The following is a 144,179-nucleotide window of genomic DNA, read 5'->3' as shown; positions in this document are numbered from 1 at the left end:
TAAACTTAAACTTAAACTAAAGAGCAGCAGGTGATCGGTGTTATTATTTCTGGTAACCTTTAATGGACTTTTGCTTACCAGGACTGAATGATGAAGTTTTAAGGATCTTTTTGTAGATAAAAAGGAAATACAGGAAGGAAAGATTGTTTGTTATACTTTAAGATAGGGGGTCTTCAAGCGTGGCCCTTTTATGACTTGTGGACTTCAACTCCTAGAATTCCTCAGCCAGGCACACTGGCTGAGGAATTCTGGGAGTCGAAGTCCACAAGTCATAAAAGGGCCAAGTTTGAAGACCCCTGCTTTAAGAGAAGGTGATAAGTTGCTAAAACTTTATACTTGTGACAAAGGGGAAAGTAATGTCTCTATATACTTCTTCTTTATCACATTATTATTTTTTCCTTCTTTCCTATATGTTCTTTCTATTTTTCTGTCATTTCTATTTCTTCCTTTTATTCTTTTTTTTGAAGTTTTATTAGTTTTATCTGTTTAACTGTAATAATATAAGAATTAATAAAGTTATTATAAAAAACATAGCAGGGGATCAGAGCAACAACCTAGCACCTGTACATCTACTGAAACCCAATCTGGCTGTTATAACTGGTTCCTTAGAGTGATAATAATAATAATAATAATAATAATAATAATAATAATAATAATAATAATAATAATAATAATAATAATAATAATAATAATAATAATAATAATAATAATAATAATAATAATAATAATAATAATTTTATTTGTATACCGCCCTTCTCCCGAAGGACTCAGGGCGGTGAACAGGGCAAACATATAAAAGTACAAAAATACAAAAGTTAAAAAAGAATTAAACGAAATGCCCAAGCTACAACAATAAGTAAATATATTTAAAACAACAATAAAATCCCAACCCATCCCCCATCAGGCCAGGCCGGCTTGTTCGAACAAATAAGTCTTCAGATCGCGTCGGAAGGAGCGAAGGTCGGGCGCCATCCGGAGCTCAACCGGCAACCGATTCCATAAATCCGGGGTGCCCACAGAGAAGGACCTCCCCCTGGGGGCCACCAGACGACATTCCCTGACCGGTGGCACCCTGAGGAGGCCCTCTCTGTGGGAACGCACAGGGCGGAGGGAAGTTAAGGTACTCCGGACCCATGCCATGTAGGGCCTTGAAAACCATTACCAGAACCTTGAATCTCACTCGGAAGACAACTGGGAGCCAATGCAGCTCACGGAGCAGAGGTGTAACATGGGAGTATCGGGAGACTCCCAACACAACTCTTGCGGCTGCATTCTGCTACTGCTAAGTTTGTAAGCCGCCCTGAGTCTTTGGAGAAGGGCGGGATATAAATGGAATAAAAATAAAAAAAATAAAAATAAATTCTGTACCAGTTGGAGCCTCCGAGTGGTCCTCAAGGGCAGCCCCATGTAGAGAGAGATTCAGTACAGGTAATCCTCAACTTATGACTGCGGTTGGGATCAGAATTTCCATTGCTAAGCAAAGTGGTTGTTAAGTGACTTTTGCCCGGTTTTACGACCTTTCCCCCCCCTATAATCGTTGAGTCAATCACTGTAGTTGTTAAGCAAATAAGCCAGCCGTTAAACCAATCCAGCTTTCCCCAATTGACTTTGCTTGTCAGAAGCTAGCTGGGAAGGCTGCAAATAGTGATCACATGATCCTGCGATGCTTTATTGAAATTACATGCCAGTTGCCAAATGCCTGGATAATCATGTGACCATGGGGAGCTGTGACAGTTGTAAGGACAAAGACTGCTTGTAAGTTATAAGTAACTTTGAGCAGTCACTAAGCTAATGGTTATAAGTCAAGGACTACCTGTAAACCATTATTGTATGTAAACGGCCAGCCTCTAGCTTCTCTGTCATCAATGGAGAAAGCTCCCTCCCTACTGGTTCATAAAAAGACTCTTGGAAAGAAAATTAAAAGGCTTTTGATGTACAGGGGGTTTATGTGTTCTAAATAGAAAATAGTTCAGCTGCTGGAACTCATGTAACCCCATCTTGTGTAGCTCAATAAATCTTGCTAAGGAGAAGTATGACGACGATCATGCTTGAAAAATAATCGCTTTTAGGATTCATATCCTAATAAAGAAAATTCTTAAAAGTAAAGATAAAGATGACACCAGAAACTTTTCTTCTGGGTTTAATGGAAAAAACTTGAGAAAAAAAAATCGGAACTTTGATCTTATATATGTCAATGGCAGCAAGACTATTGTATGCCCAAAAATGGAAGGACATTTTGATTCCCACTGTGGACGAAATGGCTACAGAAGCTGATGGGGTTGGCAGAGATGGCTAAATTGACTGTTTTGATTAAAGAAAAGAGTGTAAGTACTTTTGTTTCCACATGGAGACTGCTGCTAGATTTTGTGCTTGAGGTGAAAAAAACCCACAAAAGTTTGATTTTGGGTTTTACTAATTAGTTTGATAGAAAAGGCTAGTTTATACCATTATGGAAAAGTAAAAAGTTGAAGTTCGACATTAATGCTTCATTCTACTGCAACGGAGGAAGTCGGAAGTCAGTGCCTTTCCTTTTCTTTTTCCCTTCTCCTCCTCACTTTTCTTTCCCTTTTCCCTCCCCACTCTGTCCTACTATTTGCTTTTGTATTTTTGTATTTTATCCTAGAAGGGACATGGTGGCTCAGTGGGTTAGGATGCTGAGCTTGTTGATAAGGTCGGCAGTTTGGCGGGTCGAATCCCGAGTGCCACGTAGCAGAGTGAGCGCCTGTTACTCGTCCCAGCTTCTGCCAACCTAGCAGTTCGAAAGCACGTAAAAACGCAAGTAGAAAAATAGGGACCACTACGGTGGGAAGGTAACAGTGTTCCGTGCTCCTTTGGCGTCTAGTCATGCCGGCCGCAAGACTGCGGAGACGTCCTTAGACAAGCGCTGGCTCTTCGGCTTTGAAACGGAGATGAGCACCGGCCCCTAGAGTCGGAAATGACTAGCACGCATGTGCAGGGGAACCTTTACCTTTACCTTTATTTTATCCTATAATCTAAGAAAATGTTACAAAAAATAAACACTTTCAGACAGTTAAAATACGCTGTTCAAAGTTACAGTGGCACTGAAGAAAGCTACATATGACCTGTCCTCGCATTTATGACTATCTCAGGATCCCCATGGTCACAAATATCAAAATTTGGACACTTGGCAAACCAGCATGTATTTACAACAATACACAGCATCCTGGGGTCATGCGATAATCATTGCTGACTTTCTAGCTGGCTTTCCAGCAAGCAAAGTCAATGGGGGAAATGGGATTAACTTAAGGATGGTGTGATTCACTTAACCACCACGACAAAATGATTATAAAATTGGGGATGACTCGCGTAAGAACTGACTTGCTTAGCAATGGAAATTCTGATCCCAGTTGTGGTCGTAAGTCAGAGACTATCTGTATTACTTCGCTTGTGGCTCCTTGATGAGAAAGAAAACTATGAGGAGATGCGGCGGTCGTAGTAGTGGTAGTGATGGTGGTGGTGGTGATGATGGCATCTTCCTCCTAAGAAATACGGTGCTTCCACACAGAGGCTTCCTGGCATTACTAATGCTAAGATTTATTACTGAAATATGAGATGGGAAACGTCTCTGTCTCATTTGTGTGAATGAAGGAAAATTGCATGAAACAGGGAGTCCTTGACTTACAGCGTTTAGTGACCATTCAAAGTTACAACAGCACTGGGGAAAAATAGACTTATGACCACTTTTCACACTTACAACGGTTGCAGCATCCTCTGCGATCAAAATTCAAACACTTGGCCACTGACTCATATTTACGACGGTTGCACTGTCCCGGGGTGTGTGTGTGTCATGGGATCCCCTCTTGCGACAAGCCAAGTCAATGGAGAAGCCAGATTCACCGAGCCTCAACAATTGCATTGACAATTGTGCTTAACAACTGTGGCCAGAAAGGTCCGGCAAAATTCACTTCATGAACATTTCACTTAGCAACAGAAATCTGGGGCCCAGTTGCGGCTCGTAAGTTGAGAACCGCCCATGAAAGCTTCATCGGGAAGTCTCCCATGGCTGCCCGGCAGTGGGGGTGATTATAAAAGGCCACCAGGCCATTTGGTGGATAAGGGGCTCCTGGTTTATGAGCCCCGGTGTAAACCATCTCTCTTTTTTCCCATGTAACCTGCAGCACTTCTTCCCTCCCACTCTCCTCTCTCCAAAGCAGATGCCCACCAGACGTTGCCTGATAAAGGAGCCTTGGCTGGGAAGCGAGATGCAGCCGAGGACTTGTATTCTGTGGGTCAGGAGTCTTTGGGTGAGCGCCCTCTAGCTGGCTTCTCTGAGCTCTCCCGGTATTTTCCGTTATTTAGTTAGCCCTTCATGCCGTTTCTTCCCTCTTTCAGCACCTGTTCTGCAACCTTCGGACTACGGCATCCTCCAGACGCTGATGGATTTTCTCTCCTACCTGAATCTCCGAGGTGAGAGCACACCACGGGGGTCTTCAGAAGGGAGGAGGTGGGGGGGTGCAAACTCATCTGACAATGGCCTTGCCTAGCAATGGGCATTCCGGCCCCAGCTGTGGTTGTAAGTGCAGGACCCCCTGTGGCCTTTGCCTCCAATTCTCCGTGGTTGTTTTGACTTGCAGAAGAGAGTGGAAATGTTGCTTCCACAGAGCATCTGGCTGTATAATATTTGACTGATGTTTTCTAAAAGACTTCCTACACACACAGAGACACACACACAGACACACACACCAGGGGCAGTGGCGTAGCGTGGGTTGTCAGCACCCGGGGCAAGGCAAGTAATTTGCGCCCCCTAACCCATGGATTTTAGCACTTGGCCGCTGCACTGTCCCTCCCCCAGATAGTCCCTCGCTCTCTCTCCGCACCGCACCGCACGCCTGGCACCCCCCCTCCACAGTGGGCGGCGACCTGGCGGCTTGGATCGGATTCGCACAGCCAGCACTGCAGTGAGAGAGAGTGAGTGAGCCAGGCAGGGGCAGAGAGCTGCGAGTGCGAGCGCGCCCCCCCAGATGTTGCGCCCGGTGCGGCCGCCCCCCCCTGCACCCCCCACGCTACGCCACCTACCAGGGGTCTTCAAACTTGGCCCTTTTATGACTTGTGGACTTCAACTCCCAGAATTCCTCAGCCAGCTGGGAGTTGAAGTCTACAAGTCATAAAAGGGCCAAGTTTGAAGACCCCTGAAATATACAATACTCTTATGAAAAAATGCTACATCTGTTTTTTTTAATATAGATAAGGGATTTTATATGGGCCCATTCTTTACTGTTTTTATCACTTGGAGGTGTTGATGATATTTGGTGTACAGGTAGTCTTCAACTTACAACGGTTCATTTAGTGACCGTTCGAAGTTACAACAGCAGTGGAAAAAAGTGACTTATGACCATTTTTCACACTTAACAACCTTTTCAGCATCCCCATGGTCACGGGATCAAAATCAAGAGGCTTGGCAACTGACTCATACTTATGACGATTGCAGTGTCCCAGGGTCATGTGATCAGCTTTTGCGACCCTCTGGCAAGCCCAGTTAACGGGGAAGACAGATTCACCTCATAACCATATTACTAATTTAACAACGGCAGTGATTCACTTAACAACTGTTGCAACAAAGGTCGTAAAATTGGACAAAATTCACTGAACAGTTGTCTCGCATAACAACAGGAATTTGGGGCTCAGGGGTAGTCGAGGATTGGATGCTGCTGATCAGAGTGTCTCAGGGCTAGCACTGACATTTCCTTGCAGGACTGTTGTTGTTGTTAGTTGCGAAGTCGTGTCCGACCCATCGCGACCCTATGGACAATGTTCCTCCAGGCCCTCCTGTCCTCCGCCATCCTCTGGAGTCCATTTAAGCTCACGCCTACTGCTTCAGTGACTCCATACAGCCACCTCACTCTCTGTCGTCCCCTTCTTCTATTACTCTCAATCTTTCCCAGCATTAGGCTCTTCTCCAGTGAGTCCTTCCTTCTCATTAGGTGGCCAAAGTCTTTGAGTTTCAGCTTCAGGATCTGGCCTTCTAAAGAGCAGTCAGGGTTGATCTCCTCTAGGACTGACCAGTTTGATCGCCTTGCAGTCCAAGGGACTCGCAGGAGCCTTCTCCAGCACCATAGTTCAAAGACCTCAATTCTTTGGCGCTCAGCCTTTCTTATGGTCCAACTTTCACTGCCATACATTGCAACTGGGAAGACCATAGCCTTGACTATACGCACTTTTGTTGACAGGGTGATGTCTCTGCTTTTTAGTGTGCTGTCTAGATTTGCCATGGCTTTCCTCCCGAGGAGCAAGCGTCTTTTAATTTCTTGACTACAGTCCCCATCTGCAGTGATCTTGGAGCCCAGGAAAATAAAATCTGTCACTACCTCCATTTCTTCCCCATCTATTTGCCAGGAATTGAGAGGGCCAGATGCCATGATCTTGGTTTTCTTAATGTTTAGTTTCAACCCAAGTTTTGCACTCTCCTTCTTCACCCGCAACAAGAGGCTCTTTAGTTCTTCTTCACTTTCTGCCATTAGAGTGGTATCATCTGCATATCTTAGGTTGTTGATGTTTCTTCCGGCAATCTTAATTCCAACTTTTGATTCATCTAGCCCTGCCTTTCTCATGATGTGCTCTGCATATAAGTTAAATAGGCAAGGCGACAGTATACAGCCTTGCCGGACTCCTTTCCCAATTTTGAACCAATCAGTGGTTCCGTGTCCAGTTCTCACTGTTGCTTCTTGGCCCGCATATAGGTTTCTCAAGAGACAAATAAGATGGTCTGGTATGCCCATCTCTTTAAGGACTTGCCACAGTTTGTTATGATCCACACAATCAAAGGCTTTAGCATAGTCAATGAAGCAGAAGTAGATGTTTTTCTGGAACTCTCTAGCTTTCTCCATGCAGGAATAGCTGAAAGCAAATCTTGCTTATTGTTCATTTCTGGCTTCATGCGAAGCCCTGCTCCCTCCTGTTAGCCTGGCTGAGAGGACACAACCATGGAGGAAGAATATGGCATGAGCAGGAAGGAACATGCTGGTTGCTTTTATAACGTGTATCCTCCACACGTACGATCTGACTAGACCAGCAATCAAGTGAACAATCCCCCAGTCAAGGAACCACCAAGGCAGACAAACAAAGTAATACCGGTAGTAAACAACAACCTAAGCAGGGAATTACCAAGAACACTCCCACCAGCACCGACAGGGCAAGGGACGAATATATAAAAATATCGGCAAAGCCCTTCTAGCACTGATGATGTTACCTTGGGTGGTAGTGAAATGTCTTCAAGAAAACTACCAAGCTCAGAGAGCACCAAGCACCCCGCAGTTCAACCCTGAGCTACAAATGTTCTCTTCTAGCGGACCTGAAGACAAATTTAGTTCTCTTTCGAAAGAGCATTAAACCCATGTCTATAAACCTGTGTCCCCAAAATAGTACAGCTGATATAACGCTATTTATCAGCTATTTTGCAGACAAGTCACAAGGACAGAGCAGGCTAAAGTGCTCGAAAACTCTGAAGAATAAAAGTCAAGAACAATTCTGTTTTATTTCAGTATTAGGCTGCTTTCCACTTTCTAGCCCATGAAAAATAACAAGTAGCAGGGCTTTTTTTGTCATAGAATGCCCAGAACGGAGTTCCGGCACCTTTTTTTGGATGGAATCGTGTAGGGTAGGCAAGGCGGGTTGTATGACGTTTGTGAGTTCCGGCACCTTTTTTTAAAGAAAAAAAGCAGTGACAAGTAGAGAAGAAGAAAACTGCAGTGGGGATGAATTAATATCTTTATAATGCTTAGGAACTCTCATAAGCATGGGCCTCTGAGTTAAATCTTTAACATGAGGTTCACATGAGGTTTGGTCGGGAACTGGGGGGGTTCCACCAACCATTTCTCAGACCAGGCCCGGGATTGATCGCGCCGTGACAAGGCTTGGGTTGGGTGCCTCCGGGACCCCGGAGCGGGGTGTGGGTTTGTTTATTCCCACGGCGGTTGGGAATGGCAGCAGGCGTGCAAACAGAGGGTCGTATCAATATTCGGGAGTGCGTCCCCGCTGTCTCCAAGCGGTGATGCGCTCCGACCCTCTGGTTTTGGCCCATGGTTCCGGGAGCGAGGATGAGCAGCCACCTGAGCTCAGGCTCGTGTATTTCAATGCCAGGTCCGTAGCTAACAAGGCTCCTCTTATACGTGATTTGATCGAGGAGGAGCATGCGGACCTGGCTTGCATTACGGAGACCTGGTTGGGCCCAGAGGGCGGTGTACCTCTGGTTGATCTTTGTCCATCAGGTTTCCAGGTGCTGCACCAGCCTCGGGCTCAGGGTAGGGGCGGAGGAGTGGCGGTAGTTGTGAGGGAGACCTTATGTCCGCGGGAGGCCACTGTTGTCCAGATAGTCGGGTGTGAGTCCCTCCTCTTGAGATGCAGCCCTAGAGCTCAGTTGGGCTTGCTGCTGGTGTACCTTTCGCCTAGTCGTGCAGCAGCAGCCCTGCCTGAGCTTCTCTACATCCTCTCAGGGTTGGTGATTGAGTTCCCCAAACTTATGGTTTTGGGTGACTTTAATCTACCATCCCTGGGGGGAATCATCTGAGTTAGCTCGGGAGTTCATGGCTTCCATGATGGCCATGGACCTGTCGCAAGTTATTCAGGGTCCAACTCATGGGGGGGTCACACGCTCGATTTGGTTTTTCTATCTGGACGGTGGTTAGATGATCTGGGTGGGGGTTCCCCAATTGTCATGCCCCTGTCATGGACCGATCATCACCTCCTGCGGTTGGTCTGTTTTGCCACTCCTCGTCGTGGGGTTGTTGAACCAACGAGATGGTCCCGCCCTAGGTGCTTAATGGACCCTGAGTGGTCAGCTCTACATTGTTCGCATCAAGGGTGCCTTTGGGGGCCTGGGCAGGAGTGGGACAGATCTGAGGGTCTCTGGCTGGAGGAGACTCTCTGGGCCAGGGCCAAGGCAGTGGGGGCCGTTCCCTCACTGTTTCCAGGATGGCTTCGCGGGCCACATGAAACCACTTCGCGGGCCGGATCTGGCCCCCGGGCCTTGTGTTTGACATGTCTGATTTAGAGTATGGTTTTTAAAACTTGCATCAATGGGCACTGCTGTCAGTTGGAGTAAAAAAGCCAGGAATTTTGAAAATAAAAAAGGCAAAAGATTTACAGTATATGATGTGAAAAGCAACCAGAAAAATGAAACATTTATCTATATTATTTCTAGGATCTTTTCTTTTCTTTTCTTTCTTTTCTTTTCTTTTCTTTTCTTTTCTTTTCTTTTCTTTTCTTTTCTTTTCTTTTCTTTTCTTTTCTTTTCTTTTCTTTTTTCTTTTTTTCTTTTCTTTTCTTTTCTTTTTTTCTTTTCTTTTTTCCTTTCCTTTTCTTTTCTTTTTAAGCCACATAAACAATAATATAGATATTTTGGAACTAAACTCAAAAAAGTGTATTTCTTTTTGATATGATAAAAATACTATATTCTGGAACCTTTACTAAAGTCATACTGGGTAATAGTTGTCCAACCTCGGTAATTATCTGTTTGTTTATAGATAATACATCTTTCTAGATATATCTTTGTTTTAAATAAAATAAAAGGATTATCATAAGATTACATAATAACACGGAGAAAGGAGAGCCAGTTTGATCTAGTGGTGAAGGCACCAGGCTAGAAAGCAGGAGATGGTGAGTTCTAGTCTCATTTTAGGCATGAAAGCTGGCTGGGTGACTTTGCTCCAGTCACGCTCTCTCAGCCTAACCCACCTCACAGGAATGTTGTTGTGAGGAAAATAGGTGTAGGAAGGAGTATTAAGTATGTTGACTGCCTTGAATTATTTATAAAAAAAATAAAGGCAGGATAATAAAAGAAAATGGAATAAACTATTAACGTACTTCTTAAAAATGGGTGTGTGTATACAATATATATATTGTATCATTGTATGTATATATAATAGAGCTTTATAATACGTTCACAATATGTTTTGATTATTTTACCTGTAGACATTGATTCCAGACAGAGGGAATCTATGTTAGATTTGTTATAGCATGGGATATTAAGAATCAAAGACAGTTGGGTGTTACGTGGGCAGGATTGAGATAAAACCTCAAAATGTGCTTTTTCTTTTTTAGATCAAAGAGTGATTGGACGCCTGCCTTTCCAGATGTCAGAAGAATCGATGCAACAGTAGTGTTCTTCAGCCTGCCCCTTCTAGAGCTGCTTGTAGCATTGCAGTTCCTTCCTTGTTTCACACATGCAGGTGTTGATCAGATCCTTTGTTGTGTTTTGCCCGCTGCTCATCTATTCAGCAATTTGCTCAAAAGAATCCACTTCTAATCTAGCTAATCCTCCTGGTCACCCTTTACCTAAAGCTGCCATTTACTCTGTAGTTCATTCTCTTGCACGGCCCCCATCCTCCTCCTTCTTGGGGACATTCTTATTCTTTTCCCCAATGAAAACAATTACAGGATACACAACAATACTGTACTTTCATCTCTTCTTATCCTTATAGCTTCGTGTTTTTAACAGACATTGGCACACTTCTTTGGGATCTGTGTTGTTGTACCTTTATGAGAAGGTCACAAATTGGGGTCTAGAGCATGATGAAGGTGCCTGTAGAAGAATGTTTCCCAACCTTAGCGACTTTAAGATGTGTGGACTTCAACTCCCAGAATTCCCCAGCCAGCATGGGCAACATTTGTGTATCATGATTCACATAAGGAAAAGGCTGTGTAAACTGCTAACTGAATAAATTCTCTCTTCTAACTTAACTTGCTTCCAGTATGGGTCTGTTTGGCCAGTGCTGTTGCAGTGTGAGTGGACTCAGATTAAATCTGAGTTTGGTTCAGCAGAAATAATTTGCAGATGCTGTCTCTCCCCTTCATGAGAAAATTGGCAAGTGCATTGCATTAACGCGGTAGGCCAGTGTTTCTCAACCTTGGGAACTTTAAGATATGTGGACTTCAATTCCCAGAATCCCCCAGCCAGAATTCCTGAAGTTGAGAACCGCTGCTGTAAATGATAGATTGTCAAGGAGAGAGATAACTGATTGACTCTGAAAAGACAGTCTACACCAGGGGAGTCAAATTGCTGGCCCGCAGGACGGATGCGTCACGCGGAAGTTGCACCCACCCCAGCTCTGGCAAGGGGAAAAAAGTCGCGATACGTCACGACACATGATGTGACACGGCGAGTTTGAAACCCCTGGTCTACACTGTAGTGTTTTGGTAAAAAATCCCTTGTCATTCATATAAATTATAGTTCAGGAATTATGTGTGTGGTAGGCTGATCATAAAACTAATAGAAATGGCAAAAATACAAGGAATTAACAGTAAATAGTATTTGAAAGATAGCAGGGCAGTGTTCAGATATTACATTATGATACTAATTGTGAATAGACAGTATTAGGGTGAATAGAATAAGCTAATGAAACCAGATAGTTCAGCCTACAGCTTATTCAGTATTAGGGGGTCTATTGGAAATTCTGGCTTGTTTCTAATTAAACCAGTGTCATAAGCCACAAGCAAACCTTGGGGAAAAGCTAGACTCCAGGATTCCTGTTTGTATATAATGCTAAACAAACTGTACGATGAGCATGTTCAGGTTGGTTTCACAGTTTTTGCTGCCAGGAGAAGCCAGACAGGAGCAATGAAGTAGCTCAGATGAGCTCTTTTACTGCACTTAAAATTAAAAATGGTGTGTTTCTAAGGAGAAAGATATTACTACAGGTAGTCCTTGATTTATGACCACAGTTGGACCCAAAATTCCTGTTGTTAAGCGAGACAGCTGTTATGTGAATTTTGCCACATTTTATGTTCTTTCTTGCCACAGTTATTAAAGTGAATGACTGCGGTTGTTAAGTTAGTCACAAGGTTGTTAAGTAAATCTGGCTTCCCCATTGACTTTCCTTGTCAGAAGGTCGCAAAAGGGGATCACATGATCCCAGGACACTGCAACTGTCATAAATATGAACCAGTTGGCGAAGCGTCTGAATTTTGATCACATGACCATGGGAATGCTGCAACGGTCATAAGTGTGAAAAACAGTCACAAGTCACTTTTTAGAGTGCCGTTGTAACTTCCAACGATCACTAAACAAAGTGTTGAAAGTCAAGGACTACCTATATTTAAATATTGACAGTATGGTGATAACCACAGTCTTCTTCAGACTTTCTCTGTAAAGCGCTGCTGTTCTGTTCATATTTTCCACAAATGTTCCCACCCCAAAAAATATAAAGCAAACAAATCTCATATTTTATTAGGACAGGTATTGAAAGTCTCAAGCCAATAAAGCAATTTACAGGCCCACCATTCACACATATGACATGCTCTGCAATCCATGAAGTCTATAATTTGAATTAAGCCTCTGCCAAAATCCTTCTTGCTATTCGTAGACCAAGTCCTGGTTCATCTAACCATGTTTTACTGAATGAACCACTATTGGCTAAATTCACACATTGTGCTCATGCATTAGTAGCAGTTGATAAATCTCAGTGGCTGGATTTACAAACCAGGTTAAACCAAAACAAAGTAACCCATATTATGGCTTAGCGGAATGTGCAAAAACATCTGCTCTATGGAGTAGGACACCTTATGTGGCTCTGATTTTGGGAGAAAGCAGTGAAGAGAGCATGCTTTTAACTACTAAGATCCCAAGGGACCAGGATTTGCCTTTCAGATCCCATGGAAAGCCTTTAGAACAGGAGCAAATTCAGCTTATAAGCCTCTATAGGCCTTTCCATTCTGTCATGCTGGAATTGGTCCCTGATGGGGGTCCATGAGTGTGGCAATGCATAGCTTGACCTTAATTATGCGTAATGTTATTCCCCTTCCCCTATGTGTTGCTACTTCATTCTTAAGCCGAGTTTACCACCAAAAACTTTTGCATGTAAGAGTTGAGCCACTTCTGCCTCTCCATCGCGGTTAACATCTTACTTTTCTCTCGGAAAGCTGCATCATCTGCTACTACAACACTCCGCTTCCCGCGCCACCCTGGTAGCCAGCCAGTTGTATCTACTGCCCCCTTTGGGCTCCAAGCAGGTATAGCTTCTTTTCTCGCTAAACCCCACGGGTATGTTTTTTTGTTCTGTTTTTCATCACGATTGTCATCATCTTGTGAGGCTGTGGCATCTGAAGACATCCATTTGAGACTCCAGTCCTGCAGAGTGATGGATGGTGTATGGATGCCCCACGGAATAAGGTCAGTCTTGAGGTCAACATTGCTCTCTAAGCCAGGATACTGGGAGACTTCACGCTTCCCAAACTTTCTGGAAGACAAAAGACATTTGAGGTGGGTTTGTTTTTTTTAAAGGGAAAAAGATTAAAGATTGCTAAAGTTCTTTTGTGAGAAATTGTAGCTTGTGTTTTTTTCAGACTTTGTTTAAATATCTGTTTCTAAAAACTACACACTCTAGAACGGAATTAAACAGCGACCTAGTTTACATACTACAATGTACAGGTAGTCCTTGACTTATGACCACAACTGAGCCCATTACCAGGCTGTGGCTTATTGGCCACTGGGCCGTGTATCTGGCTGGTGTGCATGTGTGCGCATGTGCACAGACCCACTGGTGTGAGTGTTGCCATGAGGATCAGGGGTGTTTGTAGCCTCACTCATGCAAGCATTGCTGGTGCTCATGGCCACGTGTGCAAGTACACACATCACTGCCAGTGTAGCTTGCAGCGCCACGCTTGAGCACATACATCAACATGAGCACTGTAGGCGCTTGTGGCCCCCTGTGTGTGAGTGCTCACGACCCCATGTATGTGAGCAAATGCATGTGTTTACCACTCCTATGAAACCATTTCCCCCCTCCCCCCACTCTGGGCTGCCAACCCCAAAAGTTTGGGGAACTCTGCTTTAGCTGATGGCTTAATGCAGGGGTCTTCAAACTTGGCCCTTTTATGACTCATGAACTTCAACTCCCAGAATTCCTCAGCCGGGCACGCTGGCTGAGGAATTTTGGAAGCTAAAGTCCATGAGTCATAAAAGGGCCAAGTTTGAAGACCCCTGGCTTAACGAGTGCTGTGAAACCAGTCAACTGTGGCTTTTTGTGCAGATAGCCAAACTATGATTTGGTAAATGCGCGAATTCAGTCAATACTGATTTGCCTTTTTTCTCTTTCTCTCTCAAATAAAGCAAAATGGCTTCTTTTTACTAGAGAGTGAAATCACATTTGACCACCAAGAAAAGAATTGATCAAAACCCTTTTGGAAGTCACCTTCACTTCTTTTTTTAAATTCTCAGGTGTCTTGAACGTAACATTCAGTTCTGACTCTTCTGAGGTAGTTTGAAGTACATCTGAAAGGCTTTTGAAACACTTGTTTAGATGTCAAGCTTTTGATTGAAAGCCCAGTTTTTGTCTGGTTTCTCCATTGACTTTAAAACAAATGAAATAAAATGTATTTTGGAAAATGTGTCTGGCGGAAGGTAAGATAAAAAAAAAGGAGTGAGGGAGTTATGATAGATGAATCCTGATTACTGGATGAATCCTGACCATGATGGAGATATGCAAACTGTGCTGCCAAAGTGACAAAGTGACAAAGGATAAAACATTTTCTAAGTCCACAACATCCAGATAAAATTTGGAAACAGCTCAGACAGACACCTCCCTAACTCACTGGAATATAAGAAGTGGGAGGAGGCACACACATCAGATTTGCAAGATTTTGTTATTATAAAGGTAAAGGTTCCCCCGCACATGCGTGCCAGTCGTTTCCGACTCTAGGGGCCGGTGCTCATCTCCGTTTCAAAGCTGAAGAACCAGCGCTTGTCCGAGGATGTCTCTGTGGTCATGTGGCCCACATGACTAGACGCCAAAGGCGCACGGAACGCTGTTACCTTCCCACCACAGCGGTCCCTATTTTTCTACTTGCATTTTTTACGTGCTTTCGAACTGCTAGGTTGGCAGAAGCTGGGACGAGTAACAGGCACTCACTCTGTTACGCGGCACTCGGGATTCAACCCGCCAAACTGCCAACCTTCTGATCAACAAGCTCAGCATCCTAATCTCAATAAAATTAGTTTTAGCTTTCCTGTGGACTTGATTTCTTGATGTGGTTAATTAGCGAGGCTCATATTTGAGAAAACCTTGGACAAAATCCAAATCACTCCAGTGACATCCTTACTGTGGAGGCTAAGGAAGATGATATTGCCAGAGATATGAAAGATCTCTTACCCTAGGCCTCCACCAAGGTCCTCTTCTTTACTCTCTACATTTAATTTGCACACATCTAGTCTTTTCCCACCATTTATAGGAACCCAGTTTAGATTTTGCTGTGGCTCAGCCTTTGCCTCCAGCATCCTGCTTGTACAGTATCCACCATAAGCAAGAGAACAAGGCTGTTCCTTATCATTAATTCCAGTGATGATAAGCATCTTTCCGTCCTCATGTAAAAATTTCACTTCCAACTGGCATGGCTTCCAACTGACGTAACCACCGATGGACCTGTCTCTCAAGAATTTGTTATATCTACATGGCCTTCAGCATCTCTGATGATAAGGAACTTAGTGAGCTAATAATGGCATTGTTACGGAATCCCATCAATTAATAATACAAGGATAGATGTTTCATATGTGCAAACAAACTGCATGTATATTAACATTCACCACTAGGTGGGAACAAGATCTCAACAACCCCCTGGAAACGCCTAAGTGTTAACAGCTTTGCAGAAGGCCAGGGGTAGGCAACCTCGGCTCTTTTATGACTCATGGACTTCAACTCCCAGAATTAGCTGACTCAGGAATTCTGGGAGTTGAAGTCCATGAGTCATAAAAGAGCTGAGGTTGCCTACCCCTGCAGAAGGCCAAGAGAGTCAGTGTCTGTGGTGAGGGTGATGCTCCTCCAGGAAAGAGTGGAAGCAGGCATAGATGATGCTCCTTAAGGAATAGGATCTGGATGAAGCCCTCTCTCCCAAAACGTAATGAAAGGACAGAAGCTCGTGGGAGTAGGTGACCTTGTAGATGCTCAGATCTGAACAATGGGCTTTAAAGGTACAAGTACCATTGTATATGGAGATTCTCAGTCATCCATGGTTGTCCCAAAGGTGCTTCTTCAGGAGGCAACTGGACTTCTTGTTTTTTCTTTAAAGACGTTTTGCTTCTCATCCAAGAAGCTTCTTCAGCTCTAACCGGATGGTAGGGAATGGAAGGATTTATATTCCTTGCAGACAGCTGGTCATTTGCATTCATTGAGGCCATTTGGAGGTTTTCTGTGTCCACAAGGTCACCTGAGTACCAGTAGTGTAAATGGGTGTTTTTTGCCCTGTGTGTGGAGCCTTCTGGCTACAGGGTGTTTTCTGCCCTGCAACGTTTTCTGGAAATCCGTTCATACTCCCACACCATTCGAAGGGGGTTCATCCCAAAGTGCATAGCTAAATTGGGATGAACCCCCTTCGAATGGTGCAGGAGTATGAATGGATTTCCAGAAAAGATTGCAGAGTACAGGGACACAAGGCAGAAAACATCCTGCAGCCAGAAGGCTCCACACACATTTGCACTACTCAGGTGACCCTGACACAGAAAACCTCCAAATGGTTCCAAAGACTCTCTTAAAACAGGGGTGTTGAATTGCCCACCCACGGGATGGTTGCATCGTATGGAGGCTGCACCCACTCCAGCTCCGGCAATGCAAAAAAAAGTCACGATACGCCGTGACACATCATGTGATGCGGCGAGTTTGACACCCGTGCTCTAAAAGAATGTAATTGCTAGCTGTCTTCAAGAAATATAAATCCTATTTCTCACCATCTGGTCAGAGCTGAAGAAGCTTCTTGGATGAGAAGCAAAAGGTCTTCAAAGAGAAAACAAGAAAGTCCAGTTGCCTCCTGAAAAAGCACCTTTGGGACAACTGTCATTGTACTCAATAACCTGTATGGGTCTCAGTGGATAACTAGTGCCCATAACTATTTGGGTGCCATATTTCAGACTATGTAAAACTTCCAAGTGGCCTTTGAGGGTAGCTTCATGTGAGTGGATTGCAATAATCCAAATGGGAGATGACCAAAGTGTGAATGATTATGAACAAAGCTTCCCAATCTGGAAATGGTAGAACTGCACTTGATAGAGCCACAGCTACCACCTGCTCTTCCAGGTGTGATGAATTCAGAAAGACCCCCAGATTAGGGGACAAAACAAAATTTCAACCACGTCTCCTATTTACCCTGGTGTTGATACATACGTATATATGGGTATCATCATACTGCTGATAGCTGATTATGTGCCAGCAGATGATCTCCAGTAGCTTCATGTAGGTGTAAAATAGGAGGGCTGAGAATTTCAACCTTGTGGCATTTGAATCTGTCTCTTTGTCTGTCTGTCTGTCTGATTGTCTGTCTATCTGATTGCCTCTCTCTCTCACACACACACACACTCACACACACACAAATTGACTGTTGAAAAGTATTCCTGCACAGAATGTTGCCTACTCACAGCACTTGTGTGTACAATAGTCCAGAAGGATATTGATCAAATGTATGTAAGCTGATGAGAATTCAAAGAAGAAAAGGAGGTTGGTATGTTCCTTATTCTGGTCTTATTACAGGTTGTCTACAAGAGCAATCAAGTCTAGTTAGAAAGAATCTAGATCATCCATTCCTCCAGAGATCTCCACAAATGGAGCCCTACCAACTTCTCAACAAGCTCCCTATAAAAGAGAAAATTGGAGAGCAGCTTTTGAGAAGTCCATTAGCCAGAGATGAATATAATAACATTATTCATTCTTTTTAAAGACTTTCTGTGTCTGGAAGCAATATTTGGCCATCAGATCTTTCTGTACATGGAAGTAGTGGTTATCCCCACATATTGTGGCACCCAGTTCCATATGAATGGAATTTTGTCGCTCTGGTTCAACCTTTGAATGACTAGATACTGGGAGCTTACTTTAGGACTACTGAAATCATAATCTCCCTGTTCTAAGGGTGAGGTTCTCTTTATGGTCTTCTTTTGAAAACATACAGTAAGTAACATCCAGAAGATGGGAAAATGGAAGAGTGCCTAAAGAATACAGGCAGTCGAGAACATATATTTGTATACAAAGTTGTGTTAACTTGGTTATCTCAGAGGCTTATATGCAGAAGAGCTTCGTTCCTACCTTTGCTTGATATCCTTCTCTGTCACCTATTTCTGTGTAAGAGCCCGTCTGTGTTCCTTAATTTGCACATTTCGCTCTCGCTCTCTCCTTACTAATCATTACATACAGAGCTGAACCTGTGATCTAGAATAACTTGGTGAAAAACAAAATGGCAATGAATCAAAAGTTACAGCTTACCTGACCGGAGAATGCAATCTCGGCAAGAAGATTCCCGATGCAAGTAGCCCACTTGAGCTAAGAATGACTATGATGGACAAGATCCCTTTCTGTGCACCAGTTACAGGATCCATTGCTTGCTACTAGAAAAAAAAATAGAGAAGAGATCACCACCAGCATGGACCAATGTCACGCCCTATTGACGTAATTCCCTACAACCTCTCCTTTGGAGACGGTCACCGGATCTTTACCCAAATGTGTTATGTGGCACTCCTCTGACTTCTCCTAGTCCAATTCTCTGTCCTCCCACATACCAGCAGCCTCTTTTAGGGACATTTATACCCGTCCAGCTCTGCTTGTGACGTACGTGCTCGACAAGGCCAGCGCAAGAGGCTGATGGAGGCATGAAGGTTCAGATCAATAGAAAACCAAGTCAACATTTTGCAGGAGGAAAAGATGGAACAGATTCAGCTGGAATGGATTGCCCCATGTCATTCCAATCAAGAAAATAATGAGGTAGCATAAGCATGGAGTCATGACATGGCTTGTTTAAGTGGCAGAAGATGTAACGGTGATTGTTAAGGGAAGTTTCCTTAAGTAGGAGAAATACAATAGTGAGAAATGGTAATCAACAGAATAATGGGTTGCCGGGGAGGGGGGGGGGTTTGGACAGTTAGTTATATATATTTAACACATGTATAAAATGGAATGAAACATAAAGGCAAGTGGAAGAAAGAGATATTTCTGTACAATTAAAATTTTACTTTCTTTTTCCCCTCATACATTCAGGTGATTTTTTTTTTCTAAAAAAAAGAATTCAAAGCAAAATAAGACCAGTATTGTATATAAAAAGTCACAAAGGAATTTGCATCACAGCCAGTCTTGTGTAATGGTTACAATGGGAGACAGTGAGTTCTAGTCCTGTCTTTGGCACAAAGCCGTCTGGGTGACCTTGGGCCAGTCACTCTCTCTCAGCTCTAGGAAGGAGGCAATGGTAAACCACATCTGAAAAACCTTGCCAAAAACCTGTAGGGATTTGTTTGAGAACTGGACACAGTTGAACAGAAGAAAAAAAATAGGCATAAATTAATGGTAGGCCACAGATGATTATCCCCCAATAGTGTTTTTAACTTCAAAAGACCCATTAAATAATTTTGCTGAAGCAGATTGACATAGAAATCATTCTAAAATAGGTTGTTATAGACTCCATGTAGTGAAAATGTAGTTCAGAATCGAGAACAATTTGCATATCTGTTATCATTGTGCCAAGACAGCGTTTCTCAACCTTGGCAACCTTTAAGATGTGTGGACTTCGACTCCCAGAATCCTCCAACAAGCATGGCTGGCTGGGGAATTCTGGGAGTTCAACTCTGCACATCTTAAAGGTTGCCAAGGCTGAGAAACACTGTGCTAAGGAATATCAGATTAGACATAAATAGTGGAGTCAGAACCATGTTAAAAAAATGGTGGGGCTTTGATTGCATGATATTCCCAAGACATAAGAAAGTACAGCTTCTGCTCATAAGCTTAAGAATGATTCCTTGAAGTAGAGAATTCAAAGCAGAGATATCCAGGTTTGTGTGTGTGTGTGTGTGTGCGCGCACGTGCGCGCGTTTATGTGTAAAAAAACAAACACAAGAAGACTTTTTTGACTTCCTCTCAAAGATCCAAACACTATGTAAACACCCCCACAAACACACTTGCCAAATACAGGAGGATAAAATATCAGATTGCTGTTTCCTAATATGGAATTTAAAAGGGCCATAAATTTGCAGCTTAATGCAAGTATTTTGCCTAGTACTATGATTTGGCAAATGGCCTGCAAGAAGAAAAGATGTTGTTGTTGTTATTGATGATGATGATGATGATGATGATGATGATGATGATGATGATGATGATGATGATGGTGGTGGTGGTGGTGGTGGTGGTGGTGGAGGAGGAGGAAGAGGTTGGTCGCACAGCCAGATTTTTAGACTGGACTTGGAGAAAATTACAACCTGTAAATAGGAGTAGAAAAACTGGCCCAAAAAGAGCAAAGATAGTACCAATAGTAATAAGAACCTTGGGTGAAATCCCAAAATAACTCGAGAACCACTTAAACACCTCTGGCCTTGACAAAATCACCATCAGTCAGCTGCAAAAGGCAGCTTTAGCTTGGAGCAGCTTACATCCTGCAGCGGTACTTCTAACACCATCAAACAACACCTGCCTATTCCCGTTATTGGGAAAGACTCAATAAATCGATAAAAAATGCCAAATCGAGTCTATACAGTTAGCTGGCTGGGAGACAAACCATAATAAATAATAAAAATATGCATCTTCCTGTGTTTTTAGACGCTGACTTAATAATTCTTAGGTCCTTGGTTAGGACTTGAATTATTAAGTTTCCATCAGTCTTACAGTGTGAAGCTAATTGTAGATTACCCACACATAATATTAAATATCTGGGGCACCATTTGAACACTGTCAGCATTGACAAAAATCACTACTCGTCAATTGCAAAAGGCAGCTTTACTTGGATCATCAAATGACATCAGCCTATCCCAGGTCCTTGGTGGATAAAAATGCCAAATGTTGTTTAAACATCTGGATGACCATAACAAGAATAATTTATTAAACTTTAAAAGACAGTTCATAATACAAAGGCAAATGAAACAAAATTCAGAAGACACAGTACAAAGAAAACAAGACAAATGGAAGGGCAGATAGGTGGGGATCATGCATTAAATGACACCATAAAATAATTACACTTTAATGTTTTATGTCCAGCCCACTATTTTGAAGGGACGCAGTGGCTCAGTGGGTTAGGATGCTGAGCCTGTCAATCAGAAGGTCGGCAGTTTGGCGGGTCGAATCCCGAGTGCCGCGTAGCAGAGGGAGTGCCTGTTACTCGTCCCAGCTTCTGCCAACCTAGCAGTTCGAAAGCAGGTAAAAATGCAAGTAGAAAAATAGGGACCACTGCGGTGCCGGCCACATGACCACAGGGACGTCCTGGGACAAGTGCTGGCTCTTCGGCTTTGAAACAGAGATGAGCACTGGCCCCTAGAGTCGGAAATGACTAGCACGCATGTGCGGGGGAACCTTTACCTTTAACTATTTTGGCTTATTAGTAAATTGCCATTTATGGCTTAATAATAGTTCCTTGCCTGGTTAAACCAGCCATGGCCTAGTAGCATACTTTTTGAACTTGGTCACAAGCAGACAGGAATTTAAGTGTGAAAATCAGACATAATAAGTAGCAGGTTGTACTGTACTGAATGTACTGTATGAGAGGAGGAATAAAATGAACGTTAACAAGGCAGGGATTTAGATAGCTCCATTACTTCATTCTCATTATTGAATTATTTGTATTGAATTCCCCTTGACCCTGCTTGAAAGGTCTTGTCAACATCGCACTAATGACAACCTCTTTCATACTAATAGGTGACTCACTTGCTGGGCTGTCAATGGAAAGTGGGTGGCAATGCGGTCCTACTTCTTTTGCGGCCTTGTTAATATTGACTTCATTAGTGCAGACACACTAATAAGTTGCAGCGGATATTTCTGTGGGCTGTGTAAGATGGCAAAGCTCGTGAAAAAAGGACATGTTATATCGCACAAAGTCCTCAGAGGGTAGACTCATCTGTATAGCTCGAACTGGAGGAGAGTGCAACAGTGCCAAAATATTTTGTATTCTTGTTTCCAGGACACGCAGCGTTATGTTTTTAAGTCAGACAAAACACCCCAGGAGCCTGGTGCAAGCCATGATGATGTCACACGCATTGTAGTCTCATTACACAAATGTTGCATATGGGCAATGGTGTCATAACACAGGGTATCACTTGTCCCCCCCCCCCCAAAGGACTCCAGAGGGAGTCCTCTTTTTTAAAAAAAAATAATTTAATTGAAATTGTTAATCCACATAGTAAAAACTAATGCAAACTAGACTAGAAGAAAAAAGAAAAGAAAAAGAAAAAATAGACTAAAAAAAGCAAAAGAGAAAGGCAATAAAGAAGAGGCTTCCAAACTTCATCACACCAAGCATAGGCTAATTTCATCCTTTTTTAAAATTACAATTAAAAAAAAAAACCTCTTCTCCCCATAACCTAATTTTTGTCTAGATGCGATCCAGAAATCACCAACCAGTTCAGCAAAAAAATCCATTAGGAGTTACCAGAAGTATGAAACTAATTATTAATCCCTGATCAAATAGTCCAATGTTATATTCCTTCTTTTTTTTTTTTTAGCTCCGCACAATCTTAACCTATAATTTAAATAATTCCTGTGGCATTTCAGGATTTGATCATTCATAACTCTTGGGCATTTAAAAGGATTCTTCAAAGCTTTCATCAACGTACTTTATAAATTCTACGAAGAGACATTGTCAGGATTCCTTGTCATAATTGTTCCCTGTCCAGATTGTTTTCTTGAATTATCTTTTGTATTTCCATTTTGGTAATCTCAATTTTGTTGCCTTTCATGCCTTCAAACTTTATAATGCCTTATGTCAGGTAAAAGTATTTTGAAGTTTTTCTCATCATGTTCTAAAAGTCTGTCCATTGAAATCTGTATCCTTCCCAAGAATTAATTAATATTATTAATTAAAATCCCCATCCATGATTCAAAAGTTCTTTTTTTTTGAAGAATTATTTTTGAAATTAAAAAAAGTTATAGCCACTTGACCATTTTAACTCTTTTCTGCCTCGTCCTTCAGTTCCCTCTAGCGCCCAACTGCAAATTATTTCAAGCTTCAGTTCCTAAGAGGGGTTTAAAGTAGTTCTGCTTCAGCCATTTTCCCACTAGTACAGGTAGTCCTCGACTTATGACCACAATTGAGCCCAACATTTATGTTGTTAAATGAGACATCTGTTAAATGAATTTCGCCACATTTTACAACCTTTCTTGCCACAATGATTAAGTGAATCACCGCAGTTGATAAGTTAGTAACACGGTTGTTAAGTGAATCTGGCTTCCCTATTGATTTTGCTGGTCAAAAGGTCACAAAAGGTGATCACATGACCCTGGGACACTGCAACTGTGATAAATATGAATCAGTTGCCAAGCATCTGAATTTCAATCACCTGACTATGGGAATGCTACTAAGGTTGTAAGTGTGAAAAACGGTCATAGGTCACTTTTTTCAGTGCAGTAGTAACTTTGAACGGTCAGTAAGTGAACTGTTGTAACTCGAGGACTACCTGTATAGCATAGACATCTTTTAAGGAAATTTGGAAGGTCATCTGGCTTCCAAGACTTTGAAAAAAAAATGCATAGGGACTAATCAAAGATGGATTTCCTTCCTTCCCTCCTGATTAAAAAATTAGAAAATGGGGAAACATGACAAGGAAAGCACTCCAGGCATCCGGTTCTTTGAGAAGGAACCTTCTAACTTGGACAAGAAGTTGATTTTTTCCAAGCAAAAAGGGCCTCCATTTTTTTTAATAAATCTTTTATTCAGGCATGGAGATGGTGTTCTTTCTGAAAAAAGCCAAGCAAAGTGTCATCTCCTCTAAAGTTCTCAATAGTAAGACAGCGGACAATGTTGATCTCAGTAGGGCTAATTCAGCTTCAGATCAGAGATGCGTAGCCAGATACGAAAGTCTGCTGATAAATTAATGACCCTGGGTACTGCCTTCAGATGTACGCTTCTGTCTGGCGCAGTGGCGTAGCGTGGGTTGTCAGCACCCGGGGCAAAGCAAGTAATTTGCGCTCCCTGGCACCCCCCCCCTCCACAGTGGGCGGCGACCCGGTAGCTCGGATCGGATTTGCACAGCCAGCACTGCAGTGAGAGAGAGTGAGTGAGCCAGGCAGGGGCAGAGAGCTGCGAGTGCGAGCGCCTCCCCCAGATGTTGCGCCCGGTGCGGCCGGCCCCCCCTGCACCCCCCACGCTACGCCACTGGTCTGGCGTAACCTTTTCTCAGAGAGTGGGTGTTTGACTTTTAGCCAGTCCCTCTCTCTCTTTCCCACATACGTACGTACATATTCAGACACACTCACATTTCTTTCGCATTAGATTAAGGAACTTTAACCTATACAGGAACCAAACCAAACATAAGAGGAAATTAATTTATGGCTAGAAATAATGAGATATAAGCAGGGCTTTTTTCCTCATAGAACGCCCAGAACGGAGTTCCGGCACCTTTTTTGGATGGAACCTTGTAGGGTAGGCAAGGCGGGTTGTATGACATGTGTGAGTTCCAGCACCTTTTTCTTTTACAAAAAAAGCACTGGATATAAGCATACTTTTCTACTTGGTAGTTGTTTTTGCTTTCCTTTTCTTTTAGTAACATTAATATTCAGCTGATAGTCTTCTCCAGGTCTTCCTTGCCTGAAATATTGCCATCTAGCAAGACCTCAAAAGTGTTCCTCTTCCATGATGGCCCCTACCTTATAGAACATCCTCTCTCCAGCCATCTGGCAAGTCCCCACCCTTTTAGTCTTTCAGAAGGCCATCAAGGCCTGGCTTTTTACTCAGGATAGAATGAGGATATCTGGGTTGTGTAGCAACTCTAGGGAATGACTGAGGCACCAAGGTCTGTTTTGGTTGTACGTTTTCTGGTCTTATAGTTTTGGATTTTATGGTTACTGTGAGATGCCCAGAATTGTGTTTTAACATAAGCAGCCGTACAAATCTTAAATCAATAAGTAAGTCATGTGATGGTTGTGAAACATTGTGGTGGATGTAGTCTGGATTCCCAAGAGGCAGGAGCAGTCTTCATGAGCAGCAAGAGATGGAGAAGTTTAGATAATTTGGATGGGAGGAAGAGGTTCAAGAGAGCTCCTCCTTAGTAGTTCTTAGAGTATAGCTTTAATTATGCAAATAGTAGCTTTAATGTCAGATGTAAAGAATCAAGATCACATATTAAGTTCCAGTTAAGTTGATTTATTGCTCAAGCCTACATATAAGAATCTAGCCAACTAATGGTCATCACTAAATTGGCGATAGATAAGAATTAACGGAATTCAAGGGTGGATGGATTTGGATCTCTTGTGAGAATGTAAGGATTCCAGACTGATTCCTCTCTTGACTCCACCCCCAGGATCTGTCTTTTCTTCTCTTTCATCTATTTTGGCAAGATTTCTGTCTATAGGTGAACAACATTAAAGGAAACTGCTTAGAACAGGGGTGTCAAACTGCTGGCCCCCGGGCCGGATGCGTCATGCCGAAACCGCACCCACCCCACCTTGCCAGCAATGGGGGAAAAATCACGACACGTCATGTGATGTTGCGAGTTTGACACCACTGGCTTAGAAGAACCTCAGTGTGTCTTTCTTGATATTTGGAGACTGAGAACCATATGCATAATGTGGTTGCGACTGCAAGTGTCCAACAGAACTTAATTTTTTCTTTGTAATTCATTAAAACATTTTTTTAGCCGGATGCTGCTTCCTTCCTTGGGTGTGAATGGTGCTGTTTCAGATATATGTGCTTTGTTGAGAAAAACTTAATTTAACAGGTATTCAGAAGCTAGATTATAGATCATGCTAAATCAGGATTTGGTTCACTCTCTTTTCGGCATAGTGTGTTGTGTGGCTCAGAAGTGCATAAGCCACGTCAGGTGTCATTTAGGAGGAAGCAAGGCAAGTAAGATCTTTTTATTCCCTATGTCCAACTCACAAATGTTTATCATTCTATTTTCTTTCATTATTTTACAGAGGGAGTTGTGCTTAGACATAAAACTGAAGCATTCAATACTAACCAGCAAGAAAGCCCTCATTAGCACTTGTTCATATTCTGTGTTTAGCTAATGGCCAGGAAGGCTGTTAATGGCTACTGCTGGTTCTCTGCGATCACTGTAAACTCAAAAAAATATAAACATGCCATGTTTAGATTATTCTGCTACTAAATTTACCTTGCATCTTCTCTATGTTTTGAATATTTCACATTTCTGTTTGTTTATTATATGGTATACTCATTTGTTTCTTTCTATTGATGTATTAATTTATACACTGACGATAAGAATCGTCTTACAAATTATTTCAAATCCTAGTTTAAAATCAGTTAAAAGGACCTGGTTTCCTTTCCATCAAAAAGTTGATCGGACTGATGGTCAATTCCAATTTTCTTCAGTGGCGATGGATGGGCCCGCAACCACAGCATCTAATGATAGCAGGGCAATTACAAATTGTGTAGTTGTGAAAACAGACTCTCCCCCCCCAACATTAGTACCAATCACCTATGTTCATGTATTTGCTTAGCCATAAAGCATGGTGTATAAATACCACAGTAGCTGGTTTAACAGACCCCTTGGCCAAACTCACACTCTACTGTGGTTTAGGATAGTATATGAATTTATCGTGCCTGCCTGCCTTTGATGAGTAGTCATATGTTTCATTCAAAATTTACCTTTCTGAAAGCATCCATCTGCCATTCGATCAGTAGGCACGTGTCTTCCAAAAGGAGTTTGTAGACTGAGAAAAGAGTATATTTGTAGCTCAGGATTGAACTGTGGAGTCCTTGGTGCTCTCTAAGCTTGATTATTTGGGGGCAGAAGATCAAGAACATTCCCTCCAACATTGACAGGGCAAGCCACTAGTATATAAACAGAGAGCAAACCCAACTCCCTCTAGCACTGATGATGTTACCCAGTTGGGTAATGAAACATCTGCAAGCCAAGTTCAGAGATCACTAAGGGCCCCATGGAGATTGTCAAATTCCACCCCCCCCCCCCCAATCTTGGTGCTCTATATATGTATGCTGATGAGAAGATAAGTCCAGCTATCAGAAAGTGTGCTAACTAGGTTAACTTTTATGCATTTTTTTCTGATCCCAATTAGCAGTCTCCTGTCTAATCTCCTTGTCCTCTCCCCCGCCCCCAAAAGAATCATAACATGGTTTTTACGATACATATATCATGTAGAATTTGAGTGGTTATTCCTGGCTTGGTACTTTCCTGAATGAATAGGGCAATAAACCCATTATTTCTCCCTCCTAATATATCGGGTTAGAGGCGGGGAGAAGCTAGAACATTAAAATCGGAGGTGCCTTTCTGGGAAACGGGGATAATCTCCTCAAACAAGTGTGTTGCTAAGCTGTTCTCTCCCGGGAGTCACAATCTGTCAGCTTCTTCTCTTTCCCTTGAGAAAAGGGGAGCTTGGTAAAATGGGGTGGAGCTTTTTTTTTCCCCTTACACATTCATGCTTTTTTACCCGGCTGCAAACCTTTCATGCTTTTCTACCTGGCTGCAAATTGTTTCTTTTAGGTTACCTGGATCAATTTCTTTTCCTTAGGCAAGTGGCCATATCAGAAACCCAACTTCTATTGGATGGTAAGTACACTGTCAGCTCTTTTTGTGTGTTTCTGCCTTTCAACATACCCTTTTAGCAACTATGCAGATATGCTGAACTCTTCCTGTAGAGTCAAGTTAGTTTTTGAGTTTTGGTTAGACTATTTTAACAAAAAGGTATGTATGTATGTATGTATGTATAAGAAAGCTTAGGCTTTGTATTTGTTCAACATTGAAAGGATGAAGAATTACCAGCGGAAGAAGAGAAAATTAAGAAAAATTTAGATTGTGCAGAAATGGACAGATTGACACTGGAAATGAAAGAAAAAGAAGATTCAGATTACTTTAGAACATGGAATACATTTTATCCATGACTAGAAAAATGAGGTAGAGAGAAAGGAGTTCAACATGTATTAGTGAACTAAACACTGGAATCCAGACAATATGTTGGTGATAAAATATTAAGGATTTGTGACTATAAAAAAATAATAAAATACTGAAAAAATAACCTCATAGTAAATAATCCTTTGATCAAATGAAAGCTTTTTTAAGATTGAAGATCTGAAACTAATGTTATAAACAGAACTCCCCAAACTTTATCATGGCTCATTTTTTAATATGAAAAAGGCTAATTAAAATATTTACAAATAATAATTAAAAAAAGCTCAGGACTGTATTGGTTGGAAACATGCAAGAGAGGCCTTCATCCTGCAATGGTTAGACAAAGGCTAAAATGATGGTGATGATATATATGTATGCATAAAATATACAGTCTCACTTTGACACAAATAATTTTATTTATAAAATTATAAATTTTAGAATAGTGGTAGAGTTTTGAATATTTAGAAATTCTTTATACCTCGTTCGTCACATCTAGACTATGTGGCTTTTAGAAGGGCAAAAAAAAATTCCTATGAGCTGCAGTTTTATAGTTTGAAAAAATGAAATCCATCAAAAGGGAGGCACTGATTCACATAATCTGATGCTGAACTACTGAGAAGTAATTTCAATTCAGTGGGATTTATTCTGAGGTGAGTGGATACGGGATTTTGCTTCTGTAGCACTGCAGAAGGGAATTGAAGGTTAATAGATGAGAAATCTAGCAGTTCTCACAGAGAAACTGTGGACTACAAAGAGAGAGAAAATTAAAATGTATGCCATTCCAATACACAAAGTCATAAAGAGCACTTTGCTTTTTGTACTCACGCTCACCTTCTCCATAGCATCCCCTAAAAATCTAGATTTTGAAAGTCATTTAGAAATAGAAAAGTTTGTTCGTGATGATGGCCAGGAGGAAATGGGTGATGAAAGCTGTGTAAACAATAAACCACTCTGAGGCCACTGTTGTTACTCAGGGGAGTTGGGGCACTGTTTTTGTATCTAGGACTGGGTTACCACCTCTTGTCAGAAGTTCTTGTGAAAGCCAAGGTTTCATAACCAGAGGGATTTTCCAGGTGTTGCTGGTAGCGGCGTTTGAGTTAAAAAGATGTTGAGACTCTAGAAAGGGTGCAGAGATGAGCAACAAAGATGATTACAGTGCTGGAGGCTAAAGTATATGATGAACAGTTGCAGAAACTGGTTACGTCTAGTCTAATGAAGAAAAGACTAGGGGTGTCATGATAGTGGTCTTCTAAGATTTGAGGGGCTGCCACAGAGAAGAGGGAGTCAAGCTATTCTCCAAAGCATCTGTGGTCAGGATAAGAAGCAACTGATGGAAACTAATCAAGGAGAGAGCCAACCTAGAATTAAGGAGAAACTTCCTGACAGTTAGAACAATTAACCAGTGGAACAACCTGCCTCCAGAAGCGGTGAATGCTCCAACACTGGAAGTTTTTAAGAAGAGACTGGACAGCCATTTGCCTGAAATGGTATATAGCAGTGATGCCGAACCTTTTAGAGACAGAGTGCCCAAACCGCAACCCAAACCCCACTTATTTATCGCAAAGTGCCAGGGCTGCATCAGCATTGTGGTGCCCTCAGGGGGTGGGCAGGGAGGCACCTCTAAGTGCCGCCTCTGGCACGCAAAAACCGAGGGTGCAAAAATGGGCCACCATGCTGCAAGGTGCAAAAATGGCCGCCGCCACGCCACTGGGTGCAGATACAAAGCGCTGCACCACGCAAGAAACGGGGCAGGGCTAGTGAGTATCACGCAGGCACTAGCCCCGCCCCATTTGCAGTGTGTGTGTGCTCGCGGCCCCATGCGCACATGCATGCATGTAAAATGCTTCCCCCTCCCTTTTCTCCCAGTCCACCAATTGACAATGGTTGGTGACCTCTGCTCTACCACCTCTACTCGAGCTTTGCCTCCTTTGTGCTGGGCAGGGATCCTGCTCCGGGTGGCGGTGGCAGCCTGATGAATCTGCTGCTGGTGGCGGTGGCGCATGTGCCAACAGAGAGGGCTCCGAGTGCCGCCTCTGGCACCCGTGCCATAGGTTCGCCACCACTGGTATATAGGGTCTTCTACTTGAACAGGGATTTGGACCAGAAAACTAAAATCCCTTCCAACTCTGATATTCTGTAATGCAGCATTCAGCTAGCCAGCTTGTTTTGAATGCAAATTCTTTGAGAGAATTTAAGGTTTTGTTACTGAGATCTGGTCATCTTTGAAAATACATGGCAACTCACAATGATATATGTACATACAAGTATACAGGTAAAAGATTGATTAAGACTCCAATATTCACACTTCTCATATCAGATTTTTTGGGTGGCAGCACAAAATGTGAGACCTTCAGAAACCCAATTCAGACCCCTTGTATTTTTTTTATTGAATCCCATCCCCCAAAATATTGTGTTTTTTCCTTACATTTATATCTTCATTGCCACATCTGTTTGGTGGAAGTGATGGAGAATTATTCATTTCATGTAATTTTTGGCCATTGATCAGGACAGCCACTTGTAAATTCAAATGATGGTCAATTCCATCCTAGCTCTTTATAGTATCAACATAGCATCACCCAACCATTGTTAGTGATATGAAGCTTACCTTAAGTAGAATTATTTAGGCTTGACCGATGATTCTTGGAGAATCTTTCAATTCCTAGTGCAAAAATTATTTGTAAATCTCTTCTCACAATCCCAGAAAAAGATAATTACAATCCCCTTAGAGAACAACTGGCTCAATCCTACATCCAATCAAAATTCTAATCACAAGAAACATGTGGATTCTTATGCAGCCATACAAATATCATTAGGGTTCGGAGAAATGTATTTCTGCAGCAACATAAAGTAATTTAAGCTCAGTGAAGACTGAACATGCTCAGTGACCAAGAAATACCACTTCACTTTGAAGAAAAATCAATGGAACATGGATGGGGAGGGAAAGTCTTCAATGGCATACAGTGATGGTGAACCTTTTAGAGACCGAGTGCCCAAACTGCAACCCAAAACCCACTTATGTATTGTCGGGTGCCGGGTGGGTGTGGCCCATTGGCTGTGGTGGTAACAGCGGACAGGGTAGGACTAAAAAGTTCAATCAATCAATTCCAGCTTTGCGACATCTTTTTTTTTCCTGCGAGAAGTTGAAATTGATTGATTGGTTGAACCTTTTTTTTGCACACGTGGCAGAGGCCTAAAGCGAAAAGATTTTATAAAACCCAGCTGAAGGCCTTGGATTGGGGCGACGGCATGCGTGCCCACAGAGAGGGCTCTGCATGCCACCTGTGGCACGCATGCCATAGGTTCGCCACCACAGCCCTAGAAGAATCCAAAGTCAATTGTTGCTTTAAAAAAGTTATGCATTCTTTGGTCTAGAAGTCTGGGAATCAAAATGCAACATTTCTAGAAGGCAAGAGGTTGAGAAAGATAATGTAGGTTGTCTAAAATTCACACTGCTTAATGTAAAAGGTGAACAAACTTTTCTCTGTACTTGACATTCTATAAAGAGTTTTCTGTTCACTATTCCAGTTTCTCTATTTCTTCACTTCCCTCCTGTTTTTCTTCCTGTGCACTCCTCCCGCAATCAGCAACCTTTGGCTATCATTGTGAGGTGATGGGAGTTCTTCCTTCAAAGTGTTCCCCCCCACGCCTTTACAAAGTGTATGATTCCCAGTATTGCTAATATTGTATAGGTTTTCACAGCCAGTATCTGTTGGGCAGTATTGAGCTTCAATGATAGCCATTACCAGCTGTCTGCAAGGAATATAAATCCTTCCATTTCCTACCATCCAGTCAGAGCTGAAGAAGCTTCTTGGATGAGAAGCAAAACATATTCCAAGAAAAACAAGAAAGTCCAGGTACCTTCTGAAAAAACCACCTTTGGGACAATCATGACCAGGATGGCTGAGAATCTGCATAGACCATGGTAGCCCTCGTCTAGTAGGCAACCTTGGCTCTTTTATGACTTGTGGACTTCAACTCCCAGAATTCCTGAGTCAGCATGGCTGGTTCAAGAATTCTGGATATTGAAGTCCACAAGTCATAAAAAAGCCAAGGTTGCCTACCCCTGCTGTCTAGACCAGGGGTCAGCAACCTGAAACAGTGAAAGAGCCACTCGGAACCGGTTCCCTCACAAAAGGAAAAACTGGGAGCCGCAAAAAATATGTGCGCATGTGCATACATGCGCGCATGCACAGAACAGGGTTTGACTGAAGAGTGGAGCCAAGGCGAGATATGCACCTGCCCTGCATATTTGAATTGATTGGTTGAACTTTTTTATTTATTTTATTTTATTTTTATTTTAAATTCCATTTATATCCCGCCCTTCTCCGAAGACTCAGGGCGGCTTACAAGCTTAGCAGTAGCCTTCATTCTATGTATATGCCTGCTTATTAGGGCTTTCACACACACCCCAAGCGGCATTATTACACAGTCAGCTTATTGCCCCCAACAATCTGGGTCCTCATTTTACCTACCTCGGAAGGATGGAAGGCTGAGTCAACCTTGAGCCTGGTGGGATGCGAACCTGCACTAATTGCAGGCAGCTGGTGTTACTTAAGGAGGCATTAGCCCACTGCTCCACCAAGGTTTTTTAGTCCCACTTTTTTTTTTTGGACTGCACATGGCAGAGGACTGGGAGCCGCAGGAGACGCGGGTTGCAGACCTGTGGTCTAGACAACAGATTTCCTGCCGTTTTGCTGGCAATCGTGGCTGGCATCTTCAGAAGTATATAGACCATCGTCAATAAACCCTGAAGCTCAACACTGTCCAGTTGCCGATATCAGTTGTTTCTGTATGGATGTTGCTTGTCTACTCTACGGATAACATTTGCAGACTTAGAATCAGAAATCCAAGAAACACAGCTTGCAGGCTGAATGTGTGGACTAGCCATTTAAAAGAATTCATCTGAGATACTGCAGAGAAGTGTATTTATGCCTCACGTTGCTGCTGGATGACATTCAAGTGACATTGGTGACTGAAATTGTGTGTGAAACAAGCTATAGCTTTCCATTGTGTGGCAAACCACATCAGCGTGAAAAAGTGTGAAAAAGAGTAAGCAAAGGATTTGTGGGCTCAGTCAAGAACTTTTAGAAGATGTAATGTGTGGCTGATATTGTATTTGTAAGTATTTTTATTTTTCTTCATAGAAATTTCCTGAGGTGTATGTCTGAAAATGAATCTACCTTGCATTGCTTTTGGCCCACTGTTACTTATAAGTCTGAGTTATGCAGGGGCTGATGTGCAATCAAGCACATCCCTTTATTCCTCTTCTTCATCTCTCCCCACCACATTGTCATCTATGCCACCAATGCCTTCTGAATCCACACAAGACCCCAAATCTCTCCTGCACCCCAGTCTGGTTACCAAATCTCCACTCAATTCGTCCCTGCCTCAGCAGAACCAGACTCAACCTTCGGTCTCCACCACCCAGGCTGAGAATACTGAATTGATCCAGGAAGAAGAGGATAGTCCTTTTGGGTTTTCTGACCAAAACGTGGATGATCCTATAAGAAATTATGAGTGGGAGGCTGCAGCTAGGCGTGCAGATATGGTGCTAAACATGACTGAGATGTTTCAAGAAGAGGAGAGTGCTCGCTTCAATCTTTCCCGCCTAAACATGGAAGATTCTGGAAAAAATCAGCCTGCACCTCGGGGCGTGGCAATGGCGCTGCTGAAACCACAAGGTGAAGGGCAATTGGGAAACAGGTTCCTTGGGAGAAATCTCATTTTTGTTCAATTGAATCTGGGATTCTCGAATGGTCCAGAGTTAGCTTATCCATAATACAGAGAGAGCTTGAACGTTTAGAACTCAACTCCCAGAATTCTTGAGTCAGCATGGCTGGCTCAGGAATTCTGGGAGTTGAAGTCCGTAAGATAAAATGGCCATGGTTGCGGATCTCTGGTTTAGAAGATGGTCCGGCCTAAAAATAAGAATTCAGTATCACTTTTCCTTCTCATAATCATCAGCATACTCCCTGGCTATAAACCCAGGTTAATAAAATAGGATGGCTCTAGAGACCACTATGCCCAAAGCAATCACATCGTACCTTCAGCCAATGTAGGGAAGCAAGAGCTGGGTTCCTTAACATGTTGAAGCATTACAGCATTATTTAGTGACCGTTCAAAGTTACAACGGCACTGACAAAAGGGACTCATGACTGTTTTCCACACTTACAACCATTTCAGCATCCCTTGGTCACGTGATTAAAATTCAACTGGTTCATACCTCGTTTCCCCGAAAATAAGAACCGGTCTTGTACTTTTTTGCCTCCAAAAGAGGCACCAGATCTTATTTTGGGGGGATGTCTTGCCCGTTTACCTTAGGACCGCCGCAGCCAGACCTCCCGCACCCCAACACCTGTTGCACTGCTGTCCAAGTTCTTCTGTGCCCGCTTGCGGCCACATACCATGTGGCACATCGCAAGCGGCAGCACCGGCGCAACTGACACAAGTCATGCAGCCTCCTGTCGCAAGAGGCGGCACTGGCGCAATTGGTGAGACAAGCCATGCGGCGTCCTGCTGCAAGGGGCGGCACCGGCATGATGTGCCACGTGGTGTGCGGCCGCAAGCAGCTGCAGAAGAACTCAGGCAGCGGTGCAGGTACCGGAGCGTGGGAGGCCTGGCTGCAGCGGTTCTAAGGTAAGCAGGTGTGAGGTGTGTGGGGCAGCTGCACCTCCCCCTGCCCTAGCTTAATTTTTACCTGTGCACCTCGCCCCAAAACTAGGGCTTATTTTGAGGGTAGGCCTTATATTAGGCGCACACATAAAAATCAAGCCAGGTCTTATTTTCGGGATAGGTCTTATTTTGGGGAAAACACAGTATTTATGACCATTGTAGCGTCCCCAGGGTCACGTGTTCCCCTTTTGTGACCTTCTGACAAGCGAAGTCAATGGGGGAAGTCAGATTCATTTAACAACTGTGTTACCAACTTAACAACTGCAGTGATTCACTTAAGAACTGTGGCAAGAAAGGTCATAAAATGGGCCAAAACTCACTTAGCAAATGTTTCACTTAGCAACATAAATTTGGGACTCAATTGTGGTCGTAAGTCAAGGACTACCTGTATAAGCCGATCTCATTTCCCCCCCTAGTGTGGAATATTGTATGTGAACTCAGGCATTTTTTTCCCCCTGTAAAGGTCAAGCTGGGGAAACTCAAGGAATGTCCAAGAACACCATAGCTCTGTTCCTCTGGGTCTGTGGTATATTGCTGTGTGTTTTCGTTGGAATCTATTGTGCCCACACTCGAGGATCCAAGAAAGAACCATTCACACATCATCGCTTGGATGAGGAGGCATTTGATGACCCTGGTAATCCTACTCCCCAGGTCCTTTGGGAGGGGAAGGGTCACTTAGAGGTCACTGCCCATATCTTTCCCCTGGATTTGCAACCAGGGCGAGACACAGACTTCTTTCTTCTGCTTCGTCAGTTTTTCAAGCCTTTGGTTGAAAAAAATGGTGGCGGTGGGGAGCATGGGTCTACAGCTCTTCCTCTTTTAATCACCAAAGGTATCTTTTCCAAAAGCCAACTGGATGTCCTTGTTTTTTTTGGTTTGAAAACATTTTGCTTCCCACTCAGGAAGTTCAGAATTGAAGAAGCTTCTTGGATGAGAACCAAAATCTTTTCAAACAACCCCCCCCCCCGAGAAGGTACAGTTGTCTTTTGGGAAAAGCACCTTTGGGACAACCATAACCTGGATGATTATCTGCGTAGACTTTTAATGACCGCTTGTTCAACAGCCCTTCCAAGTTACGACAGTGCTGAATGAGTGGTACTTATGACTGGTCCTCAAGTTGATCAAGGCCATGTGACCTTTATCTCTAGGCACTAGGCACTTGACAGCTGACTCGTGTTCACAACACCTGCAGCATCCCACAGTCATGTGATCGCCACTTATGACCTTCCCTGTTGGCTTCCCACAAATAAAGTCAATGGGGAAGTCAACAACGAAGGTCGCGGGTCACTGTGGTAAGTCTCTCATATGTTTCCTTGCCTGGCAGGAACCACCCCTGACCCTGCCATGCTCATGCCGTGGCTTGCCAGCCACCTGCGCACCCTTTTCTGCCCAGCAGCAGCTGCTTATCTGCCTGTCAGCCTGCTTGCAAGCTGCCTGGGACTTGTTTAATAACTCGTGATCCTTGCTTTAACAATGGTAAAGGGGAGTGCTGGGACTGCTGTCACAAGCAATGCAGTCACGTGACATCCCACATATGACGTGGCTTAGTGGTGGAAATTTTGGTCATGATTTACTGTTGTTAAGGGGGAACTACGGTAGTCGCAAAGGTGCTTCTTCAGGAGGCAACTGGACTTTCTTGGTTTTTTTCTTTGAAGACGTTTCGCTTCTCCTCATCCAAGAAGCTTCTCCAGCTCTGCCTGGATGGTGGGGAATGGAAGGATCTATATTCCTTGCAGAGAGCTGGCCCTTTGCATTCGTTTAGAGAGTTGTTGAGGCCATTTGGAGGTTACCTGTGTCCTCAGGGTCACCGGAGTAGTGCAAATGTGTGTGGAGCCTTCTTAGCTGCAGGATGTTTTCTGCCTTGTCTCCCTTTATTGTTGAAGACAGGCGCAAACTGTTGAGGATGAGTCTGTGTTGTCTGCATCTCAAAGTGAAGCGCAAATGGTTCCTGTAGTCTGCAATGTTTTATGGAAATCTGTTCATACTCCTGCACCTCAATGACTCTCTAAAAGAATGCAAATGACCAGCTGTCTGGAAAAGCACCTTTGGGACATCCATGACCTGGATGACTGGGAATCTCCATAGAGGACTACTGTATAATTAAAACACGCAGTCATAGACATAGGAATAAAACTAAGGTCATAAGAATGTTTCTGTACCACATCTTGTAAATTGAAAAAGGTCTTTGCCAGGTACCAAAAAGACATTAATGTAGGTGCCAAAGGATGCCAAACAAACATTATAAGCACTAGGGTATCATAACAGACAGGTCTAGGACAACTTGCCGTGGCCATTTTGCCATGGCCAACTCTCCATGGGGCAACTCACTGTGGCCAACTTGCTGTGGCACAACTCAACGTGGACAATTCCATGTGGATAACTCAACACAATAGATGTTATCCATCACGGTTTCTTCTATATTATTTCCATTTTTGTCAAGGGACATAATGTAGAAGAAACAGTGGCAGATAGCATTTGTTGCATTGAATTATCCTGTGTGGATTGTTCTGCAGCAGATTGTCCCAAAGCAAATTGGCCGCAGTGAGTTGTCTTGTGGCAAGTTGGCCATGGCAAGATGGCCACGGTGAGATGGTGGTGCTGGGTTGGCCACAGCAAGATGGCTAGGTTGAGTTGTCCCATTCCATAACAGAGAGGCATTTTACTGGGCGACGCCTTATTCATTTGAGATGGTAGGAGTGCCTAGATCAGGGGTAGGCAACCTCGGCTCTTTTATGACTCATGGACTTCAACTCCCAGAATTCCTGAGCCAGCATGGCTGGCTCAGGAATTCTGGGAGTTGAAGTCCATGAGTCATAAAAGAGCCGAGGTTGCCTACCCCTGGCCTAGATGGATCATTTGACAACAATCATCACAGTGTGTAAATAAGTGGGATGGAAGAAGATCTAGGAAGGGCCTCAAGTAACCTTCTCATAGAATCAGGCCTTCCACGGCAACCATTTCATGAATGGGAAAGTCCACCCAACAGCCATTTTGGGAGAGAACCTATATCGGGTACTGAACTTTTCAAATGCCCCAACCGTTCCAGACCTGGAATGATAAACTGATATAGACTACACTACGCATATTCCTTTAACTTCCAGCTCTCTTCTTTTCTTCTCAGCTCTCTCCCTGGACAGGCCCCAGAATTATGACTGGTTCTTCCATGAAACAGATGGTCATTTCCACCCTACTCCGACACAAATCCAACTTAAACCAATGCAGGTCCTCTCGGTTCCAGATCTCAAACAACCCTCTCCTGGACTTGAAACGTCACCAGAGGAACCTGCTAAACCTGAGGCGAGACCTGATCCCAAGGAGCTGCCACGAAGCCCTGTGAAACTGGAATGCCTGTCTCCAGCCAACCTTGGAAATCTCATCTGAGGTCCAGCTCCTCTCCAGCAGCTCCCCTCTCCTCCTCTCCTCCTTCCCTTATTATATTCAGTGTGTGTCTCAATCTGGAATAATCTGGCTAGGTGTGGTTGGAAGGAAGAATGATGAATCTGCAGATCCATGTAGGGCTCCCAACAGTGATGAAAGCAATCCACCTTCCTAAATTAGGCTATTAGAATGTATGTGAAGCTATAGAGCAGACGTGTCAAACTCGCGACGTCACGTGACGTTGTGCACCGTATCGGGACGGTTTTGCCATTGCCGGCAATGGGGTGGGCGTGGCTTCCGCATGACGCATCCGGCCCGCGGGCCGGCAGTTTGACACCCCTGCTATAGAGTGTATGCAGGTAGTCCTTGACTTACAAACACAGTCGGGACCAGGGTTTCCCTTGCTAAGTAAGGCACCTGTTAAGTGAGTCACCTTGGATTTTGAGTTAACCAGATCACTGCGGTTGTTAAGTGAACACAGTCTTCCCCCCCATTGACTTTGCTTGTTGGGAGCCAGCTGGGAAGGTCACAAAAGGTGATCACTTCACACCAGGATGATACATATCATCATCATCATAAAAACATGCCGATTGCAAGCATCTGACTTTTGATCATGTGACCATGGGGATGCTGCAATTGTCCTAAGTGGGAGAACTGGTTGTAAGCCGCCCTTTTCCGTGCTGGGATACCTTCAAACTTTGAAGTCGCTAAACGAATGGTTTTAAGTCAAGGAGTACCTGTATCTCTTTCCCTCCCATATTTCCTGTCAATCCCGTCTATCCCTCCTCCTCCCTCCCTCTCTCCCTTCCCTCCTCCTCCCCCTCTCTCCCCCTCCTCTTCCCCCTCCCTCCCCTCCTCCCCCTTTCTCCCTCTCCCCTTCTCTCCTCCTCTCCTTCTCCTCCTCCCCCTCCCCTCCTTCTCCTCTTCCTCCCCTCCCCCTCCTTCTCCTCTTCCTCTCCCTCCTCTTCCTTTCCCTCCCCCTCCTCCCCTCCCCTCTCCCTCTCCCCCCCTCTCCCCCTCCCATCCTCCCCCTCCCTCCATATGGATGTAACCCACCTTGGCACTGTATTGGAAGCAATATGCTGGAGTGTTCCTGACCACTGTGCGATCGATTCCATTGCTAAGCTCCCAACAGATAAGAGAGAAACCTTAGACCAAACTCTTTTTCCATATAAAAACAATTGCTGCATTGCTAGAGGTAACCACAAGAAGATGCAGCTCCTAACCTAAAGGGGCATTTGCAGTATCACCTGTCCTGCTCTTTGACAACTGGCAACATCACCAACTATTCTCCTTCATAGGGTTCTGCCACAGGAAACCCTCGCACTGCTGGTCTCCCTTGATGAAACCCTTTGGAAATGAAACCAGTTTAAGAATTTACTCTCTGGGTTTCAATCTGTTCTTCAGCTTTGGCAACCAGTGTGCTGTCTGGATGGTGGTCATGGTGGTGCCTGACTGATAGATCCCGTTGTTTCTTCACTCCTCCCGTTCCTTCTGGAAAAGCACATGTCAATTATTTTGCTTTTTATAAGAACATATGTTTTCCATTGACTGGCCTTTTGTATGACACCCATTTGTACTTGACACTGTCCCATTGGCATGTCCACTCCTGGAATGGTGAGAACAAAAAAATGCTTCAGTTTAATCCTTCTTTCTTTCACTTAGACTAGAAGGGGAAGCTGAGAGAACTCTTAGAATTCTTGGCAATTTCAACTGAGGAAGGAAGGAAGGAAGGAAGGGAGGGAGGGAGGGAGGGAGGGAGGGAGGAAGGAAGGAAGGAAGGAAGGAAGGAAGGAAGGAAGGAAGGAAGGAAGGAAGGAAGGAAGGAAGGAAAGGTCATGTTTGACTAATCTCAATGAACCTATATTAAGAAAAAGCTATGTTATGGTGGTAGGAACCAGCAAATTGGTGCTTCAGATGTCCTCTTACTGAAGATGTAGAGGGAACTATGTACAAGCCCGACTTGCAAAGCATGGGAATTCAGGCTTTATCTGGGTTTGTTCCTGTCCTCAAACACGACATTTCAAAGATGATTATTGAGGGCAATAGCCAGTGTGTAATCCTTAAAGCAAAGGGATGCGGTGGCTCAGTGGGTTAGGACACTGAGCTAGTCAATCAGAAGGTCGGTAGTTTGGTGGGTCGAATCCCGAGTGCCGCGTAGCAGAGTGAGCGCCTGTTACTCGTCCCAGCTTCTGCCAACCTAGCAGTTTGAAAGCACATAAAAATGCAAGTAGAAAAATAGGGACCACTACGGTGGGAAGGTAACAGTGTTCCGTGTTCCTTTGGTGTCTAGTCATGCCGGCCACATGACCATGGAGACGTCCTCGGACAAACGCTGGCTCTTCAGCTTTGAAGCGGAGATGAGCACCGGCCCCTAGAGTCGGAAACGACTAGCACGCATGTGCGGGGGAACCTTTACCTTTACCTTTAATCCTTAAAGCAATTCAATCCCGAGTTCTCACCAGAGGCACAAATGACCAGGTTCAAATTATCCTACTTCAGTCAGTAAGAGTTGACAGCACATAATCAGTCATGAAAGCAGTTACTTCAAACATGTCACCCGCAAAGTCTAGACACCAAGATGGCATCTCTCTGCAAGGCAGTCTTCCCTAAAGGGAGTGTCCCCAAAGCCTTAGTGGTGGTGGATGTGGATGTGAATGTTGTCTAATACATCTGTAGACATCAGCTTGGGAAAACTGATGTTGGGTGAGATCTTTTCCATTGAGGAAAATGCCAGTTTCTTCTCTGTGCTTAAGTTATGAACTAGTTTTATAGCGGTTTCATTAAAATATAATCCCACGGGCTATGTTTAAACCAAAGCACAAAACTAGCGTAATTCACCCCTTCTGCAAATTAACGGCTTACTTTTACTGCCTCCTAATTACTGAAAAACTCACACCTAAAACTTTGCAAGAGTTGCTTGTCATATTGTAGAGCTAAGGCACACCTCCTTTAGTGCAAACAGAGTGAAGGAGCAGTGTGGAGATCTTTTCAGTTATATCGTTGCAAATAAATACTATACTTTTTCCAAAGTTTCGTTGTACTATTTCCATCGTTCATTTGTGTTCATTCTGGTGTTTGGATATTTAGTGCGCGTGTATTCATTAAGATTAAAGTTCTGATGGCAAAAGGTTTAAGAATCCATAAGCTAAGCCTACAAACTGACCAGATGGTTTAAGGCCAGCCCAATCAGCTGCCTAACAAAAGACATTATGAACGATTTCAGGCTGTCAGTCAAATGTCTGGCATTTTCCAAAGGCAGGAAATTTAGGTTCTTAAACTCTTGAGCTAATCAAAAGATGAGACCTCTCAGGAAATGCAGATGTTGTCCCGAGAAAGCCATTTTCCTCTGGAAGATGTGAAGAAACAATTGGCTAGAGATGCATCAGAGAGAATTCTCTTATATGTGTAAATCTGTTATGGGACAGAGTGGGGTCAGGGCAGAATTAACAGAGTCAACCCCTAATGTCATGGGAGAGTGTGATAAACCCTGTTTCTGAAGACAAACCCAATAGCAGGATGGAGAAAACAGTGAAAGTAAATTCATAAAAAAAGATTGGCTTTGTTACAATGCGGTATGCAAGAGATGGCCATGAAATGGATGTGGAAAATTATGTTTGCTGGTTAAGCAGGAGGGGATCATGAATTTTCTCCCCGCTTTCGGGTTGTCGTAATGTGTATTGCCTTAACCTGAATGAAAAAGAATGCCCAGATACAAGTGACCCCAAATTTATTGCCTTTTAATGGCTATTTTGAAAGAATTCCACTGCCTTACTTTTATTCTCCTCCCAAAAGGAGATGTTTTCCATTTCATAAATGGCTCAGGGAACATCTCCATTGCTCATTTCCTTGAGTTCTGACTCATGCAAGATATTTATTTATTTATTTATTTATTTATTTTAATTCCATTTATATCCCGCCCTTCTCCGAAGACTCAGGGCGGCTTACAAGCTTAGCAGTAGCCTTCATTCTATGTACATGCCTGCTTATTAGGGCTTTCACACACACACCCCAAGCGGCATTATTACAAAGTCAGCTTAATTGCCCCCAACAATCTGGGTCCTCATTTTACCTACCTCGGAAGGATGGAAGGCTGAGTCAACCTTGAGCCTGGTGGGATGCGAACCTGCACTAATTGCAGGCAGCTGGTGTTACTTAAGGAGGCATTAGCCCACTGCTCCACCAAGGCTCAGATATTAGGACCAATTTATCATGCAGTTTCATAAGCAGCTTAACCAGTTGTTTGCTCAGCAAATCTTGGCCTGGCTTCACAAGAAGCACTAACTGCGATTCCTAACACTACTTTTCTTATAAGAGGAAACTGACAGAATCTTTGCAAGTTTGAAAGGACCTCTTCCCACCCTTACTTTTATTTTCCCCCAAACTAGGGAGCATCTGAGATGCTTTTTCCAACCCAATCCCTCCTTCGGCTTCAGATTTGTCTATCAGACCATTATGTAGAAGTGTGGCTCTCAAGATTCATACCTATCATTACAGAGGTAGACTGGGAAACGAGCTGAGAAAGGAGAAATTTCCTATCAAAAGAGCTCATTAAATAACTCCATCACTCAATTTTCTAGAGATTCCTAAAAATTTGTTCAGGACAGCTTTCAACCACAGCCAAATCAATTGTGGTTGATAAAATCCAAATTCTAGCTGTTATCAGACATTAATTATGTGGATGAAGACTTGGGACAGAAAAATGAATGAGTCATTGTACAAAACTGGCAGGAATAAACAGGGAAGCCTTTTCCAGCAGTATGTCTTGAGGTGAAGACAGACAGATCTCAGGTTTAACCATGGAAAATTGGACAGTTTTTTGCTATAGGGAATCTCAACCGGAGGCTGTTCTCCCGAAGGGAAAGGCTCTTTAAATTATGATGAATGGCTGGAATCAAATTTCCTTTTCCATGGAAATTATGAATATCAACACGGATAACTTCTAGGATGGAAGGAAAGAGAAGAGGGCGACCAGCAACAAAATGGGTGGACATGGTTAGAGTGGTGATAGGAGAACTATTGGAAAGTCTGAAGGACCAAATTAGGGACTGATCATCAGGAAGAAAATCTATCTATGTGGTTGCTAAGAGTTGACATCAACACTATGACATGCGGGTGGGTGGGTTTTGGGGATATGTATTGTAAAATCTTTTTTTATAAAACTCTTTAATAATAAAAAAAACACTATGACACGTATTAATCACCTTGTAGGAGTGCATTTCTGATGGATGCAAGTGCTTCTTCCTTAACTAGGAATTGCATTTAAAAGGCATTTTATAACTGTAGGAAGTTCACCTTCCTCCTTAGCAATCAGTTCCAATGGATCCAAAAACAAAAAGATACTCAGATTCGAAATTGATCTGATTTTGGGTGGCTTGGCAATCAACCCATATTTACGGTGTTTTGCAATGTCCTGTGTCCATGATTTGCAAATGTATTTATTATTGTTTTTGTTATCCTTCACCATCCTTTTGCCTTCTTTATAAAAAGTTGTCAGCAGTGAGATGAACAGGGCTACCAGATCTGGGCTGCGCATTCTGAGTGATCACTAGGTGTCAGTACAATGATACACAAACTTTTCTCCTATCTGGTTTGAATTGTCTCTAGTCCAAAGCAAATAGCTCTAGTGCCCTTCAAGAGCCTTGGTGGAGCAGTGGGCTAATGCCTCCTTAAGTAACACCAGCTGCCTGCAATTGGTGCAGGTTCGAGTCCCACCAGGCTCAAGGTTGACTCAGCCTTCCATCCTTCCGAGGTAGGTAAAATGAGGACCCAGATTGTTGGGGGCAATAAGCTGACTTTGTAATAATGCTGCTTGGGGGGGGCCTAAAGCCCTAATAAGCAGGCATATACATAGAATGAAGGCTACTGCTAAGCTTGTAAGCCGCCCTGAGTCTTCGGAGAAGGGCGGGATATAAATGGAATTAAAATAAAAATAAATAAATTAAAAAGATGTGTCGATTAGAATGAGTCAGGGAATGCTGAGCCCCCTAAAGATGTTATGTCAGAGTGTGTTTCTCAACCTCAGCAACGTTAAGATGTATGGACGTCAACTCCCAGAATTCCCTGATAGCTGAAGGATTCTGGGAGTTGAAGTCCACACATGATAAAGTCTCAGAGGCTGGACTTTGCTGTCCACAGATGATTCTAGGAGAGGCTGTCTATTGCTTGATTCTGGTAAAAGACCAATACACGTTAGCTGTTCACATCAAACAAAAATGCACTGGAAAGTTCGTCTTTGTGGAACATTCATGTGGTTACTAAATATTTGCTTTCATTTATACAAAATAAAAAAAAAACCTTACGTATTAACCATCTCTCTGTCTCTCCTTTTTACATAAGCACATACAGCACATAGGCATAAGCACAAACTAAAACCGTTCGTTTAACAACTGTTCAAAGTTACAACGGCCACTGAAAGACTTACAACCAATTCTCTCCCACTTAAGTCCATCACAGCATCCCCATGGTCACGTGATCAAGATTTAGGGGCTTGGCAACAAGTATGTATTTAAGATGGGTGCAGCATGCAGGTGCAGTGTATGCCTCCCAGCATACACAAAGGACAGCACAGCAGGAGGCTGATGGTGCAGATCAGCAGAGGGGCTGGACAGCTCCGGGCGATGACTGCTCACTCAGGATAAGCCTAATGACTTAAGCTGTTGACAGCCCCAGGCATGGTCAGCCTGGTGGGAAGCCAGGATCTACACCCATTGTCACCTGCACTGGCAGGAAGCCCAGGTTTGAACTGATTGGATGCCATCCACCTGGGCAGGTACAAATAGACGCCAGGCTTCCCTGTTTCCCCAGTTCGTTCTGTTCAGAATAAACTCATCTTCACCCCAGCTCTGTGTTCGTCTCTATGTGAAGCACGCGACTTTACAGCAGTCACCATTGATAACCTTCCCAGCTGGCTTTTGACATGCAAGTTTAATGGGGGAAGCTGGATTTGCTTAACAACTGCATGACTCACTTAAGAACTGCAGTAATTTGCTTAACAACCGTGGCAAAAAAAGGAGTGTAAGGTACAATTGAATTAACATCCGTCTTCCTTAGCAACCTAAATTCTGGTCCCAATTGCAGTCGTAAGTTGAGGACCCTCTATACATTACAAAAAAGAAAGATGCAAGCCCCTCCGACAGGGGGTGCCAGGTTAGTCCTGCAAGATAAAGGCTAGGAGTGGGATAGAGCAGGCTCTTAAGATGCTGAGTGATGTTGAGGTTAGATTCCATGCCGTGGGGGGTGGGTGGTAGTTTTAAATTGCTCTTGAAGACGACCACTGAAAAGATAAAAAGACAAGAAAGGGCAAATGTATGGAGGAGAAGAAAACGTGGGGCAGATGGAATCTGTCAAGCACATAGCTACAGCAGTGCTTCTCAACCTTAGCAACTTTTAAGATGTGTGGACTGCAACTCCCAGAATTCCTCCCAGATATTCTGGGAGTTGAAGTTCACACATCTTAAAAGTTGCTAAGGTTGAGAAACACGGATCCACAGCATTAGTAAGAGGCAGGAGAGGTCTCATATTCTCTGCACCCGGATAAAATGTCAGCAAGGAGAGTTCTAGCTGACTTGATTCTATGATATTTAAGCCCAGTTTCCCCCCCCCTTTTCTAAACAAAAAAACAAAACACCTTTTGCTTTTCTTAAGAGAAAAAGCACATGTCTAATCTAGCATTTTTTCTGATGTACTAAATTTTGAGGAGCATCGTAATTTAATTTCCTATGGAGGGGTATTCGTTCATGAGATTGTGTAGTCAAATGCGATTATACAAGATATGGAGCAGCATAAATATACAGGTAGTCCTTGACTTACAACCATTTAGCGTCTGAAGTCACAACAGCAAGGGAAAAAAATGACATATGACTGATCCTCAGGACCACTGCAGCATCTCCATGGTCACATGATTAAAATTCAGGCAGTGGCCAACCGGGGATCATCTGATTGCCATCTGCAACCTTCCCAGCTGGCTTCTGACAACCAAAGTCAATCAGGGATTCACTTAATGACTGCATGATTCACTTTGCAGCTGTGACAAAAAAAATCATAAAATTGGGCACGACTCACTTAAGAGCCACCTTGCTTAGCAACAGAAAGTTTGGCCCCGATTGTGGTCATAAATGGAGGACTACTTTACTAGTTCATGGGCTAATTATCCATTTATGTATGAATATTATGGGGGTGTGGCTTCTTCCTTGATCTTTGATTAGAATATTATTTCCTGTCTAATTATCTATCTGCTGCTGCTTATCTGGCTTTGGAGGAGATATCTTTTAAAAATGCAAGAGATATCTTGGAAGCTTGCCATTCAACCACATCAGCCATAAAGATAAGCCCTATTTATGGACCATTTAAAATATCCAATTAAACACCTAAGAAGGAAACCAATAACTTAGAACACATCCTTTGTCTTCACTGTTTTGTATTTGGCAGGGAAAATGGAGCAAACATGAGGATTATGATGGCTTCTAGTTATATTCTGCTGCAATCCAGTTTAGTTCACGGTTTTTATAACCTTCCCCAATTGGCAAGCTATGGGTCACACTCTAACAGAGTAAAAATGCAGAATAAAAACAAAATACTGTATGTGCAATTAATAGAATTCCTCTACATGGACACCAGATATAGTCAATCCTAGTTAAAGCATGGTTGAATTGTGTTTTTTAACAGTTATGAAATGTCTGAAAGAGGGAAGCTTCTCAAATTACAGTTATCCCTAATATTTATGTATTATGCACATATGGTAAAAATGTAGAGGAAGCAAACGCTGTAAATGTATGTATGTTTGTAAAGGATGGGAAAACAGGCAAGTATCAAGACATGTTAATGCAGTAGAAAGATAGTATGTGGTCCATTGCAAGGAACAATGCTCTCTATTTTGGAAACGGTACTTGCTGATACCGAATCTTCCTTCTTTGCTGCTCAATGACAGTATGGACCCATGTTCACTTTGCAATAAGCTATTATTTCAAGATCTTTTGCACAAATACAATTATCAAGCTAGATATCTTCAGTCCCCTATATGTGAATTGTGTTTCCTGAGTGAGGAAATTTGTATGTATCTCTAGTAAACTTCATTCTGTTACTTGCAGTCCATAGCTCCACTCTCTCAAAGAACGTTTGTGAATTTTATTTCTGTCTTCTGGGGGATCAGGAATCCATCCAATTAAATGTCATCTATAGACCTGATTCTCTCTATCTGAGGGGTGCAAACTGACGGCCTGTGGGCTGGATGTGTCATGCAGACTATGCCCACGTATCACGATACGTCACATCGATCGAGTTTGACACCCATGCTCTATCTCTTCATCCAGATCTTTCCATGACAGTATCTGTTCTGTAGAGGCAGAGTCCCAGGCTGTTTCACATGTAGCTGTTGTGTTGCATTTTTACCTGAAATTGTTTCTTATTAAGAGTTTACCTGGCACTTTTTCCATAAACTGAAGATAAGACAGACCAAGATAGCTGGAAGAAGTAGCCACCAGTAAGTTCTTTTGTGGGAGATTGGCTGAGATGACTGTTTCTTCTCTAGCTTCCAATCAGAAGGGTTGATGGATAACTTAGAAGATTCTGTAGTACAGAGAAAGACTGACCTATATGGGCAGATTAAATGCCAGCTGGTAACAAAGGGGTGGGGAGGGTGGAGCAGAGAGTAAACGATATTCAGAGGAAAGACACAATGGCTGGGTACATACACATGCTAAATTTTCAACCCGTTCATAAAACCCATTGGCTACATTGCCATGCCAGAATCAATCAATCATATTATGGCTTTAACATGATGGTAGTATTCCCCAAACATGCTAAGGCAGTGTTTCTCAACCTTGGCGACATTCAGAGGTGTGGACTTCAGTTCCCAGAATTCCCCAGCCAGCAAGGGAATTCTGGGAGTTGAAGTCCATACCTCTGAAAGTCACAAAGGTTGAGAAACATAGGGCTAAGACAACGTCTGGGTTTCCCCGATGTGCTGACCCAGAAAATGCCCAGCCATTTTAGCTTAACCTTATTCATTATATAAATCACCCAATGAGTCACATTTTGCACCCCACATTCCACTGGTTGACCTGCCTGAAGATATGTGACATTGCAATGGGTCTCGTAAGAGGGGATAGAGAAGTAATGTAGCATATCTAATTGCAACTGTTTACTGTTTCTACATTGTTAAATTATCATGGAGGAATCCCTCTTTTATGTCCAATTACTAAAAGAGTTTGGGTGGTGGCAACTTGAGATAAATTATGGATTTCTTTCTCAAAGGACTTCAGTGTATCCCAGATGAAGTTTAGGCATTCTTTATTCCATGGTATCCAGCTATGAACAGATCTGGAAGGTTTAACGTTGCTTTTCTGATTTTAAAGCTTTGATACTAGTTGTTGCTCCTTGCTGACATTTTTCCTTGCCAGCTGCGTGATTGTGGTGGTGTCATTCCTTGATAAGATTAACAAATCATTTACAAAAAGAAGTAAGAATTTTAGTATAGATGCTGAGAATTATTAGAGTCTCTACTTCCTGTAGAAATCAGAGTGAGTTAAGAAAACATAGGTGTACCTTTAAGAGGCACAAGATAAAAGGGCTGGATAGAAAGAGAGATTAAAGAGATTAAAACAGAAGAACAGCCTGTGAAGTTCATTCACAGTGACTGAATCAGAGATACAAAATTCCGGGTCAGCCATATTACTATAATTAGGGCCTGCTCCAAATTGGAAAAGTCTTCCATCCAGTTTGGTATCAATCTTCTCTTTGGCAATTTTGGTAGCATCTGTGAGCTGCCATTTCAAATATTGCAAAAATCATATGTGATGTAAAGTAGCGAGGAGCTGGCTCCCTCAGTTAGGAGAAGCTGCATTTCAGAAGAGTTAAAGAGGCAGGAAGGAATCACTATGTGTCTTGGTTGCATTTGGGCCTGACCCATGCCAGGAGAATCCACAGCTATCTTTAGGAGAATGAGGTTTTCATGGTGCTTCAAAATGGTACTTTGTGAGTGTCATCTGCAGGGATGCTGTGACTGTAGCCCCTAAGGAACAGGATACAGGTAGTCCTTGACTTACAACAGTTCACTTAGTGACCATTCAAAGTTACAGCAGCATTGAAGAAAGTGACTTATGACCGTTTTTCGCACTAAACGACTGTTGCAGCATGTTGTTCACTGTTGATCACTGTCACGTAATCAACATTAGGATGCTTGGCAACTGGTTCATATTGATGACAGTTGACGTGTCCTGGGGTCATGTCATCAGCTTTGTGACCTTCTGACAAGCAACGGGGGAGCCAGATTCACTTAATAACAACGTTACTAACAACTGTAATGATTCACTTAACAACTGCGTCAAAAAAGTCGAAAAATGGGGCGAAATGCACTTAACAAATGTTTCACTTAGCAACATCAGGTTTGGGCTCAGTTGGGATCGTAAGTCGAGGACTATCTGTACTGAGATGTTGAGATGAATTCTTGAGATGTTGTACATTATCTGGCCCCAATCAATGTTGGATTTAAAGTCCAGAGAGCACTAGGTTGGGGCAGGCTGACATGGTAGACCATATTCCAGGAGTCCCCAACCTGTGGGCCACGGCCCACTAGTGGGCCATGATGGGGCTGCAACCGGGCCGTGGAAATGGCCGGCGAGCAGCAGGCAAACGTGCACTCATGCTCTCCATTTAAGGGAGTGGCAGGTGCCCATGCACATTGCTCACGCAAATGGAGTTGCGCACACGCATGCATGCTTGCTGGCCACTTGCATGCAATCATCCAGTGGTGGGATTCAGTCGGTTTGCACCTGCTTGGCAGAACCGATACCTAATTTTTGGTTGAGTTTGGCGAAACGGTTATGATAAATCTGTGTTTTCCGGAACACGTCTGGGTTTCGTTCAACTTCCTTCCAGGCGGGGGAAAAAAAAACCTTCCCCAAATGTCCGAGAAAGGAGCGATGGAAAGCAAATGGAGATGCGGTGCCTTCGATCATGTCACTCAGGCGAAAACTAAGTGGTGCTTCTGAGGTAATTTCAGGAATAGACGCTTTATCTCTCTAGTTTCGGTATATCGTTTTTTTATACTTAAAATGGTCACTAAGGCAGAGAACCGGTTGTTAAATTATTTGAATCCCACCACTGGGACCATCCCCTCTCCCACCCACTCCCGCCAGTCCGCAAAGCTGGAAACATTGGGGAACTCTGCCATATTCCATTGTGGGAACATTATCTTCTGAAGGTTAACACGTACCAAGGGCCTTTCCGCACTGGCATGTCACATGGTGCTCTCCCCTGCAACCCCACTATGCCGTTATTGAACTGGTAAAAAAAAATCCTTTGTGGAAAACATTGCAGATCCCTATCCTGCCTTTAGTGATGCCATTTATGGTGTCCTTCCTCTGCTAGTTACCCCATTTCCCTTCATGGCAATTAGGGACAAAGCTTTATAGATATGACACACTGCTAGCCTGTCCTTGGATGATGGAGGGACAAGGGGGAAAACCTTATTTTAACACTTATTTGTCTGGGGACGAATCGAATGGGACATTGGACACAGCAGATAAAATTGTTGAATGAACCATGTTAGGGTCACGTGGCAACATGGCCAAAACTTTGTCTCCTCACCCCTTTCCCCATTACTCAGAAATGTTACCTATTTGGCTCTGAATAACGGTGCAGTTCTTAAAATCAGCACACTTTTCTTCTGATGTAATCTTCTCTATTTTCGCTGATAAAGACTGAAGGTGGAAAGGAATGACATCTACAAACTGAGAGATATTTGTCAACTCAAAACTGACAGAACTATTCTCCTGAAAAAGAACAAAAACAAAACAAAACACAGAGCATTAACTGCAGCTTGCTCATCCCAGTACAACAGCTGTAGTTACTACTTCATACTTCATAAATCAGCGCCAAAGTTCAGACAGCATTATTTATGCTTTTACATCTTTTGATGTTTATTTTGAGGGGGGGAAAACACACACAACATGAACTGGCTGAGATGGCAAAAGTGACTGCTTTGATTAAAGATAAAAATCAGACTGCTTTTCTTTCTACATGACGATGCTTTGTGATATTTTTTTTTTGCTTGATAAAGATAAAAATGAAGTCTTGATTTTGATTAGATAAGTTTTGATTATTATAGAAATGTATGCTGCTAGAGTTTAATAGTTGCACATTTTATTTGGGCTTTTTACGCATTTATTTACATTTGCAGTAAAGCAGTGGTTCCCAACCTGTGGTCTGCAGACCCCTGGGAGCCGCAATATCATCACAGGGGGGTCTACAAAGGTTTGAAGAAATGTCCCCATTTAAATCTTGAGTTAGGTCTTGGGGGCCCGTGGCTATATTCTGTGGCCACAAAAGGTATTTAAAGGGGGTCCATGGTAAAGAGAAGATTGAGAACCACTGAAGTAAAGAATGTATTATTATAGATATTTGCTTATAAAAATAACTAATAATACTATGTGTATTTGTGAAATTGATATTATGGTATTATGATGCATTTATGGGCTATATATTTTGTTTAAACTAAGAGAGTTTTACAATCCCTTTATTCAGGGTGGAGTCTGAATGACTCAATGGCACTGAGCATTTACTGGCCAGATGCCCTTCCTGACGCCTATGCAGAGTTTGCAGCAAATATTTTCTCTTTGTGCCTTTATAAACATCTGTCATTTCCTAGGATTGAACTCTGAACCTTCTGATTGGGAGGCGAACGTCTTCATCTCTTGGGCCCCATGCCACTCATTTAGACTAAGAGAGTATTCTGATTATTTGATTGTTGGATATGTATCTTTTATATTTTAGTTTTGTACCTCTTTATTAAACTGAAATAAGCTATCTTGTTTTATCTTACAACTTTATCTGAACTGAAGAGAGTTAAAAGTAACTTTTTTTCCCTATGTTATTTTTGGTGGGGATTTTTATGTTACTTTTAAAAATTTTCCCTTTTGTCCCTCCCCCCACTTTTGCCTTTTCGTTGCAACATGTTATTTTAGTTTTTTTATATTTGAAACTTAATAAAATTCTTTACAAAAGAGAAACTAACAACAACACACACTGTAGACTGTGGGCTTGATGGCAATTTCCAGCTAAAAGACCCCCTTTATCCTGCTGATGCTATTTATCGCAAATAGTGATCGTTCTGGACTAGATGACCTCAAAGATCCCCTCCAATTGTACACTACACAGTGGGGTTAGAGTTGATTCAGATTGGAAATGCTCAGCAGCTGTTGCTTCAAAATGAAATGGGCCCACTTGTAGAAACAGGCATAACAAATATAGGTAGTCCTTGACTTACAACCATTCATTTAGTGACCATTTGATGTTACAACGGCACTGAAAAAATTGACTTATGACCGTTTCACACTTACGACAGTTTATAACAGTTGCACCAACCAGGGGTCATGTGATCACCATCTGCTTGTCACCCAGCTGGCCTCTGACAGGCAAAGCCAATGGGGGAAGCCAGGTTCTCTTAACAACCACATGTCTCACTTAACATCTGCAGTGATTCACTTAAGAAGGGTGGCATAAAAGGTCGTAAAATGGGGCACAACTCATTCAACTTAACTGTCTTGCTTAGCAACAGAAATTTTGGGCTCTGGTGTGGTTGTAAGTCGAGGATGACCTGTAAGGAAGGGAGGAATTTCTTTTTCAGCCAGATAAAAAGTGGAGAACTTAAATAAATTCAGATTCTTTTCCATTTTCTCCCAGACCAAAAATAGGATAAAAAAAGTTCCTCTTTCCCTCAATTTGATTAAAAGTGATCAAACTGGTGTTCATCCTTCGTGACCATCGGTAGATACAACCGTTCCTGTCAGGCAAGGAGTATGCACAATTTTTTGTGCCTTTGATGTGTCATGTGAGGCAATTCCCTTCACGGTCATGTTTTTATATATAATTTTTATTAACAATTTTTAAAAAGGAAGATTAAAAACTAACACACTAATATACAGGTAATCCACCAATGCTGACTAGTTACGACGAAACACCTCCCCACCCAATATTTATGACCCAATTCTGAAGTTACGTCAACCAGTCCCCATTCCTCAGTCATGTGACCATATATTGGGAACCTCAGCAACCAGCCATTTACAGCTGTTTGCAATAAACCACAGTCACGTGACTGCATTTTATCACATTTTTGCTAAAACATCCACCCATACTGCCAGCTTCAGGTTTCCTGTTTCAACACTGGAGGCAAAAAAATTTCACAGCTCAGCCTTTTCCAGAAATATCCATAAGGATTTCTTCGTTTAGCACTGTTAGAGCCCTGGATTAATTTAAGTCTTTCCTCTTTGTTTAGATCTAAGTTAATACTGATTTCCCACCCCCACTCCCCCCAAAATAGAAATTTTGATTGCAGTCTGTTTTAAGCTATTGGGACAAGACAAGCTGGGTTAAACTGTGAATAAAATAGGAATGACTTGTGTTGTATTCTGAAGCACTCTAAACAAAGTTCTTCAACTTACTACTTCAATATTACAAAGTTCAACAACTTTTGTGTGATTATATATCTTCTTGATTAACTTTTTCAGTCTTTCCCCAGACACGTTGATTAATTTCTTTAAGTTTTCATTGATGAAATGAAGATTCCATAACTCACTGCAGAATATGTCCTGGAGAATATAAATGGAAATGGGATGCAGAGAAAACATGAGACCAAAAAGAAAAAAAAAGATTGTACTCTCATTATAAACCCAGGCTACCACACTTGGGTTGCAAATCTTTGGATCACCTCTAGATGGGAACAGAGACACAGAAAAATCTGGATTCACTGCTGCCATATAGTGGTTCTCTACTGTATATCATTGCAACACAAATCTGGTAGCCACCAAGAACATATTTTTCACTCAGTCAAAATCCAAGAGGGGAGATGAAAATCATGTTAAAACTCTATACCTAGAGGCCTATCATAAAGTGAGATCTGTAATTCCATGCTCACTTAAGGGAAAAAGTTGACTGTATGGAACATTCTGGTACATTTGTGAGTCAAAGCACCGGTTCTTAACCAGAAGACATGATTTTCCAGTCAGTTAGGGAGCATTTTCTACATACCCATGTTTCCGCGAAAATAATACCAGGTTTTGTTTTGTTTTGTTTTTTGCCTCCAAAAGAGGCACCAGGTCTTATTTTCGGGAGTGTCTTCTTTACTCACCTCCTGCATCGACATATCTGCCTAGCCAGTCCACTTCTTCTGCAGCCGAAGGAGCAGCTTCATTCTGCAGCTGCATTCTGGCCTGCATTTCACAGTCAGGCCTTTCCAGAAGGCCTCTGCAGCCAAGTACTATGCTATGGATTCAATCCATAGCTCAGTTCTCAGCTGCAGTGGCCTTTCCAGAAATGCAGGTCTGACTGAGAAATGTAGGCCTGGCTGCAGAAGACGCCTCAGAAGAAGTGGGCCAGCGAGGAGAGGCCTGGCTGCAAAGTAAGATCCACACCCCCACCCTAGCTTGATTTTTAAATGTGTGCCTCACCCTAAAACTAGGGCTTATTTTTGAGGTAGGGCTTACATTAGCCCCCCCCCCCAAAAAAAATCAAGCTAGGGCTTATTTTCAGGGTAGGCCTTCCTTTCAGGGAAAAAGAGTAGTTGGAAGGCTCCACAAGGCTGATCAAGAGTCACCAGCAGTAGCTTTTCAGTTATTTGAGACAAGACTTTCCCAGATGTGGCTGGACAGGCCAAAGATTGAACCAGGAGCCTTCAATGAATATGCAAAGAATGCTAAGGGCCCTGGCAGACTTTCGTTCCTATCACCCTGTTATGGGCATCCACAAGGAATTTTGGGATGGTAGCCCAAAACAATTGCAAGAATGGCTTTTCAAGACATGTTCTTTGCCACTGAATTAAGTCTTCTCTGTGTGAAATTGATTAAAGACTCCAACAGGCCACCTTCCTCAATAAAACAATGGCCTCTGTTCTAAAAAGGCAGCTTGGCAACATACATATAACCAAACAGCCTAAAATTATGCCAGAAGCAAACTCAAGAGTTAAACAGTAGCTTGGGATGGGCAACCTGAGATCATAAGCTCCTGCACGCGTGTGTGCAGGGGAACATAAACACACACACGCACACACCAAGTCTGCTTTCTACAATCTTTGGAGCTTTTTTAACCATGATTGCTAAACAAAGACAGCAATTTTGGGCCATTTTAACACAGGGAAATATCGAAACTGTACCATTAGCGTATCAGATGCCTAAAATAGGCATATTATTTTTCTTTTTTTAAAAAAAAACCTCCAAAACATTTCCAAATTAAACTGCCCCAGCTTTGAACTTCCCTCCTCCTACAAAATATTGACTAGATACAAGAGTCTTATTTCAGCATCAGGCTATATTCTCAGTTGCATGGCAGGAAATTTGTTGGAGGTTAACCCATCATCTTTAGCCAATGTGCCATGGGCAGTTCCATGAAAGAGGTTTGGCTATTTTTATGAATAGTAGAACGATCAATATACAATAATAGAATGATCAATGATCAATGTACAATATACATTTTTGCCAAACCAACAACAGCAACGTTGTTGATGTTCATGGAAAGGCAATAGCATTTATGTAAAGCAGGAGTGGGGAACTATGGCCCTTTTACTATCTGTGAACTTCATCTCCCAGAGTTCCTGAGCCAGTTTATTTATTTATTTATTTATTTATTTTAAAAAAAGCTAGCTCAGGAATTCTGGGAGTTGATGTTCGCAGATCATAGTTCACAGATCATAGTTACCCCACCCCTGATGTAAAGGCTGAGGTAAAAATTGTACCTGTTTCAGACTGAACGGCATTGATACTTTGTAATCCAGGAGCAAATATTCTTTCTGAGCAGAGAGAAAGAGAAAGACAAGATTACAAATAGTCTTTGACTTACGACCATAATGGCAACTGCCCATCATGGTTGTAAGTCGTGATGGTCATAAATCCAATCAGCCACGTAAGAAACCCAATGTTACAACCTTTTGTGTGGTGGTCATTAAACAACTGCCATGGTCATTAAGCAAATGCTGTGGTCGTTAAGTGACTGTCACCATTCTAAGAAAATCGCTCAGTAAACCAATGGGCCAGTTTTGCCAAAAACGAAGTAAATGCCAGCTATTGGCAAGACCATTATAAAACACTGTCATGTGACCATGGGACACTGCAAATGACTGTAAATGAGGGCCAGTTATTGAGTGCTCAATATATGGTCATGTGATCACGGGGTGGCCTGACCGTTGGGACTTGGAACCAGGTCATAATTACCCCCAAGGAAGTCTGTTGTAAGTTTGACCAGTCGCTAAGCAATCAGTCATAAGTCAAGGACTACTTATAAAGTGCCATTAAATTAGATGCTCCTTGAATTTCAGTTCCTTGGGCAGCCTGAAGAGTAGAAATAAAGTGCCCTTAATTCCTAAATCCCAAGCAATTGCCCTCCTGGCTGGGAATGAGTAGCCCAACAGGTTTGGAGACTGCCACGTCAGGGTAAAATGATGCAGCTTGATTTTCTGTGGCACCACGCCTGGCGCTTTAGATTTAACAAATATTGACAAATGTTCATCCTAACCTTTTGACAAGATGGAGTTTACAACTGCTTTTCTCTTTTACGCATTTCCGATTTCTTTTGTCACCTTCTGATTTGCTCCTTATCTTTCTACTTTGGGGACTGAAAAGGGAAGGATGAGTTGCAGTTGTTTTGCAGAGGCCCAAGGTGAGAACATGATTTGATGATTATAAAGGTAAAAAGGTAAAGGTTTCCCCATCCAACTCTAGGGGGGTGGTACTCATCTTAGCCCTTGGACAAAGGCATTTCCGTGGTCATGTGGCCAGCATGATGATTATATTTTAATTATTCAAAGTTTCAGTTCTTTCCCATAAAAATCCCTGTCAACAAAAGGGACAGTGTGTCACTTCTACAAACATGGGTTTTTTTGATTGACTTGTTCAGTTGCTGTAGAATTTTTCATCACTATCACCATTTCTGCCATTGATAGAAGTAAAAAATAATAATGAGAAGATGTGCAGAGTAAGGAACAGGACCTTGATAGGGATGTGTAAGAACCATTATCTAGGCCAGTGGTTCCCAACCTTTTCTATACCCCGCACCCCTAAAACGCTTCTGATGTATTCTCGCACCCCTTACAAAAATTCTAAATAACGGCAATGAATTAGGCATATTCACTATAACTGTGTTGGCGAACCTATGGCACGGGTGCCACAGGTGGCACACAGAGACCTCTCTGTGGGCAGGTGCACCATCGCCCCAGTCCTAAGCCTTCAGCTGGGTTTTATAAAACCTTTTCGCTTTGGGCCTCCACCGCCATGTACCAAAAAAAAGGTTCAATCAATCAATTTCAACTTCTCGTGGGGAAAAAAAACTTCTCGCAAAATTGGAATTGATTGAACTTTTCAGTCCCACCCAGTCTGCTGTTACCACTGCAGCCACGCCCACCCAATGGACCACGCCCACCCAATGTGCCACACCCACCCAGTGGGCCACACGGGTGCCACAGGTGGCACACAGAGACCTCTCTGTGGGCAGGCGCATCATCGCCCCAGTCCTAGGCCTTCAGCTGCGTTTTATAAAACCTTTTCACTTTAGGCCTCCACCGCCATGTACAAAAAAAAAGGCTCAATCAATCAATCAATTTCAACTCGTGGGGAAAAAAACTCACAAAGTTGGAATTGATTGATTGAACTTTTCAGTCCCACCCAGTCTGCTGTTACCACTGCAGCCACGCCCACCCAATGGGCCATGCCCACCCAATGGGCCACACCCACCCAGTCGGCCACACCCACCCGGCACCTGATGATACGTAAGTGGGTTTGGGGTTGCAGTTTGGGCACTCGGTCTCTAGAAGGTTCATCATCACTGCACTATAATTTTGAAAACTCAAGTTTTTGCACCCCCTGGAATATCGTCTCGCATCCCTGGTTGGGAACCCCTAATCTAGGCAAAAAGGGATTGAAATGTTTTTTAAGGCCTAAGAAACAAGGTAATACTCAGAAGCGATTCAGGAAGGCATTTCTCTGATTCTCAGGAGTGTAGGACATTTGGGGGGGAAATACAACACAATCAGACTTGCATGATTCTGTAATTATTCTCTATATTTGACATTCTGGATAATTGTTTTATACATTTATTTTAATTCATTGCTGTACAATGCCGAGGGTATTTTTTTTTTATTTTGAAACGGGCAGCCATATAGGTTTGTTAAATAAATAAATTATAAAGGTAAAGGTAAAGGTTCCCCCGCACATGTGTGCTAGTCGTTTCCAACTCTAGGGGCCGGTGCTCATCTCTGTTTCAAAGCCGAAGAGCCAGCGCTTGTCCAAGGACGTCTCCATGGTCATGTGGCCGGCATGACTAGACGCGCACGGAATGCTGTTACCTTCCCACCGTAGTGGTCCCTATTTTTCTACTTGCATTTCTACGTGCTTTCGAACTGCTAGGTTGGCAGAAGCTGGGACGAGTAACAGGCGCTCACTCTGTTACGTGGCACTCGGGATTCAACCCGCCAAACTGCCAACCATCTAATCCATGGCTTTTCAACCAGTGGTACAGGTACCACCTGTGGTACATTGGTACCTGGCAGGTGGTACGTGACCACCCTAGAAAGGTGGTAGTGGGGGAGGGGAATGAGCTGAACCGGTGGCAGCACTGCACAACCCTGAGTGGCTAGAACTGCAGGGCTGTCAGAGCTCAGAGAAAGCGCCAGGATCAGCGCTTCTTCGGGGCTGTCAGGGCTCAGTGGAAGAGCCAGGATCAGCGCCAGACTCCAGCTGGAGCTTGGCGCTGATCCTGGTGCTTCTGCTGAGGCCAGAAGAAGCGCCAATCAGCTGAAATGTTGCAGCATCTCCAGGGTCTTGTGATTTACATTCAGATGCTTGGCAACTGATTCATATTCATATTCATATTATGATGGTCACAGTGTCCCAGGGTCATGTGAAGTGACCAAAACCTGCTGCAACCACCCAGCAGACAGGGGGAATAAAAACCAAACACCCCCACCCCACCCCCGCTGCCAATCCTCAACAGAAATGCTCACAACAATGAAAACCTCGGACAGGAGGAAGAGCGCCACTGGGCAGGCAGGCAGGTGTCTTGCTCGACTGTAGCTCGGGGGGCACTTTTTTCAGTGCCATTGCAACTTTGAACAGTCACTAAGTGAACTGTTGTAAGTCGAGGACTACCTGTACTGCATCACTTTTTTCCTTTTTTTTTTTGGTCATCAAGTTTTTGACACCTTGCTAGGTGACTGGTGGTACTCAGATTTTGCCGTATTCTAAAAGTGGTACAGTGGGTGAAAAGGTTGAAAAGCCCTGTTCTAATCGACAAGTCAGCATCCTAACCCACTGAGCCACCGCGTCCCTCTTAAATAAATTATAGCCAGTGTCAATAAAGATAGATTTAGTCTTCCATGGGGGTAATTTCCGGCTCTGGTCTACCAAACGGGGCTGGCAGCCTGCTGAACTATGCAATATACTCATACTCACCAGTGGTTTTATATCCTGGGAAAAGTCAGAAGTAGCGATGGGAGAATAATCAAACTTGCAGCCCTTGAGTGGCCCAAATGGGGAGAAAAACAGCAATACGAGCAGCAAGACCTAGGAGACAATTGGCACATTCCGTTAGGACGCTGAGCTTGTTGATCAGATGGTCGGCAGTTTGGCGGGTCGAATCCCGAGTGCCGCGTAGCAGAGTGAGCGCCTGTTACTCGTCCCAGCTTCTGCCAACCTAGCAGTTCGAAAGCACGTAAAAATGCAAGTAGAAAAATAGGGACCACTGCGGTGGGAAGGTAACAGCGTTCTGTGCGCCTTTGGCGTCTAGTCATGCCAGCCACATGACCACAGAGACGTCCTCTGACAAGCGCTGGCTCTTCGGCTTTGAAACGGAGATGAGCACCGACCCCTAGAGTCAGAAACGACTAGCACGCATGTGCAGGGGAACCTTTACCTTTACCTCTCTATGTCAGTTTTACCGAATATTTTAATTACAGTAATAAAAACTATCCCTGAGTGGAGTCCTTGGTGCTCTCTGAGCTTGGTTGTTTTCTTGCAGATGTTTTATTATTCAACTAGGTAACATCTTCAAGCTCAGGGAGCACCAAGGACTCTAGACTTCAACTCTGAACTAAGTATTTGTTGTTAGCTGCGAAGTCGTGTCCGACCCATTGCGACCCTATGGACAACGTTCCTCCAGGCCTTCCTGTCCTCTACCATCTTCTGGAGTCCATTTAAGCTCACGCCTACTGCTTCAGTGACTCCATCCAGCCATCTCATTCTCTGTCGTCCCCTTCTTCTATTGCCCTCAATCTTTCCTGAACTAAGTATATTCTCTTCAATTGGTACATTCCTGACTTTATTCCCTTTATCTCACCCACAGGCTTCTGAAGTCCTTTTTGAGTGCCATCGTTGTTTTGTAGATCAGGATAACCTCTTCTGCAAATATTCAAGAGTGTGTGTTTCATTCAGAGAATCATTCCAAGAAACAGTTCTTCCGCCTTTTATTTTATTTATTTTTTTTAAAAAAGAAATTAGGAAATACCTAATAGTTTTGAAATACCCTAATGGCATGATGGGTCAGCCATTCCTAAATTGGGGACAGAAGTCTTCCAAATATGTCTTAAGGATGCCAGTTTGAGGAACAATTTCATTGCTGCCAACAAAGCACTTGAAATGTGTGGCCTAATGTAACTCCTCATGGGAATTTTTGTGGGGTCAATGTTCCTGTGTCACTCAAAATCTCTTTTTACACTCCAGCTGTGCTCTAGTAACACTTTGTGCTCCTTCACACTGTCATTTGAGTCTAGATCCCAATTGTTTTAACATTTGTGGTGCATCTCTTGAACGGTCCTGAGTTCAAATATTACTCAGGTATGGAAGTTACTAGCCTAGCCTTAGAATTAGAGTTAGCTAATTCTAGGTCTTAGAATTAAAGTTAGCTAAGCCCAAGACTAGCCTAAATAACTTGCAGAGTTGCCATATTGATAAACTGATGGTAATGGCTTGTTATATCACTATATGTTTTTTTCAGAAAAAGGACTTTCATGCTTTATTTATATTTTTCGTTGCCACTTTCTCCCGACTAAAAGGAGATCTAAAGTGGTTTAATACACTATTGGGTTTAGAAATTGTGATGTTCAACAATGGTTTTCAATCCTAGTCTATTTTAGTCACAGTTTGTTATTAGTCATGTCAGCCAAATTAATACTAAGCTGAATCATGATTATAGACTACTTTTGGCTGGATACTCACATATTAATTCCAGACCTTATGACTAAGTTTAACATGTAAATCCAGCAAATGTCCATGAAATAGTTAAATTGCATATTATGTTAAGTGACAATGTGGTTTCCTTGGCTTGGACTTTGCATAGCTGTGGTTTCCTTAATAACGTAAGTGAACTATGACTTAGCACGATGTATGAACCCAGTCAAGAGAAGCTACTTAAAACAAACCTTCTTAAAATTCCAAATCTGCCAAAAAAAAGAGCATATCCTCTGAGGGTTAAACTAGATGAGTTGCCTATATGTTAGTTTATTTATTTATTCAGTGGCTTTATTAGATTATGTAGTTCTATATTAGAATGTCCCGTTCACAGTTAATAAAACTTGAGGAACGTGTGGGAGCTGGATTAGTTGATTAATATTTATTTTATTCTATCTAGCTTTTTTGTTCTGTCTCAGCAGAAACTACTTAGATGCTAATTGGGACTCAGTTAGATTAAAAATCTTTATGACTAGGAAATAACCACTCTAAACAGGAGTGTTTAGTGTCCAAATGAAGTGGAACTCTTTCTTATACCCAGACTTTTTTCATGGTTTATTGAGTGCTTAGCCTTGTACTTTTCAATCTTTGCACTAGGTGACTCTCACTTCTTGACAGAAACAAATCTCTGTCTTGAGAATCTCTTCTTCCTAGTTTAACTTGCCAAAGTAAAATACAAAATCGAATAGAGAAAAAAGTATTAACAATAGTTATGATAAAAAGCCTGGGAAAAGAAATGTGCCTTGATCACTTTTAGGGGCACCTGTGTGCAAGATGGTAAGAAAACATTGCCAGTTGTGATTCTTGATTGCAAAAGGTAGAAAATGAGAACCAAAGGATGAGAATTTTATAGCTTTGAAATGATACAGGAGAATCAGGAGTATCTGTCAGGTGAGATGAGATTAAAAAATCAAGAAGAAGGCCTTAACATGATATGTGCATCTACAGATTAACATCTCTAGATGCACATATCATGTTAAAGCCGTCTTCTCCAGACAAAGATCTCTTTGTTTTCTTTGTTCTTTTGTTTCCTAAGGCTAAACATCCGGGATTCTTTTTTACCACAATTTAACTTCCAAAGTTCTGATAATCTTAACTTCCCTCTTCTTTCTGAATCCCTTTTAAAGTACAAGAGTAGTTTGCAATACAGAAGCTTTTTGGAAGCTGGGACTCTGCAAATATGTCAGGAATACAGCTCCCCAAGATTCAGACAATGAATATATAATCAAAATCTGAATTTTTTCTTTTAGGACTACTGGATAAAGAACTTGGAAAAAAAGTTGAAACTTTGTTATTATGTGTGCTGACTACAGCAAGAATTGGATATCCACAAAAATGGAAAGGTATGTCAACTCCATGGATTGAAAAAGCGATGGAATCGGTAGAAATGGCAAAATTAACTGTCTTAATTAGGGATAAGAATGTATCTAAATTTGTTTCCATTTGGAAACCCTTCTGGACTTCCTGCTCAAAAGAGGGGGGGAAATGAAATTCTAACTTTGGGTTTTGATGATTAAATAGGTTTCTGTTACAGAAATGGCTAATGCTATTCTTATATAAATAAAAAGTTGGAGGTTATAATTTTTAATATATAATTTGCCGCACCAAAAAAATTGGAAGTCACTATTTCTTTCTTTCTTTTTCCTTTACCCTACTGTCTATTTTCATTTGTATTTTATATTAAGAAAAAAATAATGGAAAAAAATTATTAAAAAAAGGAATACAGCTCCTAGAATTCCACTGGCCCTGCTGCCCAGGAATTGTGGGAAATGTAGTTTACCGCCTCTGAAGGGCAAGCAATGGGAGACAGCTGACATCAACTGATATCATTTGACTTACCACAGAAGAATCTGGAGTTCCAGGACACCAATTCATCTCCACGTAGTTTGGTAGGTGGCCAGCATGCTGAGGTTTCCCCTTTAAAAAGAGGGGAAGAGGTTCTGGAATAAAAGAAAGCATATTGATTAAGATTAAGCAGTGAAAGACACCGTGCAGTTAAAAATAGCCAGTACAGGTAATCCTCAACTAACAACAGTTCATTTACTGACCGTCTGAAGTTACAACAGCACTGGACAAAGTGACTTATGACCGTTTTTCACTCTTACAACCATTACAGCATCCCCAAGGTCATGTCCTAAAAATTCAGATGCTTGGCAAATGACTCGTATTTACGACGGTTGCAGGGCCCAGTGGTCCTGTGATCCCCTTTTGCGACCTTCTGACAAGCAAAGTCAATGGGGAAGCCAGATCCACTTAACAACTGTGCGACTAATTTAACAAGTGCAGTGATCGACTTAAAAAACTATGGTAAGAAAGGTTGTAAAATGTGGCAAAACTCATTTAACATATGTCTCACTTAGCAGCAGAAATTTGGGGCTCATCTGTGGTCATACGTTGATGACTAACCTGTATGCAATTTCCTTTCCACAAGTCAATGTCAAAGGTTTTTGCATGGGCCAATTTTTTAAGAAACGTGTGATTTTACTCTGTCACCTGCTGCAGATGATCAATTTTACAAGTTAGAATAACCAACAATATTTCAATCAAAAGTAACCGAAGAGCATAAACCAAATCTGAACTGGCGACAGTATGGACAGTTCCATGTTGTTATTCTTGGTAACAGTGCAGGTAATCCTCGACTTACGACCATTTGTTTAATGACTGTTCGAAGTTACGACAGCACCGGAAAAAGTGACTTATGACCGGTTTTCACACTTATGACTGTTGCAGCGGCCCCGTGGTCATGTGATCAAAATTTGGGCACTGGGCAACTGGCATGTATTTATGACATGTGGGACATGTGACCACCATTTATAACCTTCCCAGCCGGCTTTCGACAAACCAATTCAATAGGGCGAAGCCAGATTCGCTTAATGACTATAGGATTCGCATAACAACTGCAGCAATACACTTAGCAACTGTGCATAAAAATGAGGTGCCACTCACTTAACAACCACCTCACTTAGCAATGGCTCAACCGTGATCATAAATTGAGGACCAAGGAGGTTATTTTTCCCTCTTCTGGATGTCGGATCTTCTAGAGTTTTCTCACACGTTCTAAGAAGGCATTTTAAAGCACTTAAATGCTTCCTTCTTCTACACCAGGGGTCTTCAAACTTGGCCCTTTTATGACTTGTGGACTTCAACTCCCAGAATTCCTCAGCCAGCGTGCCTGAGTGAGGAATTCTGGGAGTTGAAGTCCACAAGTCATAAAAGGGCCAAGTTTGAAGACCCCTCTTCTACACCATTCCTTCTTGCTCCTACCCTTAGACAATTGCCCCTTTAGGCATCATGACCCAACCGATGTATGGCTGTTTTTTTTTAATAAATCACAGAATATCATGCAGGTCTAATAGTTGAAATTTATTTATTTATTTAAAACATTTACGTAGCTGCCCATCTTTCAGACAAGTCCTGGCGCCTCCCAATAACATCATTTTACAAACTGCAATACACACTTGGTTAAAACGTAAAACATTAAAAAGCAAATAAAAATAAACGTCCCGGGCCGATCCATGCAAATGTATCATTTCTAGTCTCTCAAAGTTTTGAGTGGGGGGGGGCAAATCAGGTTCTAAGGATTTACAGAACGTTAAAAGGGTCTGGCCTGTCGAATTGCAGAGGCTAAGATGCCCCTTTGGGCAGAGGACCCTACACAGAGAGTATACGGTGCTCGGTTAGACATGGAAGGGTAATAGAGCCACCAAATATATGAGCCTGTTGAATCCTGAATAACTTCCTTTGCTTATTACCTAGCTTTAAGATGTGTGGACTTCAATTCCCATAATTCCCTAGCCAGCTTGGCTGGCTGGGGATTTGTGGGAGTTGAAGACTACATATCTTAAAGTTGCCAAGGTTGAGAAACAGTGATCATTCTAGTCCAATGCTATCTACTGCACAAATTTCTCCAAGTTGTTCAAGAAATGTCTGAACAGGATATCTACCAGCAGTTCCTTTACTAGAGATTTCAGGGATTCAACATGAAACTTTCTGCACACAAAACCTGCAAGAAAGCCAAGAGGCTGGAGAACCAATTTAAAATTATAAGAGCAAATTAGAAGAGCTCTCACAAAAACTAATCCCCAAATTTACCAGAATCTTCCCCAGGAGATTTCCAAATTCCCCCTTCACCTTTAATTTTTTTTTTGCAGGGGGTTAATGGGCACATTTACACTGCATTGCATCCATCCATCATTTTTATTTTCTGAAAAGCAAGTAAAACCCATTAGGGGGCCACGGGAATTCTTAGAAGATGATGTTGGGCTGGTGTTTTATTTTGAAGGATGCCACCTTTCCCATTTTTACTGAACACTTTTTTTAAAAAAGGAGGGGAAAATAAGGTTCAGCAGGGAACTCAGATGGTGCTAAGAGAAACTCTGCAGCGACAATTGAAAAACAAAAAATAAAGAACACTGTGTGTCACAGAAACATTTTACTTGATGATTCATGATAGCTAGGACATTAAATGATCAATAAATATGAGAAGGTAATAGATTATTAACAGCAAAGTATATTATTTCTAAGTGAATAAAAAGTAAACTGAAGCTATTTCATTTTTAGAAGATCGCAAAAAACAGGGCAGTGTTTCTCAACTCCCAAAATTCCCCACACTAAATCTTAATTTTAACAGTGGTTTTTATTTTCTTTACTTCCTTGGGCTCCAGGCATACGGAGCATCACATTGCATTGAGCTGGAAGATTCTGAAAAATGTATTATAAAGAAATCCTACCTTTCAAATGGTCTCCCGATAACATTAGGCACACGTTCACCAGTTTTCTAAACTGCTTATCATTCATGATATCAACCACATTAAACAAATATTACTGCAATGTAAATAACAACAACAACAATAATAAAGTTGGGAGGGACCTTGGAGGTCATCTACTCCAACCCCCTGCTCAGGCAGGAAACCCTATACCATTTCAGGCAAATGGCTGTCCAGTCTCTTCTTAAAAACTTCCAGTGTTGGAGCATTCACCACTTCTGGAGGCAGGTTGTTCCACAGGTTAATTGTTCTAACTGTCAGGAAGTTTCTCCTTAGTTCTAGGTTGCTTCTCTCCTTGACTAGTTTCCATCCGTTGCTTCTTGTCCTGCTTTCAGGTGCTTTGGAGAATAGCTTGACTCCCTCTTCTTTGTGGCAGCCCCTGAGATATTGGAACACTGCTATCGTGTCCCCTCTTGTCCTTCTCTTCATTAAACCAGACATACCCAATTCCAGCAACCCTTCCTTATATGTTTCAGGCTCCAGCCCACTAATCACCTTTGTTGCTCTTCTCTGTACTCTTTCTAGAATCTCGACATCTTTTTTACATCGTGGTGACCAAAACTGGATGTAGTATTCCAAGTGTGGCCTTACCAAGGCATTGTAAAGTGGTATTAACACTTCACGTGATCTTGATTCTATCCCTCTGTTAATGCAGCCTAGCACTGTGTTGGCTTTTTTGGCAGCTGCAGCGCACTACTTAAAAAGTAATATGTCAGAAGTAATTTCAATCACACTTTCGCTGGCAAAGGGAATTTTTTTGGCTGTATCTTATGGGTCAGCTGAGACAGCAGCGCAGTTTGTTTTTCAAAACCTTCATATAAATAAGGGGGGAAAAAGTTCTCTTCTTCTCGCCCCCATCTTCCGCCCCGTATCAACTGCCCCAGTTTCTATTCTACCCTGTTATCCTGGGGTTTTGTTCCTGGTCTTTTCCAGGTCTGATCCGGTTCATTTTTTTTTTATTGAAAGGTTTTACAATACATTTTTGAATACACCCCCTCCCCCTCCCCTCTCCCCAACCCTTCCCTCCCCTCCCCCCTCCCCGACTTCCCAGAGCTAAATACAGGGTATAAAAATACAAACAAACATAATCTAAAATATGCAAACAATAAAATATTAAGTTCTATCGCACTTTAACTCTCAGTAAAATAACTACAAGCTAGTTATACATCATATATATCCACTACTTATTCAAATGCTAAGTGAAACTTTTTAGTCCCATATTTATTCTGAATATAATCAATCCATCTCCTCCACTCCACAATGTATCTTGATCCGGTTCATTTTTCAAGACCAACCGAGGTTCGTTCTTTGACTTAGCATCAATAAATGGAGGATTCTGTCTCCAAACCAAAACATAAAAGGGGTTGCTTTTAAATAGCTAGGAAAAACCCCAAATCCCTTCTGAAGCTCTTATTAAACTAGCTTTGACTCTACACAAACCACCAAAGCAGTTTCCACGTCCAAATAATGTCAATTACAAAGAACTTTTCCGATTACACACTGGCAGTTTATACTGTTTACGTGATATGCAGTCTCATTACATCCGTTCACACATTTATCATTCAAGATATCAACCGCATTAATCAAATATTACTGCGATGTATATGTCCAAAGTCATTTCAATCACACTTTCGTTGGCAGAGGGGAATTTTTTCTTCGCTGTACCTTATGGGTTGGCTGCTTTTGATGTTTGTTTTTCAAGAGCTTCATATAAATAAGGGGGTGGGGGGGGAAGAAGGGAAATTCTTCCTACCCCTTTCACTTGCACTGTGCCTTGAGGAGCTTTGCAAAATTGTGTTCTTCTTGCCTTGCAAAGATTTAGCACAGAAAGGATGTGGGGGAGGAACAGACACCGTTAGATTTCTAATCACCTTTCCTCATCCTTAGATGGCTTGCTGAGATACACATACACACCCCAATTTTTTCTGCTCTGTAGGAAGTGGAGCATCACTACAGCTTAAGTACACGTAGTCCCGGACGTATGACCACAGTTGAGCCCAAGATTTATGTTGCTAAGTGGAGAGCTGTTAAGTGAGTTTTGCCTATTTTATGACCTTTCTTGCCACAGTTGTTAAGTGAATCACTGCAGTCATCAAGTTAATAACACGGTTGTTAAGTAAATCTGGCTTTCCCATTGACTTTGCTTGTCAAAAGGTCACAAAAGGGGATTACTTGACACACACCCCCCGGACTCTGCAATTGTCATAAGTACGAGTCAGTTGACAAGCATCCGACTTTTGATCACGTAACCACGGGGATGCTGCAATGGTTGTAAAATGTGAAAAATGGTCATTAGTCACTTTTTTCCAGTGTTGATACTTTGAATGAACACTAAGTGAACTGTTATAAGTCGAGGACTACCTGTATCAGGAAAAGTTCTGTTTCATTATGTAAAAATTCACACACACACACACACACACACACACACACACACACACACACTAAAGCACCGGAGAAGGCAAAAAAAATAGGGCTGCCGCAGGATTCCACTTGACTGGAAAACGGAGCTGTCCATCCGAAGCTCCTCTCCAGTATCTGCAGCCACATGAGGACGCTCCATCCAGAACCCCTTAAAAATGGGGGCTCAACCCCATCACAGATACCAGCCCAAGCGCCCTTAGGAGCCCAGGAAGTTCACCAGGAGACCAGTTCTCAGAAGTCATGATTATCAGCCCCTAACCACGGAGTCCCAAAGGTGCTTTTTTCAGAAGGCAACTGGACTTCCTTGTCCCTCTTTTGCTTCTCATCCAAGAAGCACCCAAGAACGATCCACTATCCATCCAGTCAGAGCTGAAGAAGCTTCTCGGAGGAGGAGAAGCAGAAAAAGCCTTCAAAGAAAAACAAGGAAAGTCCAGTCGCCTCCTGAAAAAGCACCTACGGGGACAACCCCGTGACCTGGAGGACTGAGAATCTCCATAAACACCTAACTAGGGAGGTTCTATTAAGCTAAACCCCCATCCCCTCGTTCCCACGTTCAGCCGCCCTGCTAATAATAATAATAATAATAATAATAATAATAATAAGAAGAAGAAGAAGAAGAAGAAGAAGAAGAAGAAGAAGAAAAAGAAAAAGAAGAAAAAAGAAAAAGAAAAAGAAGAAAAAAGAAAAAGAAAAAGAAAAAGAAAAAGGAAAAGAAAAAGAAAAAGGAAAAGGAAAAAAAAAGAAAAAGAAGAAGAAGAAGAAGAAGAAGAAGAAGAAGAAGGAGGAGGAGGAGGAGGAGGAGGAGGAGGAGGAGGAGGAGGCACCTTGGAGGTCATCTAGTCCAACCCCCTGCTCAGGCAGGAAACCCTATACCATTTCAGACAAGTGGCTGGCCAGTCTCTTCTTAAAAACCTCCAGTGTTGGAGCATTCACTGCTTCTGGAGGCAGGTTGTTCCACTGGTTAATTGTTCTAACTGTCAGGAAGTTTCTCCTTAGTTCCAGGTTGCTTCTCTCCTTGACTAGTTTCCATCCGTTGCTTCTTGTCCTGCTTTCAGGCGCTTGGGAGAATAGCTTGACTCCCTCTTCTTTGTGGCAGCCCCTGAGATATTGGAACACTGCTATCGTGTCACCCCTCACCCTTCTCTTCCTTAAACTACACATACCCAATTCCAGCAACCGTTCCAGCCACCGTTTTAGCCTCCAGTCCCCCCAAAACAGCAGGTACAGTAGTAGTTGGCCTGCAGACAACTCCGAATTCCCGAGTTGGGGTTGGGAGAGGGCTAAACCAAGCCGGCAGAGGAAGTGCCGCACGCGTCCAAGCCCCTCAGCTCCAACGCTCATCGAGCTTATGGGGAAAGAGCCCCCGAAGCCAAGCCCCCCACCCCACCCCACCCCACCCCTACACCCCACCCCGCCCGCCATCCTAGTTAGGACCCACCCGGAAGGCTTCCCCCACCACCTGTCCCAAAACGAAAGTGGAGCTAGCCCCCCCCCCCCGCTGCTGCTTTCCCCCTTCTTCCAGAGAACGGGGCGGGGTGGGGTTGGTCGGTCGGTTTGAACCTTCCGTCTAGCAAGAGCCAATTTCTTACCTTGTAGAGATGCGAGGCGGGCAGGTACAGGAACCGCGCCGCGGTCCCTGGATGGCAGTAGCTGTTTTGGGGTCGGGCGGAGAGGGCTGGCTGGCTGGCTGGCTGGGTGGGTGGGTGACGTTGTTCGGTGCCGACCCCTCCCACTTCCTCGCCGGCGGAGGTGCCGCTGCAGGAGAGTTGCCAGCTGTGCCGACAGGTGAGTTACGTCGGGCGAAAGGGGGAAAAAATACAGTAAAAAAAAAGGCGCAGGAGTTTGCTTGCATGCAGCGGCGTGTGAAAGCGAAAGTTACTCGGATGGGGGAGGAGCCCGCCCACCCGGCAGCTGCTCGCCTTTGAGCCCAGGGCGGCTGATATCTTTGCGCAGAAAGCGGGGGGTGAGTGGGGAGGGGGGTGGGCGACCCGATCCAGGGATCCACCATCAGCCTCCCGAAAAGGATCGGCGTTCTGAGCCCCGGCGCGCGTTCCGAAGGTCGTGGAGAGCGCAACCCCTTTCCCTCTTCCTCCTCCTCCTCCTCCTCCGACGCCACCAACAGCTCGGGAATCCGAGCGAAAAGCCAGATCAGCGGGGTGGCTTCGTCGATCTCGGCGTTGTAAACTCACGCACATTTATTTATTTATTTATTTATTTATTTTATTTAATTTTTATACCGCCCTTCTCCCGAAGGACTCAGGGCGGTGTACAGGGCAATACAATAAAATACAATATATAAAAATTAAAAGAAATATTAAATACAACAGCCCAATTCAATAGATTAATACAAAGCGTTAAAATACCCCTAAACCCATCAGACCAGGCCGGCTTGTTCAAATAAATATGTTTTTAGGTCACGTCGGAAGGAGCGAAGGTCGGGAGCCGTCCGGAGCTCCACCGCCCCCCTCCCAACCCCCCAAACCCCCCCACCCCCGCAGGAGGTCAGAGGTTACAAATTATAGCGGGCCGGGCGATCCAGCGGCTTTTGCTGTTCTTCTTTCTGGATTCCGTTCTCCTTAAGAGGACTTTGCAAGCCGCTAGTCCACCTCGAGTATTCTTGCGCTTCAGTCCTTAGGATTTCCAGACGCTTCTTTCCCAGGCTGGGGGGGCCCCCGGCTCTTTGATCTCCTTGGAAAGGGCGCAGCTTTCCGCCCTGCCAAGCCTTCAAGCAAGGGATTTGAGGGTCCCACGGCTTCTTTTTACCCATTGCCTTCGCGCCGAAAAGGTTCTCGTGGGAGTCCATCTTGACCTCAACGACCCGTCGTTGAACCCGGGGGTGGGTGGGGGAGGGTGTAGGTCATCGCAGGCAGTGTCGCAAGGATTCGGCCTGGCTGCGTCTTCGCTCCGATCTTGCACCGCAGGTCTTCCCCGGGGGAAGCCTGGGGTTTGGAAGGGCATCCAGACAGTCAAAAAAATCTGGGTGGAAGTTGGGGCCAAAGGTTTGGGATGGAGCGAGACCTGCAGGGTGAGGGCTTAGGGAAGCCTGGTCCGCACATGCCGGTGGGTGGAGGATCAGGTGTGATCCAGAAAATCCCTATTAAATCCATATTAGGAAAGTAGTTTTCTAGACCGGTTTAAACATTTATAAAATCGAATCGTTTGGTGTGTGCAGACTTCCTCAAACTGGTGCATTCTGAAGGCTGGAAAAAAGGGCAGCCTAGTCAATTATGGCATTACTGGTAGTCTATATTTTATTAATTGATTTCAAAGGTTTTAGCACTCTTTTCATATCGGTGTGGGACGGGGTGGCTCAGTGGGTTATGACGCTGAGCTTGTCCTTCAGAAGGTCGGCAGTTTGGCGGGTCGAATCCCGAGTGTCGCATAACAGAGTGAGCACCTGTTATTCGTCCCAGCTTCTGCCAACCTAGCAGTTCGAAAGCACGTAAAAATGCAAGTAGAAAAATAGGGACCGCTATGGTGGGAAGGTAACAGCGTTCTGTGCGCCTTTGGCGTCTAGTCATGCCGGCCACATGACCACGGAGTCATCCTCGGACAAGCGCTGGCTCTTCGGCTTTGAAACGGAGATGAGCACCGGCCCCTAGAGTTGGAAACAACTAGCACACGTGTGCGGGGGAACCTTTACCTTTACCTTGTATCGTTGTACAAACCCATGGACGTTTAGACAGTAGTTAATAAACAGTTTGGCCTGGGTGCAAATGAATGTCTGGGATCCTTCTGGATTTCTTCCAGTGACATTGAGCTATGGACAGGGTAATATTAGTGCCCACCTGAGTTTTCTTGACTTCATGATCACTGCAGAAGGCCAAACACATCACAAACTTAGTGTGGTACTTTAAAAATGGAGGGGTTATTGGTGTTCTCTGTGTGGTTGTTAAGTGAATCTGCTTCCCCCCCTTGACTTCGCTTGTCAGAAGTTGGCTGGGAAAGTTACAAATGGTGATCACATGACTCCCCCCCTCCCCACAGTGTAACTGTCAAAAGTACATGCCAGTTGCCAAGCACCTGAATTTTGATCATGTGACCCTGGGGATGTTGCAACAGTGATAAGTGCGAAAACCGGTCATAAGTCGCTTTTTTCAGTGCCGTTGTAACTTCGAACAGAATGGTTGTCAGTCAAGAACTACCTATAATCTTCTCTGTGGTGCTCAAAAAAGTGAGGGGAAAATATAGTGACCAAAAAAGAGTATTAAAACTATTGAAATCAATTACTAAAATATAGACTACAGTATTGGCATAATTGCCTTGAGTGCCCCCTTTCAGCCTTCAAAATACACCAGTTTGAAGAAGTCTGCATGTGCCAAAGGATTTGATTTTCTAAATGCTGAAATTGATCTGGAAAACTATTTCCCTTGTTGTTGTTAGCTGCGAAGCCGTGTCCGACCCATCGCGACCCTATGGACAATGTTCCTCCAGGCCTTCCTGTCCTCTACCATCTTCTGGAGTCCATTTAAGCTCACACCTACTGCTTCAGTGACTCCATCCAGCCACCTCATTCTCTGTCGTCCCCTTCTTCTCTTGCCCTCAATCTTTCCCAGCATTAGGCTCTTCTCCAGTGAGTCCTTCCTTCTCATTAGGTGGCCAAAGTATTTGAGTTTTAGCTTCAGGATCTGGCCTTCTAAAGAGCAGTCAGGGTTGATCTCCTCTAGGACTGACCGGTTTGATCGCCTTGCAGTCCAAGGGACTCGCAGGAGTCTTCTCCAGCACCAGAGTTCAAAGGTCTCAATTCTTTGGCGCTCAGCCTTTTTTATGGTCCAACTTTCACTGCCATACATTGCAACTGGGAAGACCATAGCCTTGACTATATGCACTTTTGTTGACAGGGTGATGTCTCTGCTTTTTAGTGTGCTGTCTAGATTTGCCATGGCTTTCCTCCCCAGGAGCAAGCGTCTTTTAATTTCTTGGCTACAGTCCCCATCTGCAGTGATCTTGGAGCCCAGGAAAATAAAATCTGTCACTACCTCCATTTCTTCCCCAACTATTTGCCAGGAATTGAGAGGGCCGGATGCCATGATCTTGGTTTTCTTAATGTTAAGTTTCAACCCAACTTTTGCACTCTCCTTCTTCACCCGCAACACGAGGCTCTTTAGTTCTTCTTTACTTTCTGCCATTAGAGTGGTATCATCTGCATATCTTAGGTTGTTGATATTTCTCCCGGCAATCTTAATTCCAACTTTTGATTCATCTAGCCCTGCCTTTCTCATGATGTGCTCTGCATATAAGTTAAATAGGCAGGGTGACAGTATACAGCCTTGCCGGACTCCTTTCCCAATTTTGAACCAACCAGTGGTTCCGTCTCCAGTTCTCACTGTTGCTTCTTGGCCCACATATAGGTTTCTCAAGAGACAAATAAGATGGTCTGGTATGCCCATCTCTTTAAGAACTTGCCACAGTTTGTTATGATCCACACAATCAAAGGCTTTAGCATAGTCAATGAAGCAGAAGTAGATATTTTTCTGGAACTCTCTAGCTTTCTCCATGATCCAGCGTATGTTGGTAATTTGATCTCTAGTTCCTCTGCCTCTTCGAAATCCTGCCTGTACTTCTGGTAGTTCTCGATCCACATACTGCTGGAGTCTAGCTTGTAGGATTTTAAGCATAACTTTACTAGCTTGAGAAATGAGTGCAATAGTGCGATAGTTTGAACATTCTTTGGCACTGCCTTTCTTTGGAATTGGAATGTAAACTGATCTTTTCCAATCCTGTGGCCACTGTTGAGTATTCCAAATTTGCTGGCAAATTAAGTGTAGCACTTTTACTGCATTGTCTTTTAAGATTTTGAATAGCTCAGCTGGAATACTGTCACCTCCACTAGCTTTGTTGTCGCTCAGCTTTTCTAAGGCTCACTTCACTTCACATTCTAGGATGTCTGGCTCGAGGTCAGTGACCACCTCATTGTGATTATCAGGGACATTATGCTCATTCTTGTATAGTTCTTCTGTGTAATTTTGCCACCTCTTCTTAATCTCTTCTGCCTCTGTTAGGTCCCTGCCATTCTGGTCCTTTATCATGCCCATTTTTGCATGAAATGTTCCCTTCATCTCTCCAATTTTTTTGAAAAGATCTCTGGTCCTCCCTATTCTATTGTTTTCTTCTATTTCTTTGCACTGTTCATTTAAGAAGGCATTCTTATCTCTTGTAGCTATTCTCTGGAATTCTGCATTCAATTGGGCGTATCTTTCTTTGTCTCCCTTCCCTTATATAGATTTATATTTATGATATCATCCATATCAACTCAGCTACTGGAGTTAGCATTATACTTTAATCTGTTTTGAACTTCTCACCCTAGAAAAGGAGTGCATCCCTTGAATAACACAAACAATTTGTAAGTAAAGTTCATTATTTGTTAGAAGAGAGGCTGCCAAACGCGTTCTGCCAAATCCAGAGAGTGAATAATAGGGTCAGTGGGAAGGCCCCCACTTTTTAAATATCTCTCCTTCTGCTATTAAACTGAAATCCTTCAGACCTATCCAGTATCCTTAAGGCAAAGCATCTGCTCCTTGACAAGTTGGGATAGACTCAACCTCTCGAAACAATGTAGGAAGAGAGCTGTGTTACCCTGGGGTGGCCCAAAATCAGAACAATTAGAATTATGTACAATTAGAATAATCCTAATCAGAAACATGTAGAATTCTACAGTTATGTACAGGTGGTCCTCGACTTACGGCCATAATTGAGCCCAAAATCTATGTTGCTAAGTGAGTGGTTCAGTGAGTTTCACCCCATTTTGCGACCTTTCTTGCCACCGGTGTTAGGTGAACTGCTGTAAGTAGTATCACGGTTGTTAAGGGAATCCCCATTGACTTTGCTTGGCAAATGGTTGCAAATGGTGATTGCGTGACCCCAGGATACTGCAACCGTCATAAATAGGAGTTAGTTGCCAATCATCTCAGGTGTGATCACATGACCCTAGGGATGCTGCAACGGTTGTATGAAGGAAACCCCCCCGGTTATAAGTCACTTTTCCCAGCGCCATTGTAACTTCGAACAAACTCTAAATGAACTGTTGTAAGTTGAGGACTACATTTAGAATTAGAGGATAGAGAATCCTGCATTGGTCTAGCCCAGGTTTGCTCAACCTTTAGCAAGTTAAAGATTTGTGTACTTTAACTCCCAGAATTCCCCAGCCAGCATGCGGTGAGCCCAACAGCGCTAAAAGTGATGGACTATTATGCTACCTTTTGTGATCCTGGAATAAGATTAATGGGGAAGCTGCAGTTCTCTGCCACTGTTTCATTTCTTAATTTTTGGAGTGTTTGAAATGAAAGGCAAACATTTCCACTGTGGTCCCAAGGTACGAAAAAAAACAGGGTACCAAATGGAACAAAACACAAAGTTTTGATTAGGGAAAAACCAGGCATTGGCGCTCTAGCACAGTTTGCCTGTTCACGAGGATATGATCTGCTGTGTCCTGACCCTGACACAAGGGCGAACTTCATTCCCTGAGATTAGAGCAGGGCTCTTCAAACTTGGCAATTTTAAGCCCTGTGGACTTCAACTCCCAGAATTCCTCAGCCAGCAGGGGAAAGTGAAGTTTGGAAATCCCTGGATGAGGCTTAGCTCAGTTTTCCTTAGCAGCTTTTTCAATTGGCTGGACTTCAGGAAATCTAAATTACCATCCTAGTTTGTTAGGCAGCATCCTATACGATACGATACCCTGCTTATGTACATGTAGCCCTCAACATTTAAACCCAAAATTTCTGTTGCTAAGTGAGACATTTGTTAAGTGAGTTTTATGACCTTTCTTGCCACAGTTTTAAAGTGAATCACTGCACTTCTTAAATCAGTAACTCGGTTGTTAAGTGAACCTGGATTCCCCGTGGACTTTGCCTGTGAGAAGGTCACAAAAGGTGATCATATGACCCTGCGACATTGCAATTGTCATAAATATGAGTCGGTTGCCAAGCCTCTGAATTTTGATCACATGACTCTGGGGATGCTGTAATGCTTGTAAGTGTGAAAAACGGTCATAAGTCACTTTTTGCAGTGATGTAACTGCAAATGGTCATTAAATGAAGTGTTGTAAGTCGAGGACTACTTGTAAAGGATGCTGGGCTTGGGGAAACTGCTCCTTGTGCAAATAAGGAACTAGACAATGATTAAAGACAATTTTGGCTTTGAACGGCCTAATTTCTTTCCATTCCACATTTAATTTAACTTTGCTGTAGGCTATGCCTACACACTTTGTGATAAATCGCTAATAATGAAACAAGCCCAATAAAGTTAGCAGTTGCAAGCTGAATCCTGTAACTAGAGCTTATGGCAATGTAGCAATCTTGATTTATGCATGCATATTATGCAGCCACCTGATGAGAAGGAAGGACTCACTGGAGAAGAGCCTAATGCTGGGAAAGGTTGAGGGTAAGAGAAGAAGGGGACGACAGAGAATGAGGTGGCTGGATGGAGTCACTGAAGCAGTAGGCGTGAGCCTAAATGGACTCCAGAAGATGGTAGAGGACAGGAAGGCCTGGAGGAACGTTGTCCATGGGGTCGCGATGGGTCGGACACGACTTCTCAACTAACAACAACAACATTATGCAGCCGGTATGTATTAACCCACAGATACATCTCACTGGCATTTGTGGGGATTCCGAACACTTATGTATATGTACCTATAACACTAAGGAGATTCTCAATCATACAGATCATGGTTATCCAAAGGTGCTTTTCCAAAAGACAACTGGACTTCCTTGGTTTTTTGCTTTGAAAATGTTTTGCTTCGCAGCCAAGAAGCTTCTTCAGAACTGAAGAACTTTCAGAAACTGAAGAAGCTTCTCGGATTGAAGAACAACAAACAAACAAAAAGGTCCGGTTGTCTTTTGGAAAAGGGCCTTTGGGACTTAAGAATCACCTTCTTTGATAGAACTGGAATTCAGGGAGCTGTAATTTCAGTACTTGCATTGCCCATGAGAATCAAAATGGAATCAGTGGCCAAACAGTGAAGAGGAAATAAAAGATTTTGAATTTAATTTAATAAAGTTTTCCATAAGATCATCCAGCACCTGGCAAGGCATGAGGGATTGGGTCTTTACAGCAGTGCATTCCTGCTCTAAATAGATTATTAATTAGATAGGAAAAAAGACAAAGAACTTCAAGGCATTGTTTACCTTAAAGAATCTTTTATTATACTCGCGTAGCTTCGGCGCTTACATATTAGAAGCCAAGATTTGAATTCTCCTCCCCTGAACACATCAAACACAATTCCCTCCCTTAATTTAATGTCATTAATCACATTCTCCAATTTGTTTAAAATGCAAACTTTCCCTCCTCTTTAACAACCCGCCAAATTCTTATCTTCTCTTATGACAAACAATCTTGAGATACATTCTCCCTACTCCCCCCCCCCAGCGTCCACTAATTCTAGCTCTAAAAATAATATATGAGTTAAAGGAAGGCTACATCTCCCTATGTTGTCAAGCAAGAACATCTGATGTTAGCAGCATTGACATCTGCCCCCCCCCCCGTAGGATAGACCCTGTAGCGTAATTAAAAGCCCACGTTAGGGATTGCCTTTCGGTTTGTTGGGGTGTTTCTCATAAAACCTTTTGATGAGTCGGTCGGCTTTCACATCGCTAGATTTCACCCAAGTGGCTTCAGACAACGAGTATCCATCCCTTCCATTGTACTAGGTACTGCAATGTCCCTTTAAAAATTCTAGAATCAAGAATACGCTTTACTTCAGAGTGGGTTTGACCCACCACTACGAGGGGCCCGGGTGCCTTCTTAGAGGGAGGTCTTAAAGTGGATTCTCAAAAAGGTTTCAATAAGCTGCAATGAAAAACAGGGTGAATTCTCCCTAAAAGCTTAGGGAGTTTCAATTCTACTGTGACTGGGTTGATGATCCTTACGATGGGGAAAGGCCCCAAGAATTTTGGTCCTAATTTCTTACTGGGTAATTTTAGGCGTAAATATTTGGTTGACAGATAAACCTTTTCCCCAACTTGGAATGTTCTTTGAGGGGCTCTCTTTGTATCTGCCTGCTTTTTATAAGTCTCAGAAGTCTTTTTCAAAGCAGTTTGCGTGTTTTTCCAAACTTCTTCCCACCTTCTCACCCATTGATCAAGTGTCTGGGAAGTGGAGGGCAACTGAGGGTATTCAGGCACTGGGCTGAATTCTTTTCCTGTGGCTACCCTGAAAGGCGTGTAGCCGGTGCTGCTGTGAACAGAATTATTGTAAGCCACCTCTGCGAAAGGGAGGAGGTCTGCCCAGTTTATGACCACAACTGAACCCAACATTTCTGTTGCTAAGTGAAACATTTGTTAAGTGACTTTTGCCCCATTTTATGACTTTTCTTGCCTCAGTCGTTGAGTGAATCGCTACAGTTGTTAAATTAGTAACGTGGTTGTTAAGTGAATCCGGCTTCCCCACTGACTTTGCTCGTCAGAAGGTTGCAGAAGGGGATCACATGACTCCGGGACGCTGCAACCGCCATAAATATGAGTCAGTTGCCAAGCCTCTGATTTTTTGATCACGTGACCATGGGGATGCTGCAGTGGTTGTAAGTGTGAAAAAATGCCCTACGTCACTTTTTCCCGGTGCCGTTGTCACTTTGAGTGCTCACTAAATGAACTGTTGTAAGTTGAGGACTACCTGTACAACTAAGATAACAACAATGTGTTCTGCAGAGTTGAGGTTAAGGACAGTGGCTTTTACAAGAAAATTATGCGGAAGGGCAATATTTTGAAAGCTTTTTACAGTTCCCAATCATAGCTAATGATAGGCTGAACACATCTTTTCTTAGAAATGAACAGGGCCATTAACCACAACATGTTCCCTCTCGCTCTGATTGTGCTCCAGCAGATAGCACCTGCATGAAGCATGAAGTTCTCCAACTGAGATGAGAGAGTTCTGTTTTACAAAGCCGGAAACTCTAGGAAAAAAACAAAAACAAAAGAAACCCCAAAGCCAAACACAGTCTATCAGAGTGGCCCACAGAATGTGCACCGACAGACACCCAGTGGGAAAGTATGAGTGGGTGCTTGTTCTCAAAGGCCAAGAGTGGTGAATCAGATGAAATCAGCTTGAGTAGCATTCTTCTCAACCTGGCTGACTTTTTCCACCTGCCCTGGCGTGATAGGTCCTTACGAATGTCACGTTAATCTCATACTCAGTCCACCCTATAAGAAGTTTCTCGAGGTTGGCAACTTTCAGACATGTGGACTTCAGTTCCCAGAATCCTCTAGCCAACAAGTTGCCATGCTTGAGACTTGCTACTCTATAGCTGTTCCCAGTGCTTTTTTTGTAAAAGAAAAAGGTGCCGGAACTCACACGTCATACAACCTGCCTTGCCTACCCTACAAGGTTCCATCCAAAAAAGGTGCCGGAACTCCGTTCTGAGCGTTCTATGAGAAAAAAAGCCCTGACTGTTCCAGAGTTAAAGTGGGGATTTCCATCTTCTTTAAGAATAGGTTTTGCCATAGGAATGATCTCCCCAAACAGCCACCTCTTTCCTCTTCTCTTGTTGCCTTCAGCATATTCCTACGCTCAGGGCTTTTTTCCTCATAGAACGCTCAGAACGGAGTTCCGGCACCTTTTTTGGATGGAACATTGTAGGGTAGGCAAGGCGGGTTGTATGACATGTGTGAGTTCCGGCACCTTTTTCTTTTACAAAAAAAGCACTGCACTACGCTCCTAGTGTATACAGCAAACCTCCTGCCAGCTGTCCCAAAAGTGCTTTTTCAAAAGGCAACTGGACTTTTTATTTTTTTTTCCTTGAAGACGTTTGGCTTCTCAGAACTGAAGGAAAGGAAGAAACATCTACAAGGGAAAAGTCTGCGGTGTTTTTCTTTTTTTGTGTGTGTTGGCTTTCAATCATACTTTCGGAAAAATCTGTTTACCTGACAGTAGGCCTTGTACGGTTCTGAAGCCAGGTGTGTTCTCCTTGTCTAGGACATAAATGATTTAGTGGCTGATCAGACACAAGTCCTGAGGTGAGGATTTGGTGTAGATGCTGGCTGGGGAATTCTGGAAATTGAAATCCATCTTAAAGTTGTCAAGGTTCAAAAAACAACAACCCTGATTTAGGTTCTAAAAATTAGATCACTTAAGCATTCAAGAAAAAAAACCCCAAAATTAAAATAGATGGGTTTATTTCTGTACTTTTGTAATCTTACCACTATGGACCAGAAATATATATAATTTTGCCTGAAGATAGTATATTTGGAATAAAAGTGTTTTCTTTTTAGGCATCAGAAATTGTTCTGGTTTTTAAACTGAGAATTGCATAAAGATGGGGAAATATGAATAGCATTTATGGCTGGATTGAGCTTTCAGATTCTTGAAGGTTTAGATTTTCCTTTTCAAGAAAGAAAATGTAAATAAATAACAGTTTAGAAATGTGTATGTAAATCCATGCTAATATTCAAAAGGAAGTATGTATCAATGTATCTATGCAAATATCCTGGACCTAAGAAGTTTTTAAATTGCCATACCATCATTTTGAAAAGAATTTTTCTTTTCCTTTATTCCATGATTTAAGATGACTTCAGATTCGTAATATATTTCAGCAGGGTTATTAGGGGTGTTCACAAAAATGCATAGCTGCGGCTTGCAATCGGTGTAGAGCAATGTAATGTTGGGAGCACCTACTGCCAGCGTCAACACCCCTCCGTCCTGTGCGCTCCTACAGAGAGGGCCTCCTCAGGGTGCCACCGGTCAGAGAATGCCGGCTGGTGACCCCCAGGGGGAAAGCATTCTCGGTGGGTGCGCCAATCCTCTGGAACCGCTTACCAGCCGAAATCCGGATGGCCTCCGACCTTCGCTCCTTCCGGCGTGATTTAAAAACCTATCTATTCCAGCAAGCCGGCCTGGCCTAATAGATTTGGGGTTTTATTTGTTTTATTGTTGCTTTATTGTATACTTACTTTGCTCTGTACACCGCCCTGAGTCCTCCGGGAGAAGGGCGGTATATAAAACAAATAAATAAATAAAATAAAATAAAAACTAAAAAGAGCCAGTTTAGTGCACTGGTTAAAGGCACTAAAGGTTTCTTAGAAACCAGGAAATTGTGAGTTCTAGTCCTGCTTTAGGCATGAAGCCTGCTGGGTGACTTTGGACCAGTCACTTACTTTTAGCCCTTACATGCAGGTAATAGCTAAATCACATCTGAAATATTGCCAAGTGTACAGCACATATACTAAAACTGGAATGATACAGAGAAGAATAGCGTAAAATATTGCCAAGAAAACTGCAGACCTTGTCCAGGTAATCATCAGGAGTTGACCCTGACTCAGGCATATAGATAGATAGATATAGATATATAGATACAGTATAGATATAGATATATAGATATATACACACAGAGACAAAATACCCAACTAAAGCATAGCAGAATGGTTGTATCCAATTACAAGAACTCAAACACCTGCAAATGGCTCAACCTTTTTACATTTACATTGCTGAATGGGTGACTTTTGAGTTCATAACATGGACTTTAACTATACCGTCTGGTTCACATGTAATGATAAGCCCAGACCCCTAGCTTACTGGAAACAAACCAGGTGTTGCAAACCAGTGACTTGCTCCTGCTTGGCAGCATCTGCTTGTGGAATCAGCTAAATTAGAACAAAATCACTGTCTGTAGTTGGCTTAGTGTTACTTCGATGTGGGGATTCTTATCTTGCTCTTTCTTTGACAAACCAGAGCTGTCGATGAAAAAAAAAACACCTCGCACTTTCTGGGCAAATTGAGTGGGTGGGTCCGTTGTGTCCTACCTACATACCTTTCATCTTGGACTTCAGACCCTCCTCCCTCATGTACCCATCAAGTTAATTTCACATACTACTTGGCTCTTGAGAGAGAGAAAAAAAAGGTTCTCTGTTTTATCCTCACAGTTTACACATGAGTGATGAGTTGAGATTAAAAGTAATTAAATAAATAAATATGCTAGAAGCAGTAAAAGAGTCCCCCCCCCACACACACACACTTTAAGCCATACTTAAGAAGCCAATCTGTCATTGCCCTGTCATCAATCTGTTAAAAAAAAGTGTTAAAGCTTTTTGGATTAAAATGTGGTGGAATATTTAAAAGATTTTTAAGAGAAAGATAAAATTTTCTCCACAATTGTTTTTATTGGGTATTGTTATAGATTGTGATACTAAAGAAACAAATTTGATGTTGAATTTGATAACAGCAGCAAGGGTCTTGGTAGGTCAATATTGGAAGAAAGATAGTTTGCCTGCTATAGAAGATTGGTCACTTAAAGTGTCAAATTTGGCAGAAATGGCTAAGATTTCTGCTTATTTGAAGGATCATTCACAAGAAAGATACATTTTGGTCTGGAGAAGATGAATAGATTATATTTAGAACAAATATGGGACTAAAAAGTTTCATCTAGCTTATGAATGAATTATAGAATGATATTAATATTAGTATGTTTTTATGGTATTTTTATTAGCTTTTATTATATTTTATTATTAGTATTGTTTAATAATATGGATATTATCTTGTTTTTATATTCTTATTCTTATTATGTTTACTTTTATTTTGTTTGTGTTCATGTTAAAGGGGAGTTAAAGTGTGTTAGGAACTTGGTTACATATATAGTTGGTTAATGTTATTTAGATTTTGATTGTTATTTTTGTAACCCTGTATTCAGTTCTGGGAAGTGGGGGAGGGGGAGGGGGGTGGTTTGGGGGTGGGTTTGTATTGGACGCGGTGGCTCAGTGGGTTAGGACGCTGAGCTTGTCGATCAGAAGGTCGGCAGTTTGGCGGGTCGAATCCCGAGTGCCGCGTAACAGAGTGAGCGACTGTTACTCGTCCCAGCTTCTGCCAACCTAGCAGTTCGAAAGCACGTAAAAATGCAAGTAGAAAAATAGGGACCACTCCGGTGGGAAGGTAACAGCGTTCCGTGCGCCTTTGGCATCTAGTCATGCTAGCCACATGACCACCGAGACGTCCTCAGACAAGCGCTGGCTCTTCGGCTTTGAAACGGAGATGAGCACCGGCCCCTAGAGTCGGAAACGACTAGCACGCATGTGCGGGGGAACCTTTACCTTTACCTTGTATTGTAACTTTTATAAAACCTTTTAATAAAAAAATAAAAAAAAACTTCTGGTGCCCCAAATAGACAGCAAAGGATGATGTCTAAAACAAACTTTAAAAGCTGGGGCTTTCCACCTACTGTCTGAAATATCAAGGCTTCTGGGCAGTGAAGATAAGTAGGTAAGATCAACAGAAGAGAATATTTGCAGCTCTGGGCTGAATGATTGAATCCTTGGTGCTGTCTGAGCTTGGCTGTTTTCTCGTAGACATTTCGTTACCCAACTAAGTAACATCATCACATTACCTAGTGGGATAATGAAACATATACAAGAAAACAACCAAGCTCAGAGAGAGCACCAAGGTCTCCACAGGTGTAAGTACTAGAAATATGGAAAAAATAATAAAATTTAAACTGGAAAAAAAATAACACTGCAATATGGCCTTAAGTTAATGTACACCCCCTGGTCAGTCTAATCCAGTGTTTTCTCAATCTTGGCAACTTTAGGATATGTGGACTTCAACTCCCAGAACTCCTCAGCCAGCATGACAGCAGATCTTCAACATTTTAAGTAACATTATTAGTGAGCGTAATTATTTGTTCTCTGTTTATATACAGTAACTTGCCTTACCTGTTCTGGTGGAGGTGTGGTTTTTCTCCTTGACAGTTCTTCGGTTGTTTTCTGCCTGATTGGTATTAAACCCTGCTTACCTGGTGTTGGCTGCTGGAGAGGATGTGTTCCTATCTCTTTCCTGCTTAACTTTTTTATTGTCTCTTTTGAATGGTACATAAATGTGTTTGTATGTCTAATGATGGCTGAATGCCTATGGAGATTCTCAGTCATCCAGATCATAGTTATCCCAAAGGTGCGTTTTGGCAAGGCAACTCGACTTTCTTGTTTTTCTTTGAAGACATTTCACTTCTCACCCCCACTTACTTGCATTGATGATGCTACCTAGTTTAGTAACGAAACCTCAGCAAACAACCAAGCCTAGAGAGCACCAAGCACTCCACAGTTCAACCCTGAGCTATGTATATTCCCTTCCATTGGAGTTGATGTTCTTATCTGATACTGTTTTCTATCTTATTTTAATTGTGAAGTGGCTCACAGTTATTCTGGAGTTCAAAGACCTCGACATTTGATGAACAAGTGAAGAGAGATATCACAGATGACAACCTAGAACTTTCTGCACACAATAAATCATATTACCACTGAACTATGTCCCTCTCTCTCCCTTCCCTAAGCTGAGCAATGAAAAAAAAAGTTTACAAATAATATTGAGTTGCACTGAATAGGAAATGGCAATTTTTGTTACAAAAAAAAGGCAATAATCTTCCGTCTTTTCCAACTTGGCTCTCTTTTAAGTTATAACTAACTCAGTTGCAATTAGACTAAGCTTGGATAAGAGACACACATTTAACAAATTAATCCAGCTTCTGAAATATCTCATTTGGCAATCCTAAATCTGACCTTTTTTTTACTGGGTAACCGTCTATTCCTGGACTAAGCAATGTGAGACACATTGGAGCTTCTGACGACTACTGTTTTCCATAGACCTTGCAGGCTCCTCTCAGCACAGTTGCCAACAGGTGTTGCCCAGTGAGAAAAGTGTGAATACTGTACTGTAAGCCATAAAATGGGAGAGTTGCAAATTCTACAAAAAGAAAGAAACCCTGTAAAATTACCTGATAAATCCACCAGAATCCCCCTTTTCAAAAATCCACTTTGCAGCTCCATCACCTGTACAATAATCATCCTATCTATTCCCCTCCCTCCCTCTGCCACATCCTGCTATAAATTCCATGTCACTTTCGCCCATTATTTCTTAACCTTGACAACTTTTAAGATGCGTGGACTTCAACTTCCAGAATTCCTCAGCCAGCATGGGGAACGGCTGGCTTAGAATTCTGGGAATTGAAGTCCACACTTTGCCTCGGTTGAGAAACGCTGCTTTAGCCATCCATGCATCTGACGAAGTTATGTGCAACTCTGAACAGCTTAGGCATTTATTTATTACAGTGGTCTGAAAAAGGTGCTAGGAAATTCCTTGTGATTTTTTTTGGCTACTATGGCTCTTCCTACAGCCTAGGGTGGCCCTTCTCCTTTCAAAAGAATTGAGGGTAGCCCCACCCCGCCGAACAGTTACCTAACATGACACTTAACCTGGGGATGGATGAGGATATATGAGAGGGAGGCTCTGTTGTCTCACTGGGAATGTGAATTTGCTAAGGGAAAATACCCAGAAAGAACCACCAATTCCATTCAAAACGGCTCGATACCAGTTTAATCAAAATGGAGAAATTCTCTTTTATTATCAACAATAGGGGTGGGTTTTGGTTTTTGACCCTGCCCCACCTCCCAATTACTTCCCTGAAGCTCAGTTGGCAAATATGTCACCCATAGGCATCCAGACACTTTTACACTGGGTGGCCTGGTAGAGAAATTCTTCTCCTGATTCTTCGTGATCACTCCAACAATGTTTATCAATTCCGTAATTCACCCATGTCCTCTTCAGATTCCCAGCAGAAGCCCATTCTACAAGGCCAGAACCCTGTTGGTGAAAGAATCAACATTATTATGATGCCATTGTATGTTTATTTACCTGACAACAGATGGCTACAAAAAGAGACATGGTAGTGAGTGGCCTGTCGGTTAGGATACCCACTTCAACAACCTCCTACAAGACGGACTTTAAAAGAGCCTTGGTGGAGCAGTGGGCTAATGCCTCCTTAAGTAACACCAGCTGCCTGCAATTAGTGCAGGTTCGCATCCCACCAGGCTCAAGGTTGACTCAGCCTTCCATCCTTCTGAGGTAGGTAAAATGAGGACCCAGATTGTTGGGGGCAATAAGCTGACTTTGTAATAATGCCGCTTGGGGTGTGTGTGAAAGCCCTAATAAGCAGGCATATACATAGAATGAAGGCTACTGCTAAGCTTGTAAGCCACCCTGAGTCTACGGAGAAGGGCGGGATATAAATGGGATTAAAAAAAAAAAGGACGCTCCAAACATAGCAAAAGAAAACACTGTTGAAGTTGTTTGGATATTAATGCCATCTAGATGAATAGAACAATAAAGTGATAAAGCGAATAGAGCTGTACTGATTTAGGCCCGAGACTTTCAAAACCTTTGCATCGTTATAGTAGTGGCCAAAATTGTGGAAACCTTTTGGAAAAAGTGTACAGTAGAAATGCCACCTTTGGTTAAGTTTCCACCAATTTTTTCTTCTAATTTCTTTATAACTGTAGCCTTGTTCACTTAATAATACTATTTTACATCGCTTTCTGGGCAACCACCATTACTTTAATTTTATTACGTTTTACAAGCTCACTAAATGAAAGAACTTGATAGCGATCACATAACACACGGACAAATGTCCTCCTCTCAGCTTCAATACATGACATCAGTAACTGGATCCCAGTGTGATCTGATTGGCTCATTGCCAAAACAAGATGACACCTGATTGGCTCTCTAAACACTTGTGCTCATTGGCTACAATCAGATGAAGGAAAGCTACCCGTTATCAACCTAAACAAGTTGTGTTTCCTTTTTCTGGTTATTTGGCTATAACTTTTCATAGAATACAGTACAGATAATTGAACAAACTATGTTGATTACATTCTTGATTAAATTATCTTTCCATTGATATATAATTTTATGGTACTACTTCCCCCCCCCAAAAAAAAAACGTGGTGTTATTAGCCATCAAACCTCAAAAATGCACTTTTCCCAAAAGTTTTTCACAATTTTGGCCACTACTGTAGTGTCCAGAGTCATCTTCTAGGGGAGAAGGGTGGCATAAAATTTTAATAAATAAATAGAATTTTATATATAAATTTAATAAAATTTAATAAAAAAATTTCTCCTCTTCCTCCTGTTTGTTCTGGAATGTTTATACCTCTTCCTTGTAGGATCCTCCCTGATGCATAGCATTTGATTCATGGCAAACACTTTTTAAAAAGTTTCTTGAATAGGCCTTACTCTGTGAATTTAGAGTATTCTCAAACATTGTCTCTCAGCTAGTGTCAGTATCATAAATGCGTTTCAACCTTTTCTCCCTTCAGGGTTAGAAAAAAAACACCTGAAATAGCATAAGGGAATTCTTTTAATAAAAATTATGATAAAAGATTAATGAGTAAACAGAAGTTTATATTATTCTCCACAGCTAGGAGAAGCAGAGATGGTCAAATTGATTCTTTTACCCAAAGAGGAGAATATATTTAATTTTGTTTCTATTTGGAAATTGCTTCTGGATTTTGAGCTGGCAATGAAAAAAAAAAGAAACTTTGATTTTGTCTTCGCTTATTAGATAGGTTTGTTATTATAGAAATGGCTAGTATATACTGCTGTGTAAAAGTAAAACGTTGAGGTTATAATGTTATTTTCTACTGTGCTAAAAAGAGAGTTGGAAGTCGGTGCCTTGTTCTTTACTTTTTACTCTTTACACCATGCTTTTTTTTCTTTTTCCCTCCCCCTTCTCCTAGTTTTCTATTACTTTTCTGAATTTCCTTTTGTATTTTATATTTTGATGAACTAATAAAAAAATGTGATAAAAAATAAATAAATCCGATGCAACCTTTTCGAACATGAGTGGCTTATGGTGCTTTCTGAGCCTGGCTGTTTTGTTTCATATGTTTCGTTACCCAAACTAGGTAATATCACCCATACTAGCCAGACCAGACATGTCAAACACAAGGCCCGGGGGCCGGATCCGGCCCGCGAAGTGGTTTCATCCGGCCCGCGAAGCCATCCTGGAAACAGTGAGGGAACGGCCCCCACTGCCTTGGCCCTGGCCCAGAGACCCTCCTCCTGCCAGAGACCCTCAGATCTGTCCCGCTCCTGCCCTTGATGCAAACGATGTAGAGCTGGCCATGCCCACCCAGTAGGCCATACGCACTTTAGCCACGCCCACCCAGTAGGCCACACCCACCCAGTAGGCCACGCCCACCCAGCCCCCTGAGGGCAACCGCAATGCTGATGCGGCCCTCAATGAAACTGAGTTTGACACCCCTGAGCCAGACTAATGATAGACTAGGTCAGGGGTAGGAAACCTTGGCTCTTTTATGACTCGTGGACTTCAACTCCCAGAATTCCTGAGCCAGCCACGCCTACCCCTGGACTAGGTAATGAAACGTCTGCAAGAAAACAACCAAGCTCAGAGAGTATCAAAGACCCTCTCATTTCAATCCTGAGCTACGTATATTTTCCATTATTGGTCATCTAACATGGATGCATTGTTTTTATATTATCGATTGCCAAGGAAAGGATCGAGTACAGTGGCTCCTGCTAAGTAAAGATATAATGTCACCTAACACTTTATGAAGGAAGAGGAAGAGACTGCTGGTAATTTAAAACAGATTCCATTTTAAAAGACAAGACTTGGCTCACAACCCTGAAAACTGTGGCTTGGGAACACCCAGTTTTCTTCTGTGACTATCTAATACAGTGTGTCTCAACCTTCTGAAGTTTAAGATGCTAGCTGGGGAATTCTGGGAATTGAAGTCCATACATCTTAAGAGTTCACAAGGTTAAGAAAAACAAGGAGAGAAAAGTATCTTGGCTGCTTCCAGGTTAAGGGGGACCTTGTCAGAATACCTTGAGTTGGATTGCCACTTATATTTCTCACAGGGATCACGAAGCAGCATGACCAAAGATTTTCATTCGTTCAAGACATTGAACCAAGGTTTAGTTCGGGCAAGGAATCTAAAATGGAAGCTGTTTATAAATTATGCTTGTCATTCTAAGCCTAGCATTTATTCCTGGTCTACTGTCATCCCTATGCAACTCTTATTGAACAAAGCAAAAATAGCTTAAAAAGATATCCCTCCTTAATCTGTCCTTTTTTGCTCTTCATTCAAACCCCTAAAGATCGTGTCTCCAAATGCCAAACCACATACAAGCCCCCAGAAAAACTCATCTCCCATCAGGGGACTTAGTGACTTAAAAAAAAAGAAAGACACATATCTTGCATGATATTCCACAACTATCCCCTACAAAACCCAACAAATATCAATCCTCACAATGCTACCAAAATATGCACCCGCAAAAGAAAAACAAAAATGACAGACCTATCCCCCGATAATCCCCACAAAAGCAGAAAACCCCCCCATATGCTTCAAACTCAGAAGCAGACTCACACCAACTATAAATAAGAGGTAAACCTCAAAAATGCTCATTTACAAAAAAGTCCACAGCACGCAGGCAAAATCGACTAATGCGTGGAGAAAAACCAACAACCCCTCACCGTATAAAAACCTTATTGTTCTTAACTTGTCTAGTATACTTGGGATACCACCTGAGAACTGACAGAAGAAAACCGAGAGAAAATAAAAGTAGTCATTGGCTGAACAAACCAGGGGTTTTTTAATCGGCTTGCTGGGAAGGCTGACTTTGGCTTGCTCAACAAACCAGCTGTGGAACTCAGTTACATTTGAAGATGGACAGGGCACAGTGCAGTACAAATAGTCCTTGACTTACAGCAGTTCATTTAGTGACTGTTTTCAAAGTTACAACGGCGCTGAAAAAAAGTGACTTATGACCGATTTTCACACTTTACAACTGTTGCGGCATCCCCAAGGTCACGGGATCAAAATTCAAAAAGCTTGGCGACTGGCTGACGTTTATGATGGTTGCAGTGTCTGGGGGGGGGGTCCCGTGATCAGCTTTTGTGACCTTCTGGCAAGCAAAGTCAATGGGAGAAGCCAGATTCACTTACCCACTGTGTTGCTAATTTAACAACTGCGGCGATTCACTTAAGAACCGTGGCAAGAAAGGTTGTAAAATGGGGCAAAACTCACTTAACAAAATGTCTCGCTTAGCTACAGAAATTTTGGGCTCAAAATTTAGGCCTCAGTTGTGGCCGTCGGTCGAGAACTCCCTCTAGTGGGATTTCCTGGAGTCCAGTGACCCCAGGACCTGTTTGAACAGGTTGCCTTTGAGTCATTTGCTTTTCAGGAAGGAACCCATGGTAATTTTTTGAGTTTTCTCACAACAAAATACAAATCCTGTAGTATCAGCATTTAGAGTTGCAAGGCACTGACAAATGGGGAATCCCAATATTACGGCTTTAAGGGTAGGAGAAGCCATCCCTTCCTGCTCCCTGGGCTACGTCTTGAAGGCAGAAAGAGCCTCTCATTACGATTTCATTAGACAGCAGTTCTAGCCTTTAACTTTCATTGCCAAAGCTAAACGTTAAGGCTCAGAAAGAAGTTTAAGAAAGGAGCAACAGCAATGGCGTGCTTATAAAGTCAAAATTTGCTAGTAGTAATAACAACAACTTAAGAAAACAGAATAGGCTTGGGCATGGTGGAGTAGTGGGCTAATGCCTCCTTAAGTAACACCAGCTGCCTGCAATTAGTGCAGGTTCGAGTCCCACCAGGCTCAAGGTTGACTCAGCCTTCCATCCTTCCCAGGTAGGTAAAATGAGGACCCAGATTGTTGGGGGCAATAAGCTGACTTTGTAATAATGCCGCTTGGGGTGTGTGTGAAAGCCCTAATAAGCAGGCATATACGTAGAATGAAGGCTACTGCTAAGCTTGTAAGCCGCCCTGAGTCTTCGGAGAAGGGCGGGATATAAATGGAATTAAAATAAAAAATAAAATAAATGTTTCATGTAATTTTCAAATAGGGTTTCTGCCCCTGTACAGTTGGCAAACTCAAGAAATGAGAACAACGTGCATTTCAGAGTGGGCAGCCATATAAATTCTATAAACAAACAAACAAACAAACAAACACATAGTTTTCATAGTTGAAAACTGTCAACCTGCATTCCCAATTTCTCTTTAGAGAAAAGAACATACCCAGCTTTGCTTCTGCTCAGAAACCATGTCTGGACTTTGTGCTCGAGACAAAAAATAAAATAAAAAATGAACTCTTGACTTTGGGGTCTTGTTGATTAATATAATTTGTTGTTATAGAAATGGCTAGTACTTAAGTTGGTAAAAACCTGAGGCTGTAGTTCTGTATTTTACTGCACTGTGGCCAACAGCAGGACAACTCACCACAGCCACCTTGCCACGGGACAACTCACCGCACTAATATTTATTTATTTATTTATTTTTGGGACTTATATGCCGCCCTATCTCCCGAAGGACTCAGGGCGGCTAACAACAATAAAAAATACAATAATACAAAAGTTAAAAAAGAATTAAACTAGCAGCCCCAATAACAAAATTAAAAACATTTTAAAAATCCCTGTCGTCAGTCCAGGTCAGCCTGATGGAAAAGGAATGTTTTAAGGCCGCGGTGAAAGGACCGGAGATCCGGGGCCATCCGGAACTCAAGGGGAAGTTGGTTCCACAGGGCTGGTGCTCCCACAGAAAGAAAGAAGAAAAGGTAGAACAGAATCATTAAGAAGGAAGGATGCAAAAAGAGGGACAAAATGAAATGGGAATGACAAAAATTAAAATATTTTTTAAACTATTTAAAATAATTAAATTGAAATGTTGAATTGTCCCACGGCAAGTTGACTGCGATGAGCTGTGCCACAGCACGATGGCCACGGTGAGTTGGTTGTGGCAAATTGGCCCAACCCGTCCCACAGCCTGCAAGGACACTCACCTCTTTAGAGCCGAAGTACCACATGGCTTGGACATCATGATGCTCAGATAAACTTCGACTCAAATAATCCCGGGAGCCAGAGATGATATTCACCACCCCAGCAGGCACGTCAGAGGTGTCGAATACCTGTTAACAATAAAGAGGGATGGGAAAGTGGATGCCATTAACCACCTATATGATAGGAAAATAAGCCAATACGCTCTCTTTACAGGGTAACACCTATCCTTGAATGTGTAGCTGTCATGCTTTAAAGATGATTCATTTTGTGTCTGTTTTTTGGTATGGGGGGGGGAAAACCACAGAAACCTAGCTGCAAAAAATGAAAACACAATGACTGCTATAATGCCATATTGACAAACATTTGAGATTTCTAGACTGAACCTAAGTGAGCCCGTATCTACCATTTTTAGTACCATGTTCCTCATGCGCGTATGAACCCTCAACTTGTTTCCTACCGATAGTCCTTGACCTATGACCACAGTTGAGCCCCAAATTTCTGTTGCTGAGACATTTGTTAAGTGAGTTTTGTCCCATTTTACAACCTTTCTTGCCACAGTTGTTAAGTGAATCACTGCAATCGTTAAGCATGCTTGTCAAGTGAATCTGGTATCCCCATTAACTTTGCTTGTCAGAAGTTTATAAATGTGTGCCAGGTGCTGAGTGTCTGAATTCTGATCATGTGGCCCACAATCATGTGACCCTGGGGATGCTGCAACAGTTGTAAGTTTGAAAAACGGTCATAAGTCACTTTTTTCAGTGCCGTTTTTAACTTTGAAGGGTCACTAAACAAACTGTTGTAAGTCGAGGACCACCTGTACGTTCTTTGATAAATGGAAGAGAAACAGTGTGTGTGTGTGGGGGGGGGGGGGGAAAGCCTCATTTAAGCCAAAATTGACAGATTTGCTTCTTGCATATTGTTTCTTCCTTACTGCTTCTCCCCAAATTATTTATAAGTTCACACAGAAATAAAAATAAATAAAACACTCAAAAACCCAGTTGATATTTCTTTCCATCAACACATCTCTATCAGAGCCATTAGGTTTCTAGGAAAGGTCACTCCAAAACAAAGCATGACTACCTATTTGGGGCACTGACAGTAACAATGTAGGATGTTACTAACTTAACGGCGGTGAGTCACGTAAGAACTGGGGCAAGAAAGGTTGTAAAATGAGGCAAACTTAACAATTGTCTTGCTTAGTAACAGAAATTGTGGGGTCAGTTGTGGTCGTAAGTCGACAACTACTTGTATCTGCAGGACAGACCCTAAGTCGGAGAAACCTGTCCCATGCTATAAAATTCTTGCAGCAGTACATTATTGTTCAAAGCAATCTTTTTTTTGGATAAATTGAGAAGTCTTTCTTTAGAAATCAACATCTCTTGTCAACTTTATTAAAAACAGCAGAAGAACACTCATATAGTGCCATAAATGTCAGGATGATTTGTAATACAGCAGAGCTTTGGGCTTTCAATGATCTAACAAAGATGAAAAAAGGCAATTCCTCCCATCTCCTCCCCTTAAACTAAAGTGTTTGAAGAAGATCTCTGGGGAGAAAAACCAGGAGCGTACTCATTATACTAGTGAGTTTGGTTCTCGTATTAGTAATAAATTCTGTCGCAGAGCAGGAGCTCAGTCAATTAATCATTTAATTTAATCAATTTATAAAGCTACCCATCTCAAGAAGTGATTCTGGATGGTGAACATTATCAAGTAGAAATAAAAACAATTACATCATAAAGACAAACATTCAAATACATAGCAACTAAGTAAAACACCAGTCAACAGAGCTAATATAACCAGGAGATGGATCCTTCCACACTCTCGGGGCCTAATAAATCTGTAGTTCAATTTTGATAAATTTTGGCCCAACGGTGCTTTTTCAAGAGGCAACTGGACTTTGTTTTTCCTCTGAAGACATTTTGCTTCTCATCCAAGAAGCCTCACACAACACAGTCCTTTCAGCAGTTCCAAGATGGCTCCACACCCATTTGCACTACTTAGGTGACCCTGAGGACACAGATAAACCTCCAAATGGCCTCAACGACTCTCTAAATCAGGGATGTCAAACTCAATTTCATTGAGGGCCTCATCAGCATTGCCGTTACCTTCAGGGGGCCGGGTGGGTGTGGCCAGGGTGGGAGCAGCCTACTGGGTGGGCGTGGCTGGAATTCGTGTGGCCTACTGGGTGGGTATGGCCAGCTCTACATCATTCGTGTCAAGGGTACCTATGGGGGCCTGGGCAGGAGTGGGACAGATGTGAGGGTCTCTGGCAGACAGAGATGGGACCGGGGCAAGTGCCAAGGCACGGTCCACTGGAGGAGCCTCACTGTTCCTCTCAGGCCATGCGGGGGGGGGGGTTGGACGGTGGCACGGAGATCAAATGCCCAGCCCAGTCCTCAAACACCCACGGCACTAAGCCCAGCCCCTTACCCAAGGGGGTGCCCAGCTGCACTTACCTCCTCCTCAAGGCTGCTTCTGCTATGCTTGTTCTCCTTAGCCAGGTTGCTCATGATGGGTACGAGAGCAAAGTCAAGAGGGAGACCCACTCCCTCTCCATGTGAGGAGACCTGGCTTTGTATCCAAAGCTTCCTTAGCAATAGGATGGGAGGCCCCAGAAGGAGGGGGCAAGGGGATGGTGAAAGGGCAGCAGGGAAGGACTAAAGCAGGACTTCCCTCAGACCCTCCCTCTCCTTCCTTCCTTCCTTCCTTCCTTCCTTCCTTCCTTCCTTCCTTCCTTCTTTCAAGTGGTGGGAAAATATTTGAGATGAGGGAGGGAGAAAAACAGGCAAGAAACACAGCTGGAGAAGTGTCATCCTTCATGAGGAATGAAGAAATGCACCATCGCCTGGAAGTGGCCAGCACATGGCACTCGCCTACTTCACATATCCGGCTTGGTGGGCTCTGGGGGAGGGGATGCCATGAGCAGCATGAGAGTCGACGTTACCTGCGCAGTGCTGCCCAGCCCCCATCCTGCCTGGTTTTGGCAGGCAGCGGGGTGTTCTCCTCACAGTGCAGAGAGGCTGAGCCGGGTGGTGTGAATCTGAAGAAAAGTGCAATGCTGCCCAGTCCCTAGTATGCCCGAAGTAGGCAGGGCCATGTGCTTGCCACTTCCAGGCAATGGTGCATTTCTTCATTCCTCACAAAGGGTGATACCTCCCCAGTGCGCGCCCAGGGGGCGGGATTGACACGGCAGGGGCTGGTCCCTTGATGTGTCCAGATGGCCTTGTGGAGCTAAGACTGAATGTGTTTCAGCATAGATGGCCACCACAAAATTGTACATTGGCTCCCGGCCAGCCTGGGCCAGGGCCAAGGCAACGGGGGCTGTTTCCTCACTGTTTCCAGGATGGGTTCACGGGCCACGTGAAACCACTTTGTGGGCCGCATCTGGCCCTCGGGCCTTGTGTTTGACATGTCTGCTCTAAATGAATGCAAACGACCAGCTGTCTGCAAGGAATATAAATCTTTCCATTCCCCACCGTCCTCAGAGCTGAAGAAGTTTCTTGCATGAGAAGTAAAATGTCTTCAAAGAAAAAAAAACAAGAAAGTCCAGTTGCCTCTTGAAAAAAGCACCTTTGGGACAACCATGACCTGGATGACTGAGAATCTCCATAGACCAGGGGTGTCAAACTCAATTTCATTGAGGGCCGCATCAGCATTGCTGTTGCCCTCAGGGGTCCGGGTGGGTATGGCCTATTGGATGGGCGTGGCCTACTGGGTAGGCGTGGCTAGAGTGTGTATGGCCTACTGGGTGGGCGTGGCCAGCTCTACATTGTTCTCATCAAGGGTGCCTATGGGGGCCTGGGCAGGAGTGGGACAGATCTGAGGGTCTCTGGCGGAAGGAGGGTCTCTGGGCCAGGGCCAAGGCGGTGGGGGCCGTTCCCTCACTTTTTCCAGGATGGCTTCGCGGGCCACACGAAACCACTTCGCGGGCCGCATCCGGTCCCCGGGCCTTGTGTTTGACATGTCTGCCATAGACGATAAATTTTGGCATTCTTGAACCAGAATTCTGCACTTGGTTCAGGTTGGTGGGTCCTTTTAGTGAAAGAAAAAAGTAGCTTTTTCAGTCCTGACAGTTGTCCACCCTTGGTTTTAAGAGTCAATATTGCAATCTAATGCTTGTCTTCTCAACGGTCAGACATATTTTATTCAAAGTAGCATATTTTGAGCAGGTAGGGATGGACAGACAAGATGATTCCTGTTATAAGGATTAAGAATTGTAGTTCCAAGGGCTCCCTTCTCCTATTTGAACGACTGCATTGTCATCCCCTGCATTGTCACGCGGTGGCTCAGTGGGTTAGGACGCTGACCTTGTCGATCAGAAGGTCGGCAGTTTGGCGGGTCGAATCCCGAGTGCCACGTAACAGAGTGAGCGCCTGTTACTCGTCCCAGCTTCTGCCAACCTAGCAGTTCGAAAACACGTAAAAATGCAAGTAGAAAAATAGGGACCACTACAGTGGGAAGATAACAGCGTTCCATGCGCCTCTGGCGTCTAGTCATGCCGGCCACATGACCACGGAGACATCCTCAGACAAGCGCTGGCTCTTCGGCTTTGAAACGGAGATGAGCACCGGCCCCTGGAATCGGAAACGACTAGCACGCATGTGCGGGGGGAACCTTTGCCTTTTACCTTTACCTATTGTCATCCCACAGAGAGAATCTAGCAAGTCAGTAGTTTTCCATCCATGCTATTCTGACAACAGGTGATTCTGCTTAATAAGTGTACAAAACAACTGGACAAAACAATGCTACGGCTTTGCTAACTTCAGATTGGGAACGGGAGCTTGTAAAGTAACATTGTGCTCTTTATTGTCGACTTTCTCTGTCCCATCTTTAGATCTTTGTACGTTTTCCCAGTAGACGTAGCACATCCTGCCATCTCGAGCAGCTTAAGACTTAACTATTTGTAATTGGAAACCCTTAACATTTTTCTCACCGTTATAACCCAGAAAGCCGTACTATCTATGATGAACTCTACGAAATGAAAAGAGGCACCAAACCCTCCACACGATGAGATGGGGAAGCAAATGATAAAATAAGCAAGCCTGACTGCCATCTTTAAAAAGCTCCACTGGAACGTTGGAAGTTTGAATATGGATTTCAGAAAGCAAACAATTGGATTTATAGAAAACGAAATACCAAGTCCACCATTACAGATTTCTGTACATGTAATGAATTCCCTCAGCTGGTGTCCTCCAGCTATGCCAGACTATAACTTTCATCTATCTTTGCATGGAGCATGGCGTGAAAAGCATATAGGAACCTCTCTGTTTAGGGTTCCAGTTATTTTACTTTTATTGCATCCATTCCCAAAGGCCCTAGAACTACCCATCTGCAAGGAATATCTCTCTCACATTCTTTTGACCAATCCCTTGGTCCAAGAAACAATATTGACATAATTAGGTCGAGTTCTGAAGCTCCTTGGCTCTGCTTATTATTTTGCAATTCTAGAGAAGACCAGTTTTTGGGAAATACAGATCCAAAGTCAGCCAACAATCTGCTTGTTACTATAACCAGCAAAACAAAGTGAATCATACAGTTTTCCTAAGATCCTAAAGTAGGCCACACACATCTATTTGTGTTTTCTATCCAAAATCTAGGAGAGATGGAAGCTGAGGCATGATAATTTTATGGATTAAAGTAGTTTATACACCTAGTGAAGATTATAACTTCACCAAGGTTTTTCCTTGTGAAGAGTAGAGAGAAATCTTTAACATTTTCTTCTTCCTCCTCTCTATCTTAATGTATAGATTTAATACTGTTTTAATTTAGGCTTGCTTTATTATTTTTATAAGAGCCATTTATTCCTGTTCTTCATTGACAGTATTTTCCAATAAAAAGCAGGGGTCATTTAAAACTTGTCAACTTTAAGACTGTGGACTGCAACTCCCACAATTCCCTAGCCAGTGTGGGAATAAAAAGAATGCCAAGTTTGAAGACCCCTGCAATAAAGAATTGACTATCATCTTCTAATGGGACCAAAACTCTCATCATTCCTAACCAGCATGAAGAATGACAAGGAATGGCAGTCTAAAACATACGAAAGGGCAATTGCAACTGATACAGGTAGTCCTTGAGTTACGACCTCAATTGAGCCCAACATTTTTGTTGCTAAGAGAAACATTTGTTAAGTGAGTATTGCCCTCCTTTTATGACTTTTCTTGACACAGTTGCTATGATGAATCACTTAAGTTGTTAAATCAGTAACATGGTTACTAAAGTGAATCTGGCTTCCCCATTAACTTTGCTTATCAGAAGGTTGGCAAAAGGTGATCACATGACTTCAGGACATTTCAACGATCATCAAATCGATGCCGGTTGCCAAGCGGCTGAATTCTGATCATGTGGCCCTGGGGAAGCTGCAACGGTCGTAAGTGTGGTCATAAGCCACTTTTTTCCCCCAGTGTTGTTGTAACTTCAAATGCTTACTAAAAGAAATGGTTGTAATCGAGGACTTCCTGTACTCTGTACAGTTTGCAATCATCTACAAATTTAGCCAGCTCAGGACTTAATCCGAAATCAAGAGCCTTTATCAAGAATTTAAAAAGCAATAGTTCCCAGCATAGGGATCCTCAAGGGACTCCATGTTTTTTCTCCTCTGAGAAAAATGCCTGCTTATTCCTACTCTTTGTTCTCTCTTCTTTAAGCAGTTGGTAGGTCTTAAAGAAACACTTTGTCTCATCCCATAGACACTATGTTTACTCAAGAGTCATCGATGAAAAACTCTGAAGGGCTTTTGAGAATCCAAGTACAGCATCTTGTTTCTATTCACATATTTGTTGACACTCTAAAAATCTGCCAAAATTTGATGGAGCTAAATTTACCTCTGTGGAGTTCCAGCACTGATTTGAGCAACAAATTACCTATTTTTTGCTAGCTCAGCAATTTTACATGAGTTCTTCAAGAACTCTTGGATGGATACATTTAGGCCTCAGTGTGTTATTGTTGAAAATGTGAGAAAATATAGGCTAACTATGGGGGGGGGGTGAGGTGTTACCCCCCGTTGATAGGGCTCGCAACTTGGGCGTCCTCCTGGATTCACGGCTCAGTTTGGAAGATCATATAGGAGCCGTGACCAGGGGGTCTTTTGCCCAGGTTCGCCTGGTGCGCCAGTTGCGGCCCTATCTGGACCGAGATGCCCTACGCACAGTCACTCATGCGCTCGTGACCTCCCAGTTAGACTACTGCAATGCTCTCCACATGGGGCTGCCCTTGAGGACCACTCGGAGGCTTCAACTGGTGCAGAATGCAGCCGCGCGAGTTGTGATGGGAGTTTCCCGATACTCCCGTGTAACGCCTCTTCTCCGCGAGCTGCATTGGCTTCCAGTTGCCCTCCGGGTGAGATTCAAGGTGCTGGTGATGACCTATAAAGCCCTAAATGGCATGGGCCCGGATTATCTGAGGGAGCACCTGCTGCCAGCATCAACTTCCCATCGTCCTGTGCGCTCCCATAGGGAGGGCCTCCTTAGGGTGCCGCCGGTCAGGGAGTGCTGGCGGGTGATCCCCAGAGGGAGGGCGTTCTCTGTGGGCGCGCCTGCCCTATGGAATGACTTACCTGTGGAACTCGGAACTGCCCCCGACCCTCGTTCGTTTCGTCGGGACCTGAAAACTTGGTTCTTTGATCTATCTGGCCTGGACTGAGGGGTTTTAAGTTTTAAACTTTGTTTTAATTTGTTGGGCTAGTAATTAATGTAATTTATTTTAATTCTATTTCTATTTTAACTTTTATATTGTTTTTTAAACTTTGCCCTGTAAACCGCCCTGAGTCCTTCGGGAATAGGGCGGTATATAAAACTAATTAAATAAATTAAATAAAATAAATAAATAAAATGGCAGAAAGCAGATACATAATTTGAGACCCTGCCTTAAAGGAAGGGAGGATAAACCTATACGTTGTTAAGAAATCATGTGTGACTCTAATATAGTTGTTCCTTAACTTTAAGAATTCTGGTCCTCACCTCTTAAAGTTGCCAAGGTTGAGATACATTGCTAATAGCTATGATATCTGATTCCCTACTCCTATCACCTCAATTCCTTCCATTTTATTAAACCACCTAAGTTCCTTGCTTTTATTAATTGCGTAATAAATTACAAATATATGTGTATATCTATTAACACTATGACAGGATAAGGGCATGTATACAATTGTCTTCTTATGCAACTTCCCGAAGACAGACTTAAGCTCTTCCCATGTGAGGAATTTTGCATTCTTGGGGTACCACAGAAGCCATTCTGCCTGTTCCTTCCAGACTCAAAAGGAAAAACAAAATGTAGACATTCCTAAAGCAAATTAAAATAACAACCCACATAAGGATAATAATAACTACAACTTCTTTGGCTCAATTTTTAGCTTCTCCTCCACCCCCAGTACAGAGAAAACAAGAAAGGTTTCTGTCAACAATGTCTCCAAAAGACTTTTAGACATAGACATGTAATAAATAAATTTCCTTTTTCATATCATTCTTGTAACCTGTCATTTTAAAATCCACATTAAAACCAGCTTCTGTCTTGTCCAATAAAGTTAGTTTCTCTTCTATAACCTCTTTTGAACCTAGCTTTGTGATAGCAGACAATTTTAAGAGTTTCTCAGTGCAATGTTCTCAAAACTCCATGAATTCTTCAAAAGGTAAAAATATTTTGCTCCATTCTGTACAGTGGATCTCTCTTTAATTATAAACTTTAGTTCTTTCTGGTTCCTTCTAGTGGTCCAAGCTTCAAAGTCCCGTCTTATCTTTCCCCCCCTAATCAACAGCATTTTCTGATGAGAACATTTCTTATACTTTCAAAAATAAACATATTTACAATCCAGAGGAAGGATTCTTGTAATTCATTTCAAAATCTTATTTAAAATCCATCTGGCCCCTTAGTCTGTTTATAAATTTCCAAATCAAACTTCTACTTGCCGTTTTTTCCGAGCTAAGATTATTTTGGCGTTCTTAAACTTGCATAAAACTTACATTGATCACATTTGTATGACTTTAATTTTATGTTTTTGTCAGGTTCTGATAAAATGTCAACACCCCAGAGCAGTGCTGGCAAACCTTTTAGAGACTGAGTGCCCAAACTGCAACCCAAAACCCACTTATGTATTGTCGGGTGCTGGGTGGGCGTGGCCCATTGGGTGGGCGTGGCCCATTGGGTGGGCGTGGTTGCAGTGGTAACGGCAGACTGGGTGGGACTAAAAAGTTCAATCAATCAATTCCAACTTTGTGAGATCTTTTTTCCCCCCGAGAAGTTGAAATTGATTGAACCTTTTTTTTTTTTGCACATGGTGGCGGAGGCCTAAAGCAAAAAGGTTTTATAAAACCCAGCTGAAGGCTTAGGACTGGGGCGACCGCGTGCGTGCCCACAGAGAGGGCTCTGCGTGCCAACTGTGGCACGCGTGCTATAGGTTCGCCACCATGGCCCCAGAGTCTTGCCAAGTGGCCGACATGTACTTTTTTTTTTTTTGCTAAATAAATAAATATTCCATGAGCAGGGGGAAAAATACTTAAAAGAGAAATAGGTGGTACACTCCGTGGAGTAATTGAGGTTCACACATGAGGGCAGGCATACGTCACGTGTATGTTCATTCATGCCTTTTTTAATGATCTTCAAAATAGGTCAGAAACATTCAGAAAATACCTGAATCAAGTCCAGGGCAGGCAAAGGGTATCGCTCACTGGGAATAATCACAATGCAGTTGCCACGTGTAATTGCTGCAGCAAACAAGCTGACAAAACTGAGGAGGGGGTAATCGTCTGGACAGGCAATTCCCACGACACCAAGAGGTTCTCGAAAGTGAATGCAGGCACCGTATAGAGTGGTTTCCTGTAGCAGAAAAAGGCACAAGCAAAAAAATTTCAAAGTTTATAAAGAGAATAAAAGTTCTCCCATTAACAAAATCCTCACCTGAAAGCTTCTAATTGCCGGCCTCCATTTCCTTTCCAAATCAATCTGCTGAAATATCTATATGGAAGAGCCTTGGTGGCGCAGTGGTTAGAATGCAGTATTGCAGGCTAACTCTGCTGACTGCCAGCAGTTCGATCCTGGCCGGCTCAAGCATTCCATCCTTCCCAGTTTGGTAAAATGAGGACCCAGGTTGTTGGGAGAAAGAAATATGTTGACTCTGTAGACCCCTTAGAGAAGGGTATAAAGCACTGTGAAGTGGTATATAAGTATAAGTGCTATTGCTAGTTCTTTGATTCATTTCATTTTCATACACATTTTTCTTTTCTTTTCTTATGAGGACTTCCAAATCCAAAAGAGAGTCACCAGACCCCTGCAGCCCCAATGTTAATCTTGCAAGGCAGGCCAAACAAGAAGCACACCCAAAATACTAGCTATGACTGTATAATAAAGTTACATTCCCAGACTCCTTCCAGTCTGAGAATCCATCTCTCTCTGCTTACCTGTCAGATTGAAGAACCTCGGGAGGGTCCCTTCTGAGATGTTTGCCTCACCCTCTCATTGCTTCTGTGGACTCAGCTGCCTCTTATCTAATATTGCCTAGTCTGTAGCTCTTCCTCCTGTCTCCCAAGCATATTCCTACATACCCTCAGTCAGTGGGGCCATTATCTGCAGAGGGGAGTCTTAGCCCTGCCTAGGGTATGCATAGAAGCCTCTACATGACCTGAGTGTGTCCTTTGGGGCATTTTAGCTTGGGAAAGTCCTCTATGGTGGCAATTGCCCCCAGCAAGGTCACCTCTTTGCTGGTGTTCACATGCAAATACAGGGCACTCTGCAAGAGGAGTGTCTTCATGTGGAGCCACTATTTTTCAGTACTTTTAAGAATACCTACGATGTAAAGAGGGAAACTGTCAACCTGCCAAGAAGACTAGACAAAAAACGTAACAGGATGAGCTAATTGTACTTTATTGCAAGGCTACATTAACACAACCTTGCAAGCCCGAAAGTTCTCCCAACTTTTTTTAAAAAGCCTAATTATTTATGGCAGATCTTTTCTAAGTTTCTTTCCTTGTCCATTATTCGGTTGCAGGCTCCTCCCGATTATTCCCTAGGCATGTGGGGGGGGGGCTCATTCCGTTACAGGAATAGAATCATATAAATTAAAGACGACACTTTCAAGGAACTTTGATTAGATTTCCCAGAATTGTTCTGGAAGGTTATATGGCTCAGGTGATACGACTCAGATTGATCGACTTGCCTACCTACTACCATTATCAGCAACTCTGACTGGCATTAACTTTCACAACTGTCTTCACTTTTGCATTCTTCAGATATAGGGACCATGTCCCAGAAATCCTTAGCCAGGATAGCCATTGCTGCGGCTTCTGTGGATCGAATTCCACATATCTGAAGGGCACCAAAGTTGGAGAAAGTTAATTCTAGAATCTTGAGCAAAAATACCTGTTTGTTATTTTTTTATAGCTGGGGCCTTCTGCTCACAAAGCTAATTCTTGGGCACACATCTCAGATCCTTCCATACATTCAGCCACATTCCATCCATCAACAGTTACAGAGTGCAAACTGTATGTATCTAAGGACAAGGCCTTGCTATTCTCACCTGCACAACTCCACCACATTTGTCAGAGTAAGCTGCCCAATAAAATAGTCGCCGCACACTATTATCCACCTCCATCAAAGCTTTCTCTTTTTCTATACCCATTAATGATTCCAGCTGTGATGCAATCTCAGCTCGACGGAGTTCCAGGTTTTCAGCCAGGTAGTACAAGATCTGTGCCCGGGCATGTGCCGTTTTCTTTGCCCATCTGTCATGAGACCAACCCAAAGTTAGAAAGGAAAGCTAGCAACATCGTTCATAGAATAACCCTTCTTGAGGATGTATAACCAACTTTATTGCAACAAGAAAAAAAGATATTTAGCCCAGAATGCCAACTTTGGGGCAGCGCGGTGGCTCAGCAGTTAAGAAGCTGGGCTTGTCAGCTGGAAAGCTAGCAGCCCAAGTTCAAGACCCAAGCGCCATGTGGCAGGGTGAGCTCCTGTCCTCACCTCAGCTCCTGCCAACCTAGCAATTTGAAAACATGCAAATATGAGTAGATGAATAGGTACCACTACAGTAGGAAGGTAACAGTACTCCGTGACGTCATGTGGCCGACATGATCGTGGAAATGTCTTCGGACAGTGCTGGCTCAATGGTCTTGAAATGGAGATGAGCGCTGCCCTCTAGAATTGGGAACGACCAGCAGAGAAAAATCCGCAAGGGACTCCTTACTTTATGCCAACTTCCACAGCAGCTAAGTGAACCGCCCCCAAAAGCAGAAAAAGGCAAGGGAATGTCAATCAACCAATCAATTCGGCCAATTTGCTACCCTAGGAATCATTTTCAGGACATGTGAACTAAAACCAGCCTTTTCTAAATGCAAACTCCAGGAGTAAGAGTAACGTTTGCTACTTTAGCAGTAGCAAGAGCAAACCTAGAGATAAGCAAAGAGGGAACTGCAAGCTGGGGAATTCTGATAGTTGAAGTCCATACATCTTAAAGCTGCCATGTCTGGGAAACACGGATCTGTATCAATTTATTTATTTGTCAAATTTTGAAACTGTCCATGGTCGCTCAGAGCGGGTCTCGGGGCAGTGTACAAGTGAACTATTAAAATCTAAAAAGAGCATATAAAATTTGCAAGAAGCAAGAATGTTAAAAAATTTAAAGGTTAAAGGTTAATTAAGGCTGGGCAGAGGACATTCAAGGCCACTTAGTCAACCCCATGGCTGTGTGCTCCTCTGTGAACCCCAAGCGAGGTGGAAGAGACATGTTTTCACATCTTTCTAGAAAGAAAGGAGGTGGGGTATCCATATGTTGGGGGGAATGGCAGAGAAGACTCTCCTCCTGGACCCCACCAGTTGAAATTCTTCAGCTGATGGGGTGCACAGCATACTGTACCTTTGCTGCCTGACTGGGGAGAATGGGCTGATGTAATGGAGAAAAAGACGGTTCCATAGGTAATATGGACCCGTCCAAGTAGGGCTTTAAAGGTCATAACCGGTACTTTGAACTGCACCTGGAAGCAAATTGGCACCCAATGAACCTTGCGCAGCACCATTCTTTGGGTGCCCAAGATTGCTCATGTGGTTGCCTTCTGCGCCTTCTGGTTACTGTTCCAGGGTAGCCCCACCTAGAGCAATTGCAACAGTCCAGACAGGAGACATCCAGGGCACGGAATGAGACAACTCGCCGCAGCCAACTTCCTGTGGTCAAGTTGCCACGGTCAACTCACCGTAGGAGAACTCGCCGCGAGTCAATTCAACAATTCAATTTAATTCTTTACAATAATTAAACATTATTTTATTTTTTGTCATTCAGCTTTCATTTTGTCCCTCCTCTGGCATCCTTTCTTTAATGGTTCTATTTCAGTATTTTTTTCAATATCAACTTGTCCTGTGACGAGTTGGCCATGGTGAGTTGTCCTAGACCAGTGATGGCGAACCTTTTAGAGACTGAGTGCCCCAAAACTGCCCCCACCCCATCCTGCCTGCTCTGCCTCCCCACCCCCCACAGGGCCACTCACCACCTCCACAGCATGAGGGCGGAGTCTTGTCCCCGCTGCCCAGCTGCCATGTTCTTGGCTGCTCTGCTCTGTGCGGGCTGTGCTTGGGGGTGACTCTCCTCCGGGGGGGGCTGCTGGCGAGGAGGGGGCCCCGGGGGGAGATGGGGCGACGGCGCACGCACCCACAGAGGGGGCTCTGAATGCCACCTCTGGCACGCGTGCCATAGGTTTCTACCACTGTCCTAGACCCACCAGGCCATGAACAACCAAGCGATAAGCATCCCATCCAACTGCATTGCATTTGCAGATTCTCTGGCACCACAGCTGGAGCAGATCTTTGCTTGAAACCCGGACACCCTTCTCTAATCTGGATGCCTTCCAGATGTGCATGAATTTTGAATCTCATTCCCCTCAGATAGTTGGGGAAAGCTAGGCTGGAGCCAATGATTTGGCTCACCAAAAGGCAAAAGTACATCTTCAGGGTTCTGCATTAAAGGACAGATATATCGAGGCAAGCATGGAAGATATTTGGAAGGGGAAAAAAATCACACCCAGAAGCTGAAAGTCTCTCTAGCGTATTGCACAAGACAGCAGCAAAATAAAATAGCACTTTTGCCAAAATATACAAGTAACATTTCCAAACGTCCACCACCCATCCCTTTCACTCTGTCAGGATTCAGATGATGAAATTGCACTTGGGTTAAAAAAAATCAGAACCCATCACAAATGTGTGCTCAAGTAGCAGTCTGCAGGACATAAGGAAGGAAACGCACGGATAGTCCTCGACTTACAGCAGTTCATTTGGTGACCATTCAAAGTTACAACGGCACTGGAAAAAGTGACTTATGACCGGTTTTCGCACTAATGACTATTGCAGCATCCCTGTGATCACGTGATTAAAATTCAGAGGATTGGCAACTGGTTCCTATTTATGACAGTTGCAGCGTCCCGGGGTCATGTGATCACCTGTTGCGACCTTCTGACAAGCAAAGGGAAAACTAGGGAAGCTGGATCCACTTAACAACTGTGTTACTAACTTAACAACCGCAGTGATCCACTTAACAACTGTGGCAAGAAAAGTAAAAAAAATGGGGTAAAATTCACCTAATAATTGTCTTGCTTAGTAACAAAAAAAATTGGGCTCAATTGTGGTCATAAATCAAGGACCACGTGTATTAGAGGATTAGTTAGCATCTAATGTCCTCTGCTGGTGGGTCTTGGAAAAAAAATTGGCCAAGCTTTAGACCACTGCTCCTATAAACCAAATTAATTTATACACATCGATTCATAAATGAAACATCCGGCAATGCTTCTAATTCAATGTAATCTGTTTACATGATAATTATCCAAAGATATTATTTGGCATGTGTAACAAATCCCAGTGTTAAATCCTTGTGGAATTTTTGATATAATTTCCCCCTCCCTTGGGCTCAAGATTTTCTGAGATATAACTTTATTCCTTACACTAAACAGGAGCGCTGGACTGGACACTCTACACATTGTTTCTCAAACTTGGCAAGTTTAAGGTGAGTGGACTTCAACTCCCAGAATTCCACAGCCAGTAATGCTGGCTGAGGAATTCTGGGAGTTGAAGTCTATAAATTTTAAAATTGCCAAGTTCGAGAAACACTATCCAGAAAAATCTCTTCTAATTTTGTGCAGCTATATAACAACAACAACAACAACAACAAAGTTGGAAGGGACTTTGGAGGTCATCTAGTCCAACCCCCTGCTCAGGCAGGAAACCCTATACCATTTCGGACAAATGGCTGTCCAGTCTCTTCTTAAAAACTTCCAGTGTTGGAGCATTCACAGCTTCTGGAGGCAAGTTGTTCCACTGATTAATTGTTCTAATTGTCAGGAAATTTCTCCTTAGTTCTAGGTTGCTTCTCTCCTTGATTAGTTTCCATCCGTTCCTTCTTGTCCTGCCTTCGGGCACTTTGGAGAAGAGGTTGACTCCCTCTTCTTTGTGGCAACCCCTGAGATATTGGAACACTGCTATCATGTCACCCCTCACTCTTCTCTTCGTTAAACTACACATACCTAATTCCAGAAACTGTTCCCTATATGTTTTAGCCTCCAGTCCCCCAATCATCTTTGTTGCTCTTCTCTGTACCCTTTCTAGAGTCTCGACATTTTTTTTACATTGTGGTGACCAAAACTGGAAGCAGTATTCCAAGTGTGGCCTTACCAAGGGTTTGTAAAGTGGTATTAACACTTCACGTGATCTTGATTCTATTCCTCTGTTAATGCAGCCTAGCATTGTGTTGACTTTTTTGGCAGCTGCAGCACACTGCTAGCTCTTATTTAAGTAATTGTCCACTAGGACTCCAAATCCCTCTCACAGTTACTACTATTGAGCAAGGTACCACCTATACCAGGGGTAGGCAACCTTGGCTCTTTTATGACTCGTGGACTTCAACTCCCAGAATTCCTGAGCCAGCTATAGTGGCTCAGGAATTCTGGGAGTTGAAGTCCACGAGTCATAAAAGAGCCAAGGTTGCCTACCCCTGACCTATACTATGCATTTGGTTTTTCTTGCCTAAATGTAGAACCTTAATTTTTTCACCATTGAATTTCATTTTGTTAGATAGCTCCCAATGTTCAAGTCTGTCAAGATCCTCCTGTATCTTAAGCCTATCTTCTGGAGTATTGGCTATTCCTGCCAGCTTGGTGTTGTCTGCAAATTTGATGAGTTCCCCATCTATCCCCTCATCCAAATCATTGATGAAGATGTTGAAGAGCACTGGGCCCAGAACAGAGCCCTTAATTTAACTATTAAGGCAAAACAAAATGTTAATTAACACAGAACATGGAACATTGTAGGGAGCTTGTCTTGAAGTATGCAGCTGTGAGTGTGCCGATAAACCACAGACACCTCTGTCTATAGATAGTCCTCAACTTACTGAATTTGGAATTAAAGTCATAAGTCGTGGCAGTGGTTAAGCAGGTCACACCAGATTTTACATTTTTCTCGTGGCAGTTATTAAGTGAATGCCATGGCCCTTAAGTGAACACAGTAGTCATTAATTAAATCTGTTTTACCCAATGGTCATTTCTTGCAGAAAACCGGAAGTAAATGCTGGAAATGGGCAAAAACTGCTGGAAATTGTGGTCATGTGACCATGGGACGCTGCAAACTACCGAAAATGCAAGCTGGTTGCCAAAGGTCCAAATGTGATCATGTGATGCACATTCTCTCTCTCTCTCTCTCTCTCTCTCTCTCTCTCTCTCTCTGTGTGTGTGTGTGTGTATGCACGCATAGCTATTTAATTCTGGAACCAAGTCATAAGTACCTTTTGGGTGGTGGGGGGGTGCGCTGTAATTTCAAATGGTCGCTAAGCAACTGGTCATTAAGCAAGGGCTGCTTGTATGTATGGTAGCTTACAATCAGAGAAGAACCCCCAAGTCCCTGGGTTAGATGGTAAGCTAAATGAAAGGTCAGGACTCACCCAGGGGCTGCTTTGTGAGCGGCTTCCACTGCATTATGGATGTCTTTCACATTCCCATCGGCCACACAGGCCATCGCTTTGCCCGCGTGATCAAGGATGGCTCGGGAACTCAAGGAATCTGGCCTCTTCTGAGCACCACCATAATACAGTTTGTAGGTTCGGTCCACACTGCGGGTGAGAGGGAGGGAGGGAGGGAGGGAGAGAAGGAAGGAAGGAAGGAAGGAAGGGAGGGAGGGAGGGAGGAAGGACGGACTATAATAGAGCCTTTGCCTCTTGTTCTTTTGAATCCATTTCAAAAGAAAAGCAACAAACTCTGGGTGCATGGATTTTACAGATAGGTGGAGACTTCCCAAGGACGAGATTCTCTAGAACGCAGTAAGCTGCAAAGGGGTTTGGTAAGTGAAAATGTCTGGATATTAGACATAGTCCTTCTATTAAGGTTAGTTCTTTATATTCAAAGGCTACAAAAATCCCCTATTTCCTCAAGACTGAGGTACCAACGAGGCCTATGAATCCTGATTATTTAATAAGAAGGGAAAGGTTGTCTACCTATGCTGAAATGCACCGTATCGTTGCCGGGCGTGAGAGAAACCAGCCCTCTTATTGATCATAGGGATGGTTCACATTCATACTCACTCTAAGGTTCAAATCCCTGCTCCCTCACCAAGCTTACTTATTGACCTGGGCCCCATTATTGTTTTTAGAGTTTAGCTGAAGGTAGGGGAACTCTGTACATTGAACTTTGGAAGAAGGATTAGGCGTTGGGCAATGAATCAGAATAGATACTCAGGTTTAAATGCTGGTGAACCCTTGATCCTAACCACTTTTCAAAAACTCATTAATGAGCTGCACTCCAAAACTAGGAAATGGCTCCATCTTAAACAAAACTCAACGGTAAAGATCCTTTCCTGTTTTTTTTTCTTAAGCCTCATTGTAAATTTCCATTCTTGCTGAAAAGTGAATTAGGATACATATCCCAGGTTTTTGCACAGTTGTAAAGCTTCAGCAATTCTGGATAAAATGCTATGGTCATTTTATCCATAGCATTCCCCATAAAAGTGTACCCTAGAGATAAAGGGGGGGGGGACTGACATCTTTATTGTAGTGTTTAAGGTGTTAGACTAGAAGCCAGGAGACTGTGAGTTCTAGTCCCACATTTGACATGAAAGCTGAGCCAATCACCAGGAAACTGTGAGTTCTAGTCCTCCCAGAGGCATGTACTTCTTCTCTCAGCCCAATCTACCTACCAAAGTTGTTGCTGTGAGAAAATAAAAGGCAGGAGCCCAATGCACACCACCATGAGCTGTATAAAAAAACTAGGCAAAATATACATCTGATAATAATAATATGCAAACATCAAATTAGCACATACGCTCATTAGTCTAGCCACCCTTTTAACATTCCCCACAATGCAAGGCTTTTGACAGGAGTGTTCAGGGGCTTCCCTATGTAACAACTCGCTGCAGGATAATTCACTATGGGATTAGTTCTTTTTATTAATCATCATCAAAGCATTACAAAATACTTTGGTAGTCATAGAAATGATTTCCTTTGATACAACAGCTAAAATAATTTTGATGAAAACATAGTCAACAAAAACAAAAATGGATGATCTGAAACTTGAGCTGGCCACGAACAAGGAGTGTATATCGGAGATGGTGACCCTTTGAGAGCTGTATGCCATGAAATTTCATTTTGATGTATGCCAATTGGTGTACATTTAAAGTGACAATAAAGATTATTATTATAAAACTTTTATTCATAAAACATGAAACTCAGTCAACTGAACACTCAAATTGACTGGCACTAATGGTTGACACGGGTTGCTGCCAGCATCCTAGGTATCAACCAGGTATCTGCTTAAAATGAAAGATGTTCCGAGTAGCGCAGTTTTTTGTAGCTCTGCTGGAGTTATTGCAGGAAGCTGCAATTTCTTGATGTGTTTTGCAAAGTTTTTGGACATAGTTCCCAGTGCCCCGATGACAATGGGCAGGGATAGGCAACCTCGGCTCTTTTATGACTCATGGACTTCAACTCCCAGAATTCCTGAGCCAGCCTGGCTCAGGAATTTTGGGAGTTGAAGTCCATGAGTCATAAAAGAGCCGAGGCTGCCTACCCCTGACAATGGGTATCACTGTTACATGTTTCATCCATAATCGCGCAGTTTCGATGGCCAGGTCACAGTATTTCATAATTTTTTCCAGTTCTTTTTCTTCGACTCTGGCATCTCCTGGTACAGCGATATCAATCAACTGTATGCTTCGGTTCTCTACAACTGTGATATCTGGCATGTTGTGTTCCAAATGGCGATCTGTCTGTATTCGGAAGTCCCACAAGATCTTCACCCTCTCATTCTCAACAACTTTTTCCACCCTATGTTCCCACGACTTTTCGGACACAGGCAAGTCGTATTTTTTACACAATGCCCAGTGGATTAGTTTAGCAACTCGCTCATGTCTAGCTTTGTGTTGTTGTTGTTGCTCACGTCTAGCTTTGTGTTGTTGTTGTTATTATTATTATTATTATTATAAAAGGATGCCACGGTGAGTTGTACCATTCTGTTCTGAGATACTGTAGCTGAGTAACATCATCAAGTCCGATTCTCTTTTTTTAAAAAAAAATCCTTGCTACAAAGTGTGTGAAGTCGTTTTCTGAGAAAATCAGACACTTTCATACTTATTCTTACCTTGGAATGTCTTCATTCAGCTCAGAAACTAGAGAGCACGGAGTCTTATCCCCAGGAATCACTGGGAGATCACTCTTTGGTGAGGTAGCAAAGATTTTGTAATTCAGGTCCACACTACAAATGCGCGGTTGAAGTTCCCAGATTGGTCTCACATATTCATAAAGTGCCTGGACAGAAAGAATTCAGAATGAAACTTGGAGATGTGCTGGGATCCCTCCCGTCAGCCAGTTACTTCCTCACTAACCTCTTTGCCTCCGTTCCGTCCATGGCCACTTTCCTTGTACCCTCCAAAGGCAGCTGCGGCATCTAACATATTGTGGCTGTTGATCCAGACTGTTCCAACCTGCAAACTAAGAATACAGAAGGAAAAAAAAGAGGGTGTGAAATATCAAGTATCGCGACACAAAAAGTTAAACACTTTTGCTCTTTCTGTATTCTTGGGAGACACTTGCGGACAGATACCCAATGTCCTTGAAGGTGTTACAAGCCTGCACAGTAGAACCAACTGGACTGCTTCAGCTTATAAACACATGTGTAGGTGAAAGCTGCCTTTTTATAAAACATGCCATACAAGTAAAAATAAATAAAATTAGCCTAGTGGGGAATATTCTGATTTGGAACCTTTTGATGTGGTACTTTCAGGAAATGAAATAGGACAGGGCTTTTCAACCTTTTCACCCATTGTACCACTTTTAGGATATGGCAACATCTGAGTACCACCAGTTGCCTAGCAAGGTGTCAAAAACGTGATGACCAAAAAAAAACCAAAAAAAAGGAAAAAAGTGATGAAATACAGTTAGTCCTCAGCTTACAACAGTTCGCTAAGTGACTGTTCGAAGTTACAATGACACTGAAAAAAGGGCCCCCCAAGCCACAGCTGAGCAAGACACCTGCCTGCCCGCCAGGCAGCGCTGTTCCTCCTGTCCGAGGTTTTCATTGTTGTGAGCATTTCTGTTGAGGATTGGTAGCAGGGGTGGGGTGGGGTGTGTTTTGTTTTTATTTCCCCCCCCTCTGCTGGGTGGTTGCAGCAGGTTTTGGTCACTTCACATGACCCTGGGACACCGTGACCGTCATAAATATGTATCGGTTGCCAAGCATCTGAATGTAAATCACAAGACCCTGAAGATGCTGCAACATTCCAGCTGATCCGCGCTTCTTCTGGGCTCAGCAGAAGCACCACGATCAGCCCCGAGTTCCAGCTGGAGCCTGGCGCTGATCCTGGCGCTTCCGCTGAGCCCTGACAGCCCTGCAACTCCAGCCATCTCTCGCTCAGGCTTGTGCGGTGCTGCCACCGGTTCATCTCATTCCCCTCCCCCGCCACCACTTTTCTAGGATGGTCACGTACCACCTGCCAGGTGCCAATGTACCACAGGTGGTACCCGTATCATTGGTTGAAAAGCCCTGAAATAGGAGGACACATTCAGAAACATCATGATGGTGATTTGAGTCTTCCATCTCAGCATTCAGTCACCTGATCCTACAAGGGGGTTACATTTAAGAAAGCTTAGGGGATTGGCAATTTTCTATAGAATCACAGCTGCTTCCCTGGGATGAACATTTCTGGCCTTATTGGATACTGAAGCTCTTGTATTACAGGTAGTCCTTGGCTTACAACCACAATTGAGCCCAACGTTTCTGTTGTTAAGTAAGACCTTTGTTAAGTGAGTTTCGCCCCATTTTGTGACCTTTCTTGCCACAGTTGCCAAGGGAATCCCTGCAGCCGGTAAGTTCGTAACCCAGTTGGTTAGGTAAATATGGCTTCCGTATTGACTTTGCTTGTCAAAAGTTTGTGTAAAAGCGATCTGATAATCCTGGGACACAGCAATAAGTCACAAGCATGAACCGGTTGCCAAACGTCTGAATTTGGATCACATGTCCATGGGGATGCTGCAAAGGCGAACTGTGAAAAATGATTGTAAGTCACTCTCTTTTCAGTGCTGTTGTAACTTTGAACATTCACTAAATGAGCTGTTGTAAGTCGAGGGCTACTTGTACGGGGGGGGGGGGGAAACAATGATTTAGATTTCTGTGATTGGGAACTGAATGGTAGAATCCAGATGGAGCAGGGATCCGGATAAGAGATCAGGACACCTTAACGAAGATCAGGCTGCACTTATAGTGGTACCTGTGGGCAACTTCGAGCGCTAAGGAAAGAATTTCGGTCCACACACTAGCAGCCAGTCCATGAGGTGTGCTGTTCCCCAAAGCCACCGCTTCCTTGGTTGTCCGGAAAGTCAGGGATACCAGAACAGGTCCAAAGATCTGGAAAAGAAAATGCCTTAGATCAGACATGTCAAACACAAGGCCCGGGGCCCAGATCCGGCCCGTGAAGTGGTTTCATACGGCCCGCAAAGCCATCCTGGAAACAGTGAGGGAACGACCCCCACTGCCTTGGCCCTGGCCCAGAGACCCTCCTTCTGCCAGAGACCCTCAGATTTGTCCCACTCCTGCCCAGGCCCCCATAGGCACCCTTGATGCGAACAATGTAGAGCTGGCCATGCCCACCCCGTAGGCCATACGCACTCTAGCCATGCCCACCCAATAGGCCACACCCACCCGGCCCCCTGAGGGCAACCGCAATGCTGATGTGGCCCTCACTGAAATTGAGTTTGACACCCCTGCCTTAGATCATTTTCAAAAGATGAGAATTCATTACCTCATAAACTCTGCCAAGGAAGCAAAGTTTGGCTGAGAAAAGCAGAAGCTGCTGCATGGCAGACACAGCAGATTAGTATGAATAGTTCAATTTAAACATTTTGTGTAGGATGAAAAGCAGCACTTCCTTCAATTTTTTTTAGGCTGGGAATGAGCAACCTGGAGCCCCCAAGGCCACAAAAATATCCTGGAAGACTCCAGAGTCCCTTCACCACAATAACCAAAATCTGGTGGAATGGAAAATACAGGGAACGTAGACAAAGATGTAGCATACAGGTAGTCAACTTACAGCAGTTCATTTATGGATTGTTCGAAGGTACAACGGCACTGAAAAAAGTGACCTATAGCCATTTTTCAGACTTAATAACCATTGCAGCATCCCCATGGTCACGTGATCAAAATTCAGACAGTTGGCAGCTGACTCAGGTTTATAACTGTTGCAGTGACCAAGGGACAGGTGGTCCCCTTTTATGACCTTCTAAAAAGCAAAGTCAATGGGAAAGCCAGATTCGCTTAACAAACGTGTTACTAACGTAAACAACTGCAATGATTCATTTAACAACTGTGCCAAGATAGGTCATAAAATAGGCAAAACTCACTTAGCAGCTGTCGAGGACTGCCTGTACAGTTAAAGCACATTTGTTATAAAGGTGGTCCTCGATTTCAAACTGTAATGGAGCGGTCATGATAGCTATAAATTTTGCAACTGCTTCAGTCGTAAAAGAAATGCTGCAGGCATCCAATGAAGTAATGTTTCGTTACAGCTCTGGTTTTGCTGAAAAGTGACAGTAATTGCTGGCCGGTTTTCGGCGAAACCACCATAAAACACGGTGCCCAGTTCTGGGATGCTATTTGCGAAGTCGTGTCCGACTCATCGTGACCCCATGGACAACGTTCCTCCCTTCCTGTCCTCTACCATCTTCTGGATTCCATTTAAGCTCACGCCTACTGCTTCAGTGACTCCATCCAGCCACCTCATTCTCTGTCGTCCCCTCCTTCTATTGCCCTCAATCTTTCCCAGCATTAGGCTCTTCTCCAGTGAGTCCTTCCTTCTCATTAAGTGGCCAAAGTATTTGAGTTTTAGCTTCAGGATCTGGCCTTCTAAAGAGCAGTCGGGGTTGATCTCTAGGACTGACCGATTTGATCACCTTGCAGTCCAAGGGACTCGCAGGAGTCTTCTCCAGCACCATAGTTCAAAGGCCTCAATTCTTTGGCACTCAGCCTTTCTTATGGGATGCTATATAAACAGCAATAAATGCAGCGTGGTTGCTGAGTACCTGAGGTCTGGTCACATGAGTGTGGAGGGGGAGCAACCATTGGGATTTTAAACCCAGGTCGCAAGTAGCCCCCACGTTGGCCTGTGTAACTCCAAACAATTCAGTCGTTAAGTCGAGAATTACCCGTTGTTACAAAATGAAGAAACAAAGCTAAATGTCCATCTCTTATACCCCAAAAAAGGCAGGGGTGGGGAACAGGAGGCCCTTCTCCATGCATGTGATCATCGGTATCACCACTCACTGCACCCTTATTATCTAAAGCCACTTTCCCATTACGTAGTGCACCTAAGTATCTTCTTTATATTAGGCACAAATTTGTTAAACTTTGCTAACGTAAGATTTTCTGTGGGTTTTCCCCCCCCTCTATTTAATTCACCCTGCTGTATTAAAAGTCCTGGACAAGATCAAGCTCTTTCTCTCTTTCAATCACAATTTGGTGTCGCGAGAGGGCCCCCTGTTAGTTCATCACGGCATAACTTCCTTGGACGGATGCCAAGGATGGAAGAGAGTAACAACTGTTATGAACCTAACAACTGTGCAAAGGGTTCAGGAGGGATGCTTTGCACACTGCAGTAAGCAAAGCATCCTCCCTTAATGCTTTTAAAAAAAACAGCCACATCCTCTGAAAGGCAGGGAGTGACTAGAGGCAGGCCTCAACGTACGACCAGAGTTAAGCCCAAAATTTCTGTTGCTAAGCGAGATGTTTGTTAAATGAATTTTGCCCCATTTTACGACCTGTCTTGCCACAGAAGATAAATGAATCATTGCAGTTGTTACGTTAGCAACCTGGTTGGTAAGTAAATCTGACTTCCCCATTGACTTTGCTTGGCAGAAGGTCACAAAAGGGGATCACGTGAACCCTGATCCCCTAATGCAGGGGTAGGCAACATTGGCTCTTTTATGACTCGTGGACTTCAACTCCCAGAATTCCTGAGCCAGCATGGCTGAACTTGAAAACCTCCCCCTTTCCCCTCAGCATGGCTGGCTCAGGAATTTTGGGAGTTGAAGTCCATGAGTCATAAAGCGGCCTAGGCCAGGGGTAGGCAACCTTGGCTCTTTTATGACTCGTGGACTTCAACTCCCAGAATTCCTGAGCCAGCATAAAAGAGCCAAGATTGCCTACCCCTGCCCCAATGCAACTGTCATATATATGAGTCAGTTTTCAAGCCTCTGAACTTAACAACAATAATAATAATAATGGAGAATGAGAGGGTGAAGATCTTGTGGGACTTTCGAATACAGACAGATCGCCTTTTGGAACACAACACGCCAGATATCGCAGTTGTAGAGAACCGAAGCATACAGCTGATTGATATCGCTGTACCAGGAGATGCCAGAGTCGAAGAAAAAGAACTGGGAAAAATTACGAAATATCGCGACCTGGTCATCGAAACTGCGCGATTATGGATGAAACGTGTAACAGTGATACCCATTGTCATCGGGGCACTGGGACCTATGTCCAAAAACTTTGCAAAATACATCAAGAAACTGCAGCTTCCTGCAATAATAACTCCAGCAACGCTACAAAAAACTGCGCTACTTGGAACATCTTACATTTTAAGGAGGTACCTGGTTGATACCTAGGATGCTGGCAGCAATCCGTGTCAACCATCAGTGCCAGTCAACTTGAATGTTCAGTTAATTGGTGGTGATGCTGTCTAACCCACATTTTTCTATCTTATCAAGTAGTAGGTTGTGATCTACCTTATCAAATGCCTTACTGAAGTCCAAGTAAATTATATCCACAGCATTCCTCTGGTCCACTAATTTTGTCACTTGGTCAAAGAATGCAATAAGATTTGTCTGGCATGATCTGTTTTTGACAAACCCATGTTGTCTTTTGGTAATGACTTTGTTTGCCTCTAGGAGGTGTTCGCTGATTCGTTGTTTGATTATCTTTTCCAGAATCTTCCCAGGTATTGAGGTCAGGCTGATAGGCCTGTAGTTTTCTGGATTCATTCCCCCTCCCCCCCCCTTTTTTTTTGAAGATGGGAACTACATTACCGTAGTTCTTTTCCAGTCCTCTGGTAGTTCCCCAGTGCTCCAGGATCTTTGAAAGATTTTTTAGTTAATTTTTTAGTTTAATTTTGATCACATGACCACAGAGATGCTGCAACGGTCGTAAATGTGGAAAACGGTCAGGTCACTTTTGCCAGTGCCGTTGTAACTTTGAACAGTCACTAAATGAACTATTGTAAGTTGAGGACTACCTGTATTTCAGAGCTTTTCCCCAATTGTCTATCTGTGTATGTCTATCAGTTATCAGCAAAATAAAAATGCCTACACACGTATGTGGGAAAATTTGGGAACAAGCACATGGAATCTTTTGGAGGATGGGGCTGCTTTAACATTTTGAGGAAGGGTATTTATTGGCATTCCTTCCTAATACTTTATATAGACATAATAATCAGCAAACGTCAAACCTAGCATAGCACTAATCTTTTTTCAGTCTTCTATCTGCAAACCTAAATGTTGCTACTTTAAGACATCTATTTATTCAACTTAATATGACTTTTAAAACAGCCATATTATTTCTCAGGCAGGCACAGAAACTTGTAAAGGAACAGGAGAACTTTTGCATGAGGTCTGAAGCATTTTCAAAGCCCTACTTTTGACCCCCACCATTTACTACAGCTTTCTTCAACCTGCCAGCCTTCAGGAGCTTACAGAAGTTACAATCCAAAAGTACATACAGAGGGAAGAGAGAAGACAAAGAGAGGCAGAAAGAATGGAGAAAAGGTAGGATATTGTTAACGTTGCCCATGTTTAAATGGTCACAGGCTAAGTTCAGAATGGCGGCCTCATCTACCAAGGTGCCTTCCATCAAATGCCTCAGAATTTCCAATTCAACATGGTCTCAGGGTCAGTGGGTATTAAAACAATTACATTAACAATTAAAGCAAGAGAGGTCTAACGTGTCTGAAAATAGCAGGTGAGGGAAAGAAAGATGGATTAAAACTAGTTTAAAAGAAATCTAGCATATGGCCAGACATAGTTACCTGAAGAGGGAACAGCTCCTTGCATTGGCTCAGTGCTGTCTTTCTTTCTTTCTTTCTTTCTTTCTTTCTTTCTTTCTTTCTTTCTTTCTTTCTTTCTTTCTTTCTTTCTTTCTTTCTTCTTTCTTTCTTTCTCTTTCTTTCTTTCTTTTTCTTTCTTTCTTTCTTTTTCTTTCTTCTTTCTTTCTTTTTTTCTTTCTCCCTTGCTTCATCTATCTGTCTGTCTGTCTACGCACCTTATCTATCTATCATCTATCATCTATCTATCTATCTATCTATCTATCTATCTATCTATCTATCTATCTATCTATCATCTATCTATCTATCTATCTATCTATCTATCTATCTATCTATCTATCTATCTAATTTATCTATCTCACCTTTATTATTTTTAATCACAAGAACAACCCTGTGAGGTGGACTGGGCTAAAAGAAAGTGACTGGCCCAAAGTCACCCAGGTGGCTTTCATGATCAAGGCAGGATTAGAACTCACAATCTCCCGGTTTCTGGCCTAGAGCCTTAACTACTGGACCTAACTGGCTCTCATTATTCCATTTATTACCAGCATTAATTTCTAGTGATTAAATCACCTATCAGAAATGCTTTCTCATCTCCTCCTACCTCTTCCCGGACGCAACGGGAGGTTGGATACACGCCGGTGATTAAGGTTGGAGGGTAAAACAATCGACTTGATGGGAGGGATGCCCAGGCCTGGAAAACCTAAAAAACAATAACTACTTTTGAATTATGTTGACAGTCATCGGTCACAGAATTCCTAATCTGGATTCCTATGCAGAACAGGGGGTTGGGTTCAATATCTATATGGTCCCTTCTCTGCTATGCTTCTAGTTCAGGGTTGAACTCTAGGATTCTTGTGCTCCCTCTGAGCTTGGTTGTTTTCTTGCAGACATTTCATTATCCAACTATTCCTTAACAAGTGACAAAAAAACCTCAAGGCCATAATTTTCACAAATCACAACAGATGTTCCACAGACATGTTTTACAGTGGTTTTTTACACAACAGTAGGCTTATTTCTATTTACATCTTTGTGAGCAATGCGGTTTGGCTCTGGAATAAATTCCATATCTAATACCATTTACGGAAATGGACCCCCCATTTTTTTTAAGACATTGCCATCAACTATGTGTGAGATGACTTTTCCATCAAATACACATTAATAAATTTATTCCCTAAAGATATTTTTATTACACATAAAAAGCTGATTTTCCTGAAGCCAAGTTTAATGCTGTTCAACTGCAATGGTAAAAAAATGTGAATTAAGTACTTTTAATAATTTAGATAATCAATAATTTTAATGGTTAAATATTAAAAATCAATTGTGCGGGGGCGGGGGTTGGCCATAAGACCGATCTGTCTGGCATGACTTCTTCCCATTTACCTCAGCCCCCTCATTCCGAGCTTCTTCCACCAGGCTCTCAATGAAATTTCGCTGTTTTTCGCTGGCCAACGGTCCCACATCTGTGATTTTGTCCAGAGAGTCTCCTAAGCGAAGTTGCCCCATTCGGTGCTTCAGGCGTTGAATAAAGTCTTTGGCAATGGATTCCTGAAGGAACAGCTGAGCCCCAGCACTGTGGATCTGAGAAGGGGAAGGAAAAGCCGCCCACAGGGTTAATTAATTCAATCCTTGGCTGCAGGATTTTGCAGCCAAGATTCTGCTCGAGTAAGAATAAAACTCACTGCCTGGTTCATCAAAAAATGTTTCAGCTTAAGAACGTGTGGATAAACAATTACAAAAATAATGTGATTCCCACATTGATTCTTTGCCCATTTTGGAAATGTTTGGAATTTGTTTCGCTTTGGTGTGTTGTATCGGATGAACACTGCAGTTTATTCCGTAAACTATAGCTAAGCAAACCCTGACTTGGTCAATGCAGAATTCTTGTATTATTGTCTATTTCTGACACTATTCAAAGGGTTAGGTATGACCTACAAAATCCTGTATGCCTGGGAAGCAGACTATTTCCAACTATTTGAGACTGGCCGGACTTTAATGTCTTGCTATCTTTGCAGACAAGCTTGGAGTTAATGCCAGAGAGATCCTTTTCAAGTATCCCTGCCCTTTCTTTCTTCTCTTTCCGCTAACTGGAAAAATGTTGAAGTTCTAACAGTAGGAGTCATTAATTTATTTTTAAAATTGTTGTGTTCTTGCTTGATCTTTTAATTATATGTCTAGTCCAGGGGTAGGCAACCTCGGCTCTTTTATGACTCATGGACTTCAACTCCCAGAATTCCTGAGTCAGCTGACTCGGGAATTCTGGGAGTTGAAGTCCATGAGTCATAAAAGAGCCGAGGTTGCCTACCCCTGGTCTAGTCCCTATCTATTTTTAGGGACTACTTAATGTAACATTAAATAAACGTCTTAAAACAGTGTGAGCACAAAAAAATAAAATAAAAATAAACGCAACTGTAATTGGCTAAATAGGTGCAACTCAATGGGGCAGCTGATGTGGACATCCAAAGTTTTATATATGTGTGCCAGAATTTTCAGAAAATTCTGGACAAAGATTTACTATATCATAATGTCAAAATCTCATACTCTGCCAAAGAAGAAATACAAAGAATGGAGTTTTTTTTAATATTTCCCTCTTTTGCAGTGATTGGATGAGCAACCATTCAGCAGCCTGAAAAAAAGAGGGAAATGTTAAGAAACAACCATTCCCCAGGTCTCTTCTTCATCCGATCCTATCTTTGGTAAAAGCATACCTGTCCTCGATTTAGCCAGATGGCATCCACCACTGCGTCAACAGCACTATCCAAGTCAGCTGAGTCAAAGACAAGGAAAGGCAACTTCCCCCCAAGTTGGAGACAAAGCTTCTTGCCGCTGCCAGCTGTGGCTCGACGCAGACAACGGCCCACCTGTAACAACAACACATTCCCCATCACACCAATCGAATCGTATTCAAAATGGGCATTGACCATCCCTCCCACACCAGCCCGAAGTCCCATTCCCCATGTCAAATTCTTGTGCTAGTTGGAATAAGGGAGAATGGACATGTCACTGATCATGGAGTAAGCAGGAGACTGAAGGTCTTGCACTACGCCACAGGTAGGCCACCTCGGCTCTTTTATGACTCATGGACTTCAACTCCCAGAATTCCTGAGTCAGGAATTCTGGGAGTTGAAGTCCATGAGTCATAAAAGAGCCGAGGTTGCCTACCCCTGCACTACACTATCAAAAGAACATGAAATGCAGTGGATGATGGGTAAACACAAGAAAGCTGGAGTGAAGTAGGTGCAGGTGGTCCTCGACGTATGACCCTAACCGAGCCCAAAATGCCTGCTGCTAAGTGAGACATTTGTTAAGTGAGTTTTGCCCCATGTAACGACCTTTCTTGCCACATTTGTTAAGTGTGTCACTGCAGATGTTAAATTAGTAGCAATAGCAATAGCACTTAGCCTTCTATACTGCTTCGCAGTCGTTCACAGCCCCCTCTAAGCCGTTTATAGAGTCAGCCTATTGCCCCCAACAATCTGGGTCCTCATTTTACTGACCTCGGAAGGATGGAAGGCTGAGTCAACCTTGAGCCGGTAAGACTCTAACTGCCGAACTGCTGGCAGCCAGCAGTCAGCAGAAGTAGCTGCAGAGTACCGCATTCTAACCACTGCACCACCTCGGCTCCTTATCATGATTATTAAGTGAACCTGGCTTCCCCATTGATTTTGCTTGTCAGAAGGTCAGAAAAGGTGATGACATGACCCAGGACGTTGCAGCCATCACAAACATGAGTCAGTTGCCAAGCATTCGAATTTTGATCGCTGACCATGGGGATGCCGCAACGGTCATAAGTGTAAAAAACGGTCATAAGTCACTTTTTCCAATGCTGTTGTAACTTCGGTCATTAAATGAACTGGTGTAAGTTGAGGACTACCTGTATTTATTGAGGGAAGAAGCAAAGAAGTTTGAAGCTCTTGCTTCCTAAGGTGAAATGCAGCTAAGTGATCCCTCAGAAAGCAGATCTAAAACTTAAGAGTGCACATTCTTTACTGTGACCATCTCCAACCGGACTACAGCTCCCATAATTCCAATGAACTAACTGGAATCCTGGGAGCTGCAGACCATCTAGTAGAGGGGTCTTCAAACTTGGCAACTTTAAGACTTGTGGACTTCAACTCCCAGAATTCCTCAGGGCGGACTGAAGAATTCTGGGAGTTGAAGTCCACAAGTTTTAAAGTTGCCAAGTTTGAAGATCCCTGATCTAATATGAAGCCTCAGGACAGGAAGTCCATTCTACCACTGCTGGACACACAGAAACAGATTGCTGAACTTCCCATTAGGTAAACTGAAGAAACAAAGGGGGCTTTTGAAAATTTCCCTTAAAATTTGGCAGCCAGAGGGATTGGTTGGAAAAACTCTTTGAATTTAATTGGACTAACAATTTGCCAAGGGCGGGACTGTTCTTTAGCAATGATAGTAGCATCATCGCTGCACAAAATCCAGCGGGCTAATTCCTTCATTTCTTCTTTTTGTGAATTTAACAGAAATACAGGAAATCAAAGGCGGCTTATACCAGGGGTGTCAAACTGCCAGCCCGCAGGCCAAATGCGTCACGATGAAACCGTGGGGAAAAAAACTCCAATCGTGTAACGTCGCGAGTTTCACATGTCTGCCTTATACAGTGAAAAATGCATCTATACAAAATCTTTTTTCTATTTTGTTGCTCAGCCTTCCCTAACCTGAGCATTTTCTGGTAAATGAACTTCAGGTCCCAGATTACTCTAGCCAACATAGCCACCTCACTACTGAGAATTTAGGGAGCTGAAGCCCGTATATAATTGGAGGCCGTCCAAATTGGAGAAAACCACCATTATAAATAAGTATTCCAAGAAGGCTCCACACCCATTTGCACTACTGAGGTGACCCTAAGGACGAACCAACAAAGCTCCAGGTGGCCTCAACGACTCTCTAAAAGAAGGCAAATGACCAGCTGTCTGCAAGGAGTATAAATCCTTCCATTGCCCACCATCCCAGATGGAGTTGAAGAAGCTTCTTGGATGAGAGGTGAAACGTCTTCAAAGAAAAAACAAGAAAGTCCAGTTGCCTCCTAAAAAAAAAGCACCTGTGGGCTTAGCCTACATACCAAATATGTTACCCTCAAGACTGGCAAAAAAACACACAAAAACCCTGATTTTCTCTTCTGAGCCTCTTCCTAAGTGCCTGGATGGAGAAGAGATGGGCTTTACCTTGGCAGTTCCAGCAAAGGCCACTTTGTCAATGCCTGGGTCGAGTGCCAAGGCTTCTCCCAGCCCCTGATTGCCAGTGACGACATTGAAGACTCCTGGGGGGAGCCCAGCTTGGGCACAGGCCTCGGCCAAGAACAGGGCAGCCAACCCGGTATTGCTGGCTGGCTTTAAGATCGCCGTGTTTCCTGTTGGCAAAGCATGCAGTGGAGAGTTAGGGATGGAAAAGAGAAAAGGCAGGTTTAAAAAAAAGCTAGAGAAATATATATATATATATATATATATATATATATATATATATATATATGTGTGTGTGTGTGTGTGTGTGTGTGTGTGTGTGTGTGTGTGTCATATGTTAACTATTAGAGCTAACAAAGCTAACAAAGCGAGAGAGAACCTGTGGCTCAAGAGGTAAAAACACTGCCTAATGTGCAATCAGCCCAGGTTCGAATCTCAGAAGGGTATGACTGACTGATGAAGACTAATGAGTCAGAAATGCATCTCAGCCTCCCTTTGTTAGTAATTTATACATATATATATATCACAGGAAGGCCTTGACTTACAACAGTTCGTTTAGTGACCATCCCGTCTTACAACGTCACTGTAAGAAATGACTTAGGGGCAGTTTTCACACGACTGTTGCAGCATCCCCATGGCCATATCATGAACATTCAGACAGCTGGCAACCCACTCATATTTACGATGGCTGCAGTGTCTCAAGAGTCACGTGATCCCCTTTTGAGACCTCCCGAAAACCAGATTCACTTAGTAACCACGTTACTAACTTAAGAACTACTACGATTCACTGATCAACTGTGGCAAGAAATGGGGCCAAACTCACTTAGCAAATGTCTCACTTAGCAAGATAAATTTTGAGCTCAACTGTGGTCGTAAGTTGAGGACTGCCTGTATTCCCAGTCACTTGGGGAAAACTGAAGGACGTTAGGCGGGGAAAAGCCGAAGACGACAAAGGGGGAGTCAACGAGTTCCATTTTTTTCATGACAGAAGACAGAAATTATGAGGCGCCAGATTTAGACTTGGTAAGGCCCCTAAGCTATCTAGGCTTCCCTCTTAAAATATTACACCAGAAGGTCTCACAAAAATGGACTTTGGGTTTTCACAAACAACTGAAGCTGTGGCTTGCTCAGCTTGTGATTATAACTGGTACTGGGTCAGCAGAATCAAGACAAGAAAGTATTTTCTTGTAAATAAGGACAATTTGAAAAAGACAGTTGAGGCAGGCAAAACATGGAACCAGACTTCTTTTTTCCGTCTCAAAGTTCAGTCTTGGGTAGGTGGAGAATGAACTGAAAAGGAAGATGGGGTTCTCCAAAGCACCTGAAAGCAGGACAAGAAGCAACGGATGGAAACTATTCAAGGAGAGAAGCAACCTAGAACTAAGGAGAAACTTCCTGACAGTTAGAACAATTAACCAGTGGAACAACCTGCCTCCAGAGGTGGTGAATGCTCCAACACTGGAGGTTTTTAAGAAGAGACTGGACAGCCATTTGCCTGAAATGGTATACGGTTTCCTGCCTGAGCAGGGGGTTGGACTAGATGACCTACAAGGTCCCTTCCAACTTTATATTATATTATAAAGTTCCTTGGCTCTTAATATCCCATGAAGAGCATTCTTATCAAGGTGACACCTAGCTCAGAAGACCGGTATTAGCCATGTATATCAGGTACGATAAGCCAGGGACAGATGAATAACAAATAAAAAATTAGATTTTGTGAGTTTTTATATCTACCCCAGAGGTCTCCAACCTTTTGGGTACCAGGGATCGGTTCCGTGGAGACAGGTTTTTCCGCAGACCGGAGGGTGCGTGGTTTTGTGTCCTGCCTGCGTCTCACAGATGGGGCTTTGCTTGTTTGTGCGGACCGGTTGCTGGCATGCCGCGGCCCGGGGTTAGAGACCCCTCATCTACACAACATATACTATTCAAAGTACCCAGTTTATAATCCCAGTTTGTTGGTGATGGTGCCTGAGTCAACATTCAGTGTAAGAAGTCCATGCAATTTTCTTGGCAATATGTCTTCGGTTTGTCACTGCCTTCTTCTCAAGTCTGAGAAAGAGTGAGTGACCTAACGTCGTCCAGCTGGCTTTGTGTCCAAGGCAAGATTCGACCTCACAAATGTCTGGTTTCTGGCCCGATGCTTTTAACCTCTACACGAAACTGACTCCAGGTTACAGTATTTCCTTGAAAAGCACAGCAGGGAGGCAAGATATGTTACAGGTCCCCTCTCTTAAGGAGGTCCAACTAGTGGGACCAAGAAGAAGGGCCTTCTCGGTGGTGGCTCCCTCCCTGTGGAACATCATCCCTGTGGAGGCAAGATTGGCCCTCACCTTGCGACCCTTTTAAAAGGCCCTGAAGACACAGTTTTGCAGTGGGCCCGGGGTCCCCAAGGCAATACGAAGCCTATCCATGGGTTTGTTTGACTGTTGTCATGGGGTGGGGGGAGGGGAAGAGTTCATTGGGTTTTGATTTGGGGATTGTAGTTCTGTAACCCACCGTGAGGGAGTTGGGCAGCCATATAAATTTTCTTAATAAAAATAATAAAAACAGATATATTTTACCTACACTGCTAACCCAACTTTCTTCCGAAGAAGCAATGACAGGGCTCAACTTTCTCTGCATAATTTTACTCTCAGATTAACCCCGTGAGACGCTCGGTGACTTCTGCGTCTGGGTGGATCTCAAGACTCACTATACCTTGTATTTAGCTCTGAGAATTCGGGGAGGGGGGAGGGGGAGGGAGGTGTTGGGGAGGGTTGGGAAGAGGGGAGGGGGTTGGGAGGGGTTTTGTTTTGTTATAAATAAAATGTACTGTAAAACTTTTCAATAAAAAAAAGACTCATTTGGGTGAGTTGGAACCATTTTTACATACCCACGGCCAGGGCCGAGCACAACTTCCACGTCAGCGTCAGCAGAGGAAAGCTTTGAGGAGTAAGAATAGCAACTATACCTAGAGAGAGACACAAGTTTCATCAGAAACTGTTTCCATGGCTGCATTCAGTATCTACAGCAATCCTCTTTAGGGCAGAGCTTTTCAACCAGTGGTACGGGTACCACCTGTGATACATTGGTACCTGGCAGTTGGTACGCGACCATCCTAGAAAAGTGGTAGCAAGGAAGGGGAATGGCAGCACCCTATAAGCCTGAGCAGGGGGTTGGACTAGAAGACCTCAAAGGTCCCTCCCATCTCTATTATGGCAACCCTCAACAGAAATGCTCACAACAATGAAAACCTCGGACAGGAGGAAGAACGCCGTTGGGCGGGCAGGCTGGTGTCTTGCTCGGCTGTGGCTTGGGGGGGCACTTTTTTCAGTGCCATTGTAACTTTGAACAGTCACTAAGCGAACTGTTGTAAGTCGAGGACTACCTGTACTTCATCACTTTTTTCCTTTTTGGGGGGTCATCAAGTTTTTGACACCTTGCTAGGCGACTGGTGGTACTCGGATGTTGCCATATCCTAAAAGTGGCACAATGGGTGAAAAGGTTGAAAAGCCCCTTGCTTTAGGGGGATCCAAAATGTGCCAAATTCCCTCTGTTCTGCACTTTGGGATCTGTACAGGAAGGGCTGCTGTCCAAGATTAAAACTTTCTAGAGGTGTTTTTTCTTAAAGAAGAACCCCGTACAGTCCCTAGCTGGCAGGTGCTTTATAATAGGGTGGTGACTCCTAGCTGGACCTACGTTATTATAGCACACTGTAGTTTGTAGAATGCAAATCTTGCGGGATTCAGGGAGTTGGCTTCTTTTTTTGAAATTTTAAAAAGTTTTCAATCATTTATTACATACATTTATACATTTATAACTACTCCCGAGACTAGATTGGTAACAGTATCGTACAATAAAGTGACGTAATAATTCATCCTTCACATCTTCCTTGTGACAACCATCAACCGCTTAACCCAAATCCATATTCAAGAGCAAAAAGATCAGTCAAATGTACCCGAAAAATGTTGCAGCCTTTACAGTACAAAAAATAAAAGAATAAAAACGATGCAAAAAGCAAATGTAATTAAACAAAGCGGTTTACTGCTGGACAATACACATACTTTGGCCTGTGACCCCAAATCTAATCACTAAGGATTAATGTGTGTGTGTGTGTGTGTGTGTGTATTGCATGACCCCATTAGCCTTTAATCACATGGAAAGAGTTATTAATATTCCTAGGCAATTCCATTACAATGCATAGGCATACCCAAATAAATTACTATGTTTAACCATTTTCTCCTCTTTTTCCTTGCTAATTTTTGCTGAAGAATTTCAAGGGCATTTCTCTATTATTATTTTTTTACTGACAAAACTGAAGATAAAATGACTGATGATGAAGGATTAGTCTGAGAAGCTGCCAGAATTTTTGGAAGTACTCATCCTGATAGAAAGCATGGGACAGCACAAAGACCGGCAGAGACTATGGTAAGGTCACCCATTTCTCCCCACCCAATAGCAATATCTAAGTAACTTTCATTCAGTGTCGCCAACTTCCCCCTCACATACCAGAAAAGCAAAAGGAATAGAGTTAGATGCAAAAAAAGCCTCTTTCTGTACAGACATTTTATATACCAGGGCTTTTCAACCAGTGGTACGGGTACCACCTGTGGTACATTGGCACCTGGCAGGTGGTACGCGACCATCCTAGAAAAGTGGTAGCAGGGGAGGGGAATGAGCTGAACCGGTGGCAGCACCGCACAAGCCTGAGCGAGAGACGGCTGGAGCTGCAGGGCTGTCAGGGCTCAGTGAAAGCGCCAGGATCAGCGCTTCTTCGGGGCTGTCAGGGCTCAGTGGAAGCACCAGGATTAGCACCAGGCTCCAACTAGAGCTCGGCGCTGAGCCCAGAAGAAGCGCCGATCAGCTGGAACTGTTGTAAGTCGAGGACTACCTGTACTTCATCACTTTTTTCCTTTTGGGGGAGGGTGTCACCAAGTTTTTGACACCTTGCTAGGCGACTGGTGGTACTCGCATGTTGCCATATCCTAAAAGCGGTACAACAGGTGAAAAGGTTGAAAAGCCCTGTTATATACAACCCAATCCTTAATTTCAGAAGCGTTGCAATCTTTACAAGCAAGCCCTTCCTTTCTTCGGCCACTGCTGCATTATCGTGCATGACAAGGGCACACCGAACCGTCAGGCTCAAGTCATTTCAAGCTCCCAATGTGCCCTGTTCCTATTATGATTATTCTGGTGGTCTTTCAAGCGTCAGCAGGTCATTACAAGCTTTGGGCCCTTTTTAGGAGATCGAAACAACTTGCTGTGAACTCGTAACAAACTACACGGAACACAAAAGGGAACGTATCAACCATTTTCACACTGCTCTAGGGCGGCGGTCTCCAAACCTGGCGATTTTAAAGACTTGTGGATTTCAACTCCCAGAATTCCCCAATCAGATCCCTGGTCTGGTGGACAGTGCTTAGAGGGGGGGCAGATAAACTTCACGCTAGGGCAGGGCAGCTGACTCAGGAATTCTGGGAGTTGAAGTCCATGAGTCATAAAAGAGCCGAGGTTGCCTACCCCTGCGCTAGGGAAACCTGAATAAAGAGGAGCCTGGGTGCTTTTTCCGGGCTAAGATTCCAGTCTTTCCAGCTTACCAAGTGGTTGCCAGTTGGCCATCTGTTCCTCCATCAGCTGGGCCCATCCTGCATAGTGGTAGAAGTGCCGGACAACCAAAGGGAGATCAGCTTCTTGGCTTTCCCGGATTAGGTTTCCACTGTCAAGACTCTCCAGAAGGCTGAGCAGCCGCTGATGTTTCTGGATGGTCCTGGCGACACTGTGGGAAGAGGCAACTTCAGAGAAAGCACAGCTGGACTGAACGGCTGCACGCTGCACTTCCAGCTGAGAGGAGTAGGCTATAGTACATTAAGAAAGAAACCAACTCTTCTACAGGCGGTCCTCGACTTACGACAAGCTGTTTACAACCGTTCAAAGGAACAGCAGACCTCGACAGGGCTACTTTGTTGTTGTTGTTGTTAGCTGCAAAGTCGTGTCCGACCCATCGCGACCCCATGGACAACGTTCCTCCAGGCCTTCCTGTCCTCTACCATCTTCTGGAGTCCCTTTAAGCTCACACCTACTGCTTCAGTGACTCCATCCAGCCACCTCATTCTCTGTCGTCCCCTTCTTCTCTTGCCCTCAACCTTTCCCAGCATGAGGCTCTTCTCCAGTGAGTCCTTCCTTCTCATTAGGTGGCCAAAGTATTTGAGTTTCAGCTTCAGGATCTGACCTTCTAAAGAGCAGTCAGGGTTGATCTCCTCTAGGACTGACTGGTTTGATCGCCTTGCAGTCCAAGGGACTCGCAGGAGTCTTCTCCAGCACCATAGCTCAAAGGCCTCAATTCTTTGGTGCTCAGCCTTTCTTATGGTCCAACTTTCACAGCCATACATTGCAAGTGGGAAGACCATAGCCTTGACTATACACACTTTTGTTGGCAGGGTGATGTCTCTGCTTTTTAGTGTGCTGTCTGGATTTGCCATTGCTTTCCTCCCGAGGAGCAAGGGTCTTTTAATTTCTTGGCTACAGTCCCCATCTGCGGTGATTACAACCCAGATTTTAATTTCTGACAATGAGCCCCACTCCACGGTTCCGTAATCACATTTTGGACACTCAGCAAGTGGCCCACATTTGTATTATCCTGCAATCATGTGATCACAAGTCACTTTTTTTCTGGCCAGAAATTGGCGTTCATTTCTGGTTTCCTTTGCGGATAGTGGACTCACTTAATGACCGCGATGTTCATTTAGCGATCACTGTGTTTGCTTAACACCCACCACTAAAAAGGTTGTAAAATCAGGCACGATCACAGGTTGACTTGCTTAACGACAGGCACAACTTATGACCGTCATCCATGATCACAAGTCAAGAATTACCTGTGGATGCTGCTGGTAAACCAGGTGACTTCCAGGCATATGAATTCCAACTCCCAGAATTCCCCAGGTACTATGGCTTTTAATTAAAATTCTGGAAGATGAAATACATTTATTTGGAGAATGCCCAGGCAGAGGATCTTCAGCTATGCCAACTTTAAGATGTGTGGACTTCAATTCTGTTTGGCTAGGCCAGAGTTTTGGGTTGAAACTTAACATTAAGAAAACCAAGATCATGGCATCCGGCCCTCTCAATACCTGGCAAATAGATGGGGAAGAAATGGAGGTAGTGACAGATTTTATTTTCCTGGGCTCCAAGATCACTGCAGATGGGGACTGTAGCCAAGAAATTAAAAGACGCTTGCTCCTGGGGAGGAAAGCCATGGCAAATCTAGACAGCACACTAAAAAGCAGAGACATCACCCTGTCAACAAAAGTGCGCATAGTCAAGGCTATGGTCTTCCCAGTTGCAATGTATGGCTGTGAAAGTTGGACCATAAGAAAGGCTGAGCGCCAAAGAATTGAGGCCTTTGAACTATGGTGCTGGAGAAGACTCCTGCGAGTGCCTTGGACTGCAAGGAGATCAAACCGGTCAGTCCTAGAGGAGATCAACCCTGACTGCTCTTTAGAAGGCCAGATCCTGAAGTTGAAACTCAAATACTTTGGCCACCTAATGAGAAGGAAGGATTCACTGGAGAATAGCCTAATGCTGGGAAAGGTTGAGGGCAATAGAAGAAGGGGATGACAGAGAATGAGGTGGCTGGATGGAGTCACTGAAGCAGTAGGCGTGAGCTTAAAGGGACTCCAGAAGATGGTAGAGGACAGGAAGGCCTGGAGGAACGTTGTCCATGGGGTCGCAATGTGTCGGACACGACTTCGCAGCTAACAACAACAAGGCCAGAGTTCCTCAACCTTTCCAGCTTTACGGACCAGTGGGGCAGGATGGAGAACGGTTCCGCGCAAGCAGCCAGCAAGCACGTGCACACGCAGCTCCCTTTACATGAGTGGCAGACGAGCTTCTATGGTCTGGTTCCGAATGGCTCATGGCCCAGTAATTGGCTGCGGCCCAGGGATTGGGGACCCCTAGGCTAGGGAAATTCTGGGTGTTGAAATCCACACATCTTAAAAGTTGCCAAATTTGAAAAACACTGAACTATACGGTGGATGCTATACCGTGGCATAGCTTCTTTCAAAACTCTTAGAAGCTGCACTTCAAGAATTCTACTAAAGATCACTTAGAACTCTGGTTTCCAATGAAACCTGGGGGAAAAAAATTAAACAGTGGTGTTTCTGGATGGTCCAAGCTAGACATGTTAAAATAGCAAGTCTAGTGTATAGATCAGGGGTAGGCAACCTCGGCTTTTTTATGACTCATGGACTTCAACTCCCAGAATTCCTGAGTCAGCTATGCTGAGGGGAAAGACAGAGGTTTCCAAGCTGAGCCATGCTGGCTCAGGAATTCTGGGAGTTGAAGTCCATGAGTCATAAAAGAGCTGAGGTTGCCTACCCCTGGTATAGATAGTCCTTGACTTATGACTACAATTGAGCCCAAGGTTTCTGTTGCTAAGTGAGATAGTTAAGTGAATTTTGCCCCATTTAACAATCTTTCCTGCCACAGCTGTTAAGTGAATCACCACAGTTAATGAGTTAGTAACATGCTTGTTAAGTGAATCAGGCTTCCCCAATGATTTTGCTAGGCAGAAGGTCGCCGGGGGTGATCACATGACCCTGGGACACAGCAACGGTCATAAATATGAACCAGGAGCCAAGCATCTGAATTTTGATCACATGATGATGGGGATGCTGCAAAGTTCGTAACTGTGAAAAAGGGACTGCCGTAACTTTGAATGGTCACTAAATGAACTATTGTAAGTCGAGGACTACCTACCTGTACTTGAAAACTGCTTCTGGACTTTGTGCTTGGGGTGGAAAAAAAGGAAACTTTGATTTTGGGTTTTATCGATTAGATTTGTTGTTATAGAAATGGCTAGTTTATGCTGTTAAAGGTAAAGGTAAAGGTTCCCCCGCACATGCGTGCTAGTCGTTTCCAACTCTAGGGGCCGGTGCTCATCTCCGTTTCAAAGCCGAAGAGCCAGCGCTTGTCCGAGGACGTCTCCGTGCTCATGTGGCCGGCATGACTAGACACCAAAGGCGCACGGAACGCTGTTACCTTCCCACCGTAGTGGTCCCTATTTTTCTACTTGCATTTTTACGTGCTTTCGAACTGCTAGGTTGGCAGAAGCTGGGACGGGTAACAGGCGCTCACTGTTACGCGGCACTCGGGATTCGACCCGCCAAATTGCCGACCTTCTGATCGACAAGCTCAGCGTCCTAACCCAGTGAGCCACCACGCCCCTTCAGTTTATGCTGTTATGTAAAAGTAAAAAGTTGAGGTTTGATGTTACTGTCTTAGTCTATCGCACCAAAGGGTCGGAAGTCAATGCCTCTTTTTTTTCTTCTCTCTCTTCTTTTCTACACTCTTCTTTTCCCTTTTCCCTCCCTTATTTTTCCTATTTGCTTTTGTATTTTTGTGTTTCATATTATAAACCAATAAAAAGAGAAGAAAGCTAAACAGCTGCCTCGTTTAGCAGCAGAACATTGGGGGCGCAATTGTGGTCGTAAGTAGAGGGCCATATGTAAGTCGCCAAGATTACCCTCTTGTGACCGCCACTTACTTGTAAAGGTGTCGGGCTCGAACATGGCTGGGAATTAGGCTCCAACTTTCATAGGCTACTTTAGCAACACGAACAGCTTTGTTCACATCTTCTTGCTTGCCTTGGATTGTGGTGGCCAGTGGTTCCCCTAAAGGAGAGGGTGGGGAAAAAGGTGTTTTTTTTTCCCCTCCTGCAAAGTCTACCCTGAAATAACAATAGCACTTAGCATTTATATACTACTTCACAGTACTTTACATCCCTCTCTGAGCAGTTTACAGAGTCAGCCTATGGCCCCCAACGATCTGGGTCCTCATTTTACCGACCTGGGAAGGATGGAAGGCTGAGTCAACCTTGAGCCGGTCAGGATTGAACTCCTGGCAGTGGGCAGAGTCAGCCTGCAAGACTGCATTCTAACCCCTGCGCCACCACGGATTGATTGAAAGGTTCAGAAATTTTCTTAGCAATTTTGGAAAGCAGGATTTGCTATCGTTTTAAGGAATAGCATCCGCCTTTTCTGTGAAGGGGAGGGAGAAATTAGCAGCAATCACTGCCATTTTGGGACTTGGAAGAAAGTAAAGGCCACGTGAATGGCCTACGGCATCTCTTTAGCCCCAATTTATCAACAATTTCATGGCATTACAAGCAACACAGAGAACATACTTTTCAAGCCTCGGAGAAATTGAGTTTTCGGAGCAGAAGCATATAAAACACTAGACCACCGTTTCTCAAGCTTAGCCAGTTTAAATGAGGTGGATTTCAATTCCCCGAATTCGCTAGCCAGCAGAAATGCAGAATATACGAAGCCACCCACAAGTCACCCTCCCTTGTTCATTCGCCATCTTTACCTGTGGTAGGATTCTTGAGTGTGCTGGTCTCTCGTCCCTCTGGTTGCAGCCACTTGCCACCTATAAAGTGTCCGAATTTACGACCATGAGATTCCAGCCAGGACTGAGGAGAAAGAGGGAAGTGTCAGGTTGCAGGGGAAAGAAGAATTTACCCTATACCTATTGAGATCTGTTTTGGTACATCCCAGCGTCCTCTTCAAATAATAATGGATACTTAGCAACCTTTTCCAGAAAACAGGAGGGAACAGCAAGTTTCAGGGAAGGAAGCTATAGCTTCAAAAAGTTGCTGGACTCGTTAGCCCCGGTCAATAGTCACGGCCAAGAGGAGATCCATTACTGTCCCATCTGGAGATCCACCGTTTCCCTACCCACTCATCCACTCTGATCGAGAGGAAAAGATCAGAATATTCAGCTTTTTGGCATTCAGGTAGTCCTCTACTTACAACTATTCATTAGCGACTGTCCCATGTTACAATGGCACGGAAAAAGAAGGGACTTGCTGTTAGGTAGATGACTATGGCCTAACTGGTTGGGTTGGCAATATATATAAACTATGATTGTATTGTTGTAATAGAAACTGTATTGTATCACTTTAAATGTGTGATGATTGGCCAACGCTGTTTTTCCAATGGCCATAAGAGGGAGCTAGAGACATAACTTCTTTCTCTGTTATTCTCTCTGTTACGTTTGCTGTTACTTGCTGATTATTGTGGTTTGTGGGTTTGCTACTGTTTGCTAAACCTGAAGAACTGTGTTTTGACTTACGGACTGGTAAGAAGACTCTGTATTGGATAATCCTTGGACTATTGTTATTTGCTATCATCTCTTTACTCGTGTATGACCTGGACTGATTTTTTCTTGGACTGTGCTATTGTATTATTCCACAAGTAAAACCCTTTTACACACCTCAGTGTATCTGTGTGGTTGCTGCGTAAACCAGACTACTCTCAATATCCTCTTTTTCTGTGCAAGCTCTTGTTAGCTCAAGAGGTACTCTGCACTTCCTTATCACTTGCAACCCGTCTTCAGGCTTACAAGCATCCCTGAGGTCACGTGATCAAAATTCAGCTGCTTGGCACCCAGTACATATTTAGAATGGTCGCAGCATCCCAAGGTCACACGATCACCATGTGTGACCTTCCCAGTTGGCTTCTGACACGCAGTCCATGGGGGAGGCTGAATTTGCTTAATGAGGGCATGTTTCACTTAACAACTATGGCAAAAAAAGAAGCTGTAAAATGAGGAGAGGCTCACTGAACAACTGCCCGGTGTTGTAACTTTTAACAATTGCTAAATGAACTGTTATAAATCGAGAACTACCTGTGCTATCCTGTTCATTTTCAAATCTATGCAAAGATGTTCACTGATTGATCAGCCCGTTAAGCCTAAAGGTTGAGAAACACAGACAGTAGCAGGCTAGCTTAAAACTGCCAAGGAGTTGAAGGCTAAAATAATTTTTAGAGAGAAGTTAATCCTGCCGTAAGGGTTACTATGGAAGGGTGAGAGAGTGTGAGATTGTGCCATAAAAGCCATTAATTTGGCTTGAATGCCAGGATACAGAATCCAAACACACACACACACACACACTCAGTCCAACCCACCTCACAGGGTTGTCGTGGGAAAAAAACAGGAGAAAGAAAGTTATATATATTCTTGAGTTTATAAAAAATAATAAAGTAGGGATAAATAAGTAGGGTTTCTACAGACAGAAACACAGCTGCGCCATGGGTTCACCTGTATCTCCCATTGCGGCCAATCTCTACATGGAAAAGGTAGAAACCAAAGCCCTAAACCCCTTCAAAGGAATTCCACCCTTACGTGGACGATACTTGGGTCAAGATCAAAACATAGGAATTGGAAGCATTCACCAAACACATCGACTCTGTGGACAGATACATCAAATTCGCCGGGGAAGATGTTAAGGAAAGTAGTCTGCCCTTCCTGGACTCTGCAGTACACATTAAGGAAGACAGAAGCTGTCAGGACCCACCCCAAACCACGTCTTAGTAAGACAAAACTCTTGGAGCCAATTCTAGTCCAAAAAGAAATCTTTACTATGACATGCTTGGCTGTGGGAATACAAGACAGGATCTAATATTGTTCTACAAATTGAAACCTTATAAAGAGTTCCCTGTTCAACCCCCCTTCCCTAACCCCATTTGGTCAGCTTCCCATCATTTACCTCGTGTCATCCCTTTCGTGGGAAAAGGAACTTTGGATTTTATGGTTATTGCTCTTTTCCTTCAAAAGGAGACACAAGCCAGATGCCTCCTATCCTAGCCCTCCCTTTTGTTCCCCCAGTTCAAAAGGCTTCTCTGAATCTTTGAAATGCCTAAGGCTGGCTGAATCCTCATTCGTTCCTTCCTCCTCGGGATCCATGGAATATTGTTTTAAACATACATTTATGAATATGATATAAATGGATTCTGACAGAAGCCTTAACACTGAAGTTTACAGAACACCCCCCACACGGATCAATATTTTACATTTTGATTCTCACCACCCCACTGGAGCACAAAATGGGAGTTATCAATTATCTACATTTAGGCAGGAAAAATCAAATGCACAGGTATAGTATAGGTGGTGCCTTGCTCAATAGTAGCAACTGTGAGAGGGATCTCGGAGCCCTAGTAGACAATCACTTCAATATGAGCCAGCAGTGTGCTGCAGCTGCCAAAAAAGCCAACACAGTGCTAGGCTGCATTAACAAGAGGGATAGAATCAAGATCAAGTGAAGTACTAATACCACTTTACAATGCTTTGGTAAGGCCACACCTGGAATACTGCATCCAGTTTTGGTCACCACGATGTAAAAAAGATGTCAAGACTCTAGAAAGGGTACAGAGAAGAGCAACAAAGATGATCAGGGGACTGGAGGCTAAAATATATAAGGAACGGTTGCTGGAATTGGGTATGTGTAGTTTAACGAAGAGAAGGGTGAGGGGTGACATGATAGCAGTGTTGCAATATTTCAGGGGCTGCCACAAAGAAGAGGGAGTCAAGCTATTCTCCAAAGCACCTGAAAGCAGGACAAGAAGCAACGGATGGAAAATAGTCAAGGAGAGAAGCAACCTAGAACTAAGGAGAAACTTCCTGACAGTTAGAACAATTAACCAGTGGAACAACCTGCCTCCAGAAGCGGTGAATGCTCCAACACTGGAAGTTTTTAAGAAGAGACTGGACAACCATTTGCCTGAAATGGTATAGGGTTTCCTGCCTGAGCAGGGGGTTGGACCAGATGACCTCCAAGGTCCCTTCCAACTTATTATTATTATTATAACCCTACACCACCGAGCTGAAGGTCTGCCTACTAGCAAAGATGGGAAAGAAAAAGAATAAAATGTATCAAGGAAGCCCTCAGAACATGTGGCGATCTCAAGTGGGCATTCATCAAATCCCCCCAAAAAACCCAGCAGACCGTAACAGACAAAGAAAACCATAAATGAAGCAACGTAGTCATTCCATACGTTGCAGGAATATCGGAACAGCTCAGGAGGATCTTCAACCAACACAACATACGCGTACACTTCAAACCCACGAATACACTAAGGCAGAAGCTTGTCCACCCAAAGGATAGAACACCCCCACACAAACTGAGCAACGTGGTATATGCAGTACAACGCAGCGAGCAGATCTGTACATTGGGGAAACAAAACAACCACTTTGTGAACGCATGGCAAAACATGGGAGAACAAACCCATCAGGACAAGAGTCAGCAGTCCGATCTGCATCTAAAAGACAAAGGCCACTCTTTCGAAGACAGCAAAGTCCACATTTTGGACAGAGAGGACTGCTGGCTTGAAAGAGGGGTCCAAGGGGCCATCTAGGTCAAAACTGAACAGCCCTCTCTCCACAGAGGGGGAGGGACCCGACATCATCTATCTCCAGTCTACAACACAGTCCTTTCAGCAGTTCCAAGAAGGCTCCACACCCATTTGCACCACTCAGGTGACCCTGATGACACAGGTAAACCTCCAGTGGCCTCAGTGACTCTCTAAAAGAATGCAAACGGCCAGCTGTCTGCAAGGAGTATAAATCCTTCCGTTCCCCACCATCCAGTCAAGAGCTGAAGAAGCTTCTTGGATGAGAAGCGAAACGTCTTCAAAGAAAAAACAAGTCCAGTTGCCTCGTGAAAAAGCATCTTTGGGATAACTACGACCTGGATGACCAAGAATCTTCATAAGACATTTAGGGGTAAATACATAGTCTCTTTCCCCACCCCACTCCCCCCAAATAACCTCCACAGGAAGAGATTTAAGCTAATGAGATACAAAAGGCTGCTCTAAAGCATGGGCAACCTTTAGCAGCAGAGGTTCCTGAACCCGGCTCTCTTTACAAGATCCCTCTTCCGCGTCTTTGCAGACATCTCTGTTTCGATTCTCTTCCTTTACGTGCCCAGGCCCATTCATCTCCTTGTCTTCTTCCCCTGCTCCCTTCTCCTTCTGGCTCTTGTTCCACATTTGCCGAATCCAAGCCATCTCAGCTCCCCAAAGTTGCCGGTCTTTCTCCCGTTGGGCTTTCTCTTCTTCCCACAGCCCTTGAAATATCTTTTCTCTCTCTCTGAAATGTGTCCGGATATCCCGCACCAGCTCGTCAAATTTGTCATCCCAGGGTCTCTTCCGCCTGTTCCGGAGCTGAGCCAACTTCTCACGCGTACTCAGCAGACTCCGTGGCCTGGAAAAAGCTGGTGGAAGGGAGGAATGAGATGATATTACTCAAGTGGCAGAGATGAAGACCAAAGCTATGAAGACCGGAGCTCTTCAGACAGGAGAACCAGCCTCTGACATACACACACCAATAAAGCAGCATGTTCTTTCATCATTCACATCAGACATGTCAAACACAAGGCCCGGGGGCCAGATCCGGCCCGCAAAGTGGTTTCATGCAGCCCGCGAAGCCATCCTGGAAACAGTGAGGGAACGGCCCCCACTGCCTTGGCCCTGGCCCAGAGACCCTCCTCCTGCCAGAGACCCCCAGATCTGTCCCACTCCTGCCCAGGCCCCCATAGGCAGCCTTGATGCGAACGATGTAGAGCTGGCCATGCCCACCCAGTAGGCCATACGCACTCTAGCCACGCCCACCCAGGCCACACCCACCCGGCCCCCTGAGGGCAACCGCAATGCCGATGCAGCCCTCAGTGAAATTGAGTTTGACACCCGATTCACATAGACAAAGTGAGATTCAAAGAATCAAGAGGGGAGATCCGTAACCTCCACAAGGAACTCTGATGTAGAAACATCAAAAGAGAAAAAAAATATCCCTAAAACCCATATAATACAGTGAATATTAAATGTCTGGGGCAAAAAAAACAAAAACAAAACCCACAATACAGGAGGGAGTATCATTGGAAAAAAGCAATAGGAAAAGGACACTGAGTTTAAGGACAGGTAGTCCTCGACTTACGACCACAATTGAGCCCAAAATTTATCTGGCTAGGTGAGAAATTTGTTAAGCAGGTTTTGTCCCATTTTATGACTTTTCTCGTCATGTTTGTTAAGTGAACCACTGCAGTTGTTAAATTAGTAACGGGGATGTTACGTGAATCAGGTTTCCCCACTGACTTTGCTTGTTAGAAGGTTGCAAAAGGCGATCACATGACCCCGGGAACACTGCAACCGTCCTAAGTATGAGCCAGTTGCCACGTGCCTGAATTTTGATCATGTGATCACATGGGGATGGCGTATCGGTCGTAAGTGTGAAAGATGGTCATAAATCACTTTTCCAGTGCCGTTGTAACTTTGAAAGGTCTGTTGAACTGTTGTTAAGTCAAGGACTACCTGTATCAGTTCCTATTATCCTTTCCTGTCGGTCCCAACATGCCACCATAAAATGTTAAACATGGCACATTAAAATTCAATGTACAACAAATGTAAAGGTTGCAGGAATTGGGGATGTCTAGTTTAATGAAGAGAAGGACGTAGCAGTGTTCCAGTATCTCAGGGGCTGCCACAAAGAAGAGGGAGTCAAGCTATTCTCCAAAGCGCCCCGAAGGCAGGACAAGAAGCAATGGATGGAAACTAATCAAGGAGAGAAGCAACCTAGAACAAAGGAGAAATTTCCTGACAGTTAGAACAATTAATCAGTGGAACGACTTGGCTCTAGAAGTTGCTCCAACACTGGAAATTTTTAAGAAGAGACTGGATAGCCATTTATCTGAAATGGTGTAGGCAGGGTTTTCTGCGTGGAGACCGGGTTTTCTGCGTGAAGACCTCCCTTAAGGGGAATAAAAGGTAAAGGTTCGCCCGCACATGCGTGCTAGTCATTTCCAACTCTAGGGGCCGGTGCTCATCTCCGTTTCAAAGCCGAAGAGCCAGCGCTTGTCCGAGGACGTCTCCGTGGTCATGTGGCTGGCATGAGTAGACGCCAAAGGCGCACGGAACGCTGTTACCTTCCCACCGTAGTGGTCCCTATTTTCCTACTTGCATTTTTACGTGCTTTCGAACTGCTAGGTTGGCAGAAGTTGGGACTAACAGGCGCTCACTCTGCTACGTGGCACTTGGGATTCAAACCACCAAACTGCTGACCTTCTGATCGACAAGATCAGTGTCCTAACCCACTGAGCCACCGCATCCCCTAAGGGGAATAAAGCATCAAACTATTTGGCCATTCAGTCAACTACAAATCAGACCCAAGAGAAGACATTGTTAGCATTCTAGCCCAAACGTGACAAAAGTAATGGTGAAACAGTTCGATCAGGCTTTTAAACAGCAATTCGCTTGCTTATCTCCGACAGTGAGCATCTGAAACTTTTAACTGGGAAACCCAGCAAACCAGCAGAACTTGTTGGAAATTAGAGATACTAATCTGAGCAGATCAGGAAATTGAGGTTAGTGGGTTCCAATTCTAAGCTCACATCTAGGGGGAAATCAGTTCCACTGAACTCAAGGGGACGTGGCTCAGTGGGTTAGGACACTGAGCTAGTCGATCAGAAGGTCGGTAGTTTGGCAGGTCGAATCCCGAGTGCCGTGTAGCAGAGTGAGTGCCTGTTGCTCATCCCAGCTTCTGCCAACCTAGCAGTTCGAAAGCACGTAAAAATGCAAGTAGAAAAATAGGGACCACTACGGTGGGAAGGTAACAGCGTTCCGTGCGCCTTTGGCGTCTAGTCATGCCGGCCACATGACCACGGAGACGTCCTCGGACAAGCGCTGGCTCTTCGGCTTTGAAACGGAGATGAGCACCGGCCCCTAGAGTCGGAAACGACTGGCACGCATGTGCGGGGGAACCTTTACCTTTACCTTTAAGGAGATCAGAGATGAAGGAGTTGCTGACCCTGAAATCCATTCATTCTCTGATGTCTGGATAAACCGGTCTGGATTTCCCTCTCCCCCATACCCGGGATTGTACTGCTCCCTTTTCTACTCACCTCTTCGCTTTAGCCCGGTTCTCCAGGGGGCATCCAGATGTTCAGGGGTCTCCTGTTGGAGCAGAGGCTTCTCCACCACCCTGGATCTGCCAGGGATCTCCCCTGGAGACTTTTCCTGAGCAGGGTAGAGGTAAGCCCCATCTGCTGCCTCGCCTCCCCCGCGGGGGTCGGCCTCTTCACGTGGGGGGCTCTTCTCCTCCTTGATCAGGCCACCGGCCAACTGACGGTGGAGGATGGAGGGCTCCGCATAGATCACGGCCCCGACAGCCGTTTGAGAAGAGGACGACGAACAGGCGGGGGCGCCGGCAGGCTCGCCGGGCGGCTCCAGATCGCTGCCGTCGGTGACGGAGGCCTGGGTCCAGGCGTACTCGTCCTCCGGGGGCTGCGGATCCGGATCGAGCTCCGGATCGCTTTCCTCCTTGACGACCACCTGGCACCACGGAGCGCCGTCCCCGCCGCCACGGGCGCTGCCTCCGCCGCCGCCGCCGCCCAGGATGGCGTCGAGTTCGCGAAAGAAGCGGCAGCGCTGTCGGGCGACGCCGTCTTGCAGCTTGGCTTGCTTGTAACTTTTCTTGAGGTCTTTGCCTTTCGTCCGGCATTGATCCTCGTCGCGGAAATAGCCCTTCTCGGCCATGCGCTCCGAGATCCACTGGTAGACGTCGGCATTCCGGTGGCACCGGTTGAGCTGCGCCTGGATGGATTCCTCGCCCCACAAGGCGAGGAAATCCAGGGTCTCCCCGTGACTCCAAGTGGCCGCCCGAGTTCGAGGCACTTTAGGGCGATCCGTCGACCTCGGGCCCAGGAAGGAAGAAGAAGGGGAAGGCGAGGACATCCCGGGACGGGAAAGGAAGCGGGGTGGGTGGGTGGGTGGGTGGCAGGGAGCAGAAGGACCAAATCAAAAGGAAAGACGGGCGTCGGGCGAGGGGGGGGGAAGAGAAGGATCTGCCACCTCTATTTAATTAAAAAAAATCCAATCCCGGTGCACGCCGGGATATACCCCCCCTCCCTAACCCAGAAGACCGAGCGAGGCGGAGTAAGAGGGGCGGGTACCTCCGCGGTAGCACGTAACCCGAGGTGGGACTTTACTACGCAACTATTGGCCAACGAGCCCGTGGTATGCATATGAACCTGATTTAAATCGGGACTCTGGAGCCGTCTGCGCCGGCGCGATGGGGTGGTGGTGGTGGTGTAATTTGCTTTGTACCCCCGGCCCGCGGAAACTGTTACCTCCCTGGGAACTCGGGAGTCAAAGCCGGTTCTCACGTTCTAGGGCAGGGGTCTTCAAACTTGGCCCTTTTATGACTTGTGGACTTCAACTCCCAGAATTCCTCAGCCAGCAAAGCTGAGGAGTTGAAGTCCACAAGTCATAAAAGGGCCAAGTTTGAAGACCCTGTTCTAGGGGGTGGGTTGCTTTTTCCTTCTACTCCTGATTTTTTTGGCCCGGCGTCTGAAGGTTTCCCCTTCTTCCCCAGTTGAATCTAAATCCGGTTCTGTTTTGAAAGAGAGGACACGCGGGCGGCGTTAATCCTGGATTGAATTGCAGTAATTATCCCGGATTTCTCTACCGAAAGGAACCGCCAAGCAAAATGAAAGTCCCTATCAGCGATTGGAAATTCGGAGGTGGCGAAGCGGGGATGACATTGGTCTCGAGAAGAGCAACTCCGCCAAGAAAAGTTTCTTTCACACACTCCATTTCTTCCCCCCCCCCCCGATTGCTCCGGAGAGCCTCACATTCACACAGACCGTTTGCAAGAAACCCTCGTCCTACTCTGTTGAAGTTTGGTTCGTTCAGGTCCCGAAGCTTTCGGACGACGCTGATTTACAGATTTAAGGTTAAATCCGGCGATTATAGTCCAATTGTGGGCTGGGACTATATTCACACACCATCTTCAGCCGCAAACCTAAGTTTAAGGCTAAAGCTAGCTAATGTTGGGAGCGCGGTTTCAACCCGGCCAGGCGGAAGTTGCCAAAAACTCCCGATGTAGCAACAGCAAAATACTGAACACAACAGGGAAGTTACTACGGGTCCTAACGCTTGGGCTGAAACACTTGGCGGTTGTGATTTTTCCCCAGAAAGGCACATTTCCTCGATGCAAATCTCCTTGGCTAAGGAAGAGGCTACGTTTGTCGATTAAAAACTAGGTGGAGAGAACCGAAGCAGAAGCGCTGCCGGTCGTATTACGAGTGGCGCAAAACCCGCCCGAGCGTCCCAACCAATAGCGCCTCGTCTTTTGAAGCGCTTAAATAACGTGCTATATACCTCGAAGACCCGCGGGAGTGACACGTCCTGAACCTGGATTATCAGTAAAGGCCTTCGTACCCGAGCAGGAGCTCAGCCAGCCAAGCTTGCTGCCCTAGAGGGAGCGAAGGTCAGGGACAGAGGCGGCGGGGGGGGAACCAAAAAAGGCTAAAATATGGGGTAAAAAAAGCCTTTTGGGGACTGTTTTTTTGGGGTGGGAGGGAGGAATCAAGATACAGCAACGTTTCTGCGGGCTCGCTTTGGAACCCCCTCCTTTGCAAAACTTGGCTACCAGCCGCCGCAAACCACAATGGCTTAACGACGGCTTGTTGAGTTAAGTTCTTTCCCCCGCGCTGAGCGCCAATAGCATTGTGGTTTAGCGCGACGCGGGAATCCCAAGCTACTTTCCTTCGGAACCTACAGATCACGTTCCTCTTTAAGCTCACTGGATCCTGCTCTCTCCGCCGGCGGCGGTAGGTGGGGTTGGGGTTGTGCTCAGACGTGAGAGGGAATCCTTTCCAGCCCCTTACCTGGGCTTCCCCCAGCGCCTCCGGGACCGGCCCGTACTCCATGGAGCTGTAGAGATCGTACACTGAAGGGGTCCCTCGGCTGCTTTCCGTCGCCGAAGAGCCGGCCATTGACTCCTGTTTTAATTGCTCGGGCTTGACAGCAAAAAAGCAGCAACCCTCCAACGGAGCAGCATCCCCGCCGCTTTAATAAAAGAGGCACTTCCGACCTCCCAACTATC

General features: G+C 43.6%; 3 protein-coding genes across 6 annotated transcripts in view; 1 reads left to right on the top strand and 2 right to left on the bottom strand.

The window, feature by feature from the left end:
• LOC308678686 (galanin peptides-like) overlaps positions 1-10,115 on the top strand; it is a gene marked incomplete at its 3' end in the record, with an annotated part of 14,141 nt that extends 4,026 nt beyond the window's left edge. The window contains exons 3-5 of the mRNA XM_081345923.1: positions 4,140-4,265; positions 4,354-4,428; positions 10,057-10,115. Of these exons, the coding sequence (XP_081202049.1) occupies positions 4,140-4,265; positions 4,354-4,428; positions 10,057-10,115 (260 nt within the window). The remainder of the gene's footprint in view (positions 1-4,139; positions 4,266-4,353; positions 4,429-10,056) is intronic.
• Positions 10,116-44,930: 34,815 nt separating this feature from the next.
• LOC308677526 (fms-related tyrosine kinase 3 ligand-like) lies at positions 44,931-69,987 on the bottom strand. The gene is given in 9 exon segments (XM_081344003.1): positions 44,931-45,083; positions 47,226-47,363; positions 47,366-47,397; positions 50,424-50,580; positions 53,248-53,394; positions 55,533-55,586; positions 59,239-59,349; positions 62,851-62,951; positions 69,788-69,987. Coding segments are annotated over 8 exon segments (699 nt in total). The 5' UTR covers positions 62,887-62,951; positions 69,788-69,987; the 3' UTR covers positions 44,931-45,059.
• A 15,492-nt stretch (positions 69,988-85,479) lies between these two features.
• Positions 85,480-142,024, bottom strand: LOC308677514 (aldehyde dehydrogenase family 16 member A1-like; the record flags this gene model as incomplete). 4 transcript variants are annotated; one of them, XM_081343975.1, is made up of 18 exons in its annotated part: positions 85,480-85,748; positions 91,755-91,880; positions 101,374-101,559; positions 103,256-103,460; positions 108,650-108,817; positions 111,336-111,502; positions 111,580-111,685; positions 113,461-113,597; positions 118,886-118,984; positions 119,665-119,862; positions 120,990-121,142; positions 123,468-123,652; positions 126,355-126,432; positions 129,059-129,237; positions 133,006-133,132; positions 133,830-133,932; positions 138,128-138,513; positions 141,193-142,024. In XM_081343975.1, the coding sequence occupies 18 exons, from the start codon at positions 142,022-142,024 to the stop codon at positions 85,575-85,577; spliced, it is 3,609 nt and encodes a 1,202-aa protein (XP_081200101.1). In that variant the 3' UTR covers positions 85,480-85,574. The 4 variants fall into 4 exon arrangements, with proteins under 4 accessions (XP_081200101.1, XP_081200103.1, XP_081200102.1 ...); XM_081343977.1 differs by lacking the exon at positions 85,480-85,748 and having other exon boundaries at positions 91,756-91,880; positions 103,354-103,460; XM_081343976.1 differs by lacking the exons at positions 85,480-85,748; positions 91,755-91,880 and adding an exon at positions 95,642-95,784.
• Between the last annotated feature and the right edge of the window lie 2,155 nt (positions 142,025-144,179).

This window comes from Vipera berus (genome assembly GCF_964194415.1).
Source record: "Vipera berus genome assembly, chromosome: Z".
Taxonomy (NCBI): domain Eukaryota; kingdom Metazoa; phylum Chordata; class Lepidosauria; order Squamata; family Viperidae; genus Vipera; species Vipera berus.
The sequence above is the reverse complement of the archived record's forward strand: the minus strand, read 5'-3'. Positions and strand labels throughout refer to the sequence as shown.